The 116,451-nt window shown below is 49.1% G+C and overlaps 1 protein-coding gene across 1 annotated transcript; it reads right to left on the bottom strand.

The window, feature by feature from the left end:
- Nucleotides 1–4,750: 4,750 nt before the first annotated feature.
- SLC37A2 (solute carrier family 37 member 2) lies at nt 4,751–63,756 on the bottom strand (the record flags this gene model as incomplete). The annotated part of the gene is given in 19 exon segments (XM_084611923.1): nt 4,751–5,087; nt 8,020–8,084; nt 9,670–9,767; nt 10,854–10,932; nt 13,296–13,369; nt 14,724–14,772; nt 18,336–18,421; nt 19,126–19,188; nt 19,808–19,898; nt 25,267–25,416; nt 27,392–27,429; nt 30,125–30,291; nt 31,557–31,633; nt 35,719–35,854; nt 37,413–37,491; nt 39,094–39,169; nt 39,829–39,910; nt 63,450–63,718; nt 63,721–63,756. Coding segments are annotated over 19 exon segments (1,731 nt in total). The 3' UTR covers nt 4,751–5,071.
- Between the last annotated feature and the right edge of the window lie 52,695 nt (nt 63,757–116,451).

A 116,451-nucleotide genomic window follows, 5' to 3' on the forward strand; every position in this document is an offset into this window, starting at 1 on the left:
CCCGAGCGGTCCTCCTCAAAGGCTTCCAATTAGCCGGAGAGGAGAAGGTCCTGGGCCTCGTGTCCGTGCATAGAGCCCATTGCACCTAAATTGTAGGAAAGGTTTCGGTACTGGGGTTTCATTTATTGTTTTTCTGAAGGCCAAGGAAGGTTTCGTGGGTCTGAGTTTCAAGCTCCTAGAGCCAGTCACTGAATCACTGTACAGTTAAGTTTGTGTTTCTTCCCCCTCCCTGTTTCCCCAGGTTTCTGTACCTTTACCCACTTACCTTTGTTTGCACCATATTACCTTGTCTTTTCTTCATTTTTATTAGATCACACAGGGAGGGAGGGACACCCTTATTGTAAGCTAAATCCACCGGCGACAGATACAGAAGGGAGTCGAGTCTGTCCTTCTGAGAAAAGGGGCTTTCCTTTTATCTCCCCTCTACCATTCCTAAGTTTTCCTTTCTGAAGCGTTGCCTTATTCCCCTTGAGGTAACAATGTTTACCGCATTGGCACTGCACAAAACACAGTCAGGAATATAGGTCTCCAGGGCCCATAGTACCTAGCAGCCCAGGGTCAGGGTGGGCCAGGAAACCCAGGTTTGAATCCCTGCTCTGCATGATGTGGAGCAGGGACATGAGCTTGGGTCCCCCATATCCCAGGCTGAGTGCCCTGCGGGGGGGAGAGGGGGCTCTTGTTGAAGCGGTTCCACTTTGTATAAATACGCCATGGGCTAGGGAGGGGGAGCGATTGCCTGCTGAGCAGGGCACTCTGCGGGGATATGGGAGACCCAAGGTCCTGCTCCACATCAGGCCGAGTGAGGAGCTGAAAATTCAAAGCCCAGGTGAGCGTCCTGACCGCCAGGCTATGGGCTGAACGGGGGACATGGTCTAGTTTTCTGACCTGACTTAGGCTCCTAACTGAAGGAGCAGTGGGTTCACAGCTGTGAATCCCAGGCAGAGGGAGGTGCCTAACTCCCTTTGAGGTGCCTAAATCACCCCTCACTTTGGCATTTCCTGTTGGCTAGTTTAGGCAGCTCCCCACTCTGCTTTCCCTCAGAAACCAGTCTGGTTTCCAGCAGATTTGAGGGGCTTGACACTGTCCCACTGTGTACAATTCAGTACTGATGTGGCCAGACAGAGAAGGGCGCAGTTGCCCAGTGGTTAGGGCACTTGCCTGGGATGCTGGGAGTCCCTGGTCCAATTGGTATCAATTATAGATCAGTAACCCCCGGGAAGCTCAGCTTGGCCCCTGGCTCTGTGTACGGCTGGCACAGGAAGACGCATGCTGTCCCGGGAGGAAGGGGGGCCAAGGGCAGATTCAGAGACTGTGAGCAGCCCCGAGGGAGCGAGGAGAGCCCCGATTTCGAGCGATGGCCCCTGGAGCTCTGGGGAAGGACGGCAGCGTGCCTGGATGGCCACCAGCTGCCTGCTCAGAGGAGGGGCCATGTCTGGGGGTGGTGGGGAGTAGAGTCACATGACTGACCAGTCAGAGCCCCGGAAGAAGACCTAGGGTGACCAGCAGGATGTGGGAGCGCTGGGAGAGGGGAGAAGCCATTTTGGAGGAGCTGGAGCCAGCTACTGAAGGGGCAGGACTGGTATGGGGGAGCTGGTGAGCCCCAGGCCTGCATGCAGGGTTCCCCTGACAACTGGCCTCCAGATGCCTGGCAGCAACATCCCTCAGCTTGGTGCTTTCACTCCTCAGGAGAGCGCTCAGCACACAGAGTTTTGTGAGAAAATTCTCTCCCCAGCCGGGCGGCGTGAGCCTTTCAGCTCCTAGACAGACCAGGCCCCACGTGGCCAGTGCTGCTCTGGTGCTCACTCAGGGCTGCCCGCCTGCTGGGAGCGTGGCTGAGCGCTGGGGCAGGAGATCAGGAGTTGTGTTTTTAGCAGAGTTATTATAATCTGCACCTGAGCCCTGCACCCCTTTGTGGAGCGGGGAGATCCTGGCACCAAAAGTAGCCTGACTCCTGCAGGAAGAGGACGCCTGCCAGCAGCGATCGTCAGCCCCTGAGCAGTGCTGAGGAGTCCAGGTCGATCTCTGAACGTGAGGATCATTTGCAGAGTTGAGAGACCCCACCCCAGAATATTCTGTAGCCCAGTGGTTGGAGCACTTCTGCAATATGGGAGACCTGCGTTCCAGTCCCTGATCTCTATCAGGTAGAGCAGGGATTTGGGTCTCCCACAGTCCAGATGAGTGCCCTGACCATAGGGTTAGTGGGTATAATTGCACAGACGGACACAGAGCCCCAGGTTCTGTGTAGGTCAGAAGTGCTGACGACGCTTCACAGATTGGACCCTACAGCTGGGATAGGCAGGGGAACGCCTATTCTGAGAATCCCACCAGGGCTTAGGCCTGAACTAGGAACTAAGTAGCTCAGTGGCATCAAAATTTGAGCAGTTTTGTGCATGCTCCCCCAGCAGAAACATAAGTGCCTCCAGGGGCTGGCAGCAGCTGAGCAGAGGTTAGGTTGGTGCCAGGGTTCCCCGCTGCCTCATTAAGCAGCAAAGTCCCTTTGCAGATCTAACCCTGACACAGGGGGAGGCGACTGCCAGATAATAAAGTTCCATCTTTTCCCAGTATGCTCAGCTAGGTCTTCTGCTGAAGGCAGTTCCATGTTTGCACTGTGATTTATGTTCAGTTCCCTTTTGCTATACTAAGTGTGTGTCTACATTGCAAAGAAAACCCCCCGGACAGAGTCCCAGAGCCTGGGTCAATTGACTTGGGTCCACGAAGCTCGGACTGTGGGGCTAAAACAGCAGTGTAGGTGGTACCAGCTCAGTTGGAGCCTGAGCTACAAAGATCCTCTTCCCTGGCCAGGTTTCGGCGCCAGAGCGGGAACGGCTGCACTCTTATTTTTAACCCTACAAACCCAGGGCCTGAGACTCTATGCTGCGGATTGTTCTTTACAGTGTAGATGTACCTAACAGGAGCCTCTCTTGCTTTCCCAGCACAGCAGTAGAGACGTATCTGCTTATAAGCGGATGGCCTTTTGAGAGACAAATTCTCCTGGAGCAGCACTGAGGACTTTTGGAGAGGACTGCATCCCTTTTCTTTACACCAATGGTCCCTAATGCGGTGCCCACGGGTGCCAGGGCGCCTGCTGGGACGTTTATGTGCGCCTGCTGTCAGGGCTAGCGCCAAGGAACGAAGAGGAGAGGAGCGCATCCGCCGGAGAACCTGCCGCCAAAATGCCACCGATGAGTGCGGCCACCGGAGAACTGTCGCCACCGAAATGCAGCCGCTTTGCTCTTATAAAACTACTAGGGTGAGGCAGGGGGAAGAATCAGAACCAATAAGCAGCTTGTCCTGCTCTGCCTTACTCATTAAGAACGAATGTTACGCCCAGCTGGTTAGACTAAGACATTGGCAGCAACGATCTGTCTCTTCGGAGCGAGTGATGCACCCAGCACTACTGGAGATGATGGAGATGGGTGGATTGATAAATAGACGATTTGATAGGCCTATTATTGGTCATGAAGGCAATTTACCAGTTTTTCATTCTTTTTTGGAAGGCTGAGAATTAGATGGGTGTTAAATTGTTAAGATACAGAAGCCCTGTACTTAGCTGGCACAGACTGGCATTTTGGATTTAAATGGGGCTCTTCCTTCCCCCACCACCATTCTCCTCTTCCCATTGCATCTCTCTTTCTAGCACAATGATCTCTAGGCATGGGCGTGGTTTGGGGGGACATGGGAGTATTGCACCCAAACTGCAAGCCCCGGGCAGGTGCGGAATTTACTCCCCATGCACAGCCCTGTTGGCCTGGGTAGAATTGATCCCCCAATCTACACCTATGCTCCTAAAGACACTTTAAGAAAGAGGAGGAATACATTAGTCAGCTGCTTCTGGACATACAGAGGCTGTAGGAGAGATTAACTTTTCCCCCTCCCCCTCACAGTACAGCTCACAGGGATGTTTGGCACTTGAATAGAGCAGTGATAAGCGTGGTGTAAGAACCCAGACAGAGTGTCCTTACAAAAATTGTCGAAGTTACTCTTAAAACAACTGTCAGGGGCCTGCAGTTGCAGATTAAGACATTTCAAATGATAGGAATATAGTTCACTTTGCACAGAGGCTGGGTGAATTTATAATCTCACACAAAGATTCTGAACTACAAACCATCATACAGTGTTTTAAAATTATAAACCGGTACCATTATGAAAGATGCTGCTTCCTTCCAGTGTAAAGAGTGGTTCTGGAAACAGCAAAGCACATAATAAACCTTAGTTTGTGTTTATCAGCAAATCTAGAAATGGGATTCCTGGACTAAACTAACGAGTCTTTTTTTCCCAGGCCAAATGGCAGTGTTCTACTGTCGAGCACAACTTTGTATTATGGAGAGCCAAGAGCATTGAGACAACCCTTTGTCTTGTTCCCCAAAATAAAATTCTTGCTTGCAATACCTATTTGATAGCTAATCACTATCCATTTATTAGTACCTACTGTTTTAAACTCCAGAATGAGAGAGAATCCAGCCACAGGAACTGGCAAGTTTTCGGCTCAGTTGTTGAGCAGGTTAATCAATGTTACAAACAAATGACGATAGAGGCATCTGAAAAGCCAGAAGTGGGGTTCAAACCTGAGGACTGTCAATCATTTGAGAATCACCTGGTGCCGAGATGGAACTGCTGATCTCGACGAGGCAAGGGCCAGAAGCTCTAGCACATCGCACAGAAGGATGCCAGTCTCTGCAGCTCCTTGAGCCCATCGACCTTGGGAACATTTCCCTCCACTCCCAGAACAAAGAGAAGCTCCACTACAACACAGGTTTAGCATCCTTTTAATAATAAAAGAAATAATGGAAGAGGAGCAGGGGCAGCGGGTAAGAGACAGAGGCCCCAGTTATGCCTCACAAAACAGTCCTGGCCCAGAATACACCATCTTCTCCACACCTTCGCCCTGGTTAAAGCTGCTGCCAATGATTAGAGTCCGTGGTGGTTGGGTTTTAGAGAACTACTCATCTCACCAGTTCATTTTGCCTCCATAAAATTCCTCCCACTTTAAACGGAGAGCATTAAAAGGTGGGTTCTGCCAGCAAAGCCCATCACTGCTGCACTCCGCTGTCTCTGGTCACAGGGAGTCAGGTCAAAATTCTTTAAATCTGTGAGAACAAGAACCATGATTAGAGCACAGCCCATGGAGTGTGATCAGGCAGGCGCCTGCCAAGGAAGAGTTTATTTTCATGAGTTTAATTACATTCAATAAGCTTCCGAAGCCCTTTTAAGCCTTAATAGCCACCGCTTCCCAGGTGCTCAGATACAGTCAGGGACAGATGGAACTTTGCTCTGATGGAGATTGTTCAATAACTGCAGCGGTGCCAGAATCCAAAGCCAAGTCACTAGTACCTACATCCTGCCCCTTTGCATGGCCCTCACCCAGCTCACCTCACCTGCTGAGTTTTAGAGCCACGGAGTCCTTATGTGAGGGAAAGAGCCAAAGGAGAAACAGGAGCAAGCAGGGAGAGAAGGCAGCAGAGATATCACCACCATTTTGGTTCCTGCTAACACAAGAGCCTAGTGGGTGGCCCGGAGAGCAGACAACAGCTCACAGCTGTTAATTTGATTTCAGTGGGGAACTAAATGGTGAGAGTCTGAGAAACAACCCAAGAGGGACACGCAAGGACCACCCAGGGGCTGGGATGGCTGCAGCACCTTCCAGACGCTGGGGGTCCCCAACGTAAGGAGACACCAGCACTGCAGTGACTATGCAGACAGTGAGGCAGTCCCCAGTGACCACTTGGGCCTCAGCTTTAGACATTAGAACCCCTTACTCTGAGAGGGAATTTGGGGACAGAACTGACTGTTGGGAAATGCCCAACTTCCTAGCCCAGCCACCAAAAGCTGGCAGATGGGATGTTACTGTCAGGTCAGATCCACAGGAGAAGAGGCTGGCTTTTGTTGGTCCCATTCTTAGGCACCTGCCCCCCAATTCATTGCACAGGGAAACTAGCACCTAACTCAGGCTTTGTGGATCCTGTTTTTATTCCAGGGATTTCTAGATGCCTAAAAGTTAGGTGTTGCAATGCCCACGTCCCTGTGGGGATCTGGCCTTCATCTTAGCTGAATGTCGCAGCTCTTGCACTGCAGCATTCCCTTCTCTTTTTGCTTCTGCACAGCTATCACTGAGGATGGGCCAGAATCACACTGCAGAGACTCAAACCCACAGCCTTCTGGCCCAGTTCTCCCAGCTGTGCCAGGCTCACAAGCCCTGAAGAAAGGGAACCTTGTCTCATGAAATGCAATAAGAGGCACCCTGGCTACAGCCCTACTTTTCCAGGCTGCTACTGAGGTGACTGAGGTGAAGAAGGCAGAACCAGCCAGATATAAATTGAGGTCCAGCTGTCATTAGCTGGCTGAGCCCACCATATTCTCTTCCCAAGGGATGAGACTGGAGCCTCAGACACCAAAGGGCTCTAAACAGAGACTGAAGCATCACCCTGACTGACCAACATAAAGGAAGCAGGTTTGCCACCCTTTGGTGGGCCCAGCAAGTGAAGAGTGGCACATTCCCAAAGCCAGAGCTGCTCACAGCACATTCTCCCTGGGGCCCATTTCTGCCGGCAGATGGGCACACGTCACTCCAAAGGGAGCTTGTGCAGGTTGGAGAAGCTAGAACTCGGCCCTTTGTGACAAGGTAGCCGAAACATGAAAGCAGGAGTCTTGTTACTCTGCACCAGGGCTGAGGAGGAGACATGGGCCAGACTTACTGTAACACAGGAGCCCAGAACATGACTACCAAAAAAGCTGTTTACCTGTAAACGAAATCAAGATGTAGCGTACCAGGCTCCTGAGAGCATGGCGGGAACACACCTTATCCCATATGGCAAAGCACAGCCCTACACCATCATGAGCTGCCCTGGGACTGTCAGTTAAAGAGCAAAGATGGCCTCTGAGAAATGTAGTCTACAATCTTGTCAATTTGTTTTGACTCCAGGACAGGAGTATTTTTATGACAATACTGATTCAGACACATGATTATTACCTTCATTTTACACAGGCTTGGAAATTACTTTGATTGGTACGTCATTACATTTATATTTTTATCATCAGACTCACTGGCAAGGTTACAGGAGCAGTGGGGCTATGTACTTTGCCACTAATAGTTTGTTAGTTTAATAAACTAGCTGGTGGTCAGACAAGATGATCTGATGGTCCTTTCTGGCCTTATACTCTATGACTAAAAATTTGGTGTCCAGACCAGTGTGTCTGGACATTTCAAGCAGTATTCTGATCAGTTAGCCCCACTACTCTGCAATATGACCCAGAGCACAGCGTGTTTTGCTGTCACAGTCAGGCACTGGGGATGGACACTATTGGTGGACATATTGGATCCTTTCTTTGGAAGCTGCTCCCTCACAAGACTGATGTAGGACTACTGTGCCCTGGGTCTCTGCTCTTCTTCAGTTTGCCACAGAACAGACACCTTCATGTTTACCCCACAAATGCCAAGAAAGAAAAATCAGCATAAATCGCAGGTGGAATTAGCTGCGGCAGCAAAATACCAGAGATACTCACAATACAAACTATTTCCCATCCAACACTACTGCGTTTGTTAGTGCCACAGACGAGCTAAGAAGACACACAAGGACAACTCATTTAGAACACATCAATAGGGTGCTGCCAGGCTGGAGGCAGAACTCTTGGGTCATGAGAACAGTCATAACTCTCCCTGGGTACTTCTGTGGCCCAGGTTCTAGATGTCCCTTTGGAGAGGATAGGGGGTGGGGAGGCATTCATTGTGCAGGGGGTTCCATCAAAGACAAAAAACATTTACAGCAGCATTTAGGGTGCTTCCCATTCTAAATGCAGGGAATGCAGCAGTAGAGGTAAATTACTCAAGTACGGTATGTTTCCCTTTTCAATAGCACCTACTTTATATCTCATACTCCTATGTGCACTCAGCATATACCATACCTGCATATTTTGCCAGGCCAGGACACACCGCTGGAAGTGGGGGCTTCTCCGCCAGTGCTACAGGAGATCTGAGAACAGTCATAGAAATACACGAAAACTTGGGATTTTAGAAGCACATACCCTCTTTTTCTTGTGTAGCAGCCACACCATCCTTTAATCTCTTTATACACCACCCGGGAAAGGAACTGGAAGGGAAAAGACACTCAAGATGAATATCTGACTTACGATTCTAGCCTCTGGGAAAGTATTGAAGATACAGTCCCCCCACCCGCCCCATCCCCGGAGTGAATGAGAAGTAGGCAAACAAAACTGGATGAATGACTGAGTTTGAATTTAGTTTGTCAGGCCATGTATTGTCTATAAATGTGAATAAATAATTCACCACAGTTTCAGGGAATAATTCTTTGTTTGTAGATTGAGAGCATTTTCATTACGAGTATTCAAGAGTCAAAATTCGGATGGGACGAAGGAGTCACAGGGCCTATATCTATCCCATGATTGGATGAGCATATTCCTAACATCAGGTTTCTAATGACAACACTTGGTTAAATACAGGCTTTACTTTCTGCAACTGCTCTGAAACATTCACATAATTTGCCATCTCCATGACTATTCCTGCAAAGTCTTGTTTTCTAACGTGTTCCTGCAAAGCAAAACATGCACAAAGGCAATCAAAAATCCGACAAAACAGGAGTGGAAAAGCTCCTGATGTAGATCAGGATGTCCATGGAAAGGTGCAGGATTCAAGTCTCAGTGAGCACAGTTACCTCTTTATGGAAGTGGAAAGCCAAAAAAAAGGCAGGAGCAGTGATGTTGTTGGGGCTGTGGAGGAGGAATACTGCAAGAGCACAGATTCCAACCAAGATTGGGACCCCATGGTGGTGCTAGGTGCTGTACACAGGTCAGTGATAGAGCCAGGAATAGAACCCAGGTATCCCCACTTCCAGTCTAGTGCCTTGACCGCTGATCACCTGGCCCCTTTCAGCGACCACTGGCCAGTTAACAGCAGCACTGATCGTCAGAGAAAAAGGGGGAGAAAAGAGTGCAGATTTTCTTTCGATGCCCCAGTGCAGTGCAAAGGAATTAGGAAGAGTGAAGCGGTTCAGAGCCGAGGCTGTGTTACAAATCTAGGAACCACTTCACGATGGCTAAGAGAACCTGCTGTGCATAAAAGCAGCCCTGTAGATGGAAGAGGCTGCTCATCATGTCTGGCTTTATACAGAGCCCACCACTTTCACCATGCATGCTTTTGTCTTTTATCTTGAAAGCTCCCAGAGCATGTTCTAAGCGATGGAAATGCTCCCTGCACTGAAATGGAGCCACCTTGATAGTGGCACCAGTTGCTGTTTGACATGTGCCCAGCAGCACTATACAAGAGTTAGGGCAGGAAATGAAGACGCCTGTATCCAGCTGACACTCCAGGAGTAACTCTGGGAGACAAATGCAATTAACCCCACTGGCATTTGGTCACAACACCGGAGTTCCTCCCTCTATGCTTGAGAAGCATGCTTTGGGTGCTGTCTGTCAGACACGATGTTAACCCCTCAGGATGCTGGGACACAAATTCATTGCTGCCTCGGAGAGAAGAGCACCAAATACTCAGGCACCTGTATTATGTGCTACAGCTCCTGGCCTTTACTTAGAGGCCACCCATCCAAATGCTGGCCATGCCAGACACTTAGCTTGTGAAATCAGACAACCCCTGGCCCAGCTGCACACCAGTCCCCTAATCTGCATCAAGAAGCCACAGCAGGCTCAAGAGAAACCCACCAGGCAAGCCAAGATATCCGCTGTTATTAACATGTAGAAGACATTGTTCCAGCCAGAGGGAGAGATCAGCCCTGCCAGCAGGGGGCCCAGAGCAGCACCTGCAAAGGACAAACAACGCACATCACTAGCAGCCAGGAACCATCCTGGGCAGCCAGCCTTTGGGCACTGGCGTATGCAGGGCAGAAAACCCATACCCAGCCCCCACATCAGTTCTGACAGACGTGCTGGAGTGAGTGCTTGAAGGCTGCATGCTCACAGCTGCATGTGCCAAGAGATGCAGGCTCCAGCTCCTCTGCCTGCTCTCCCAGTCATCTCCTCCCCCTGCCAGTTTCTCGCCTTGCTCCCACTTCCACCTTGGCAGCCGCTGCTATTAGCTATGCCCCCTTGTGTTCTCCCACCGCCCCTGCTATCATGCACTGGCCAGACTTGCCGGATGCTGCAGCTGGGCCTGCAGATCCAGCTCCCACTTCTCAAGGGCCAGAAGAGAGCGGAAGAACTTGCTCCAGGTCTCCCCTCTGAGCAGTTTCCACATGGCCAGCAGTAGCCTCACAGCCCTGCTAAGGAAGCGAGTGTCTGGACGCCCCTGGCTCCAACGACAGGCAGAGCTGGAGTAGCCGGCAGTAACTTTCCTCTAGTGCCAGCCTGGGTGTGCCTCACTGCCTAGCTCAGTTCCACAGCAGGGTTATTTGTTGGGCACTGGGGACCATTTAAGCACCGGGGCCCTCTGTGTAATGCAGTTTGATTCTTCTTGGCAGTATGAAAAGCTCCTTGCAGCACCAGCACCATTAGCTCCCACCCCCCCCCCCGGGGGGGGGCAGGGAGAGGGCTGCGGGAACACAACAGGTCCCCTGAGTCTTATCCCCTCCCTTCCCGTCTCTCTGCCTGCCCGAGAATGGGTGGCTGAAGCTTACAGGACCCAATCACCATCCCTGCATAGGGAAGTAAAGAGTCTCTCTCCCTTTCCCTTCTCTGAAAGAAAGTGAGCTGGGCTGGCCCCAGACCACTCCCAGCTCACCGGCAGCCTGCGTTCCCTTTGGGCAAAGGGTGCTCATGCCTGGGGGCAAGAGGAACATTGACCCTACTGGGGGCCAGGAGAGCTGGGGGTTGAATTAGGTTCTTCAGCTATTGTATGGAGTTCTTGGAATAGTTTGCCCCCTTTGGTTAGTACAGCCAACCCTACTCACCTATAGATCCAGTCCCATCAATTATGGCTGTGACAGTGGACAGGGCTTTTGCATTTCCTTTGAGACACTCGTGAGTTCCCTGTGCGGGAGGTGAAGTTAAAAAAAAAAATCAAAATACTAGAGTGAAAATGAGGGGTACAATTTGTGATCCATTAGTGCATCCTGAACCCTGACTCATTCTGGTTACTGGGGTTAGTCCAGCACCTGTCTCCAGCTTCCAGCGAGGAATGCTGGTATCAAAATGCCAGGGAGGTTTCTTCTGTGAAGGCAGATTTAGGAAGACACACTCTAGAGAGACAGTTCCTTGAAGAGGGGAAACCTGAAGGTATTCTTCTTGAAGGCCTGGAGAAGGAGATTCTTCATCTCTGGGAACTCGCTCCCCTTCTATGTACCAGGAAGGGGCAGCATTCCAATAGCCTGATTATCTGCACATTTTATGTTGCCTCCTGCAGCCATGTTCCAAAGGCAGACGAGCAGCACTAGAGCTCACAATGGCTGAAGTACTTTGCTCTGCCTGAAGGAGAAGCTGCTTTGGCTTCTCTGGAGTCCTGGCTTGTGCTGGTTGGAGCCGAGGGATTTTTGAAGACTGAAGTTTGGTTTGGGGGAGAATGATTTTTTTGCTGGCCTCTTTGCAGATTTACTGCATCTTGCTGCCTGAAACAGGGGCCAGACCTGGGTCAGGTTTCTGCTGTTACTTATCAGCGTTTCAGCTACATTTGTACTGAATCTTTGGAGGAGAAGGGGTGGGGGTGGCACCTCTGTAGCTTGCCTGAGTTGATAGTAAGATTGATGAATGGATAATAGGATCATTACTGAGGACTTCCATTGCTATAGTGCCCAGTGACCCCAGTCATGTGCAAGGTTCCATTGTGCTAGGCACTGCACAAATATAAACCAGACCCTTCCTACGAGAGCTAAAAATCCAGTGATTTTAATCCCATCTGATTTTATTAACTCCGCAGTTGTAAAGTTTTTAAGGCTAGGGATTTCAAAGAGGTTTCAGAGCCAGGTGCCCAAATACCACTGAAATTCAACAGGAGTTAGATTTTAAGTCCCTTCTTTTCTTTCCCCACACAGCCAAAATCCTAACTTTAAGCCAGTTATGAAAGCAGGTAGAAATATCTTCAATTTGAACAAGCTGAAAGTGTCATCTTTAAAAAAAAAACAAAACCCAAAGTTACTTCCCTATGAATTAAGGATGGAATTTTCAAAAGCTTATTGTGTTGGCTCAGCTCTGCTCCCACTGAAGTACAGGGAAGTTAGCTTGATGCAAGCCCAACTGCAGGCTGTAAAATCACCTTAAGTATAGTGGTGCTACTTCCCCACTATAATAGAGTCTCAATGGGAAGCTCCTAAGGAGAATGTTATTTAGAGGAGAAAGCGAGCAGCATGTAGACAGCTTCCCCTGTCCATCAGAAGGCCTTCCAGTTTGTTACTGAGGAACTTTTGGGCAGTTGCTGGCAGCGGGGCCATGGCAAGGAATGGGACTCTGTGCTGTCAGAGCATAGAGCTTGTTTACCAGCTAGCCTCACATTTGGTCTGAAGAGTCTCAGTCCAAGCATGTCCCAGAGCTGGGAATAAGATGTTCTAGTCCTAAAAGCAGCAGCAACAGAAAATATCCTTGCATAACTGAGGAACACTTGGACTGGACTAAATCTTTTGAAACAGATAACAACGAACACGTTATACTTGAAAGGCTGCTCTGGAGAATTTATCTCAGGGATGCTTACAGCCAGCCAGCAGATTGCATAAAACCACAAATCCTTCTGAACTGCCTCCGAGATGTCTGAGCACTCTGTACCACATCACTTAAATCCCTCCAAGTTTCTAATGCAGCGTCCCAGCCCTTGTCCCCCTGCCACCAGGAGGGCTCAGCCCAGGTGGCAGCTTTACACTCGATGAGAAGACCTTCTTGCACTTGTGCTGTGTGCGATCCTAGCCCGGGAGGGTGGGGGGGGAGAGGAGGGATTTGCACTAAGGAGAGGCCCAAGATGCAGGTATTTGCACATGATACACCAGTAATAACCCTCTACGGAGAGGAGACAGAACAGCCTTTGTATGGAGGGCGGTGCACAAAAAGCTGCAGTTGGAATGGAAGGCCTCAAACTTTGACCTAGCCAAAAAATAAGAAAAAAGGCTCAAGTGAGACGAGAGGGGCCAGGTCTACACTAGGAAATTAGGTCGGCATAACTACGTCACACAGGGGTGTGAGAAATCCACACCTCTGTGCAATGCAGGTAAACCACCTAATCCCTGGTGTAAACAGCACTATGCTGACAGGAGGGCTTCTCCCGCTGACAAAGCTACCTCCTGTCAGGGGGGTGAAGTACGCACACTGACGGGAGGGCTTCTCCCATCAGCATAAGTAGTGTCTTCACTGAAGTGCTGCAGTGTTTTAAGTATAGACCTGCCCTAAGAAAAAACAAACAGTAGAATTCTTACCAAGTCAGCTGAAACCGCTGTCGTAATGAGAGCATAAGGCCCATTCACCAGGGCACCACATATAATAAGCATAGCTGCAAAGAGAAAGAGTATCAATTCTACAGCACAGCTGCCCCTGCTGAATGCCAAGAGCCTATGGCGATTCAGTCAAAGATTTGTGTATTTGCTACACTGCTGTACTGGCAGGATCTCCTGGGTGCTTCTAATTTCTGTGAGCTCATAGTTCTGCCGTTGAGTTCATAGCGGGACAACAAGGTCACCCTGGGAGCAAGTGAATTGGAAGCAAGAGCCATTTGGAGTTACAGGCAGCCCAGGAAGGCCCTGTTAGGTTGAGTGTCCCCTCTCCATCTCCAACATACTATTCTGGAGGCCATTGCAGGACTGGTTCTGCATTACACATTTACTCTTCCCTTTCAGAATGTCACATCTTCCCGCCTCTGCTCCCCAAGTGCCTGGCTCAAGAACCATCCTCCTGCAGGCAGGAACAAACTCTTACAACACGACTTCAGTGATACCGTGACCTCCATTTCAGTCACTTGGCTGATAACTAATTGGAGCCTGAGTCCTGGGGAGAGGGCAAGGAGATGAAATAAGACTAGTTGCGGGTCCATTGCATCTCCACTCCCCCGGCTACTCGAAGGCCTAGAACGTGACTACAGTGGTGACAAAAGAATAAGCCAAGGCTTGGGGAAGGCTGAGTGCAGATGGGAAGGGAACATTCTGGGCTGTGACAGCATCACTTTATTCTGTACCTGTCAGCCATAGTTAGGTGCTTTGACAAGTGTGACAGTGAGTGAGGCCTGGATCAGAGGAAGATTTGCTGGGGACCTTGATGCAAACAGGTTCTGAAGACAGAAATGGGGTGTTGGCAGGGGGTGAAGAGGGGAGATTTACAAAATAACAGCAATAGCAACCGTGTGGTACCAGTGACTAGTTGTGATTTTAAAGCCAGAAGGGGGCCCAGTCATCACTGAGTCCAATTTCCTACAGGCCACTGAATTTCACCCAGCAATTCCCGCATTGAGCCCAATAACTGTTGGGGCCATGATGTGATTTAGAAGAAGATGTCCAGGTGATGGAAATTCCACCACATCCCTAGATAAATTCTTCCAATGGTCAACCAATCTCCCTGTTAAAAAAGCCATCTTATTCCAGTTTGAACTTTGCCAACTTAATTGGCTGGAAGATACTTCTGCCTTTGGCTGCTAGATTAAAGAGCCGTCTAGCATCAGACAACTTCTCCCAGTGTACATAACTACAGTCCAGGGTCTACCAGTTAAGATTTCCCTAGGGCAGATCATTCTGGAGGAGATGGGAGGAGTCTAGATGGTTTATTTGCCTCCAGAGAGGCAGAGATGGCTCATCTAGAAACTCAAACTTGTGAACAAACTCACTGGTTTGTTCACAAGAGTCTGAAGTTCTACTTACCTATTGAACTGGCTATTCCATTCTGGCCAACGTGATTGTACAGGAATAACTGGAAGCAAAGAGGAGATATTGATTATGCCAGCAGGTTAGAATTACCAAACCCCTTACTTAATTTCTGCTCTCCCTCCATAGACCCCAGCTGGGTGGAGGGCCTAGCTGCAGCCATGACAAGTGGACACAAGTATCAGGGTTATTTCCATGGAAACCCTCCATGGACAATCCTGGACACAGAACAGCGATTTGTCTCAAGTTCCCCCCGACCCCATTCCAGAAGGAACTCGCCTTCCTCTCGAGATCAAGCAGAGCATCTCTGGGTCCCAGACGAGTTGCAAGGGCTTGCTCACTGCAACTGCCTGGATTCTTCTCCCATCCCCTTTCCCAGCTAAGAGCATTTATCTTATCATAGAATATCAGGGTTGGAAGGGACCTCAGGAGGTCATCTAGTCCAACCCCCTTCTCAAAGCAGGACCAATCCCCAATTTTTTTTTTGCCTCAGATGCCTAAATGGCCCCCCTCAAGGATTGAACTCACAACCATGGGTTTAGCAGGCCAATGCTCAAACCACTGAGCAATCCCTCCCCCGCATATGTGCAAGACCCCGAGTCCACATTTGGATCCTTTCAGACAAAGGAGGGACCCAATACTGTCTAGCTTGGGGGCCTATCAGGCGCTAAATCCATTCTCCAAGGGACCGAGTACGTACTTGCAGCTCCCGCTGAAGCCAGCTGTTGGGGTGCTCATTCCCTTTAAATTTCAGCCCACATACTTAGCTGCCTAAATAAACATCGAGGTCCTTAATTTAGACCTAGTTTGTGGCTGGGGGATTTGGGGGGCAGTACATGCACATGTGCATGGCTCCCTCTGAGCGCAAAAGGAAATGCTCAAAGAATTTGGCCTCTACTCAAGAAGGCTCTTGGGAAAACCTAACCTGCACTCCAACAGCTAAGTTCTCATGCTTTCCATGCTAAACTCCTGGAACCAGATGTGTCAGGGTGGACGACATAGCAGTATTGATTCTGTACCTGTCTCTCACCCCTTCTCCCAGACAAGAGTAAAACAGAGAGGGTGAGGAGAGCCAATTAGACACACCCAGATATGGGCAGGAGGGGGGGGTCATTCAAGGATCAGAAGGAACTGTTAGTTCCAAGACAGCACTAGATTGATTAACAGCCATTATCCTGAATGGAGATCTCTTTAGGAGTTGTAGAGTTGAGTGTAGGAAAAGAGGCCCACTGTGGCATGTTAAGGAGAGTGTTACTTCCATCCTGCTTGCTGAGGGAAGGGCGTCGTTGCCACATGGCAGGAGAGCAGGAGCCAGTGTCAATCCTGCCAGTGCACATCCCACCCAATCACATCTGAAGCCAAGGGTTATGGGAAGCGTTCTAGAGACACCTGCTGGTCACTCAGCAATGTGTTTTTAAGAGGAAGTTAAGTTTTACTTCTTGGTTAGAAAATTTTTAGTCTTTCCAGAAAGTGTGAATTGAGTAAGTCAGCCAGAGCAGATGTTGGCAGGTATTTATGGGAGGGCAGGACTGAAGGGGAATAAAAGAGCCAGAATCTCTCATTTGGCCTTCAGTTCTGTGGTTCGACTGCCAGATAAAATACCAGCAGCTGGTAACTGGGCAGCCAGCCAAACATAGCTGTCTTTGGGATTCGGTTTCATTTGGTGGGCGACGTGAATCCAGAGTCTGGAAGAAGGTGAAATCCAGCAATACAAAATAACTTGTTTCCGTGGTGCTGTCACTGCTCTACCACAGCATCAGGACCAGGACCTCAGAGCCAGCATTCTGACCTCCTAGACAGGGTCTCACCGCCGCAGCTTTGCACTAATGATAGACTGCAGCACCAGAGGCATTTGGGCTGGGAACAGAATGGCAACTAAGAGTCAGAGTGCGTTCACATTGCAACTTGGTCCAATTAGTTGCTTTTAGGGGTGAACGGTGAAGTCAAACTGAAGTGGAGTTCAGCACAGATGTGGGGGGTATCCTACCCACAGGGGGAAAAGCCACAAACATTTTAACTTTAACTCCTCCTTTACTCCAGAACCCACAGGACACTTCTGGGCTGGCAGAAGGAGTCCCACTGTTAGAGCCCTGCGCAGATAACAAATTAGCATCTGCATCCGATCCTCAAACAGCCCACGGGTATCTGCAGCACTCTGTCCACTGTGATGGGTGGGTTGGGTTGCTTTCAGCAACTATCAACATTGGCTGCTTTGATCTGGTGACCCAGAGGCACCATAACCTGCCACCAGCCCAGACAATACCAGCCAAAAGGCCCATCTTTCCATCACTGTGCAGCAGGTTCGGACAGTCCTGGACGCCTGGATGAGCGGCCAGAGTTTAAGAACAGCCTCCCGGATGCTACTGGGTGCTGTGCAAAGTAGACAGGAGGGCTCCCCATAATTTTCCCTGCCTGAGCCACCATGCATTCAAGCAGAGGAAGAGCTCCAGCAGGGAGCAGTCAGATGCCAGCCTCCTGCCAAATTTGCATAGCAGCAGGACTGCTATCTGCACCTCACTGATTCACAGCTGCACCAAGAGCTCCCCTGTGCTGCAGAGAACTCCAGTGCCTTAGAACAAAAGGGATGGCTATTCATTTTCCCTCCCACCCTCCATTCCTCTTGGAGACACCAAGATCCTGAAGGCTGCCTTTCTACTCCAGCTAACAGATGACAGAACAAGGAGCAATGGTCTCAAGTTGCAGTGGGGGAGGTTTAGGTTGGATATTAGGAAAAACTTTTTCACTAGGAGGGTGGTGAAACACTGGAATGGGTTACTTAGGGAGGTGGTGGAATCTCCTTCCTTAGATATTTTTAAGGTCAGGCTTGACAAAGCCCTGGCTGGGATGATTTAGTTGGGGATTGGTCCTGCTTTGAGCAGGGGGTTGGACTAGATGACCTCCTGAGGTCCCTTCCAACCCTGATATTCTATGATTCTATGATAAAGGGAGTAGACGGGTCCCTATTCAGTGATTGATTCAGCCTCACTAGGAATGACGCTTGGGAGTTTTGAACATTAATAGTGGAGTATAGCTTTTCTGTTTCAGACCCACATCGACCAGGCAGAGGAGCAGCAGTGCTGAGAGAACTGCTCTACGGCTCCTGTCTCTTACGGGAGGACATTACAAGAGCTAGCACAGGGCAGAACCAGGAAGCTAGTCAGCCTCTAGGGTGCAGACCAAGCACACTTGGTATCAGGCTGAGGAGTAGAAGTTTAGGAAGAAGCAGCTGGATAGTGCAGTAGACTCCCAAGGGAGGTGGAGGTGGCACCCTCACTGCAGAGGTTCAGGAAGGGGCAGTGAGCAGAGCGCAGGGGGTGGAGGAAAGCCTCTCACATGGCCTCCTGTGCCCCGCTGTGGAGGATGCTGGAAGAGCTAGGAAGAGCTCCAGAGTGAATATCCTCATCCAGGAACAAGAGCTAGACATGCAAGTTGTGACTCATGCTGATCCCACCCTAGGTTCCAGACCCCTGCACAAGATTCCATCTGGCCACTCATCGCAGGAAAGTGCATATGACTCGAAGGGGCTTACTTGGGAGGAGCAGAGGGAAGAGGCTCGTGTCAAGCCCTCGTGACCGAGGACTAGTGAGCATTTTCCATCACAATACGCACCATGGGAGCAGCCACTATCAGCATCACACAGCATGTGGTGGCCCTGCCGCCAGTGTAGTCCGATATGAGACCAGCCAGAATGCCTCCTGCACGAGAAAGTCACATACTTTGTATTCTGTCAGAGCAGGGGTTTGTCCCACTGCTGCCTTTCCACACGATTTCAGGAAGGTGCTCGGCGCCTTGCAGACAGATGTTACTGTCTGGTGACCGGTTAGCCCTCAGGCAGAGGAGAGAATTCCAGGCAACTCACACTCTGAGCTGGAAAACAGACGTATGCAGCAAGGGCCCAGATTCTAAACAGCTGTCACTACAAGCCAATCAGTGAGCAGAATAATAAAAATATGTGATAATAATTGGTACTTCTATTAGCACTCGCCTTCCATGGCTCTTAACAAGCTTTACAAACAGGAGTCAATCCTTACAGCCCCCATGCCCCGGTGAGAAGGGCAAGTGTTACTCCCATTTTTCAGATAAAGCCCAGGCAGAGAACAGGGCCAACTTGCGACACTCATGGTCAGAGGCACTGAGCACCCACGACTCCAGCTAGCAATGGGAGTGGTGGATGCTGAACACCTCTAGGAGTCATGCCTCATCTCAAGGTAGGCACCCAAATCAGGAGACACATTTGACAGTTTAGGTGCAACTGAGTTGGCGAAGGTTCCCCCCAGGAACCCTGGTCAGAGCCAGGGATACAACTCCTCTGTGTCCCAGGCCTGTGCTTTAGCCACAAGTCATCATCCCTCCCTGTCCACAATGGCAACACAGCAAGCAACAGTGAAGAATGCCAGACCTAGGATGCCACCAACATCAAAGAGCGTGGACAGGTCCCCAGCCTCCTTAGCGCCGAAGTGAGCTGCAATGAAATGAGATGCATCAACAGAGACGTTCACTTGTCAGAAGTTCAGAGCAAGCCTGAGCTCTGGCTGTGTGGTTATTCTCCTGGCATCAGGAGCCAGAGCTCGTGGGGGCTGAGACACAGACATCCACTGATGCTGGGTATGGATCTCTTGGGAGCCAGAACAAGCTCTTGTGGATGCCCAAGAAGACGCCTTGTTCACTAGGAGCCCACTGTAAGGCACTTGCACCCTAGACTGCAGGCACAGGACGCACTGTCACTTGCTTAATTTGGAGCAACATTTGCATCGAAACCCCATGGACCTGCCCAGCACCACGATGGGCATCACTGAGAACAGCTGGCCACAAGAGCTGAGCTGCCATTGTGGTGCACATCCATGTCCGTCAGCTGAGGTCCCCACACACTCCTGAACCACAGCCAGGTTTTCCCAGGAGACTGAAGACTTACTAGGAAGCAGAGAACACTTTCTTTCACTAGAACACTAAGAGCAAATGAGCAAGATTCCTCTGCGGGAAGCCTGTGCACTCCTGCCTGGAGTCTGGAGAATGAGAACCCTCCATCCAGAGCACACACGGTGAAGTAGTTAAATGGATATTAGTAGCTTCCTGTGACTCACCAACATTCACAATGTAGAGAGGCAGCCAATAGAGGAAAGTGTAACTGACCAGCTTTGCAAACAGCAGGCATAAGGAGAACTCCACCACACCCTGGGGAGGAGATAGAGGGGAGAAAGGTCAGTGTCATAAAACCCCAAGACACAGAGGGGACCTCCATCCTCCCCCTTCCATCCTCTTCTTTCCTTCCGTTTGCTTTCATCCCAATCCCATACGTTGGGTGCATCAGCGGTGCTAATGATCACCTTGGTCAATCAAACAGCTTCATCACACTATTTGCAGAGTTCCAGGTGTTCGGGAAGCATACGGCAGATAGGGAAAGAAGAACACTGCAGACATGGAGGGAATGTTATCCGAAGCACAACCAGACAAGGAGTTACACGGTCTCAGGGAAATGGCTCACCATTTGGATTTCTCTGACACACAAGGCACACCCACTGCACACTAATCACATTTCTAAAGCTCACATCTTAAAATAAACACCAGGAAGAGCAGCTGAGCATTGTCCTTCTGAATTTTCGATACGTAGGACTCACACCTCATTTTTATTCATAGACTGGAGGAGGAAAACAAGCTTTCCTGCTTTTTCAACTCCCAAATTGGTTTCTCAGTTTTGGAGGAGAAAGTCATGGAACTGAACTTGTTGAATAAACTGAAGTGAAGGAAGTAAAGTATTCTCTCTGCATGTGAAGAAGAGGCTACTGCCGTCAAAAGCTGGTTTAGTACTTCAACAAACTCTGCTTCTAGGTGCTTCGCCAGTGACTTCCCCCAGCTCAGTGCTTTGACTTCCTTTCAAAGTTCAGCAATGAACATGGCCTGCTTGAATTTTATTTAAATGGAAATTTTAACAGATTGTACAATTTTTAGGCCCTAGTATAGGCTCTCAATTTCAAAATTTTATTTTCAATGGGTTTATTTTTAAAAATATAAATGTACTGAATTTAAATACTTTTCTTTTTTAAAGCACAATAGTTGATTTTGTATCTCTGCTGCTGTGTCTAGGGTTGCCAACCCTCCAGTCTCCAGGGATCAGAGATCAATCATTAATTAAAGATTATGTCATGTGATGAAACCTCCAGGAATATATCCAACTAAAGCTGGCAACCCTAGTGGTGTCTCCATGCCTTCCTTCCCACTCTGTACAATGGGGACAGTGGCACTACCCTGCCTCATGGGGGCTGAGGGGGTACAAGGAGATTGTGAGGTGCTCAGTTACTGCAGTAACAGAGGCCATATGGAACACAGAGGGGTGGGGGAAGGCACCAAGGCCCCTCTGGGCAGTTGGGGGGCACACAAGGCAGCTGGGAAAACCCTGGTTTGAGGGGATGGGAGAGAGTGGTGCACACCCTTGGGGCTAGCCCCTCCTATTGGGGCCCTGGACAGTCAGGGCTGCTCTTAAGGACCAGAGACTCAGACCCATTGTGCAGAGGGTGCTGCACATCCGGTTCTGTAATCTGGTCAGTCACTGGGTCCCCAAGGTTAACTCCTCCCCCTCTAGGAGGCAGGGGCTCCCGTCTTGTCACACAGAGTCTGACAGGCCAGTGTTTTGCCTGTGTCTGTTCTTGTCATTAGCTGAAAGACAAAGCTAGTCCTTGCCTTTTGCTAGTAAGCATCCCTTCAATCCTTTCAGATGATGTCATGGTATCCTTTCGTACGGAGGATACTCTTCCAGGGGAAGGGACCCGGATTACTTGGAAGAGCCAGGTAATAGTACTGGGGGATTTCATCATTAGAAATATTGATAGCTGGGTTTGTGATGAACAGAACAGGGCAATTTTATCTAGTGATCCACCCCTGTCATTCAGTCCCAGCTTTTAGCAGTCAGAGATTTAGGATATCCACAGCATGGTTAATCACAGAATCATGGAATATAAGGGTTGGAAGACACCCCCTGGACTAGGGAGTTTGGTCCATTGATGGCCACTGATGGACCTGTCCTCCATGAAAAAGGAGGACCATTCAATGCATCACATGAAGGCAGACAACTAAATACGGACACATTTTATAAGTGCTTATATACAAATGCTAGAAGTCTAAATAATAAGATGGGTGAACTTGAGTGCCTGGTATTAAATGAGGATATTGATATAATAGGTATGATGATAGTCAATGGAACGCAGTAATACCATGGTACAAAATATACAGGAATGGCAGAGTAAGTCTTGCTGGTGGGGAAGTGGCACTATACATGAAAAAAAGCACCGAGTCAAATATAGTAAAAACATTAAATGAATCAAACTATACCACAGAATCTTGAATAATAAGAGTATAGCAGAAGGAATACACTATTAACCACCACCTAACCAAGATAGTGACACTTACTGTGAAATGCTCTGGGAGATTAAAGAGGCTACAAAAATAGAAAACTCAGTAATAATGGGGGATTTCAACTATCCTTATATCGACTGGGTACATGTTACTTCAGGATGAGATGCAGATAAAATTTCTAGAGACCTTACATGACTGCTTCTTGGAGCAGCTAATCCTGGAACCCACAAGGGGAGGGCAATTCTTGATTTAGTCCTAAATGAAGTGCAGGATGGTTCAAGATGGGAATATAGCTGAACCACTCAGTAACAGCAACCATAATGTAATTCAAGTTAACATCCGGGGGGACGGGGGGGAGAAATACCAAATAAACCCACTTATTGAAGCACTTAGCTTCATAAAGGGGAACTACAAAAAAATGAGGAAGCTAGTTAAACAGAAATTAAAAGGAAAAGTGACAAAGGAGAAAAATCTGCAAGCTGCATGGAAACTTTTAAAATCACCATAATAGAGGCACAAATTAAATGCATACCCCAAATTAAAAAAAAGGAAAAAGAGGTGGTTGGAGGCAAAAAGACACCCTTTAAAAATTGGAGGTCAAATCCTACTCAGGAAAATAGAAAGGAGCATAAACTCAGGCCTGGTCTACACTACAGAGTTCTATGTGAGGCAGCTTACATGGATTTAATTCCAAAAGCATCTTCACTCAAATGTAGCTCCCACCAATGTAACTTGCCCACTACACCGATTTAATAACTCCACCTTGGTGAGAGGCATAGTGCTGAGGTCAACGTAGTTAGGTTGACGCAGTGCCAACATAGACACTATGTTGTTTACATTGACTGGTGAGGCCTTTCAGAAACTATCCCACAACGTCCCACACTAACAGTTAAATCGGTGCAGGCACTCCTGGCGAGAGTGCATACCGCCAAGCAATTTAGTCACTTGGGTGGCTGTACAATTATGTACCTTAGGTTGACTAAATTTTGCTGTGTAGACTTGCCAGCAAGGCAAGTCAAGTATAAACGTATAAGTAGGAGGGTCACAAAATAATCTGAACAACAACAACTAGCAAAAGACACAAAAACTACCAAACACAAAAATAAATAAATAAATACAATAAAATAAAACAAAAACAAAAAACAACAACAACAACATTAGAAGCAGGAAGCCTGCCAAACAATCAGTGGACGATCGAGGTGCTAAAGGCCTTAATACAGGATGTCTGTTGCGGAGAAGCTAAATTAATTTTTTGCATTGGTCTTCACCGCAGATAATGAGGGAGATTCCCAGACCTGAGCCATTCCTTTAAGGTGACAAATCTGAGGAGCTGTCTCTGACTGAAGGGTCAGGGGAGGTGGTTTTGGAACAAATTGATAAATTAAACAGTAATAAGTCACCAGGACCAGATGGGATTCACCCTAGAGTTCTAGAGGAACTCAAATGTGAAACTGCAGAACTACTAACTGTGATATGTAACCCATCACTTAAATCAGCCTCTGTACCAGATAACTAGAGGATAGCTAATGTGACATCAATATTTTAAAAAGGCTCCAGAGGCGATCCTGGCAATTACAAGCCAGTAAGCCTAACTTCAGAACCAGGCAAATTGATTTAAACTACACTAAAGAACAGAATTATCAGACACACAGAGGAACACAGTTTGTTGGGAAAGAGTCAACACAGCTTTTGTAAAGGGAATTCATGCCTCACCAATCTATTAGAATTCGTTGAGGGGGGTCAAACACACACATGGACAAGAGTGATCCAGTGGATATAGTGTACTTGGACTTTCAGAAAGTCTTCGACAAGGTCCCTCTCCAAAGGCTCATTAGCAAAGTAAACGGTCATGGAATAAAAAGGAAAGTCCCTGTCATGGATCAGAAACTGTTAGAAAGACAGGAAAGAACGGGTAGGAATAAACGGTTAGTTTTCACAATGGAGAGAGGCAATAGCAGGCCCCCATAAGGATCTGTACTGGGACCAGTGCTGTTCAAGATATTCATAAATGATCTGGGAAAAGGGGTAAAGAGCGAGGTGGCAAAATTTGCAGATGATACAAAATTACTCAAGATAGTTAAGCCCAAAGCAGATTGGGAAGATCTACAAAGGGATCTCACAAAACTGGGTGACTAGGCAAGAAAATGGCAGATGAAATTCTGTGTCGATAAATGCAGAGTAAAACACAATGGAAAACATAATCCCAACTATCCATACAAAATGATGGGGTCTAAATTAGCTGTTACCATTCAAGAAAGAGATCGTGGAGTCGTGGATAGTTCTCTGAAAACATCTGCTCAATGTGCAGCAGCAGTCAAAAAAGCTCATGTTAGGAACCATTAGGACAGGGATAGATAATAAAACAGAAAATATCATAATGCCACTATATAAATCTACAGCATACCCATACCTTGAATATTGTGTGCAGTTCTGGTCACTCCATCTCAAAAATAATATATTAGAATTGGAAAAGGTACAGAGAGCAGGGCAACAAAAATGACTGGAGCTTCCATATGGAGAGAGATTAATAAGACTGGGACTGTTCAGCTTGGAAAAGAGACGACTAAGGGGGATAGGTAAGAGGCCTATAAAATCTTGACAGGTGCGGAGAAGCTGAATAGGCCTATAAAATCTTGACAGGTGCGGAGAAGCTGAATAGGGAAGTGTTATTTACCCCTTCACATAAACACAAGAACCAGGGGTCACCCAATGAAATGAATAGGCAACAAGTTTAAAACAAACAAAAGGAAATACTTCTTCACACAACGCACAGCCACCCTATGGAACACGTTGCCAGGGGACACTGTGAAGGCCAAAACTATAATGGGGTTCAAACAAGAAGTAGGTAGGTTCATAGAGGACAGGTCCATCAATGGCTATTAACCATGCTCTCTGTGTCCTAAACCTCAGACTGCTAAAAGCTGGGACTGAATGACCTGGCATGGATCACTAGATAAAATTGCCCTGTTCTGTTCATTCCTGCTGACACTTGCCACTGTGGGAAGTCAGGGTACTGGGTTAGATGGATCTTGGTCTGACCTAATAGGGCCATTCTCATGTTCAGCTACAGGTCAGCTTGGACTTCACCTCAGCCTGTGCTGGCGTATAGTAAGTGGCATCCCAAATCCCACAGGACATTAGCCCCCTGTTCAGAATACTCTGGACCCACAAGCAGCCTGGTTCTTCTACTCACAGGTATCCTGAGGGCTCCTAAGAAGCTGATGGCTTCTGGCTGCTCAGCTTGTTCTCTGGGACACACTGAAGAATCGATAGTATTCTCTCGGATACAGCTCCCATCATCCGTGGAGAGCGTCGCTTCAGGGTCTCTCTCCTCCGATTCCATCTGAAACCAGATTAGCCCAGCAGTTTACACTCAGGCATAGCTGGAGCAGAGTGTGCCCATACCCTGGCCTGGCACACCTGTCAAGCCCAGCCCACCCTTTGGTTGCAGGTACAGCTTATTCTCAGACCCGTCAGTATAACGGGATGAAGTATTGCACAGTCACACAGCTGCGAAACAAGCCTGCTGTTTCAGGGCCAGGCATTATAGGCCCACGTGTAGGGCTCTCACTCCTGGGGTCAAAAATCTCAGCTCTCGTTTAAAAAGAAACGAAAACACAAACGCACAACAAAAACTGCTTCTAGCCCTTATGGCTGCAAACACTCAGGTCACGTTTCCAAGGTGAACCAAGGCAGTCACACATGCCTGCGTTTGCAGACAGCCTGAAACAATAGCTGACAAATGAGCTATGCCATTCATTTCAATGGATTTGTTAACAGTGAAAGCCACAGCTGGGCTGGGGGGAGGGGCCCTGCCATCACCACCAGAACAGGGGCCCTCACTGCTGCCACCCCATCATCAGTTCTCATGGGGTGATGTCAGCAGAGCCCATCCCCCAAAGTTCTCTGCTCAGGGGAGTGGAGGCAGAGTCCTCACTGCTCGGGCAGCCCCAGGTTCCCAGAAGACAGAGCAGTGATTTTCAGTTTTCCCAGAAAGGAGGGTGACTCCAACCAACTCACATGGGCAGCCCCTGCCAACACTGCTCCAATCAGGGTGAGGTCCCAATGCCAGGCTGAGGCTGTGCCAAGGACTCCAAGCTGCCTTCACCTGGCTCTGGGTTTGAGAGACTGACAGGACTAGGGGCTTGTCTACATGGGATGTTATACCAATATAGTTCTGCTGGTAAATTCTAGTGCCATAGTGGAATAAGAATGTCCACACAGGAAGTTATACTGAATACAGCAGTGTCATTATACCAGTACATTTCTCTGGGTAGACCAGCCGTAATAGAGCAGGAGTGTGGCAGGCCATGGCTGAAGCATGTACCAAGGTGCACTGGAGTCCATCACTGGAAATGTGGGGGTATTCAGCTCAGGAATGAGCTTGCACATTGACAGTTACACCTGCCTGTGGCCGGTGCTGCTAATCCCACTGCCCGAGAACTGGACACACATCAGGCTCTGTCCGAGTTTCAAGAGGAAAACTTGCGAATAATATAAACTCTCCCTCCCTCCCCCCACCCCAGCTTTTCTGTTTGTTCTGGGGGGTGGAGGGAGGAGGAAGAGATAAGGGGGAAAACTGAAAGGTTCAGTTTCTATCAAGGCTGCATGAGGCTGGGGGGGGAGGGAGAAGGTGGGTTTAAAAAGCTTTCCCTGAAGTTTAATTTTAGAAAAAACTTCATTAAGAAACAAGAAAAAAAAAAAAAGTCAAGCAGCTGTCAGCAGCCCTTCTTAGGTTCTGCCGAAGAGCTGCCTGGTCAGTCCACTCACGCACATCAGCTTGGCACCCTCGCTAACTGATGTGTCTCTAGCCCTGAAAAGTGCTCTGAGCGAGGAAGGCCGCACGGCTAATGAAAGCAGGAAAGCTCAGAGCACCACCTGTGCCATGGGATCAATGTGCCTCCGTCAAGGCAGCTGAACAGGGGACATGCCAAGAACATTACAGTACCTCTCCACACAGGGTTCCTGGGGAAATATGTTGTTACACAGGTTATTTATAGATTCCAGCCAGTGAACTACACAACAGCACATGAGCCAGAGCTCAACAGCCAAAGCATCAGGAGCACCCTCACTGAGAGATCCTGCATCTCTGGTTAACTTGTGCCATTCCCATGGCTATGGCTGCACATCGGAGCTTTTGCTGTACTACAGCAGAGTGAATTGCTGCAATCTCCCTTGCTAGCCCCACACCAGGGAAATGGGAAGCTGGGGTTTGGAACCGTGTTCCCTGGAAATGGTACTGCCCTTGCTGAGAGGGGAAGAGGAAATCCTGCCTAGCCCCGGATTGCTCAGAGAGCTTGGAAAGGAAGTTAACTTACATGGTGTAGAGGTGGGTTGCAGTCAACGTCTTCAGGATCTGAAAGAGAGAGAGATTCCATGTGACTGCCACACACAACAACCCCCTTGCATCCTCCCGTTACCTCAGCACATGCATAACAGCCAGTGTGGGAAGCTAATCCAGCAGTCTCTAGTCTGTAGCATGTGTGCAGCCCGCCCCACGGGACAAGAGCTTTCCTGTGCACTAACTCAGGAGCCCTACAACTAGGAAAAGGAGAGTGCAAACCCTTGCGCAGTGTGCCCCAGCATTTCATGCTACAAGACCTGAAGAATAAGAGGCCCCAGTTACAGCAATCTGAAAAGCAGGTCCAAGATTTAGCAGTGATGGCAAAACTGAGGCTTGGCAGCAGCTCGCAGTAAAGGTGACTTTAGAGACCAGTGACTATATTTGCTGAAGTGAAGTGAACTGGAAGACCCCAAGTGTTCCCAAAGGGCTCATTTCCCCTCTATTTTCCAGCTGCAGAGATGAGTGGGAGAGGGCCTTGGCTTTTATGGGGAACATGCCTGGCAGGCAGCAGATCTACATACCTCTAGGAGAGCTCTGAGACCAGAGCACTAAATTCACTCCCTTTCTAGTGCTGGCGGTAAAAGCTTAGCGGACGCATTTCAGCTCAACCATGCAGAGCAATAGAGAGGCCAAGATAGGGAAGCAGTTGTATCATCACTTGCCACTAGATGGCAATAGCCATTTTCTGTTTCCATACAAAGTGCTCTGAGTCTGAAGTTAAAGGTGCTCTGTGAGCTGTCTGAGCCCCGTGGGGCAAGAGACACAAAGGGTCAGATTGACAAAGGTAACTAGGCACCTAAAGATGCAGAGAGGTACCTAATAACATAAGAACGGCCAGACTGCGTCAGACCAATGGTCCATCTAGCCCAGTATCCTGTCTTCCAACAGTGGCCAATGCCAGGCGCTTCAGAGGGACTGAACAGAACAGGGCAATTTATTGAGTGACCCATCCCGTCGTACAGTCCCAGCTTCTGGCAGTCACAGGCTAGGGACACCCTGAGCATGTGGTTGCCTCCCTGCCCATCCTCCATGAACTTAGTTAATTCTTCTTTGAACCCAGTGATACTTTTGGCCCTCACAACATCCCCTGACAAGGAGTTCAACAGGTGCCTAATGGGGGAGTCAGGTGCCTAACTTGGACTCTTTTGTACATCCCACTAGGCACCTCTTTGCATCTTTAGGTGCCTCAATCCCTTGGTAAGTCAGGGTCTGGCCCAACGTTCCCTTCAGCTTTGGGGTCCCCACACATCACATCACAGCAGCGCATGGCGTGAGGATTCTCATGGAATCTGACTAGGAGGCTTTTCCCTTAGGTGACCCCATGTTCCCCAAAGAGCTTTGAAAGCTGTCCCCACTGTAAGGTACCATGCCTCCAGCAGAGATCTTTGTGGCTGCAAGGGGGTGTATGAGCTCCCAGGAACTCTCCCCACTGCTGTCCCTGCTTCACTTCTCTGGATGTCAAGATGCTCCTTTGCACTCCTTCCACTGTAAGAGTTCAACCCTACAGCAGACAGCTTCCTGGCTTCACATGGCTGCAGAAGCCCCACACAGCAGCAGTGAAATACTAAGGTTGGAAGTGGGCCCCTGCTTTGTGCGGCTTTCCCTATGGCTAGCTCCCATGCTGCCGATTTACTGCTCTGCGTGCCAGTCAGAAAGACGTTCAGCACCTCACCAGCGTGTGCCACCACGGAGAGAGGCTGCCAGGGCTTGAGGGATAAGAGATTTTTCAGTCACTGCCCTCGGGCATGGCTCCTCTAGGACCTCATGTTCCCTGGAGAGCCAAACTCCTTTCCAAGGTTTTCATTCTTGTTATTGGTCTATCATTTTCTAGTGTTTCCCCAGAGAGCCTCCACATGGCCATGCAGCACTGTACTACAGAGGACAGTCCCACAGGGACTCCCAAAGGGAGATAAGCCTTTCAAGCTCTAAAGTCAAGACACAACACTGAGTCCATGAGAACTGCTCTGACACCACATACTGGTTCCACACAGGCCACTGTACAGCCATCAGATAAGGACTTTGGAACCCGGGTCTTTAGCTCAGTAACAGGTGTTGGCTCTTTCCGTAGATAACCTGTGCCCAGGTTATCCTCGCTCAGAATTCATCAGCTTAACGAGATATTGTAGAATAATCAGTTTTTGGTCCGTCAAGACTCTGCTCTTCACAGTTAGAGCTCTGCCAGCTAGCTCTGATTGACACCGATCTCACAAACACCGACGAGACTAGCATCATTCGTAAAACCCAGTTCCTGGGGAGAGTACTCCGACAGCCTGAATCCACAGCCCATGGATATTCTCCAGCACCAACTGGTTCCATCTGCCATTTCCACCAATGCTCCTGCCAGGGAACTGGTTTGCTGGAGGGTTCTCAGACACCAGCACAAAGGGGATGGCACCCTGCCAGAGGTCAAGCCAATACTGAAGGGAGGTTTCAGGGTCATTCACCAGCTATCCCAGTGTCCTAGAGCTGAAAGGCTTCAGATGCCAGCCCTAAATATTGAATACAGCCAGTTCTCTCCTCGTCACTACGGAGGGCTGGCATGGTGTCAGCAAAGCTGCACCAGGTACTGTCCTCCCTGAAGAGGCTACTGGGAAGCTAACCTCTCTGCCACGAGCTGTATCCACCTTTCCCTCCCCCATGCCAGCAGAATGCCGCAGCATGTCTGCAGGAGGTTATGACGAAGCATCTAGGCCCAGCTCACACTCACATTCAACAAGGAACAAGAAGCAGATGATTCCCATGACTGCAATGATGATCCCAGGCACGATGAAAGACAGGCCCCAGGCTGACGAAACCCACACTCCAGCGATCAGGGACCCCAGGATGTTCCCTACAGAGGTATGGGAATTCCAGATGCCCATGATCAGACCTCTCCTGATGAAGGACAAGAGGGAAACCATTAGTACAGCATTTCTGCAGTGCTTGCCAGTTATGACCATTTATTGGGATAGACTCTAGTGGATATGAGACTCTTCCCTGCAAGCCTTCCATGTCCCGCCATTTCTTCCACGCCCAGGCCCTATACCCCAGCAGCTAAGAAAGGGGTTCTCAGCTCAGCTGATGGGGACAAATGTGTGAGCAGGAACCAGGGCACACTCTCTCCTGTTCCAATCAGCCATGCCAATTGGGGGGAGGGGGGAAGCAGAGGGGATTTGGCCAGTGGGTGTGAACATGGCAGGGTCCAGTAAGAAGTACCCTGCACCAAAGACTGGGCCAACCTAACCCAAGAGGGGACCTGAGAAAGCTGGTGCTGTATATCCTCCTCTCTAGGAGGAAGGGCCCACAAATTTGGGAACTGAGCCTTGCTCACGTTTTTCCAAGGTAAGGGCATGCATTAGTGATGTGATTGTGTGCAGCCCCCACTATTGCTTGAAACGGACGATAATGGGCCAGTAGTTCGTAACCAGGAATTTCACTCTGGGTAGCACCGTTCCTATATACCGCGAGGGCCCAAACACATCAGAGCTTAGCAACAGAGATACAGTTAACAAAGTAGCAATCAAGGAAAAGCCAAAACTAGGGGGCATGAGCAAGCCAGAAGAGACAGTCACAGCTAAGGTCTTTCAGCTGTAAAATCAGAGAGAGGCAAAGATCCACGAAGGCAGCTACAGGTGGCAGTATCAGCAAATGAGAAGCATGAACAATGGTGTGACTGTGAAGCAACATAAAAGAGGCCGACGAGCAGATGAGAGCTGGGCTGCTTTGAGTCCATGGAGTTTTAAAAACAAGGAGGGATACCTCAGAACTGGCTCCCACGCAAATGATAAAGTGTTTAAGGATAGGCTCCTGCTCTGTATGCACAGAAGGGGATGACATGCAATGTGCACAGAGCTTACTTTGGCAAATGGCTCAGGGTAGCTGCCTCTTTAATGGTGCTACAATCCTCGCTGGGAAGCCTCAGCATTTTAGGGTCTCCCCTGCCACGCAAAAAAGCTGTATTGTAGGACCTGGTGTGAGTTTCAGGCCAGGCCTTGACAGTGCCACCACGACCAATGTTAGTCCAGAGGTTTCTGTGCCGGGTGTTGTTTCCTGCCACTGCCAGGGTATGAATCAGGCACTTCCTCAGGGGATGGGATTAAGCAACAAACACTTGAGAGAAGCCACAACAAAAAGCCTGAGAGATTAAGAAACAGACTCACTTCCCCTTTCCGAACCAGTTCCCAACGCACGTCACCACGGATGGCCAACCAGTCGTCTGCACCAAACCGTTGCAGATCTAGTGGGGAGACAGCAGGTGTGTCAAGAAGCCATGCAACAGAGTCACAATGTCAGACTGTGCTATCTCCTACCCCCGCCCCTGGAAAGTTTCGTCCTCCACTAGGACAGAGGTGTTCTCATTAGCCCATCACACATATCCACCACCCGAATCAGTGCCTTACACCCTGACCATGCTCAGGCCATTCACTCCAGCCAGCCTCCCCACCCCAAAGGAGAAGCTCTGTCTGAGGCATCTCAAGACATCCCTACCTGACCATTTCTTCTGGATTTCAGGGTTGCCACTGGTTACCGAGGTAAATGCAGAGCTAACTCAGTACAGGAGCATGGTGGCAAACTGAGCAGTTTGAAATCATACCTCAGTACCAGGCAATTCTGGCGAAATATAGGAAAGAAAGAAATCCCTCTCCCTGCAAGGGGGAAAGGAAGTCATTCTAGAGCCAGAGGTGAGACTCATCAGTGCAGATGCTGTCTAGTAGACAGTCTACCATCCAAAGCAGTGCCTACATCCTATGGGGTTACTGGTGCCATACTGCCCAAGTAACTTGCGCCTCCTGGGGAAAGGCAGTGCATTTTCCATGGCCCACTAGTCCATTTTCTCCAAAACCCTGGCTGCTCAGGGAGTCAAGTATGCAGTCGTTCTGAAGGGCTGGTGCCCAAGTTAAAAGCATGCCAGTCCCACCCTCTCCATGCAGTCGTAGGGAAGGCCAATGAGTAGTGCAGGTACACTTTCACCCCAATCAGTAAAGGGAACTATGCAGGGCAGGTTTCAGAAGCGCTACAAGGACATTCATGGAGCTACCATAGGAAGTAGGCCTCCATCTGGATGGAGCTGCAGGCATTCACTGCAGAGGGACACAGCATCCACTAGCTCTCGTGGTCTCCACAGACCTCTGCTCGTAGTGGAAGAGGCCGTTTCCTTCACTAAAGGGAAACACTGCCGTGCTCTTTGGAAAACACCAGTCCCTGATGCCAAATCGGACAGGCCAAAACCAGACGCCTAAAGTTCAGTCCCAAGTACGTATTTTTGACTCCTAAACAAAATGGCTGATTTTCAAACATGCTGAGCACCCAACAGCCCCCTAGTAATTCGGCACTTCTGACGAGTCAGGACATTTATTCCAGAACCTAAATACAGACTGGGCAGATTAACTTTAGGTTCCTGCTTTTGAAAATTGTGCCTTAATCCTCAGAACCCCTCACCCCATGCAGTTGGCTGGAGGTGTGCAGAAGCAGGGAGCTTGTCACTTGCCCAAGGTCATGCAGTGAGTCAATGAGAGAGCTGGGATTAGAACTCTTAATCCCTGGCTCCATACTCAGCCCAATATCGCCTCCCTTGTGCCCAGGGCTGACTGCTCCAGTATGTCTGGGATGCTGAAAGCACCCACCCTTTTCAGTGAGTAGCTGGTATGTTTTCCCTGCTGGGCCATTTTATATGCATCAGGAACGTAAGCTACTGATGTACCCCACCTGGAGGCTGGGAATCCTTGCAGTGCCAAGCAATGCTTTCCTCGGGGGTTCAGTGATATTTCTGTCTGAATGTCATTCCAGGAGCTGAACTTTCAAATTATTTTGCCTTATTTCAATACCACAGCGTTTTCCGACTGCCCCCACCACCTAGGGAATGAGGAGAGCCTTGGATCTAAGGCACGAGATTACTGAGCAGATTCTCAGTCTGCCACTAGCTCGCTGTGTAACCTTGGACAAGTCACTTCTCTCCGTGACTTCGTTTTCCATTTGTAAACTGGGATTAATAAACCTGACCCACTTCACAGGGAGGCTGGGAGGCTAAACTTGTTAAAGTGTAGACGGTTCATCAAGTCATGCTCAGCATCCCAGTCACTCCTGTAAATAAAGCCAGAACCACCCTGAGACATGAAAATAGGTGTATGAAAGCGCTGGGAGTAGGAGGTGGGCGGGGGGGGAGGAGAAGTATCTCTGCACTTAGAAGGAGGCCTGTGTTTGAAGCACAAGATCCCAACTCATGAGACAGCCTAAAACATCCACTTAGGAAGCACTGGCATGTCAAAACACAAAATGTGAGCAGTACACAAACAAGGCCTTTAACCAAGGCAGCTGCCCTCTGGATGCCAAAGCTGCAATTAAGGTGTGCGCTGCTGGTTGGGAATTCATCCTTTAATAGGTAGTAATAGCCAGGGCCCCACCCAGGGCCCCACCAATAGCCAGCTCATTGTGAAATGCTTCCCTGGCATTGCTTGGGAGAACAGAAACTCTGCTAGTAGCAGCAGCTTTGCTGAAATCTGAGCAGCTTCACCGCAGCCCTGGAAGTCAAGGTTTCTCCATTGTGAGGAATGGTGCCTCCGTCTGCAGCTGGGATATATTTGGGAGTCAAGTTTTGCTGCACCCCACATCAAAGTGGCAGGTCTGACGGCATATTTCTTATCAGAGAAACTGGAGCAGGGAACTGGAACAGGAACCTGCAATTACACGTTCAGGAAACACGGCTGTTGCCAGTAGGTTACATTTCATCAGCACGGGTGCCAGTTGCCTCTGGTACAGGCTGTCTGGTGAAGCAGAGATTTGCAGTGCTGCATCTGGGACATCAGTGTTCAGAAATATCCATATTTCCTGCTACTTGCTCTCCACTGGCAATGGACAGAGCCAGTGGATCAGGGACATTTCCCTACTCTCCTGTAATGTGGCACATCTAGGGAACCTTTACAGGTTGTTTTCTGTTAATAGGGCCCCTCCGTTTCCTGTTCCTACCTGAGGGGCACAGAGAGGTCTGGGGTGTGCACCAGCTGAACCCCAGATGAAGTGCCTGAGATAGCAACATTCCTCTGAATGGAGTTATTTAGCTTTTGGTTTCTTCCAGTGGTTCACAGCAAGAGGGTTTGAGGAGGGAATCTCAAGAACAGGAACAACTGTTTTTTCTCCAGGACCTATCAGCTTGCAGAGAATATCTGTGCAGCCTACTCTGGATGAAATCAGAGTGGAGGAGATGAACGTCTCTCCAATCCTGAAGGAGAAGCAGCCTTGGCACTGCTCTGTAGCCTGGGTCTCCCTCGAGGAACACAGTCTGCCAGTTCTAGTCACTTGCTAGTTTTTCCATACTGGTCCTTCAGCTCCAGCCTGGCTGTTGTAAGTTTGGGAGCATTTCAAGCCTCCCATTTCTTAAAATGTCCTAGGAAGTGCCCTGTTCTTGCTAGCACTTTGGAACAACCACATTAGAGAGAGCTCCTGGAGAATCCACTGCAGACTTCACACTGACTCAGGACACCATGGAAAGTTTCTGCATGCTTAGGCAGATGCCTGGCTATGCCAAGTGTATCTGCTACCTTGCTTGTTCTTTCATACTGGGGTGGTGCGGGGGACGGGGACAGTACAGGTTTGTGGTTTTGCTTTGCATTCCTGGCTCTCTGGGCTGGTCAGAGGAACTGAACCCCAAGCTGGTTTAAGAGCAGGTTAGACAAACACCTGTCAGGAATGGTCTAGATCATATTTAGTCCTGCCATGAGAGCAGGAGACTGGACTAGATGACCTCAAGGTTCCTACCAGTTCTATGGTTCTATGATCACATCAAAGGCTGCAGAAGTAAGTACTGAAAAGAAACCATCAGGCAGGACAAAGAGAAACTCCTGAAGTTACTGAGAAACTCACACTCAAAGGATGCTGAGGATTCCCCTCGGGAAACTCAGCCTTTTGTAATGATCACACATTAGGCTGCTCCCATTAAACCAGGACATTTAATTACAGCTTTGCCAATGCACAGATTTAAGGCCATTATGATAAACTATTCTGCCCTCTTACACAATGCAGGCCAGAGCTTCCCTCCAGTAATTCCTGCACTGAGCCCCGTCACTTGTGGCTGAGTTAGCGCATCGCTTTTAGCGGGAAGTCTGATATGGTTTAAAGATTCCAAGTGGCTGAGAAGCAGCACGTACCTGCAGAGAGGAGTTCCAAAGAAACTCTTGGCTTGCTGATTGCCTCTTCAGAGGTACTGAATTCCCTGCTCTGCACAAGGGATTTCCAGAGAGTGAAAATCCAGCCAATAGATGGCACCCAATGTTGTGGTCAGCGAAGCATTTCAGAACAGACGGTAGATGAAGGCCAGGGACTCCTTACCTGGATGATGACGTAGTACCAGAGAACATGGATTTTCCAGAAGTAGGCCAAGCCGAACAAGGAAGTGAACACTCCACTCAGCACCATCCCTCCCGACAGGTAATAGCGCAGTGGAAGGCGCTCACCAAAGATGCCGCTGCACAGAGGAGGAGAAGGAGGGGAAAGAGCATTAACAGCCACCCACATACATTCTGCCAGCTCAGCAATACTTTATACAAGGGCTGGTGCCTTACCTCTGGGAACCAGGGGCTGGGACATGCTTATGGAAGGCTACAGCCTTCCCAGCTCTGTGAAATGCGAGGCCCATCTCTGCATGCAGCAGGGCTGAAGGGGATGTCTGAACTCCAGGGACACAGAGCTACTTTCCTCCCAAGCAGGAACAAAACTCAGAACCAAACCAAAAATGCCATCCTGATCCTCTCACCCGTGAGCAGAATGAGCCTTAGATGGGGCCTTCTATCTCCTCACCATGGCACCTTCCTAATATTCTGCTCTTTGAGTCCCCCTCCCCTCTCAATGGCTCTGGTTGTCTCGGTGTGGATTGCTGAAGTCATATCTCACAGGCATTGGGCCATGTTACCATTTATGTGCCATCTTGGCTGAGGCCAGCTGCCATAAGTCACCAACCCAATGCAGCGTCCCCAGGACAGACCTAGTACATGGTCTCCTCCCAGCTGCACCCAAACCGGAGACCACCCCGCCATCCCACTCAGGTCAGATCAACACAGAAACCAACCTGACCTCTCAAACAGGCTGGACACATTTCAGATAGAAACCCCTGCAACTGCCGTCACAAACAGCAAACTGATAAGAAACCTGCTAAAGTGCCCACAGCCTGTAGCACCCGTGATGGATGCTTTACCAAGCTGGAGCGTAAGTCATTTCTTAACCCCACAGGGTTATTTTCCGGGGCAGGGGAAGGTAAACGCCACTCAAAATCATCATCATAACCCAACAGCAAGCTCCAATGGAGGGGAGAGTCTGCATTCTAGGAACAGAACAAAGTGGCTGGAATTCCAAGCTAGGGCCACACCCATTCCACACCTACACCCATTCCAAGCAATAACCAGAGCCTAAGGGAAAGGGAGATGTCTATATAGACCAGTCAGCTGGGGAGCTTGGAATCACTGGACTGAAGCAGGCAAGGGAAATCAATTTAGTCTCAGTGCTGGGAGGCCAGTTCAAAGTTCGTCTTCCCTTCCTCTTGCTTGACATGAGACATGACCGAAGAGCACTGATGCTGCAGCTTTCTGACAGGGTCTAGCTCCCCAAGGGATGTTCCATTTCTTAACGGCCAGTCATTGGCATCATACAGCACCATTCACCCAGCACATCCCAGAACGGCTTACAACAGCCTCATGCACCACTGACATGCAGCCACTTCTGGGGTGCAAGGTAGCAGCCTTTGGCTATGCTACATGTCCTGTGCTTTTGAGGCTCCCAGGGGAATGTAGGGAGCCAGCATCAGAATGTCTGGCCCAGCTTTCGTCCACAACACCACAGTCATTGAGCCAGGCAAAAATACCACCCCGATGCAAGAGCCAGTACACCCGTTGGCAGCTATACAGTCGGAAAGCTCTCATGGGGCATGTGGAATGGAGGTGACCCCAACAGGAAGCAATGAGGCATCTGGGGGAGGATCTGAGATGTAACCGTCTCCTCCCCACATGCTGGTGGTGCTCAGAAGTCCATACCTGATAAACATTCCAATGGCATAGGCAACCAAGAAGGCATTGTCCAGGGCACCAAAGAGCTCTTTGTAGTTAGCCTGATCTAGAAAACAGGTGACAATGCAGGCAGAAGCCAGCGTGTTAAAGAGCAACAGGCTGGAATAGCAGGACTCCCAACTGCAGTCTCTGCCCACTCTCCCCACCCCAGCACTGCGGGGATGCTTCAAGACCTGGAAGGTGGGCTTGCTGCTAGCTATATTTTCTGGGTTTAAGCCTATATTTTAGAGAAGCCCTGCATCTCATTCACATCCACAGGGGATCCTGCTCTCTCCCACTCCCACCCCAATGCAGGTTCCTGCTTTGTGCTCCCAGAGACCCTCAGAGCTGAATTGCTGAGTGCCTCACTCACTGCTTCAGGGATCAGATTTTTAAGAGTGGAGCGGAACCTTGTGTATTTAAACATTAACTCACTGCTCTTCACCCCACCCCCCCAAAAACGAAGTATTATTATCCCCATCTACCAAAGGGGGCTGAAGGTACAAAGAGGGGATGGGACAATGCAGCGGAGCTGGGATTCAAAGTCGGGACTTTGCCTCCTGAGTTCATTCCTCCAGGCCAGTGATTCTCAACCAGTGCGACATGAAAGGAATGAGACATTGACTATGTTCTTACAATCTAAAGCACAGAGGCTCTCACTCCCACACATCCTGACCCTTCACGGGGAAGTGTTCTCTGTCAACCTCGCAGCATGCACCGACCACTCCATCCCGTTGGCTTGGTGCTGTACACATGGCGATGCTTTTTACTCTCTTTTACAGTAAATGTAAGAGAGTTTCAAAAACATTACTTTGAGCAAGGGGCACCTGCCTGAAAAGATCGAGGAACCCCACTGCTTTCAGAAATGACACCTTCTCTGAATGCCAGGACACCCCACTATGAGACCAGCTCTGGTGGCTTCTGTTACATGCCTGTTTTCCACTAGGCATCTGCCCTTTGTACCTGGGACATGAGGCAAAAAGCACACTGGGCACTGCTCAGCTGGTTAATGGCCTCCAATTGGCTCCGATTAGCAACTGCCAAACCCAGGTACTCTGGGAACCGACCCTCAGCTAACGCGCTAATGAGACTCATAAGTGCGCTGTGTAAACACATTAAGGCTCCTGAGTAAGGTCATTAACCATGTTACAAGTCTATTTGCCAGAGCACTGCCAATTCTTAATATTGATCGGACTTCCTGGGGTCACAGTGTGGGGCAGAGGCACGCAGGCTCAGTCATGGCTTGCTCTTGGAGAAGGGGCTGGGGCCCCAACAGGCAATGCAGAGGCACTGGAAATTGCTGGCCCCAAGGTCTACCCAAGCAGCACTCCTACAAAGCCAGGGTTGCAACAGCAGCATGGGGAGTGTGGCAGAGGGACATGGATGGGCTAGGGGGAGATAATGAGGGGTCCCAGCCAGGCAGTCTGAGCAGTCACTGTAAGTTCTGCCCAGCCATTAGAGCCTCCCACCCAAACACCTTCCTGGAAACCTTGGGCCAAGTGACCTGTGGCTAGCTCTGGATGCTGAGCTCAGAGGTGAAGCTCTCCTGGCTGCCCCGTGGCATGCGAGGGAAGGGAGCTGCGCACTCCTGAGCTCTTTGCATCTCGGAGCGCAGCCATCCAGAGGAGCTGGGCAGGAGGCACACAGCACTCAGTCAGGAAGCTCTTACCAAAGGGAGCCCAGTCACACCACACGGTGCTATTGGTGTCATTGCGGAGAGAAGAGCAGTTGCTGTGCAGCTCACTCTGTGTACCGAACAAGGAAAGAAAATGCTGAAGAGCGCAGGTCTCCTTCAAAAGGCATCATCTTCAGGCAAGAACAAGAGGCAGCTCCTGCTTCTCGTTTCCCTCCTGCACACACTCACCCCACAGCCTGTCCCCAACCCAGCACCTCCCAGACCCCCGGCCCATGTGCTCTCTGCTTCTCCATGCCCTCGGGCTACCCCGCCCCCACCAGCTAGTGCCTTTTAAGCACCCTTGGTGCCTAGGATGTCTTGACTGAAGTCTCCCTGATGCTGCTTGGCCACGTTTCAGGCACCAGGAATAGTATTTAACACCTCTGCGTGAAGGTTCGAACCTTCATGACACAGATCCTCCTCAAGGGAAAAGCCTTGCCAGGGTGACTGAGGAGCTGAAAAGCCGCCCAAAGAGAAAGTCTGGAGAACTCTTCTCCCTGACCCTTGCCCAAACATCTCTTAGTAAAGTGCACTAGGAAGAGACACTAGTGCGCCGGGACCATTGGCAGGATGCATGTACTGGCAGGGGAAGGCTCTGCAAAACCATCAGATTCGTGCATTAACAGAGGGTTGGGGAGCTGGCCAGAATAGGACTAATTACAGAAGCAGAAATCTCATCTCATGAGCACTGGGCCACTCTACGAGTTACACTCCAGGTACAGCACTTACCTTCACAATGCTAATGGGTTTGCGAGAGAGATGGAAACTGGTATAGAACAGGAACGTCAGCACAAGCGTTAGCCCCCGATACCTAAGAGAGAGACAAGGCATTTAAAGGAAGAGGAAATGCCCTCTTTGGCTCCTGGGACCCTGCTGCAGGAGTCACATCATTAGCACTAGGGTCAGGGATAGCAGTCATAGCCTGCGCTAGTCACTGCTCTGCCATGGAAGAGCTGGGGACAAGCCTGACCCCTTTCTCCACCACCAAGGAGCAAGGAGACTCTATGGACACCTGGGCAGGATCCCATCCACAACCCTGACCCACAAGCTGCAAGGTGAAAGAACTCCACATCCCATATGTAGAGGTCCAGGGGAGTGTGGCCTGAACAGGGACTGGCTCCACCTTAAGTGGGTGTGAAACTAGCTTCCACCCCATTGCCAGAAACCCTCAGCTGACTGGTGCACCACTTCTTTCATCACACCCCTGGGGCTGCAGAGGCAGGATACTGGTGGGATTGCATCACATAAGTTACACAGGTGAAAGAGACAAAGATGGGCTTCTAGTTGATCCACCCACCTATGATGCTAGGTGGAGCGAGTTAGTTCCAGCAATCTCTATATTTAAATTCCCTAAACGGTCCCATTCTAAGGTATTTTTCTGACTCTGTTTGCGACGTTCTCACACCTGTTTGCAGAAAGCCTTTGATATTTAGCAATGGAAATTCCTTCCATGACACAAATGCCTTTTTCTTTCTTCCTTAAATTTCAGTTCAGCATTTCCTGAGTTATAAATCATTCAGTCTCCATTCCCCTTCCCGCAGTCCTCAGGGAAGTGTTGGCAGCCTTCCTAGATAACGGATGACAACACCCAACTCACAATGCCACGGTGACAGCAGACATTGTGCTGAGAGGGCCTGGAGCTGCAAGAGCAGCTGTAAAATTAACAGTTGGTGATGTGGGGGTGGGGAACATGCATGTGGAGGGCAGGGAAAAGAGAGCAGAGCTGCCTAGATTCAGCATATGGTCCCAGTGACCCATTTCTCCCTCCCTTGGGGACACCACATATAGCCGGTGCTCCCCCAACTTACAGGGGTGGGGAGAGAGGAGTACCCCATCCTCCTACACCACCCCAGAGCCAGCAGTCCACACCTCCGAGACAAAACAGCCTTCTCCTGCTGCCAGCTAATATAGCTAGTCCAGTAATTCAGGTGATAGAAGTCTGGACTGCAGAAGGCCCAAGGTTCAAAGCCCACTCATGAGGCATCAAGAGAGACTGTTCTAGTTGTATCTATATAAATTTGCTTTTATTTTTTTCCTCTCCAACTTTAAAACAAAAAAACAAAAAACCACACATGCACACACAAAGTTACATAAAAAAGTGCATTTAAAGAACTTTTAGGTTACAGAGTAAAGCACTTCAAAAATTAGGAAATGCAAGATTTACTGTTGCCCAAGCAACCTTAGTTTCGCACCCTTGTGCATATCCACTATGCTACAGTCTTCAGTTCCATGATTACATGCTATTTTTTCTTCCACGGGATCCTGCCTTTTTGAGTGAGGATGGATGCACAAGAGAATGAAATTAAGGTTATGTGGACAACTGTAAATCAGGTGTTTCCTAACTTTTGAGTGCTCGATGTAGTAACCTAAATAGCTTTGAACAGGTTTTGTTTGTTTGTCTTTGGTTTTTGCCTCTAAATAAATATCTATGTTTCAGTAGCACCCAAAGGCCATCAGGATCGGGGCCCCGTTGTGCTGGGTGCTGTCCAAATACAGACAGACAATCTCTGCCCTGAAGGCTCACAACATAAAGGCACAGCAAGAGAAGAGGACGGGAGGGGGCAGAATTGAGGATGTGAGCAAGCAAAAGAACCTGGTGAACAAGGCATCTGGTCAGACGGGTAGTATTTCAGGGAAGGAAGGGAGTGCAGAAAGACAGGGGAGAGGAGTAGTCGCAGCTTGTCACCTGCCTAGCTTTGATCACCATCAGGGCAAGGGTGAGTCTGGAGCAACCTGAGAAGGTTGTGATAAAGGCTGCTTGGATTTTATCTGGGAGACTCCCCCCACCCTTCCAACCACACAGGACAATGGGAAACAGCCCAGAGGTGGGTAAGAGAGAAGCTGACTGGTGGGCAATGAAGCCTGGGAACACTGGCAGAAGGAAGGTAGGGATCCTTGACGTTATAAGTTACAAGGGTGGGGTCAAGCGATGGGGCCTTAAGAAAGGTGAAGGCAAGAAGCTTGTACGGGGAAATGGGCGGCAGCAGAGGGGGCTGACAGGGTCCAAGCAACAAGCCAAGGTGGTGATTTCAGCACCAACAGTGCGTACAGACCTGAGGGGAGCAGGAGTGCAGCAGCCACCGTGGGACACGCTGAGGCCTCGACAGGCATCTGGCTATGTGGGCAGAGAGGAAAGGCTGGATTTCAGAGATGTCGTATAAAGAAGTGGCAAGACTCAGAAGCAGTTTGAAAGTGCAGGTCTAGAGAGAAGGACTCATCACAGCTGACACCCAGCTTACTGGCCTGCACCGCTGGGAGGACAGTAGTTTGCCCACAGTGCTGAGAAAGGAGCAAGAGGAGATGGAGCCTCAAGGTGATGACTGAGCACCCAAAGAGGCATCAGGAAGGCCAGCTGAGGCTTGGCCTACGTACTCAGTAGAACAACGTCATTCTACTGACCTAGCCCCGGTGCAGACAGCTCTGTATCGACAGGAGAGCTTCTTGGGGAGCTGCTGACAGGAGAAGCTCTTCCATTAGCGTAGGTCAGGGGTGGGCAAACTACAGCCCGCGGGCCTGATCCGCCCATCCGGGCTTTGGATCCGGCCCGTGGGATTGCCCCCCTTGGTGCCGCAGCCCCACGCCGCTCTCAGAAGCGGCTGGCACCATGTCCCTGGGGCCCCTCTAGGCACCGCCCCCTGAAGCTCCCATTGGCCGGGAACAGGGAACCGTGGCCAATGGGAGCTTCGGGGCGGTCCCTGGAGGCACGGCAAGGGCAGCACGCGGAGCCCTGTGCCCCCCCCTTCCCCAGGGGCCACGCAGGGACGTGGTGAGGGCCCCTTCCCGGAGTGGCGTGGGGCCAGGGCAGGCAGGCAGGGAGCCTGCCCTGGCCCCGGTGCGTGCCGCTGCCACCCCAGAGCCGCTTTAGGTAAGCTGCGCCGGGCCAGAGCCTGCACCCGGAACCCCCAACTCCCTGCCCTAAGCCCCCTGCCTGCACCTCATACCCCAACTCCCTGCCCTGAGCCCCCTGCCTGCACCCCAACCCCCATGCACCCCAACCCCCTGCCCTGAGCCCCCTGCCGCACTCCCCCTGCACCCCACCCCCCTACCCTGAGCTCCCTCCTGCAGTCTGCACACCTCCTGCGCCCCTGCCCTGAGCCCCCTCCTGCACTCTGCACCCCAGCCCCCTTCCCTAAGCCCCCTCATATACCCTGCACCCCTCCTCTGCCCCAATCCCTTGCCCTGAGCCCGTTCCTGCACACCACACCCCCTCCCACACCTTGCACGCCTTCCTGCACCTCAACCCCTTGCCCTGGTCCTGCATACAATTTCCCCACCCAGATGTGGCCCTTGGCCCAAAAAGTTTGCCCAGCCCTGGTATAGGTAGTGTTTTCACTAAGTGCTACAGCGCTACAAGTGTGAACAAGCTGTGAGATACTGGACTGGATGGAGGGAGAGAGCTCAGCAGCAGAGAGGCAGATTTGAGAATCAACACAAAACACTAACATGAGGAGGTCAGTTAAAAACAGAAATTAAAAAGGTACAGCGCCAAAAGTGAAATTCCTGCAAGCTGCATGGAAACTTTTGAAAGACACCATAATAGAGGCTCAACCTAAATGTATACCCCCAAATTAAAAAACATAGTAAGAGAACCAAAAAAGTGCCACCATGGCTAAACAGTGAAGTTTAAAAAAAAAAAAAAAAACCACCATAAAAACCAGCCGCACACATGAGAGGCAAAAAGGCATCCTTTAAAAAGTGGAAGTTAAATCCTAGTGAGGAAAATAGAAAGGAGCATAAACTCTGATCAACAAAGTGTAAAAATATAATTAGGAAGGCCAAAAAAGAATTTGAAGAACAGCTTGCCAAAGACTCAAAAAGTAACAGCAAACAAAATTAAGTACATCAGAAGCAGGAAGCCTGCTAACAACCAGTGGAGCCACTGGACGATCAAAATCCTAAAAGAGCACTCAAGGACGATAAGCCCATTTTGGAGAAACCAAATGAATTAATTGCATCTGTCTTCACGGCTGAGGATGTGAGGGTCTGGCTTTGATCAGAGTACCCAAGCATCTCCCAATACTCACCAGATAAGAAACAGAGAGTCTCCTTAACACAGGGAATCTGGGGAGCCAATGGAATGGAATCAGACTGTCTGTACTAAAGGAACTTTGGCACCTCAAGCCTGAGCTTTGCCCTGACCTCCAGGCATGTTTTCCCAGGTGTGGATGCAGTTCATAGAAAGGCCTAATGTAAAATGGCATCCTCTATCCTCAGATATCTGCTCCGTGTGTGCATCAGAATCAAATCTGATTTGAGTGACAAAATAAAAGTATTTACTGCTTTTTACTTCCTATTGCTCCACAGAGCCAACAGAGCAATTGGGGGAGGGAGGGGGGGAATCTATTCCTTCTTGTGCATCAACACAATTTTTTGTGGAGTTCCAGCATCACACCTACACACGCTCCAGAAGGTTGCCCAGGAGTCTCTGAGTGCAGAACTCAGCCTATGGAACTTTTACTGCAGCTAACGCACAAAGCAATCAGTACCCACTTTGACTCCCGGATGCCAGGTGGAATTTGCAGGGCTGGCAGTTAGAAGAGCCTGCTCTGAATCTGTAGATTGAATGCATTTAGCACAGAGCCTGAGGGAAAAAGATGGGACCACCGGATGACACGCTTACTAAACACACGGTGTGACACAGGTGGAATACTCGTTCCACCAGGGCAAGTTAAAGGGCAGGGGGACATGCTACAGAAGCACCCACTCCCTACGTATACAGAAAGAGACCCAAGCACTTGGGAAGAGGGCATCTTTTGATACAGTCTCCCACAGTATTCTTGCCAGAAAATTAAAGTATGGATTGGATGAATGGACTATAAGGTGGATAGAAAGCTGGCTAGATTGTCGGGCTCAATGGGTAGTGATCAACAGCTCGATGTCTAGTTGGCAGCTGGAATCAAGCGGAGTGCCCCAGGGGTCGGTCCTTGTGCTGGTTTTGTTCAACATCTTTATTAATGATCTGGATGTTGGGATTAATTGCACCCTCAGCAAGTTCGCAGATGACACTAAACTGGAGGGAGAGGTAGTCACGCTGGAGGGTAGGGATAGGATACAGAGGGACCCAGACAACTTAGAGGATTGGGCCAAAAGAAATCTGATTAGGTTCAACAAGGACACTTAGGATGGAAGAATCCCATACACCGCTACAGGCTGGAGACCGACTGGCTAAGCAGCAATTCTACAGAAAAGGACCTCGGGATTACAGTGGATGAGAAGCTGGATATGAGTCAGTAGTGTGCCCTTCTTGCCATGAAGGCCAATGGCATATTGAGCTGTATTAGTTGGAGCACTGCCAGCAGATTGAGGGAAGTGATTATTCCCCTCTATTTGGCACTGGTGAGGAGTATTTGCATCCAGTTTTGGTCCCCCCACTACAGAAGTGATGTGGACAAATTGGAGAGAGTCCAGTGGAAGTCAACAAAAATGATTAGGGGGCTGGGGCACATGACTTACGAGGCGAGGCTGAGATAACTGGGGTTATTTGTCTGCAGAAGAGAAGAGTGAGGGGGTGGGATTTGATAGCAGCTTTCAACTACCTGAAGGGGGGGGTTCTGAAGAAGATGGATCTAGACTGTTCTCAGTGGTGGCAGATGACAGAACAAGGAGTAATGGTCTCAAGCTGCAGTGGGGGAGGTTTAGGTTGGATGTTAGGAAAAACTTTTCACCAGGAGGGTGGTGAAACACTGGAATGGGTTACCTCAGGAGGTGGTGGAATCTCCACCATTAGAGGTTTTTAAGGCCTGGCTTGACAAAGCCCTGGCTGGGATGATTTAGTTGGTGTTGGGCCTGCTTTGCGCAGAGGCAACCTTCCTGAGGAGTCGATGACCTCCTGAGGTCTCTTCCAACCCTAATATTCTATGCTTCTATGATCTAAATGCCATCTCTTGCCCTGGTTGGGTAGAGATTGTTTGCAGTGGTGTTGTAGCCATATCGGTCCCAGGATATTAAAGAGACAAGGTGTGTGAGGGCAATATCTTTTACTGGACCAACTTCTGTTGGCGAGAGAGACCAGTTTTTGAGCTTAGACAGAACTCTTCTTCGGGTCTAGGGTAGAGACTAGAACACCAGAGGGAACTCGGGCTGGATTTATCCCACATAACGACAGACCAACTGGTGCCATTTAGCGCCAACACGATCATGTTCAGAGGCTGATGCCTTAGTGCGACATTATGTTTAGAACATGTCACACTAAAGGGACCTCCTGGGCCACCAGGTCCAGTCCCTGTTATGGCAGGCAAACCTGACATGTAATCTTGTTCATAAACTGATCAAGCTCCATCTTAAAATCAGTCGGGTTTCTTGCCCCCACTGTTCCTAGTGGGAGGCTGTTCCAGACCTGCACTCCTCCAGTACTGACTAGAAACCTGCTTCTCATTTCCAGCTTCAATTTATTCCCATTTCTTCTTGTACCACATTGTCCTTCAGTTTCAATAGCTCTTCTTCCTCCTTAGAGCAGCCCCTGATGTATTTATCAAGCCCCTTCTCAGCCTGTGGTTTGCTAGATTAAACAAACCAAGCTCTTTCAGTCTCCTTTTGCAAGATAGGACACTCATGGGAATGGTGAGCCTAGCAGCCCTTCTCTGCACCTGGCCCAGTCTGGAAATTAAACAGTCAAAGTTCTAGTTCAGCAGCTGAAACTCTGGTTCCTCCAGCAACCGTTTATCAGGTGATTTAGAAACTCAAGAGTTAGAGATGAAGACCTGCTGGATCATCCAGTCCCTCTCCCAGCGCAGAAATATCCCCTATGGCATGTGTATGCGCACTGTCCTCAGTCTAGTTTTACTAGACGTTCACCACTTCCTTGGGGAAACTATTCTACAGCACAATACATCTGGCAGTCAGGGAGATTTTCCGGATACTTGGACCCACACTACAGGACTCCACCCAGGGTCAGAATGCAGGGAAGTGGACAAGTTCTACTCAATTGCCATTCATAACCCAGAGTAGGCATGGATTTCTTTCTAAAAATCATCAACCATTACATAGTCAAAAGCTGACTTTCAAACCCATCTTTATGCTTCAGAGTGTACGATGAAGAGGCAGTTCACCTATTAGATTCCTGCTCATTCATGAGATTCTAGCAACCAAAAAAAGCAACCAAGTTTGTCCAGAAAGATTTGTACTTTCCAAATTCCCATGCCCATCGCTCATGGCTCCATTAGCCTCTTTAAGAAAAAAAAAATGCACTACTGGGGACAGGAGTTAGGGGATACAGGACATTAAATGATCCTGGCAGCTCTTTCTTTTCTGGAAAGGCAGTACGGAGTTTGCTGAGCTCTACACTTCTAATACCTCCCTAGTTTTCCATGTGATTTTTTTTACAAACTATAATTATCACTGATTCATGAGTTCATTAGTTAGTTCCCTTGCACACTAAGACTCATACAATTCAGGTCACCTGATGACCTGTATGGACTCTATGACCAAGCTTAAGAGCAGACGTTTAGGAAACAAGTCATTTTGGCAGGATCTTCCTTCTTTACCACAAGATTATTTATATATCCAAAAGATCTCAACAATAAAGACAAGGAAAAAGTTCAGACGGTCATTTTGAAGTCATGAGTGTCACCCCCCACCCCCTTCTCAGGTGTTAGATAGGCCAATGTTCACCCCTCACTGAGCCACTGCACTTCTGGCAACAGTCACTTGCCTTAACTGTTTTCCCCACAAGCCTTAATGTCCACACATGTTTCACTACAGAAGCGTACATGGAAAGCCATAGATCTGTCTGCTGTATAATTAATTTTGCTGGGTGTAAACTAATTAAGGTGGTGGGATATAATTGGTTAGCTAATCCATGTTAGGATTGGTTAGTTAAATTTTAGAAGAATGATTGGTTAAGGTATAGCTAAGAATATTACTATATAAATTAGGGGCAAACAGGAAGTAAGTTGGGATTCGAAAATAAGGAAAAAAGGAACTTGTATTTAAGCTTGCTGGAAGTTCACCCCAATAAACATCGAATTGTTTGCACCTTCGGACTTCGGGTATTGTTGCTCTCTGTTCATGCGAGAAGGACCAGGGAAGTGAGTGGGTGAAGGAATAAGCCCCCCAACATCTTGGTGCCGTGACTCGGATAAGTTAAGATAAGATAAGATAGATAAGTTGCAGTTTAATAGGAGCCAATGTACAAGGAGGAGCAGCTCTCAGCATAGGGCCATACTCAGTAAGAGAAAATGCTGCAAGCAGGGGGGCCAATCAAGTGCCTTCTACCCCTATTTATGTGGGATTGGACGGAACAGAGCACCTCACAGCACGGGACGCACGTTTGTTTAAAATTCAAGAGAACAGAGCAGTTCCTGGTCATTCCATTACTCTGGACTGATCATTGCAGGGCAGTCACAGAAATCAGAGACTGAAAAGCACAATTAGTTCAACCTGTCCATCCCCCACATGTGCAGAATCGCTCCCTGCTGTATCTACCGCATTCTGACAACATATTACACTGTACATTAGAAGAAGCTTTCAGTGAATGGCCACAACACTGATCAACAGGAAAAATTCCTCCTGTGTTCTTAGCTTTTAGTGGTTCCAATAAATCCCTACATAAAGCAGCTCAAGACTTCTGTGGGGAGGGCCTAACAGCTAAGGCATCTTTCTAGACGATGTTCCAAATTAGATAGAGGGCTCTTTAGTCTAGCAGAGAATGGTACAACAGAATCCAGGGGCTGGAAGTGGAAGCTGGGCAAATGCAGGCTATAGGAATATGGAGCAATTGGTAAATTTTGTATTTATTTTTAAACAGTGAGAGTGACTAACGGCTGGAACAACCTACCCAGGGCTGTGGTGGATTCTCTACCACTAGCAGTTTAAAAAAAAAAAACCTTTTAGAAAAAAATTCCAACTTGATGTGCTTTGTTCAGCCACAGCGATTGGACTCCTAACAGGAACTAATTCAGGGAAATTCTGTGGCCTGTGTTATGAAGGTCAGACTAGATGCTCAACATTGATCACTTCTGGCCTTGAAAAAAAAAAATCAGTTTAGAAATTTAGGGAACTACTCAAAGATATGTGTAAAGGCAGCAGAAATCTGCAAGAGAATCCTCAGCTTTGACGGTGGTTCATGTGTCAGCTGTTTATCTGGAGCAGATGCCATTGAAATTAGCATATTTCCATTTCAATATTTCCCTCAGACAAAGCACAGAATGACTAAGTATGTTTCCAGTGTCACATGGGAGAAGCAGTGGAATTACTGCCTCCTTGTGACCAAGTTCCACTCAAGCCCTGCTGTGTGCACTGTATGCAGAGAAACAGGCAGGACAGGGAAGGAAAGAGTCAGAGAATATTTCCTTCTCCCAGGACCAAGCACTTAAGCGTGATGCAGGAAGGATGATCAAGAATCAGCACTCTAGTCCACCCAATTCTGCACACAGAAAAAGGGAATTTCCCTAACCTGAACAAAAAAATGGAAGTGGGGGGGGGAGGAGGGGAGGGAGGTCTAGATCAATGACATAAGTTGTCGATGTAGCTTCATCCCAGAAATAATGGCATGGAGAATACCTCGTCTGCAGAATCGCCTAATTCCATTTTCTGCTTTTCCACTTCACTAGACAAGGTCTCATTCAATTACACATTTCGTCTCTGCTCTGAGATGAGCATGAGTCCTTCCCATCCACCCACTCAAGCTTGAGAAGAGCTATATCTTTGTTCAAAAGAATTCTTTGGTTTGGCTACTTTGGACCATTCAAATGCTGGCCACTGTGCCGTCTACTTCAGGCCTGGAGAGTCAACAGTTCAGACTGAGATATCTGATTACTGGTGATCAGTACTGACCAGAGCTTTCACATTAACTACAGGAAGGAGAAGCCACCATTAGTGCATTAAACAATCTGAAGACTGAAAAACACGCAACGAATTGGCCAGCTTTACACATTCCTGACGGGCATAAGAGCCTGTCATCACTTCCCTTGTTAACTTCCAAATAAAAGTCTACATTCACACATTGAAACGAGAGTGTTTCTAGCATCCAAAGACATTTTCAGGTATGCTTTGTGCCTATAAAATCATTAAAAGTGACGCAAGACATTCAAAAAGTGAAAAAATAAATCAAAGATCCAACAAAATGAGCAAAACCCACCGCACTGGCATTATCTCCCCTAGGAAAAGTCTGTTTTTTCACAACCCTGAATGCATTGGAGAGTGCAAAAGATCAGACATGCGAGGAGACAAGCGGGTCTCAGGCTGCCTTGGGGTGATGCTGGTGTAAGATCCTTACTAAATGGTGTCTTGGCCCACCTGGTAGTCTGGTAAGGGTAACTGTCCCCATTAAAAAAAAAAATGAACATTTGCCAACAATTCTCTGTATATTTCCGCTGGTACCCCACTTATGCAGAGTCTGAGTATCTCAGATACTGCTCTGTGGTGCACGCAGGTCAGTAATGATGACTCAATTTTCAGAGGTACTGAGCACTGGCAGCTCCCATTGACTTTGGTGGGATTTGTGGGTGCCTAGCATAGATGAAGAGAAGGCCTTTGTGTGAGGGTGAGGGAGGTGGGGAGACATAGGAAACTAAGGCCCTGCTCTAGCCACTCACAGACATGACTTCAGTTTTAAACAGCTGAGGATTCTTGCCCTAGCTCCCCACATCCTCTTAGGATCTGATTCAGCATTTATGTCCCACAACGCTTCCACTGGAACAGCTGCCCTGCATAGAATGGCTAGAGACAAAACTGGGTTGAAGACGATTGTGTTGGGGGGAGAAGGGAGAGAAGATGCTGGGTCCGACGGGCTCCTCAAAGGTCAGTGTCTTAGGCAGGGATTATCTATTCCCTCATTAGCAGGGAGATATCAGTGAAAATAGTCACACCGACTTCAGCCAGGGGGGAGCGTCAGCCCCAACACAGTAGGAGCCTGTTCAGCAATTTACCAGTCCCAGGTACTTTTATCCCAAACGGAGGGCAGCACCACAGGTGTGCAGAGAGAGGGGGAAATGGACACATCCAGGGACATCATCTTCTCTTCAAGACACAAGCTGACAGTGGTTTAGTCTGCAGCTCCCTTCGGTCCCAAAGTGTCAAGATGACGAGATGTGTAAACCCATCGAGCAGATTTCACAAGGCACACTAAGTAGGTCAACTCAGTGGGCTATTAGTAATGGATAAGGGACTCCCTAGACAGGTGAGTTCTGAACAAACAGCATCACATCCTCATACCTTTCAGGGGCCGTGCTGGGCCAGAGTGTCGCAAGGATCTTGTGCTCTGTATTGAACAGGAAATTTCATCTCAAGGGGACCTTTTTAGGCAGCATGAGACAGTTAAAAGCCATGTCCTCCTCTCATTTCTGTTTGAGAAGAGCCAGGGAGAGGAAAGGGAGCAAGAAGTCAGGAATAAGTGTTAGAGCTGCCAAAGCAGTGCCACATAGCAGCCAGGCACCAGACCGCTTCTTAGCGCTGATCAGACACTGAGGAGGATCAGTGTTGCAGTACACAGAATTGACGAGTCTATATGAAGGATTAAGCACATTCAGGGGACTGTGTAAGATCCGCTACAGATGTGACACTAGTGACCAGTACAGGAGTGCCTCAGAGCTCAGCTTAGCCAGGGAACTACTGTATGCCATTGTAGCTTTTGGTTTCCTTCCCCCAGAGAATTAATCTTCTGAGCAGCTTCTGTTCTTGCCTCAAACTGGTTTCACTTCTGCTTAAGAGAGAACTGACTTAGACATAAAACACAGTTCAAGAAAATCCTGCAAAGAGAAAGCAAAGACCCTTTGGGGGAGGGGCCGAGGAGAAGGCAAGGCAGCTTCTGATGGAGGATGCACAGCGCCCTTTCCTGGAACTTGCTGCCCCTGCTCAATCTAGAATTCAGCTATTTTAGAGGAAAGAGTGAACAGTAGAGAGGGCTGAAGAGTTCTGAGAGGAAACTGCAGTCCCATGATGTGGTGAGCAACAGGAGTTAGGATCTCTCAATACAAGAGAGACCAAGGCAGACTCAGGCAAAGCATATGCAAGTCCTGTATTTGCTGGGAAAAGAGGGAACTGGAACCAAGAGGCTTTGGGACTAACACCAACCCCCCATTTCTTTGTCTGGATGAGAAGCCAGATCCTCAAGTTAAGGAGATGCCGGAGCTCTATAAAGCCTGTGCGCAAACACCAGGCTGGGAGCTCTGTCTGTAACAAATTAGTATGTGCCACACAAAGAAACCCTACTCCCACACCACACTGCATCCAAGTCATCGGGAGTCGAGTGCGGATTGCCACAAAGACTTCCAGTGGCAGGGAGGCATCAGAAGAAGCCACATTGAGGTTTGGGTAGGAGCTGATCCAAAGCCCAATAGAAAGCTTTGCACTTATTTCATTTGGCTTTGGATCAGACCTCCACAGCAGTGAGCCCAACCAACTTTATCAGTCATTACAAGTGCATCGTAAGCATGCAGTGCAGACTTCACACAGGAAAGCTAGACAACTGCACATCTCCAGAGTTGGAAATCCCTAATTTCTTTCCTCACCACAGAAACCAGATGACATAATACAGCTTTGAAAAACTTTATTATGCAAAAGAAAAATACTGCTTTCCTTTTTTCAGTAGTTTACATTTAACACAGTGCTGTACTGGATTTGTTTCTTTGTTTGGGGGGGGGAGGGGGGAAGAGAGAGAGGTTGTTTCCACTGCCTGATTGTGTACTTCCGGTTCCAAATGAGGTGTGTGGTTGACTGGTCAGTTTGTAACTCTGGTGTCATAACTCTGAGGTTCTACTGTAGAACCCTCAACATTAAATCGTGCAGTTGGAGGAGCGAGACTCAAAAGACAAGTATTAGCAGTCTAAGGTTCCCCGTGCATAGAGGCTTTGCAATGTGTTCCTCTCTTACATATCTCCTAATGCTAACAAGTGCAACTCAGATGCAGAAGCCCTAAGCATGGCTAAACTGCTATTTTAGCAGGCCAGCCTACACACTTCCACCAGTTTTAACTAGATCAAAAAAGTAGCACCTCACGAGTTTGGTATTTTGTTTGAAGACATCTCTGGGATCTTTTCGAATCTCACTGAGTTTCTGGCCTCAGTGATAGCCTATGGCAATGGAGTTCCACTGTTTAGCTGTGCACTGTGTGAAAGCATATTTCCTTTTATCAATTTTGAATTTGCTACCTTTTAATTTCATTGAATGTCTCCTTGTTCTTGTGTTACAAGACAGGGTGAACAAAAACTCCCAGTCTACCTTCTCTAGGTCATTGTTACCTTTTAGAAAGGAGACAAGAGGGGACATGATTAAAGTCAATAAAATAAGCAATCAGTCATTTCTATCTCTCTTCATATAAGAGTTTTTCCAGGCCCTTGATCATTTTCATTGCCTTCTCTAAACCCCCTCTTATTCTGCAATATCCATTTTCAGATGAAGTGAACAGTACTGCACTCAATACCCAGATGGTGCTGCACCACCGATTTATATACGGTCATTGCAATAGTTTTGCTATTATTCTCCAGCCTATTTCCTATGCATCCTAACATCTTGTTTGCTTTATTGACTGCAGCGTCTCACTGAGCAGAAGTCTCCGTTCAGCTGTCCTAAATGACACCCACATCCTTTTTCTGAGTTGATACAGTGACATAAAATAAGGTGTACAAATAGTTTATTGTTTTCCTTCCGATATGCGTTACTTTGCCTTTATCCAGGGAATGGACATCATGGCTAGTTAGGTTCCCCTATATTCCCCTACAGTTGCTTCCTCATCGCCCCCCCCCCCATTTCCAGAACATTCATTCTTACACGTGCGTGCACACACACCCCATTCAAAGGGCATTAAGGTTACTAAATCAAGCACTCAAAAGTTAGGAAATGCCAGAATTAAGGTTCCTGATGCAATCTTAATTTAGTCCCCCTGTATGTCTGCATTATGGGACAGCCTTAATTACAATTAATTGGTTCCAACTATTTCTCTCCACCAGAACTCAGAGAATGGTGATAGGTAACTGCTCCTCCTCCCTAAAGGTGGGATTCCACAAGGATCCCTACTATCCCACTCTCCTTCAATAGCTACAGGAGAGCACGGAGAGCCGCCATGGGCTCAGCTGCCCCAGGATGCCATTGACACTCTACTACCTACCTCGACGGACGGAATCACCACCACTCCTCAAGTGTCAGAATTCCAACAGGAAATGAGCTCCCCTATGAAGAGCAGCTGGCCCATGTTGAACCTAGACACGTCTGAATCAATGGTGACAAGAAAGAGGAAACACTTTGAAGAGCTAGCCAAAATGTTGTTGCTACCTTCTATAGAAAGCGCACAGCTCCGATTTGTCAGCGTGGTGGGAAGTCTTGGGGTCCTGTTTGACTCCTCACTAATGTCAGGTGACCAGGTAGCATCAGTTTCCAAAAGTGTCTTGTGAACAGAGTTCCATGCATTTGTGACCTCCAAGCAAAGTTACTTTAATTCCAAGTGCCTTTCCAGGGGCAACTGGGACTAACTGAACAAAGATACTGGGAGTGGGGGGAGACTGAGACTCAGATGGGGATCCCAGAGGGAGAGAGTAGGGCTGGCCAAAGACACTGGGACTTGGATGAGAAGCCTGAGGAGTGGGACAGGATAGGCAAGGAGAATGGAACTGGGGTATGAAGCAAATGGTGGGGAAGAGACAGGACTGGGGTAAGGACAAGTTGGAGTGGATAGGGCCGAAGAGTCTATGACCACAAAGCACACTCCCCCTCCAGAGCCAGGAATGAAATCCAAGATTCCTGAGTCACCACTCCTCTGCAGACAGCAAATATCTGTGAAATCCTGTGTGTCCTGTGAAAAGTGTGTGTCTCATTCTCCTTGAATGTTAATCGACATAGATGATTTACTATTGCCTTCAATTACTCCACTAACTTAAGGGGCATTGGTCTCTTTGATGGAGCTAAAGGTTCCAACCCTGCTGACCCGAGTCAGGAATGGCAGCCACTTTAAAATTCATAGTTTTAGAATTTAAGGACAGACGGGACCATTGGATCATCTAGGCTGTCCTATATTTCACAGGCCATTAATTTCCACCTAGATACCCCTATGTTAAGCCCAGAGACTTTAGCCTTCTGAGGACTGAAACGTTTTAGTTTAAACCATGTGCCACAGGGACAGAACAGAGAAATCAAGGCAGGTAATGTAATGCCAGAGACCCCCGCAGTAAAAGGAATTGATTAGGTGAGAGATGGCCAAATGCTCCCTGCAGGCAAACCACCTCCCATGTTGTAGAGAGGAAAGCGAAAAATCTTCAAGTCTCTGCCGAACAAAGAACATGCTGCACAGGAAACTGCTGTGGCGGCAGGGAAACCTCCTGGTGGCCACATTTGAGAAACGGTGCTCTAGACTCACAAAGCTGTGGAGTGTCCACCACAAACACTCAGAATCATTTAAGGCCAGATTTAAGCACTGTTTCTCTGAGTAGTTTTTTTTCATACCTCTAGCATTCCCGAAGGGCACATCTACACTGCAGCTGGGAGGGTGCTTCCCAGCCTGGGCAGACCGATGCACTAAACTCCTTTAAGCAAGGAGACAAGCCCCTAATCGTGGGCTCCAGTGACACAATGGGTTAGCGCACAGTACTTATGGGGGGAGGGACAGCTCAGTGGTCTGAGCATTGGCCTGCTAAACCCAGGGTTGTGAGTTCAATCCTTGAGGGGGCCATTTAGGGATCTGGGGCAAAAATTGGGGATTGGTGCTGTTTGAGCAGGGGGTGGGACTAGATGACCTCCTGAGGTCCCTTCCAACCCTGAGATTCTGTGATTCTAACTCTGCTCAAGCCAGCATGCTAAAAATAGAAATGTGGCTGTGGTGACTCAAGCTAGCCACCCAAGTGCAATTGCACCTGACCCCTGGGTACGTGTGTGGGCATCCAGCACACACAGCTGAAGGGAAAAAAGCCAGTCAATCAGCAGTACAAAAGCAGCTGGTCAATCAGAGTGGAACAAAAATTTAAGTGGGGTAGCAATACGGTTCCCCTTGGAAGCTGGCGCCCAGAGCAACTGTCCTGCTCGCCTGCCCCTAGAACCAGCCCTGCAGGTAGGTTCACTTTTTCCTCTGGACAGATGATTTTCATTCCCCTCCCTTTAACCTTCAGACCCCTTTCTAAATACATACCCCCACCTTTCTAGACTCAGTGTTCCTCGACGCTAGCCCCACCCCCACGCTTTCATTTGCCCCTTAATGCTGATGCAAGAGAAGGAGGGCACCAGCTTTCTCCTGTGAGCTGCCTCCTGGCTGGCGCACTCTGCAACAGGACAAAACACACACACTGCAGCTACCCACCACATGCCATCACCAGCGGGCTGCACAAGGGACACAGCAACAGCGGGAGAGGCTAAGAAAAATGCCAGTATAGAAGAGGCCTCTAGAACCAGAGAAACGGAGTCACCTGGCAGCTGTCCAGCAGCTGAACCCGCCCTCGCTCTCGTGTTTCGAGGCATGGGGGTAGGAGAGGCTGGCAGGCTGCACCAAGCACGGTGACTCCCCAGCCAAGCAATGGAACACAGGGCTGGCAATAGTATCACAGTAGGGGAAGGGTCACTCCTGATCACTCCTGAGGGTCCAAGGTAAGCTATTAACACCTCCACCACCGTTTGCTCATGTAAATACATAACCCTTGTAAACTGGCATCATTTGGACAAATAATTGCAATATCATAAGTGTCTGTCATTGGGATCCATCCAGCTAGGCTTCCCCTTCTGGGTTACTTCCCACACCCATTGCCCCTTTGAGGGAACGTTACCCAGGAAGCACCAGAGATGCATTCAGAGGAGCCAATATTTTTCCCTTCATTTCAGTCTGGTTCACCTGCCCCACACACTAATCTGTGGTGCAGAAATGTCAAATCTGCAGCCAGGTGAAGAACGAGCTCTGACTCCCGATGTACAAAAGCCAGGTTCACTAAATGAGGGACGTGTTTTGAGCTTCCTCTGCCTTTTTTTCCCCCCCGGTACAGGCTGAACTATATGGCACATATCACACTCGATCGAGCTGCAGTGCTGCCCATTTCCAAGAGTTTACTATGCTTAATGCATAAAATCAGTTGGACACTAGATTGAAACCCAGTACAAAAGCCCAACACATGTGAGGAGAGTCACATACTGTAAGGCCAGAAGGGACCACTGTGATCATCCAGTGTGAGCTGTTTAACACAGGCCACAGAACTTCCCCACAATAATTCCTTTTGAATTAGGACAGATCTTAAAAACGCATCCAGGCTTGATTTATAAATTGCCAGTGTCCACCACAACTCTTAGTAACCACTGGAACAACTTAATTACCCTCAACATTAAAAATCTGCACCTTATTTCCAGTCTACATTTGTCTAGCTTCAACTTCCAGCCACTAAATCACATTAGACCTTTCTCTGGTAGACTGAGGAGCCCATTATCAAAAATATATATTCCCTATATCCATACTTACAGACTGTGATCAAGTCACCCATTAACCTTCTCTTTGTTAGACTGAAGAAGCTCCCTCTATTTAGGTTATCACAATAAGGCAGGTTTTCTAATCCTTTAATCATTCTAATGGCTCTTCTCTGAACCCTCTCCATTTATCAACAACCTTCTTGAACTATTGACACTGGATCTGGACATAGTGTTCAAGTATAGTCACACCAGCGTCAAATTGAGAGGAGTGTCCTTTCTTCCTACATCTCTGCAGTTTAAAGGCCAACAGGGATATTTTAGAAAGCCATAGAAAAGCAAGAATTAAGGTGCCCAAAAGCTTGTTGCTACTCTCCATCATTCAGACTGCATTATGGTTAGTTAGTTCTTGAAGGCCCACTCAAACAGAGTGTTTGAGTGACTGTTGTGGATGATACTCCTTGGCAACAGGTTTGAGTGAGTTAGCAACATTTATGCTGCTTTGCTATGAAAGCCTGTGGCACACACATGTCCCATAGTCAGATGGCCTTACTAGCAATCAGAGCGTAACCAAGGTCAATTACATCCATTAGATGTATTTATTTCTATGGTGCTTATCCCCGTAGTGTTGGAGCTCCTCATATTTATTAATGTGACAATAATGCAGCCTTCCAGACTGCCAGTGTGCCTTGGCCCTGAGCAGGGGAGGGAGGGGAAAACAAAAACAAACAAAAGAAACCCACCTCTGTAGCTGAGAGGAAAGTGCTGTCTCCATGGCCCAGTCACTCACTAGCAGCAATGGGCCCAGTAGAGCTGAATGAATAATCAATACTCTGATTTGGTTGCCAAAAATCAAAAACCAAAACCAAACATTTTGAAATGGAATATTGAAACAATTTGTTTCAAAAATGTCAAAATAAAGCATTTTCCCTCAAAACTCTTAGTTGAATTCAACCCAAATTCACAAATAGTTGTGTTGCCCTGAAAAAGTGCATTTTTTACTATTTGCCAAAAGATTTCGCCCGGGGACAACTGATAGTATTCAGTATTGGGTCCCAGTCCAACAGGAGCTGAACCAAGACAACCCACTTGTTATGCACAGGCAGCCAGCCAGCCAGCCACGACAGACCACACGTTTGGTATGGTGATGCCAGCATGAAAGGCTCCATAGCTTTCTACCTACTTACACACTGAACCATTAACACACCATGTAATTACGTACCGTACGTATGTATGTGACAGATTCTAACCACTCGAATGCATACTTACCTCTGTCCTTGCTTTCTAAGCCCTGGTCTACACTGGGGGGCTACACAGCCAATAGCATAGCTGCAGTCGGCGGATCTTAGGTCGACTTACCCGGCCGTGAGGACGGCGGCGAGTCGACGGCTGCAGCTCCCCCGTCGACTCCGCTTCTGCCTCTCACAAGCTGGAGTTCCGGAGTCAACGGGGAGCGTGTTTGGGGATCAATTTATTGCGTCTAGACAAAACGCGGTGAATTGATCCCCGATAGATCAATCACTACCTGCCGATCCAGCGAGTAGTGAAGACCTGCCCTTAGGGACATTACAGTACATTACCATACACCAGATTTCATGACCATCCAGATACCATGGTGATGGGCACAATGAGATGATCTACTGTTTCTTTAAAATTGCATCAAGAAGTCAGGCTAGGTCAAGTGAGATGAGTGAGGGGTAGCTGGTAAGAGTCTCAGTAGAAGCTTTAAACTAAAGCAGAGCAAGACAAAAGTTGCTTTGGGAATAATGCTTCTCTTTATTGCAAAAGGGCTCCTTGCTCAGTGCTAGAAGAAAGCAATACTTTCCACGATTCTTCAGCGATCTTGTGTCTATCATGTGACAATGCCAGATTCCATGCCAATGAGGCACAAGCCACTATGCTCCCAGAAGTGATGACTCAGTATTTATACTAATAGCCGTAATGGGAACTGAAAGGTTCCAAGCCCTCGTTATGTAGAAAAAGTCACGCAGACGCTAGGACAGTCAGGTTTGTAAACAGGGTGTAAGGGAATTATCTACACTCAACCGAATGGGAACTGCACCACCACTCCGTGTGCTGCTTTGAGAGTTCATCAAAAATTACAAGGCTTCCACGGCCCGCCCCCATCTACATTTCCAAAAAGAGAGACAATATCAAAAATGGAATGTAAAAAGAGAAGACAGAAGCCCTGTGAACATTCTATTTGTGGGGACCAAGTCTCTCTCTGGAAGATCTTTGCCTATCTGGCTCAAGAGGAGTTTTCCCCCTCCCAGCCCTGCCCAATTAGAAAGGGAAATGAAAGCTGCAGACATCCATTTCTATCTCTGTAGCCCCACTAATCTTCTCATTTTCAGAGCAGGGCAGACTGAAGCCCCCTACAGAGCCTGAAGCTTAGGCCAACAAAGCCCTGAGAATTCTTCAGAGATTGGAATGCAACTCAGCAGACTAACAAGGCACCCCCTGACATATGGGCTCCATCTTCCCATACAACACAGCACAGCAATGCCCAGGGGAAGAACCTTTCTTGTAGCCAAAGACGAGAGGCCTGGGCAGGGGAGAACTAGCTATAAGAGGAGAACGGCTACAGATGAGTTGTATTTTCCTTTCAGTGTCCTGAAAAAGCCAGATAAGCTTCACTCTCACGGTTTAGTTGATATAGGAGATAAAGTGAACCTGCCTTTTACCTGTAATCTTGGCACTTTACCAGGGGGGCATCAAGTGACAGGCTTTTACAAAGCACTCTCATGAACTGCAGCGATACAATATAGCATTATAGGAAATATCGTACTACGACCATGGATACTAATGTCACTTAAAAGCCAAAGGTATGGAGTAAATGAAATACGTTTGAAGTAGAACAGGATATCTGCCGCAAACCACCCCAACAGAAGTCCCCAAAGTTTACTCTTTTATCTGAACAGAGTAACAACTGGAAGACAGGTACATTAATGTGGACAGCAAGCAGTGCAAATTATTGTATGCAAATAGACATACGGTCCAGCGAAAGCAAATCAGAGAAAACGGAGGCTGACAGTCTCTAAGATCAGCTCTGTCACTCATGTGACATTGTCAAGTCCCTTGCTAGTTGTGCCTCAGTTTCCCCATTTTTAAAATGAGCCTATTAATACTCTTTCTGCTGCAAGATTTATTAATTAGGCAATAAACTGTGGTCCTTGGATTAAATAGGAAGCATGAAATATTAAGAGCCCATGCATAACATACTACACCCTGTTCTTTGCTTCTGCTGATATATAAACCTCTGAAGTTGAACAAAGCAAACATTTTATGAGAAGTGTTATTTCACATTTAGTTTCACTGGATTTGCAGATTTTAAAGAGCCACAAAAATAATCTTAAAAACATTTGTTTCATTGCTGGCCACCAGCATTATGTTGGGGTTTCCATAGCCACACAGGGACTATCTACACAGTGACACTCAGTGCAAGTCTACACTTAAAATGCTGCAGCTGCACCACTGTAGCCTTTTAATGAAGATGGTCTACGCCGACAGGAGAGAGCTCTCCCACTGGCATAGTTAATCCACCTCCCTGAGAGGCAGTAGCTATGTCCATGGGATTTTTCACACCCCCAAGTGACATGGTTCTACCGATATAGGTCTGTAGTGTAGAGCCAACCTCAGAAAAATTAATCCAAATTAATTAAACCTGTGATCATGTAGAATCATAGAATATCAGGGTTGGAAGGGACTTCAGGTCATCTAGTCCAACCCCCTGCTCAAAAGCAGGACCAATCCCCAATTAAATCATCCCAGCCAGGGCTTTGTCAAGCCTGACCTTAAAAACCACTAAGGAAGGAGATTCCACCACCTCCCTAGGTAACGCATTCCAGTGTTTCACCACCCTCCTAGTGAAAAAGTTTTTCCTAATATCCAACCTAAACCTCCCCCACTGCAACTTGAGACCATTACTCCTCATTCTGTCATCTGGTTCCACTGAGAACAGTCTAGATCAGGGGTGGGCAAACTACAGCCCGTGGGACTGTCCTGCCCAGCCCCTGAGCTCCCAACTGGGGAGGCTAGTCCCCAGCCCCTCCCCCACTGCCCCCCCTTCCCCGCAGCCACACCACCGCACGGGCAACACGGCTTGCGCCCACCCACCTCCCAGGCTTTCAAATAAGTCCTGTCCTGCCACTCTGAGCGGCCTGGTAAGGGTAAGGCCATACCGTTTCGCAACCGCGATGTGGCCCTCGGGCCAAAAAGTTTGCCCACCCCTCGTCTAGATCCATCCTCTTTGGAACCCCCTTTCAGGTAGTTGAAAGCAGCTATCAAATCCCCCCTCATTCTTCTCTTCTGCAGACTAAATAATCCCATTCCCTCAGCCTCTCCTCATAAGTCATGTGCCCCAGCCCCCTGATCATTTTTGTTGCCCTCCGCTGGACGCTTTCCAATTTTTCCACATCCTTCTTGTTGTGTGGAGCCAAAATCTGGATACAGTACTCCAGATGAGGCCTCACCAATGCCATCAATCAATTCTGAAATGAGTGTCCTAAGGAGTTTAATGCAGTTTAACTAATCCACTTCAAATGCACAGTTTTAGGATATGTCTACACTTAAAACGCTACAGTGGCACAGCTGCACTTCTGTAGCACTTCAGTATAGACACCACCTGCGCCCCACAGGAGAGCTTCTCCCATCAGCGTAGGTAATTCACCTTCACGAGAGGTGACAGCTGATGGACAAATTCTTCCATTGAGCATAGCTACGTCTCTGAGGGGTGTGCATTTTTCACACCCCTGAGCGACAGACCTGGGTTAACCTTTTTAGTGGCCTATGTTAATTTGGATGAACTCTCCTGAGTGTAGACATACCCTAAATACCCCTGCTTCTGCCCCAAAACCCACGCAATGTTGGTCCACAAAGATACACCAGCAAGTTGCCCAGCAACTTGCCGCGGGAATTGGCGTAGACTTGGGGCAATCCATTGCTCACCATGAAATATAACAGGTGCCAACCAAGTAGGAGGAGAAAGTCCACAAATGATAAAATATACCACCCAGGGCACTTTCTGATCTGGATGATCTCCTTGTTTCAGTGACAAAGCGTCAGATGCCAGAGGGCTTGTGCATGGGGCAGGACCTGGAGTTTGTGACAGACACAATAAACTCAAGAGCCGGGAGCGCTCCTCCATCCGCACGTCTGCCAGCAAAAAAATCAACCCTGAGCAGCAGCTCAGCTCTGCGCCCCCAGCTCTTCCATGCTACCCCGCGCCCACTCCAGCCCTGGGCTCCCCCTCCTGCTCTCCCGTGCCACCCCGCGCCCACTCCAGCCCTGGGCTCCCCCTCCTGCTCTCCCGTGCCACCCCGCGCCCACTCCAGCCCTGGGCTCCCCCTCCTGCTCTCCCGTGCCACCCCGCGCCCACTCCAGCCCTGGGCTCCCCCTCCTGCTCTCCCGTGCCACCCCGCGCCCACTCCAGCCCTGGGCTCCCCCTCCTGCTCTCCCGTGCCACCCCGCGCCCACTCCAGCCCTGGGCTCCCCCTCCTGCTCTCCCGTGCCACCCCGCGCCCACTCCAGCCCTGGGCTCCCCCTCCTGCTCTCCCGTGCCACCCCGCGCCCACTCCAGCCCTGGGCTCCCCCTCCTGCTCTCCCGTGCCACCCCGCGCCCACTCCAGCCCTGGGCTCCCCCTCCTGCTCTCCCGTGCCACCCCGCGCCCACTCCAGCCCTGGGCTCCCCCTCCTGCTCTCCCGTGCCACCCCGCGCCCACTCCAGCCCTGGGCTCCCCCTCCTGCTCTCCCGTGCCACCCCGCGCCCACTCCAGCCCTGGGCTCCCCCTCCTGCTCTCCCGTGCCACCCCGCGCCCACTCCAGCCCTGGGCTCCCCCTAGAACTGCCATGTCCTCTCCCTGGCGCCCCGCTAGTCCAGCCCAGTCTTTCTGGAGCAGACAGTGCCACGGTTTGTGGGCAGATGAACCGGCTACGAGGCTCGGCGGAAGGACCAGCCCCGCTCGCCCGCCGGAGTCCCCACGGGCGGTGCCCCGGCCCGGCCGGGCATCGCAGCGCCGCTGGTGCCCTGCAGCCGGCCCGGCTCTTACCAGCTGTCCCGGGGCAGAGCCCGGATGACGCGAATCCCGGGAGCCAGCGAGGATCTCATGGTGCCGGGCGCGGGGAGCGGCGAGCTCGGCTGCAGGCCCGCAGGGCGCTGCCATTTAAATGCCCCGCTGGAGGCCGGACGCCGGGCACATGCTGCTGGGTCAGCCCCGTTCCCCGCCCCGCCGGTCACATGCTGCGGCCGCGGCGGGGCCCGGTTCGGGTCCCCGCCTCCTGCGTCCCGGCTCCGCTCCAGGGCCCGCCCGGCGCTGTGTGCTGGGGCTGCGGCTCGGCGCTCCTCCCTGCCCGCATCCCTGCGCCTCCCCGTGCGCCCCCTCCCCGCCCGCATCCGCCGTGCGCCCTCCCCGCGCCTCCCCCTGCGCCTCCCCTCCTCCCATCCGCCGTGCGCCCCTCCCCGCGCCCCCTCCCGTGCGCCCCTCCCCTCCCGCCTCTGCCCCCCTCCCTGCGCCCCCTCCCCGCCCGCATCCGCCGTGCGACCTCCCCGCGCCTCCCCTCCCGCCTCAGCCCCCCTCCTCCCATCCGCCGTGCGCCCCTCCCTGCGCCCCCTCCCCGTGCGCCCTCCCCGCCCGCATCCGCCGTGCGCCCTCCCCGCGCCCCCTCCCCGTGCGCCCTCCCCGCCCGCATCCGCCGTGCGCCCTCCCCGCGCCTCCCCCTGCGCCTCCCATCCGCCGTGCGCCCTCCCCGCGCCTCCCCTCCCGCCTCAGCCCCCCTCCTCCCATCCGCCGTGCGCCCCTCCCTGCGCCCCCTCCCCGTGCGCCCCTCCCCTCCCGCCTCTGCCCCCTCCCTGCGCCCCCTCCCCGCCCGCATCCGCCGTGCGCCCTCCCCGCGCCTCCCCCTGCGCCTCCCCTCCCGCCTCCCATCCGCCGTGCGCCCTCCCCGCGCCTCCCCCTGCGCCTCCCCTCCTCCCATCCGCCGTGCGCCCCTCCCTGCGCCCCCTCCCCGTGCGCCCCTCCCTTCCCGCCTCTGCCCCCTCCCTGCGCCCCCTCCCCGCCCGCATCCGCCGTGCGCCCTCCCCGCGCCTCCCCCTGCGCCTCCCCTCCCGCCTCCCATCCGCCGTGCGCCCTCCCCGCGCCTCCCCCTGCGCCTCCCCTCCTCCCATCCGCCGTGCGCCCCTCCCTGCGCCCCCTCCCCGTGCGCCCCTCCCCTCCCGCCTCTGCCCCCTCCCTGCGCCCCCTCCCCGCCCGCATCCGCCGTGCGCCCTCCCCGCGCCTCCCCCTGCGCCTCCCCTCCCGCCTCAGCCCCCCTCCTCCCATCCGCCGTGCGCCCCTCCCTGTGCACCCCTGGCCCTCCCTGCGCCCCCTCCCCGTGCGCCCCTCCCCTCCCGCCTCTGACCCCCTCCCTGCGCCCCCTCCCCGCCCACATCCGCCGTGCGCCCTCCCCGCACCTCCCCGTGCGCCCCCTCCCCGCCCGCATCCGCCGTGCGCCCTCCCTGCGCCCCCTGTGCCTCCCCTCCCGCCTCAGCCCCCCTCCTCCCATCTGCCGTGCGCCCCTCCCTGTGCACCCCTGCGCCCTCCCTGTGCCTGCCATGCGCCCCTCCCCTCCCGCCTCTGCCCCCTCCCCGTGCGCCCCCTGCGCCCTCCCTGCTCTTCCCACCTCTGCCCCCTCCCCATGCACCTCCTCCCACCCACCGTGCGCCCCTCCCCTCCCAATCTGCCCCCTCCCCGTGCGCCCCCTCCTCCCACTCCTGTGCGCCCCCCCACCTGCCTCTGCCCCCTCCCCACCCGCATCCGCCGTGCACCCCCTGCACCCTCCCTGCTCCTCCCATCTAAATTGGTTAGTCTCTAAGGTGCCACAAGTACTCCTTTTCTTTTTGCGGATACAGACTAACACGGCTGCTACTCTGAAACAGGCCATGGCTTATGTACTCAAAAACCCAGAATGCTGCATACTGTTCTTGTTGCAAACTCTTCCAGTCTAATGTTCCAGCCACATTGGGTTCTACAGGAACAGAGGACTGGAAAAAACTGGCTAGAAATCTGGCATGCCATGAGAAGGCAGCAAATCACCAGAGAGCATTCCATAGGTGGAAAGAGCTTGAGATGAGAGTAAGGTTAAAGGCCACCATAGATAACTAGCATCAAGAGAAGATTGCATCAGAGTCTCTTTACTGGCAAAATGTTCTGAAAAGGCTCTTTGCCATTGTGAGAAAGCTTGCTACCCAAATCCTAGCCCTGCGTGGCACTTCAGATCAGCTGTATGTGCCAAACAGTGGAAACTTCCTTAAGATTGTGGAGCTGATGGCTGAGTTTGATGCTGTTCTCCAGGAGCATCTAAGAAGAGTCACCACCCAAGAAATGTACACACACCACTACCTTGGAAAAACAATTCAAAATGAGATCATACAGTCACTGGCAACAAAAGTCAAACAGAAGATTGGGGCAGATCTGAAGTCAGCAAGAGATTCCTCTGTTATTCTGGACTGCACACCTGACATCAGCCATATGGAACAAATGACTTTAATGGAGCGTTTTGTAACAACACCAGAACCTAGTGACAATGTCCCTGCAATGGTGACTGTCAGAGCATTTTCTAGGATTTATTGACATTGATGATACTACAGGAGCTGGTATGACAAACGTGCTTCTTAAAAAGCTGGAAGAGACGGGAATTGCGATAGCTGAATGAGAGGTCAGGGCTACGGTAATGGTGCCAACATGAGAGGACAGAACAGAGCAGTGCAGACACGGATCCAAGAGTTAAACCCTCGAGCTTTTTTTGTCCCATGCAGTTCTCACTCATTGACCTTGGTGGTCAGTGATGCAGCATCAGCTTCCAGTGAGGCTGCTGAATTTTTTAACGTATTTCAAAGCATCTCTGTATTTTTCTCTGCATCAACTCATCGATGGCAAATTTTGAAGCAACATCTGGGAAGATCCTCTCTGACACTGAAACCACTGAGTGCCACACGATGGGAAAGTCGAGTGGAGGTGATAAAGCCTATCAAACACCAAATTGGGAAGATAGATGATGCCATAGTTGCCATTATAGAGGATAATGCTGTGACAGGAACTGTTCATGGGAGAACAGTGGCAAAGGGAAATGGAATCACCAGAAACATACATAACGTCAAATTTCTGTGTGGCTTAGTGTTGTGGCATGACATAGTGTTTGAAATAAATGTTGTAAGCAAGAGACTCCAAGATGTTGACCTTGATATATCTGGAGCAATGGAACAATTGGACAAAGCAAAGTCATACCTACAGTCTTACCGGTCAGATGAGGGATTTCAAAACATTCTGAAGAGTGCAAGAAGTTGGCAGAGGAACTTCACACTGAAGGTATTTTCCCACCCACTCAAGAATGCAAGAGTCACCGAAGAAGAAGACATTTTGATTATGAGGCACGGGATAATCCTACAATCTAATCTAATTGCCTTCTGTGATGAGATAACTTGCTCTGTGGATGAAGGGAAAGCAGTGGACATGTTGTTCCTTGACTTTAACAAAGCTTTTGACACGGTCTCCCACAGTATTCTTGCCAGCAAGTTAAAGAAGTATGGGCTGGATGAATGGACTATAAGGTGGATAGAAAGCTGGCTAGATTGTCAGGCTCAACGGGTAGTGATCAATGGCTCCATGTCTAGTTGGCAGCTGATATCAAGTGGAGTGCCCCAAGGGTCGGTCCTGGGGCCGGTTTTGTTCAATATCTTCATAAATGATCTGGAGGATGGTGTGGATTGCACCCTCAGCAAGTTTGCAGATGATACTAAACTGGGAGGAGAGGTAAATACGCTGGAGGGTAGGGATAGGATACAGAGGGACCTAGACAAATTGGAGGATTGGGCCAAAAGAAATCTGATGAGGTTCAACAAGGACAAGAGCAGAGTCCTGCGCTTAGGACGGAAGAATCCAATGCACCGCTAAAGACTAGGGACCGAATGGCTCGGCAGCAGTTCTGCAGAAAAGGACCTAGGGGTTACAGTGGACGAGAAGCTGGATATGAGTCAACAGTGTGCCCTTGTTGCCAAGAAGGCCAATGGCATTTTGGGATGTATAAGAAGGGGCATTGCCAGCAGATCGAGGGACGTGATCGTTCCCCTCTGTTCGACACTGGTGAGACCTTATCTGGAGTACTGTGTCCAGTTTTGGGCCCCACACTACAAGAACGATGTGGAAAAATTGGAAAGAGTCCAGCGGAGGGCAACAAAAATGATTAGGGGACTGGAACACATGACTTATGAGGAGAGGCTGAGGGAACTGCGGATGTTTAGTCTGCGGAAGAGAAGAATGAGGGGGGATTTGATAGCTGCTTTCAACTACCTGAAAGGGGGTTCCAAAGAGGATGGCTCTAGACTGTTCTCAGTGGTAGCAGATGACAGAACAAGGAGTAATGGTCTCAAGTTGCAGTGGGGGAGATTTAGGTTGGATATTAGGAAAGACTTTTTCACTAGGAGGGTGGTGAAACACTGGCATGCATTACCTAGGGAGGTGGTGGAATCTCCTTCCTTAGAAGTTTTTAAGGTCAGGCTTGACAAAGCCCTGGCTGGGATGATTTAATTGGGGATTGGTCCTGCTTTGAGCAGGGGGTTGGACTAGATGACCTCCTGAGGTCCCTTCCAACCCTGATATTCTATGATTCATAAGAGACCCCAAACAACAATTCAAAGTTGAATTCTTTAACCAGGTGCTAGATTGTGCAATACAGTCAGTTGAAGAATGTTTCCTGCAGCTCAAGGAACACAGCAGTACATTTGGGATGTTGTCCGATATTCCAAAACTCCTCACTATACCTGAAGAAGACCGACACCAGCAATGCAGGGCACTGGAGACAGTGTTGACACATGATGACATGCGCGATATTGATGCGAGTGATTTAGGTGAAGAACCGAGAGCCCTTTCAAGATACATTTCAGCAGGATCAATTCCAAGGGCTGTTCTGGAATATATGTGCACAAATAAGATGACTACTCTCTTTCCAAATGCTTTTGTTGCTCTGCGCATACTTCTAACTCTTCCTGTAACAGTTGCCAGTGGAGAACGCAGCTTCTCCAAGCTGAAGTTAATAAGAACACTTCTACGCTCCACAGTGACACAGGAGAGGCTGGTCGGCCTTGCAACCATCTCAACAGAGCAGGAGCTGGCCCAGACTGTGGACCTTCAGCAGGAAACAGTTCAAATCTTTGCAACCAAGAAGTCAGGGAAAGCACCACTTTGATTATTCACACAGATACAAATGCCAGTGTTTACTCTGCAGACAAGGAAAGTTACATTTGCTGTTCAGGCGTTTGAAAGTTAAGTGTTACTTAACATTTTTGAACAAGGCATTTTAAATTGTTAGTTCTTCTTTATTGGGGTAGGTGGCAGAGCAGTACCATGAGAGGACTAGAACAGGAAGCAGGCAGAATTGAGACCTTTCAAAGTTTTGGGCCAAGCGAGAGGGCATGGGGGCATCATTTGAGCTCCCCGCCTCAGGTACCATTATGTTGTGGGCCGGCCCTGCAACCCTGCCTGTATCTCCAAGCACATACAGCCCCACACCCTATTCCTTTCCATAGACCTCCTGCCCCAGCTCCACCCCTTCCCTCCTCACACATCCTTCTGCTTCTTTCATTACACACACACACACTCTCCATATACCCACATCTCAGCCTCCCAAACACTTCTCAGCCCCCATATACAGCTACCTTCCCCATATGCCAGACCCCACGGCTCTGGCTTGTAGTCTGCCAGGCACTAAAGCAGGATTAAGTGTCAGAGGGTGGAGGAAGCTCCTAGTGGCTGCTGTTTTCCCCAACGTAGTCACTGCCCCATCAGTAGCAAAGCGATTTCCCTGTAGCACCAATACCTAAAACAGGTGGCAATGTAGAGCCTGGTTCTGAAGTCACATCAGTTTTACTGCAACATAATATCTCCCACTTTTACAGCAGTCAAAAGCAGAAGTAGGCCCAATGAGGGGACGCTGTAGAAAACCAATGTTTGTACTTGTAGTTATATTAGGAATGTGCATTTAATTAGAGGTAGAATTTCTGCTTTCCTTGCAACCGGAGTGTAGGGGTTAACTCTTGCACTATTTCATGTTAACTCCTAGAGTCAAAGGGTATGTGATAATCTCAGCCTCCATTTAGAAGAGAGGAATGGTCTAGCCTTTATAGCGGGGAAAAAAGCTTAAAACCCCACGATCGTTAAAAGTCTGAAAAGTCAGCAGGCAAATTAAAAGAGCTCAAATCTGGGTTTTGTTTTGATCTCATGATTTTGAATTAAAATCTTCTCTGATTTTTGGATGTTTGGGCTTGTCAAGACTGGGTCACTCTGCCGTAGATGGCAGAGCAGATGCTGTGGGGCCATGCAGATCTGGAGCTGCAGAACCTTGAGCTAATTAACGCAATTAGCTGCTTCCAACTGATTGCTTCTTTCTTATATTCTTGGCAATCACTCACCCTGCTTAGTGTGGGATGAGAAAGAGTCAATGCTGCTAGCACTAACCAGCTGAGCATTGCATTATTGTTTTAGGCAAGTATATAGACACCTACACAGGGAGAAGATTCCTGCTAATTAAGGACTCTTTAATTTACCAGGCAGAGTATGGTGCAACAGCTAGAAGCCATTCGAACTACAAAGAAGGCACACATTTTTAACAATGAGGGTAATTAACTTTTGGAACAACAGACCTAGGGATGTAGTGGATTCTCCATCACTTGAGGTCTTTAAATCAAGATTGGCTGAAGCTGTAAGAGATCTGCTGTAGCTCTACCAGGAGTTATGGGTTTGATGGGTTTCACACTTAAACCTGTCCTTTAAATCAGCGTCTGTACCCGATGACTGGAAGACAGCGAATGTAACGCCAATATTTAAGAAGGGCTCTAAAGGTGATCCTGGCACTTACAGATCGGTAAGTCTAACGTCAGTACTGGGCAAAGTAGTTGAAACAATTGTAAAGAATAAAATTGTCAGACACATAAATTGAACATAAATTGTTGCGTAAAAGTCAACATGGTTTCTGTAAAGGGAGATCATGTCTTACTAATCTATTAGAGTTCTTTGAAGGGGTCAACAAACATGTGAGCAAGGGGGATCCAGTGGACATAGTGTACTTAGATTTTCAGAAAGCCTTTGACAAGGTCCCTCACCAAAGGCTCTTATATAAATTAAGTTGTCATGGGATAAGAGGGAAGATCCTATCATGGATTGAGAACTGGTTAAAAGACAGGGAACACAGGGTAGGAATAAATGGTAACTTTTCAGAATGGAGAGGGGTAACTAGTGGTTTCCCCAAGGGTCAGTCCTAGGACCAATCCTATTCAACTTATTCATAAATGATCTGGAGAAAGGGGTAAACAGTGAGGTGGCAAAGTTTGCAGATGATACTAAACTGCTCAAGATAGTTATGACCAAAGCAGGCTGTGAAGAACTTCAAAAAGATCTCACAAAACTAAGTGATTGGGCAACAAAATGGCAAATGAAATTTAATGTGGATAATTGTACAGTAATGCACATTGGAAAAAATAACCCCAACTGTACATACAATATGATGGGGGCTAATTTAGCTACAATTAATCAGGAGAAAGATCTTGGAGTCATCGTGGATAGTTCTCTGAAGATATCCACGCAGTGTGCAGTGGAGGTCAAAAAAGCAAACGGGATGTTAGGAATCATTAAAAAGGGGATAGAGAATAAGACGGAGAATATCTTATTGCCCTCATATAAATCCATGGTACGCCCACATCTTGAATATTGCGTACAGATGTGGTCCCCTCATCTCAGAAAAGATACATTGGCATTAGAAAAAGTTCAAAAAAGGGCAACTAAAATGATTAGGGGATTGGAACGGGTCCCATACGAGGAGAGACTAAAGGGGCTAGGATTTTCAGCTTGGAAAAGAGGAGACTTAAGGAGGGATGTGATAGAGGTCTGTAAACTCATGAGTGGTGTGGAGAAAGTGAATAAGGAAAAGTTATTTACTTGTTCCCATAATATAATAACTAGGGGCCACCCAATGAAATTAATGGGCAGCAGGTCTAAAACAAGTAAAAGGAAGTTCTCCTTCATGCAGCGCGCTGACATTTCCATGACATGCCTCCAACGAAGTGGGTATTCACCCACGAAAGCTTATGCTCCAATACGTCTGTTAGTCTATAAGGTGCCACGGGACTCGTTGCCACTTTAATAGATCCCGACTAACACGGCGACCCCTCTGATCCCACAGTCATACGGAAACATTTTCATTTCTAACACAAGGAACTCCAAAGATACTTATACTTAATGCAATCAAATTTGTCCACCATATTTTCATATCTGTCACAGTCACAATGGTCCCTTCTGGCCTTAAAATCTATGACTCTATGAAAGAAGGGATTGATTCTGCAGGATTGGTGACAGCCCCACCTCCCTTCCACAGCGTGCTCCTCTGAGCTCAGCAAGCAAGCTACGCCAAGGGACAGCTTCACATTTAAACTACTGGGCAACACAGAAAGGTTTCCTGCACTGGGGGTGTCACAGATCCACAAGTCTGATGCTCTTGTACAGCTCTGGAACAGTTCCTGGGAGAATCCCTTCAGTCTGCCAGCCCCCTTAGGGTCACACTCTGTCACTAGGGTAAGTCACTTGGCTTTACTGCCTCCTTAGACGGAAACCCAGAGCCTTCAGCACCCCTGCTTTACGTTGTGAGCTACCTGCAATGAGTCCACCTGAGTTGGACACCTGAGGGAGACTTGCACACCCAAAGGGAGCAATGCGCCCCAACTTCCTTAACCTGGAGTAGCTTGCAGCCAGTGGTGTAAAAGCAGGAGGGTTTATTAGCTGTCTGGAACACAGTATAGAAAGTCATTAGTTAACATAGAGAACAGCTAGTTACACCATAGTCCATCGGGTCAGTCCCAGAGCCTTCTGATTCCTCTTTAGTCACAGTCCAGGCACTTCTCCTGCCTCCAGCAGCCCACACTCAATAACCCCACTTGGTCCCTCCTCAGTCCTTTGTCCTTGTTCCCAGGCAAACATAGTCACTGGCCTCCTCACACCCGACTGGCTTCCTAAGGAGGTTGAGCCATCCATGGTCATTAGTTGCTAGGTGCCAAATGTCCAGGCAATTGGAGTGGCCGTTGTCTTCTCAGACTCTCCATGGGCCCGGGGCCCCAGGCAGCCAGGTGTCAGTCACACCCAGATATCTGGGTCTCTGCAAAGAGTAAGGGCTAGTCTACACTGGCAGCGCTTTAACGTGGCTTGTGTAGTCATGGCAGAGCGCTGGGAGAGCTAAAAAAACCACCTCCACAAGAGGCATAGCCACCAGCCTAGTGCACTGTTTACACTGGCCCTTTACAGCGCTGAAACTTGCTGCGCTCAGGGGGGTGTTTTTTCACACCCCTGAGTGAGAAAGTTGCAGTGCTGTAAATTGCCAGTGTAGACAAGCCCCAAGAAACTTTCCCCACCATCTAGTTAACCATACAGCACATAGGGGAAACTGAGGCACACACAATATACATACAAAATATTATGAAAAATTTCCACGCCACCATAGGGGGCCTCCAGGTTTGCAGCTGTGGTTTTTTTAATACATAATCTTGATAAAACTCCCATGCCAATAGAGACCTGCCTGGCGAGGATTTTTCGACAACAGTCTCTGGACTATGGGTGGTGAGGAGACCCCGGGTAAGCAGAGCTAGTTATTTAAAATCTGCTGCTATTTTATATTTGTTTCAGTTACTTTGGTTTATGGGGTTATTCTGTTAATGGGACATGAAACTTGTGTCATTCCCTGATCTCTGTGCTCAGGTGAGGAAAGCTCTCAAGTCCCTGCTCTTTCTGGCCCCCCAGTGTCACACTCTGTTATGAGTGATGGCTCTCAGGTTTGGCTGTTTGTGAATTTATTGCCTAAAATCCCATAAGCATTTTAAAATAAAAGCCCTGTTTTCTGATAGTACAAAGAGCTAGGGTCACGTGAAGCAGCTACAGACGGCAGTGTCCGAGACTCAGCTATCAGCAGCATGCAGTTCTGCCTCTTGGACATCGTGCATAGCTCCCAAAGATAATAGTGCGGCTATAAATTCCAGAGCCAGAATGTTTCCTCTTTATAGCTTGCTTCATGTGCCCAGCTACTTAAATTATGGATCAGTGTTTCTGTGCAGATCACCAGGGACTTTCTCCTGTAGTTTCCAAACACATTTTAACACTGGCAGCCAACAGTTGATGCAAGTTATGCAGTGTCTATTCAGACACTGTGTTGCCCAAACTACATCGACCTAAGCCTTGTGCCTCTTGCCGAGGTGGATTTATTAGGTCAGTGGAGCGGGTGAGTTACAGCAGCGGGAGGAACACTGTAATTTGCATGCTTACATAGTTAAGTCCACATAAGCTGCCTTACATCGACCTAACTCTGTAGTGTAGATCTGACCTGAGAACTCTGTTCCCCAGGGCACATGGCTATGGGCACAGCCCAGTTATTTGGCCTGCATGTGATTTTTGAGACTTTTGCCATCACAGATTATTGAAAGTTAGTGCAGAGGTGTAACAATTCATGGCATGTGACTCTATGCCTTTGTGCAATGCTGGCCCAAAGGAGTCTAGCCAGGCTGAGTTGGGTGGGACAGTAACTAGTGTGTTCTAGCAGCTGGTTTGCTCTTTCTGGTTATTCCCTCATGGACACCATGTGTTAAAAGTTTTGGAGGAAAGAGGGAAATGAACACGACATCGCCCGCTGTCACACAGATCTGGTCAGGCTCCCCCTGCTGGCAGCCTGCAGACTGCAATGAGGGATCAAGTCAGAGATTCCCCCATGGACTCTAAGCTTCCCTGGCTCTGAGCAGGCTGCAGCACTGGTTCCTTCCCCATTTCCTGGGCATTGACTCTTAGTCTGTTACCGCTTGATGGAACTGGAGCCCTGCAGACCTCCAAGACCATTGCTGACCCCTGAGATACCCCCATATCTTAAACGCACCTTTCCCATAGTCCAGGGGTGGCCAACCTGAGCCGGAGAAGGAGCCAGAATTTACCAATGTACATTGCCAAAGAGCCACAGTAACATGTCAGCAGCCCCGCATCAGCTCCCCCACCCCCCCGCTCCCAGTGCCTCCTGCCACCGGCAGCCCTGCCGATCAGCACCTCCCCCTCCCTCCCCGCACCTCCCGATCAGCTGTTTTGTGGCGTGCAGGAGGCTCTGGGAGGCGGGGGAGGAGCGAGGGCACGGCAGGCTCAGGGGAGGGGGCGGGAAGGGGTGGAGTGGGGGCAGGGCCTGTGGCAGAGCCAGGAGTTGAGCAGTGAGCACCCCGTGGCACACTGGAAAGTTGGCGCCTGTAACTCCAGCCCCGGAGTCGGTGCCTAGACAAGGAGCCGCATATTAACTTCTGAAGAGCCGCACGTGGCTCCGGAGCCCCAGGTTGGCCACCCCGGCCTCGTCCGGCCAAAGGGGTGAGCCTGCTGGGTTACTGCCTCAAGGGGCCACGTGGCAGGTGTAGCGTATAACACAGACACTTTGCACAGGGTCTGACACGTTGTTGCTCTTTGCTTCATCACACAAGAACTACCCAGCAGGTACAGACCCTACAGAAAACAACAAACAGCTTGTGCCCAGTGCTCCTCACTTTAGCTCACCGTTCCTTAGGAGTCCTTCCTTGGGAACCATCTGTGTTCAAGGAAGCAGGGTTCCCCCACCTCATCCGGATCCTGCATCAGCTTCCCACATCTTAAGCTGGCCCATGATTAGCCAAAGAGATCAGTTCCTGTCCTCTTATAACCTTCCATTCCCTCTGTCCGCTGGCCTTCTGATCAGTCCCAACAGCGACCTCATTGCAAGGTGATCTCTCCCCTGACAAACTCATTCTCCTGTTTGGAGGCCAGTCTTTTGTCTAGAGAAATTCCACTTCAGTGGTCGAGCACTTAAGTCAATGACCCTCTTTTGTTAGCTCTTTGCCACCCGCCTTTAGCATTCCAAACCGGCAGAGAGGCAGAAGCACACAGAGAAGACAACTAGCCTTCACATGCAAATGGAGTTTGCAGCTTGGCGCAGATACACACATAGAGTTTGTAATCTCACGCATTGTACAGACAGACTCCCAACTCATCACACCCTCTTACCTGATTCCCTTGTGCTGCTTCTTGCACCTAACAACCCATCTAGCTGGATATTTATACAGTGCCCAGCGCTATTATGTCCAACTACCTCCATGACACCAGACCTACTTTTCACAGTTGGTTGTGTCCGTTTTTGGGTGTCCAACTCCAGACAATTTAAAATGCTGAGCATTCACCCTCTGGCAAACGCAGGGAGTGCAGCTGGGTGGACATTTCCCAGTGGAACAGGTTTTCATTGGGAAATGGTGATTCACCAGTGTGTTTGTTGATTTACTTGGTCCTGCTCTGAGCAGGCGGTGGGACTAGGTGACCTCCTGAGGTCCCTTCCAACCCTGAGAGTCTATGATTTTGGCAAAACTTCCTGTGCAAACCTGTGTGGTTTCTTGCCAACTTACCCTCCTGCCCACCTGCCTGGCTCTTCTGCAGCCTGCTTGGTGGGCTGCTAGAGAACTGGGGTTCCCAGCTCCCAGACTCCCTTGTAGCTTGCCAGGTAAGCTGCCGCAGAGCTGGGGCTCCCTGGGTTCCCAGGCTCCCTGACAGCAAGCTGGGCAGGCACTTGTGGTGCCGGTACTCCCCTGCACCTGGGTCCTTGGCATCCAGCTGGGAATGTTTTCTACTGTGAGACCATTTCATTGTTTTGGGAACAAAACATTGCCGCAGTTCATTTGTGCAAAAATCTTTGAGGTTTAGTCTTTTTGTTCCAATTCAGGACACATTTGTTTTCCAAAACCTCAACAGTTTTAGCAGAAGTGAAACTCAATTTCTCAAACAGCTTTATTGGGTGGAAGGGAAAAGAGGGGCTTGACAAAGATGACCCAGTACGGAGGGGCCGAGTTACCCAGAGCTCTGAAGGTGAGAACAAAAAGAACTTAAATATGAAATTATGTCAGATGGGAAGCCAATGAGGGATTCAAAAAGATGAGTTATCTGATCAAATCTTCTGGCAAGGTTAGCAGCCGCATTTGGTATGGACTGAAAGGGAGCAACGTCTATGCTGCTTGGAGGCCAGAGAGTCAAAAATAACCCTAAGATTGTGGCCCAGAGGGATGGGAACTGGGGGGAGAGGGGGCTGTAGAAGGAAGGAAAAGGAGAAGGTTCAGGAGGAAAGAAAAAGTTTGGTTTTAGCCATTGTCTGTGTAAGGTGGTGCCAAGGCCTGCAAGAGGAGATGTCAGAGAGGTAAAGTGAGATGTGAGATTGGATGGAAAGAGAAATTTGTGAGTCATCAGCACAGAGGTGAGAGCTGGAGCCCCATGAGCCGATGAGGTCACCCAGAGATAGGGAATGTGGTAGGAAGAGCAAAGGGCCAAGATCACATCCACGGGGAGCCTCACAGAATGGGGAGGGGGTAGGGCCCCTGAAAGAGACAAATAAATAAACCAGTCACAACAATGTCCTTGTTTTCACACGGCCAATACAACGCTGGAGCCTCTGCGCGACTTCCGACTCTCGTCGAGGTGGGTTTTTTGCAACGCTGCAACTACGGAGTTTCTGCCCACAAGTGGCTTGGCAGTGTGTACCCCTTGGGAGTTACATCACAGAGAGCTGCTTTACTGCGCAGAAACTTGCCCGAGTAGACAAGGCCTTAGATAAACAGACACCGTTACCTCCGTATTTGAAGCATTCCTTTTACATCCCTGTACTTTAGGGCAGTGGTTCTCAAAGCCGGTCCGCCGCTTGTTCAAGGAAAGCTCCTGGCGGGCTGGGCCAGTTTGTTTACCCTCCGCGTCCGCAGGTTCGGCCGATCGCGGCTCCCAGTGACCGTGGTTTGCCGCTCCAGGCCAATGGGGGCTGTGGGAAGCGGCGTGGGCCAAGGGATGTACTGGCCGCTGCTTCCCACAGCCCCCACTGGCCTGGAGTAGCGAACCGCGGGCAGTGGAAGCCGCGATCGGCCGAACCTGTGGACGCGGCAGGTAAACAAACCAGCCCAGGCTGTCAGAGCCTGTCCCTGACCAAGTGGCAGACTGGCTTTAAGAACCACTGCTTTAGGGGAAACTGCAGACAGTGAAGGAATGTTAGTTATCTTGGGCCAGCTGCGAGTAGTTAAGGGTGTCTGCTGGAAAGAATTATTTTCTTTTCCCTAAGGGTTGTATTTTGTGTTTGCAATTTGAGTTTATTGAGTAAAGGGTTTTATTTAGAGTCGGAATTAAGGTGCTGCTATGAGGAAACATGCATTTCTTTGTACTGGATAATACGTCCAATTCCTTTCCTCCTTTCCTTTCCTATAGCTTATGTGGGGAGGGGTGGCAGTGGAATGAGGTAATCCTCCACAGAGCAGGCTGTGGGCTGGATCCCTAGCTGCATAGATCCTGGGATGTCTGCAGGAGGCCAGAGCCAGGGGCTCCAGGCTGTTCCACATCCTTGTCTAGGCTAGGGTTGAAAGATGTCTTGCTAGCAGGCACGAACTAACACACTACAAGTGTAGAGTAAAGAAGGCAGACTGGTCAAGTTAAAGAATAGGCTCTGTCCAGCTGAAGCACAAATGTTTGAGGTCTTCTACATTCTACACCCTCAGTGGGAATAAGGTTTGCCCTCCGTCCACACGAGGACTTCCTCGCCCCAGCTGAGACAGGGTAGCTGTTATCTCTGACAGCTGTCAAATGCAAGAGCTTCCTTACCCAACAAACCTCCTTCATGCACCAGCTGACTCCTCCCACCCCACATTGCCCCTCTTAAAATGCTGCCCCTTCCAGCTACACAGTCCCAAGCTGGTGACCTATCTGTGGGTTGCTGGTGGGAACTGCACTTTCTGCCCCTCCCATTGCCTATAAAGCCCCTGCTCCCCTGCCTATCTGTGGCTTGCCAGCTGGCCTGCCTGGCCCTGGCCTGACAAACCCCCTTGGTGGGTCAGTGTGGGGGCATCAGTAGCCTCTGGGACCTGTGCCTTCAGCAGCCTGTCATCTGCTGGGGCAGAGGATTTAACTTTATTGTCTTAATGTCTGAGGCTCAGGATAGAGGTGCTTAATAATGGAGGGTGTAGAGAAGAGTATATCTCTTGGTGAGACCATCTGGTGGGTGCTATGCAGGGGGTGAGACTAGATGGTCACACTGGTCCCTTCTGGCCTTGGAATCTGTGACTATGATGTAAAGGGGGTTCTTGTTTACCTTTTCCATAACCCAGCAGCAAAGGTCTGTGCAATGGCAGTGGAAGGCAGCATATTTACAACTGATTAAAGGAAATACTTTTCTCTTTCACACTATGCACCATTAACCAGGGGAATCCTTGCTCCAAGATGCAGTTGAGGATGAAAGCTTAGCAGGATTCAGGAAATAATTGAACTTTTAGATGACCGATGGGAACATCAACAGTCAAAAGGACAGAATGTCTGAACACTGCAGTGAATACGCCAATCACTGACTGCTTGTGGGTAAGGAAGAAACATCCCAGGTAGGCATGTTATTGCGTAATTGTCCATTATGAAGGTTTTACACCTACCTCTGAAGCATCTGGTACTGGCATCTGTAGGCCAGGACATGGAACCTATGACCTGATCAGGTCTGGCAAATCTTATATTCATAAAGCTCCCATGTAAACGCCCCCCCCTCCCCCCGCAAAAAGAACAAAACAAAACACAAGTACAATAGAACATGTTGGGAGTGAGTGTCAGGGACTGTACGCGCACACCCTGGTGTGCTAAAGCACTCCCCTGACTCATGCCTCAGCACATTCAAGTGTGTGTGACAATCACAGACACTCTCATCTGTTGTTGCTGACAGACAAGAAGAACATTCAGATAAGTAAAACCTGTCAGGCTCAAAACAGCAGGGGAGATCTCTAACCTGCTACTCTTTGAAAACAATAATTCAGGAGTAGTCGAATGTGACCTCGTCCATAACTTACTTGGGTTTCCAAAAAGCTTTTGATAAGGGTTGTCATAAAAGCTTATTAAGGAATCTAACTAACCCGCAGGACAAGGGGCAAAGTCTTGTTATGGAGTAAGCACTGGTTAGGCAATAAGGAAGCTCTGCCTGTCCTAGAAAGGATAGAGGTTAATAGGAGTCGGGTCTGAGGGGTATGTACTGGAACAAGTGTGACTCATACACTTAATGGCTTGAAGAGGAAATTTCCTTGAGTTGGTGACATTCATTTCAGTGATTTGCTGCCATTATTTTAACCAAAGGTTTCCTTTGGCCTCTGCTAAACCCAGCTCTGTGTGTGCTTACGAGAGCCTAGTCAGTTATCTACCCATTTTAAAAAAACATTTTCAAAGCTAATGAGGGAGGAAATACCCTTTGGCAAATAAACCTGGATTAAATGCAATTTCTGGAAATGCTCTTGCAACATTTTCAGAATGTGTTGGTGCTTGAGAAGTTTAAGATCCTGGGAAAAGTCGTTTCTGGCAGGGATGAAGAAGGATCAAATGGAGAAGGTTGGGAGATCACCCCAACTCTCCCTGCCATTGGTGGCAGAATTCCAACAAGCACATCACCAAGGTACTTGGCTGAGTGGTTTGCAGAGGGACTGTCGCTGCAGCTACTGGCTTCCTGATGTTAGATTTCCGGAACCACAGAAGACTTTAAGTACCTCCAGCTGGATTTTCCTGAACAGGGAGACTGGGCAGTGTGATGAGGGACGACATTTCATTGTCATCACCCTAAGGCCAAAACCAAACTCATCTATGTTGATTGGCTCTCAGCTTGCAGGGTGCCTTGAGAGGGACACTGGGCCCCCCATGGGAATGTCGTGATGCTGTGCAGACTGGAATGCTTCCAGGTGGTGTTTTGAAAAAACCTACCCCCAGTGAGCCTTGTGAGTTAAAAATTCCTAGTTTATTAAACATACAGAGCCCCTGGGCCCTCTCTCCTTCATCTATCCCCCCTGAAAAGCCAATATAAATCCACTCCAGATAACTTAGCAGCTTGTGTGAGGACAGACTAAAGAGCTTGGGTTTGGGGTTTGCACCTGAGTCTTGGAGTTACTTTCCTTTTTCCACCCACTCAGACTGACTCCTTCTGTCTGGGTTGGGTTTTACAGCCCTTGAGCACATCAGCTGTATCTCTGAGCCACTGCTTTTGATGCAAAAGTTTTTCTCTGTCCCATCCTATAAGTAGGCCAACTCCCAGGGGTGGCTCCAGCTGTGGAAGGAGGCAGATTCAGAGGCCACTGTCTACACTGTAATGTAAGGGTTAGTGGGACTCAAGTCAGCCGATCCGTGTTAGAGAACCATGGGCTTGAGCAGCTACACTGATTCTTAACCCTGTTCAGACTTTTCTGAGCCGGGGCTCTGGCTTCCACACTGGAACACACAGACACGAGTCAACAATATCTGAGTCCCTAGCACCCTCCTGAAATGTGGCCACTCCAGCCCTTTGACCCTGGTGCACTGTGGGGAAACTTGGCTGTCCGCCCTGCACATTGCAGGAAGTTTGAACAGCCCGCCAACGCAGCCTGCCGAGGGGTCATTTTGGTCTGTGTGCTCCCAGCTCCCAGAGCCAGCAACAGGGCGGAGGAGACGTCTTTTGTAGAACTTCTCTTGCTTGCGCTTTCACTCCTGCGTCAGGAATTGGGCAGAGCGTCCGTGAGATGCCGGTGGACATTTCAGCAGCATTCTGACCCACCAGACGTACTTGTGAGACTTCATGCGGGAGCGGAGGAGGAGGAGGCGGAGGAGGAAGAGTACCTGGGCATGGCAGACTGACACTGGAAGATGCACAGTACCATCGGCATGGCCACTGATGCCCCCTACGTAGACTGGCACTTCTGGCACTGGGCCACAAGCACAGACTGGTGGGATCACGTTGTCATGCAGCCCTGGAATGGGCAGCAGGGGGTCCAGAACTTTCGCATGAAGAAAGCTACGTTCCTGGAGCTTCGTGAGCAGCTTGTCCCAACCCTCCAGTGTAAAGAGACACATAGGAGGCCACCCTTGCTGGGCCAGAAGTGGGTTGCGATGACCATCTGGTAGCTGGCTACCCCAGACTGCTACAGGTCTGTTGCCAGCCAGTTTGGTGTTGGAAAGTCGAGTGCGGGTAGAGTGGTGGCAGAGGTCTCGGAGGCAGTCAGTCGTGTGGGTTACCCCAAGCTATTCCAGAGGCAATTGCTGGCTTTGAGAGAATGGGGTTTCCTAACTCTGCCGGCGCCATTGATGGGACTCATGTTCTCATAGTTCGCCCTCCCCAAGAAGCACGTGAGTATATAAACCACAAAGGGTAGTACAAGTCCTCATGGACCACAAAGGGTGATTTAATGGGGGCTGCACAGGGAAAGTTCATGATGCCAGGGTTTTCTGCTGATCAGCAGTCTACATTCATGGCCCAGCTGGGACACTATTCCCACCACATGGCAGTGTCATAAACGGAGTTACTGTCCCCACCGGCATTCTGGGGGACCCTGTGTACCCCCTTTTTGCCTTGACTTATCAAACTGTACCCTGATGTCAGCGGCCTGGCAGAAGACGGTTTAACTACACTCTCAGCAGGTGCAGAGTGGTTGCTGAATGTGCTTTTGGCAGATTGAAATCCCACGGGAGGTGTCTACAGACCCCTTTGGATGCCAGTGTCCTCAACGCTGTCCGCATCACTGTGGCTTGCTGTGCTCTTCACAATCTGTGTGAAGCCAGAGCTGAGCCTTTTCCTCCTGAATGGACCTGTGACAGCGAGAGGCCGCTGGATTGGTGCCTCAGCCAGAAAGTGCACCCGCCCCAGCTGGAGATGGATGCCCCCAGGCACAGGAGTCAGGGGTAGAATCCTAGAAGATCAGGGTTGGAAGGGACCTCAGGAGGTCATCTAGTCCCACCCCCTGCTCAAAACAGGACCAATCCCCAGATCCCTAAATAGCCCCCTCAAGGATTGAACTCACAACCCTGGGTTTAGCAGGTCAAAGCTCAAACCACTGAGGTATCCCTCCCTGCTTTGTGCTTCCATGTTATGGACTTGCCTGGTCCAATGGAAGAGGGGGAATAGCACCTCTATGAATGTGCTTGTGGGGAGAAAAGGGTTAATTAATTGTGGAGGGTCCCAACCTTCTTGGGTGTTAGGGGGCTTGATTGCCATGCAATGTACTTATGAATGACATGATGAGTAATGATTTGGGTAGAGGAGGGCAGTCAATGAATCACAGCATAGGATCTTGTAAGGAAGTTATTGAAGTGTGAATTGCTGTATCTAACTGTGTAGAGCAGAAGTGTTTGCTTAGTTATGTATAATTGCTCCTGATCATATATTTAGTTTTATTGTCGCAAATCATGATTATATGATAGGATGCAGTAATAGCAATAAAAATCCTTGATGTTATAATATGTTTTATTTGTAAACATATCATAAACCGGTAGATCTTCAACCATTGCCAGGCAGGTCAGCAAATCAAAACAACACCCACCACCAAGTAACAGAACATTTCCAAACCAAACAAAATTAAAGTGCAGAACACAGTGCAGGCACGATTCAACTCCCCTCCCCTCCCGCGCATGTCTCCTGGCCCCGCATTCTTCTTTCCCTTCTTTCCCCATTTTCTACACACTTGGTGCCAGGGGAGGGGGATGGATGTATCCACAGGAGAGGGCTTCAGAAGGAAGGCTGCACAGGTCTTAGGTGCCTTGCCCAGCCACTCATGGGGCCTGATCGCATGGGCCACCCAGACATGGAGTTGTCCGAGCTACTTCTGGACAGAGGGTACGTTGCAGAGGGATCAGACCATGGTGTGGGAAGGGCAGCAGGAGTGGTGCTCTTCCAGCCATGATGGAGATGAATTGCTCAAACAGGTCTCTTTGTTGTGCTCTGTTGTCCTTCCTTAGCCACCATTCCCATTCCAGGAACTGCATAGCTGCCTGCTCCCATACTGAAACACCTGCCTTCCAGCTGTGCGGTGAGCCTCAGCTTTCCACCTGCCTCTCAGCATGCCACTTCTCCAGTCTTAAGTCTCTCTGCTCCTGGTCCTGGACCTGCTTGTTGGCCCTTTCAAGAACTTTGATCGTAACTTCATCACGGATATGCTTCCTCTTGGAACTGTTCATGAAAGTACGTTGAGCCTGGAGTCAAGTTGTGGACATACAGCAGCTACTAGAGGTCAAGGGGCCTGAAACTGAACAAGCCACAGAGGGTTATTGTCTCAAAGAGCTCAGTGAAGGAGCACAGAATTAATTATTGTGGAATTTCAAGGACATAAAATGTTACATTTCAAAACTGAACCCCAGTAGACTGTGAAAGGGATGCTCCAGTCCACAGAATGGCCCTGGACACAACCTGGTTAATTGCACTTATAGAGGTGCAGAGACAATGGTTACATGCTCTTTCTGTTTGATAAATTTTGCATAATTAGTTGAAGTGGGGGTGGCCTTGCAACAAAAGGCTTCTTCTAGCATTTCATCCTTTCATGTTTTGGACGCCATAATGGTTCTTATGGTGCCCTAGTGGCTGAGGGAGATGTTATTCCAAGTTCCTGGTGGGAAACCTACAGTGTGTGCAGCCAAAGTATTCGGATGTAGAGAGACTGACCAGCATGTTAATTAGTGGAATGGGCTGGTCAGCTGCCAAGCTGGCCCTGGGAAATACACCCTTCCCTGCAATGTGACTGCCTAGCTGGAGTTCCTGCTTCAGGAGAAGCACCCATCTATCAGCGTCTGGGATTTGGTCAGAATCCATGAGGAAATTAATAGGATGCTGTGTTAGCTTCCACAGGGCTTAGCCTGTTATGGCTGCATGCAAACGCGCAGAACTCCACAGCCTTCCTGCTCCCCACCCTTGGCACATTTCTGGACAAAAACGGACACCCCGGTCGTACTTGGGAGACATGATTTTGTCCCCTATGGACTGCTTGGACTACTTCCAACTGAAATGGACTAGATTTGGAAAGACAACACATTTCCCCAAACACACACAGAGACTACACTGGTTCCTGGCAGCTCCGCAGATCCGCTGAGTGACTACAGAGCAGCAAAGGTAAAGCCGCTATTACTTTGAGGAAAAAGGAATGACCCAAAGTCCCTGCCCAGTGAAAATGCTCTTCAGAGATGTTCTTTACTCTTTGCATTTCCCAGCTGCCATTTTGAAAGCCATGTGAAGGGAAGCGGGTTGAGGGGTGACAAGGTGCTGGGATAAAATCTGCCATCGGTGGGTACATGCTGGTAGCTGCAGATTCTCATTACTGTTGCTTTGCTGTAGTAATTAACTTTTAAATGGCACCAGAAACTTACCAGGTTCAGGGGAAGATTGTGTCTCCTCTGGGTTTTCTGCAGGCTCAGCGGTGGGCTGTTACTTCGGGGGGCAGGGGCATCAAACAGCTCCTCCAAGTATGGACCCAGAATTTGTTGCTGATCCTGTTTCACAGTCTGCTGTGGGACCAATTTCAGCAACAGAGTGACTTGATGGTCACTTGATGGTTTCCATCAGTCACCATCCCGGTTGACCAGATTGTCATGTACCACCATAGGTTCTGTGATGGGTGCGGTGCTCAGCATCCAGTAAAACACCTTGTCAAACAGGAATTAGGTTGGCGAGTTGCCCAGGTGAAGTGCTGGTACCTGGTCTTCCAGTATTCACTCTTGAGCCTCTTCATCTGCTCCCTGCACAGGCCATCAGTCTGGAAAATTTGCAAAGTTTTTTCACTATCTGCGTGGTCATTCCTGGTACTTTTGCTAAAGTCCACAGTTTTGCTGACTTCTCACCAGAGATTCACCAAAATCTGGCCATGTTCCCATGACCATGAGGTAGCGCCCTTTGCAAAAGGCTTCTTCTGGTCAGTCTCCATTGCACACATGAAAGGCTCTTCTCCAATGGGGAATTTGCAGCTCAGTGGTCAGAAGATGATGGAAAGGTGAATGCCGACTCACTGAGCTGCTGCTGTACATCAAGGGGGCTGGCTTCCATTTTCACCTGACTCCATTGGAGATTCTTGGGACCAAGAGGACAAAGGAAGTTGGCCCTTGGGAATGTGGATACTTTTGGTGGACTTCCAGGACATGAGTCAAGTGAGGCTGCGTTGACACTGCAAAGCAATAAGGCTCAAACTCTGGGTCCCAGCATGACTTGGGCTTGGACTCTGCAGCCCAGGAGGGTCCTGGAACCCTCGGACCAAGCCCTGGATTAGTGTGATTTGAGTGTAGATGGAAAGGGGGAATTTATAGAAGTCGATTTTTTAGAAATCGATTTTATACAGTCGATTGTGTGTGTCCCCACTTAAGACCATTAAGTCGGTGGAGTGCGTCCACAGTACTGAGGCTAGTGTTGACTTCTGGAGCGTTGCACTGTGGGTAGCTATCCCACAGTTCCCGCAGTCTCCGCCACCCATTGGAATTCTGGGTTGAGATCCCAATGCCTGATGGGGCAAAAATATTGTCGCGGGTGGTTCTGGGTACATGTCATCAGCCCCCCCCTTCCGTGAAAGCAACAGCTGACAATTGTTTCGCACCTTTTTTCCTGGGTTACCCATGCAGATGCCATACCACTGCTAGCATGGAGCCCGCTCAGATCACCGCGGCAGTTATGAGCATTGTAAACACCACATGTGTTATCCAGCAGTATACGCAGAACCAGAACCTGCAAAAGCAGGCGAGGAGGTGACGGCAGCGTGGTGACGAGAGTGATGAGGACATGGACACAGACTTCTCTCAAAGTACAGGCCCCAGCAATTTGGACATCTAGGTGGTAATGGGGCAGGTTCATGCCGTGGAATGCTGATTCTGGGCCCGGGAAACAAGCACAGACTGGTAGGACCCCATAGTGTTGCAGGTCTGGGACGATTCCCAGTGGCTGCGAAACTTTCGCATGCGTAAGGGCACTTTCATGGAATTTTGTGACTTGCTTTCCCCTGCCCTGAAGCTCAAGAATACCATGATGAGAGCAGCCCTCACAGTTGAGAAGTGAGTGGCAATAGCCCTGTGGAAGCTTGCAACGCCAGACAGCTACCGGTCAGCCAGGAATCAATTTGGAGTGGGCAAATCTACTGTGGGGGTTGCTGTGATCCAAGTAGCCCACGCAATCAGTTTCATGACTGGCCCGGCTACGGTGTGACAGTTCTGTTTGTTTCTCCTTGATGAAAACCCACTCCCTTGGTTCACACTACTTCCCTGTAAGCTAACCGCCCTCCACACCCCCCTGCGATCACCGCTTGCAGAGGCAATAAAGTCATCGTTGTTTCAAGTTCATGCATTCTTTATAAATTCATCACACAAATAGGGGGATAACTGCCAAGGTAGCCCGGGATGGGGGAGGGGGAGGAGGGAAGCAGCGGGTGGCATGGGGGAGGAGGGAAGGACAAGGCCACACAGCACTTTAAAACTTATTGAATGCTGGCTTTCTGTTGCTTGGGCAGTCCTCTGGGGTGGAGTGGCTGGGTGCCCGGAGGCCCCCCCACCGCGTTCTTGGGCATCTGAGTGTGGAGGCTATGGAACTTGGGGAGGAGGGCGGTTGGTTACACAGGGGCTGCAGCGGCGGGCTGTGCTCCTGCCTTTCCTGCAGCTCCACCATACGCCGGAGCATGTCAGTTTGATCATCCAGCAGCCTCAGCATTGCCTCCTGCCTTCTGTCAGGCAGCTGTCACCACCTATCCCCTTCAACCCGCCACCTGTCCTTGCGTTCACATTGTGCTTTCCTGGGCTCTGCCATTGTCTGCCTCCACACATTCTGCTGGGCCCTTTCAGTGCGGGAGGACTGCATGAGCTCAGAGAACGTTTCATCGCGAGTGTTTTTCTCGCCTTCTAATCTTCTCCAGCCTCTGGGACGGAGATGATAGCGTGAGCGTTGAAACATTTGCAGCTGCAGGAGGGAAAAAAAGTAGTTAAAGAGACACATTTTAGAGAACAATGCGTAGACTCTTTCACAGTGAACCTTGCTATTAACATTACATAGCACGTGTGCTTTCAGTACAAGGTCGCATGTTGCTTCTTATATTGAGGGCCTGCCGGTTTGGTGTGAGAGATCACACACGCAGGGCCGGGCAACAGACTTCGGCTTGCAGGCAGCCATGGTAAGCCACAGTCTTCTGGCTTCTTTAACCTTCATAACATGTGGGAATGGTTTCAAACAGCAGCGCCCTCCTTTCCCATACCAAGCAGCCATTGGGTCAGCCATTTAAGATGGGTTGGCCATTTAAAAGGAGGGGCTGCGGTTTTCGAGTTAACGTGCAGCACAAACCCAACTAAACCCTCCCCACAGACCCAGTTCTCTGGGATGATGGCTTCACCCCTCCCCACAGCACGTGGATAACAGCGGGGAAGATTTCTGTTCAGCCACAGGCACACAGCCCAGCAGGAACAGCCACCTCTGAATGTCCCCTTAATAAAATTACCCTATTTCAACCAGGTGACCATGAAGAGTGACCATCCAGGAGAGCTTTATGGAAATGTCCCTGAAGGATTTCCGCTCCATCCCCAGACACGTTAACAGACTTTTCCAGTATCTGTACTGGCCGCAAATGCGTCCCAATCTTCAGGGCAAAATCCATCATTAAACACACTTGCTAATAAACCATGTATTATATCTACAAAGGTACACTCACCAGAGGTCCCTTCTCTGCCTGGCAGGTCCGGGAGCCTGCCTTGGGTGGGTTCGGAGGGTATTGGCTCCAGGTCCAGGGTGAGAAACAGTTCCTGGCTCTCAGGGAAAACGGTTTCTCCACTTGCTTGCTGTGCACTATCTTCAACCTCCTCCTCCTCAATATCATCTTCCTCGTCCCCAAAATGGCACTGCTGCAGGTCCCTGTTATAGCCTCTGTCCTTCATGCCCTTGGAGATTTTTTCAAATGTTTTGGCATTTTGTCTTTTCGAACGGAGTTCTGATAGCACAGATTCATCTCCCCATACAGCAATCAGATCCCGTACCTCCCGTTCGGTCCATGCTGGAGCTCTTTTGTGATTCTGGGACTCCATCATGGTCACCTCTGCTGATGAGATCTGCACTCACCTGCAGCTTGCCATGCTGGCCAAACAGGAAATGAGATTCAAAAGTTTGCAGGCCTTTTCCTGTCTACCTGGCCAGTGCATCTGAGTTGAGAGCACTGTCCAGAGCTGTCACAATGGAGCACTCTGGGATAGCTCCCGGAGGCCAATACCGTCGAATTGCAACCACACTACCCCAAATTAGACCCAGCAAGGTCAATTTCAGCGCTAATCCCCTCGTCGGGGGAGGAGTACAGAAATCGATTTTAAGAGCCCTTTAAGTCGAAAAAAATGGCTTCATCATGCGGATGGGTGCAGGTTTAAATTGATCTAATGCTGCTAAATTCGATCTAAACTCGTAGGGTAGACCAGGGCTGAGTCAGAGCCTGGGCTTACATTGCAGTGTAGACATACGCTGAAAACTCCTGTCCTCAAACCACAGATAACCCCCATTCTTGCCATAGCATCTGAAAGGCAGTGTCCTATCACTCCATCTTAGTAGAATGAGAGCTGCACTGACAATGGAGAAGCGAGTGATGATCACACTCCAGAAGCTTGCAATGCTGTATTGCTACTGGTCAGTGGGGAATCATTTCGGAGTTGGAAAATCCACAGTGGAGGCTGTTGCCATGCAAAGGTGCAGGGCCATTCATCATCTCCTGATTTGTGGATGAATTTTCATCAGTGGGGTTCCTGAATTTTGATGAGATGATAGACAGCATGGACATCTCTATTTTGGCACCTATCCACCTTATAACAGAGTACATCAACAGAAAGGTTTACTTTTCTATGCTTATGCAAGCCTTGGTGGATCACCGGGGACACTTCACTGACATCAGTGTGGGCTGGTCAGAGAAGAAGCATGACATCTGCATCTTTAAGAAAACACCACTGTTCAGAAAGCTGCAAGCAGAGACATTTTTTTCCAACTGGCAGATTATCATTGGCAGCATTGAAATGCCCACAGTGATTGTGGGGGACCCAGCCTAACTCTTGCTCCCCTGGCTCATGAACCTGTCTGCCAGCCACCTTGACAGCACCAAGGAATGATGCAACTACCAGCTCAGCAAGTGCAGAATTACAGTTGAATGAGGTTTGAGTAGATTGAAGGGACGCTGGTGGTGTTTACTCACCAGATTGGATCTCAGTAAGAAAAATATCCCAACGGTTATACTGCATGTTGTGTTCTGCATAATATCTGTGAAGCAAATGGAGAAAAGGTACTGCCAGGGTGCAGGGGAGCAGCTGTCTGCTGAGTTTGAACAACCAGACACAAGGGTCATTACATGAGCTCAACATGGAGCTAGCTATGAGGTTGAGGTAGGCTTTGAAAGAGCACTTTAATGGTTAGCCACGTTAATGTGCTGTGCTGGACTGTGCTCTGGCCTTGAAGGTTTTGGGGTTGTTAGGAAATATGTAGTGCTTGATGTACATTTATAACAATTAGACTGTGTGTTTTACTGAAGCTATGAATTATAGATTCATAGATTCTAAGACCAGGGACCATTGTGATCATCTAGTCTGACCTCCTGTAAAACACATGCCAGAGACCTTCTCCGCAATAATGCCTAGAGCAGCTCTTTCAGAAACAATTCCAATCTTCATTTAAACATTGGCAGTAATGAAGAATCCACCACGACCTTTGGTAAGTTGTTCCAATTACACCTGATTTCCAGCCTGAATGTGTCTAGCTTCAACTTCCAGCCACTGGATCATATTCTACCTTTCTCTGCTAGACTGAAGAGCCCATTGTTAAAAATCTGTACCCCATGTAGGTACTTACAGACTGTGACGAAATCACCCCTTAACCTTCTCTTTGTTAAGGTGAATAGATTGAGCGCCTTGAGTCTGTTTCTACAAGGCAGGTTTCCTAACTGTTTAATCACTCTTGTGACACTTTTCTGAAACCTGCCCTGCAATGAGTCAGTCCTGCAAACCCTGCACCTTCCCTTGCAGAGGTCATAGGCATTGCCCCGCCCCCCCCCCACCATATAACCCAGGTCATCTGGCCAATTTACATTTAGATGGGTTTACCATTAGTCTTATGTTTCTGAGGGTCTGTAAGACTACTGTGAAATGTGTGAAGTAGTCTCCCCAAGCCTTGCAGTACGCAAAGATATCGTCAATATATGCCACTGCTTATCAATTGTGTGGTTTTAATACCTTGTTCAGCAACCTCTGGAAAGTGGCTGCTGCTCTGAATAGGCCAAAGTGCATCGCTTGAAATTTGCAGGAAGTCTGAAGGGTGTATGGAAGGCGAGATTTGCAAATGATGCCACAGTTAGGGGAATCTGCCAACATTCTTTAGTCAAATCAAGGGTAGTGATCACTGGTTCGCAACCTCTTTACCATTGTGGCCGCATAGGCAGCTCTCTCTGTGTTATGTGGGCCACACTTACACAAAATATATATAATACCTGTATGGCCCTGAGGATGTCTCATGCTGATTGAGTCTCAAGCAGCCCCTGGGCTGCAAACCACTGGTAGTGATGTACTCAATGACCCCTAGTCTCTGCAACAGTTTGTCTACCCACAGCATTAGGTACGCCTCCAGCTTGGTCTCTAATAGGTAGGGACTGGCTAAAGCCCAGAAGCCGGAAGTTCAAATGTCCATTCAAAATCTGTAAGCAGTAACTGTCGTAACTCTGCATGACTAGTTATCCCTCGAAACGGCGGATCCCTTCTTGGTGTTTAGGCCTTGCTCTGGCTCTTGGCACAGGATGATGGACACCCAGAGTCAGCAAAAGCTTTACTGTTTCACTTCCTTATCTCTGCCCTGCTGCATAGGGTTCCTGACAGCCCAACCATTGCGTGCATTATCAAGTTTCCCGTCTCTATACATTTCCTCTCTCATTACTGACTTCTCTTGGGGGTAGCTGTTTGTCACAGGCCTGTCATGTTCATAGCCCGGGCCCAAACAGTGTACATTGCTCTACTTTACACCGGGCTCAACGGGTAGTGATCAATTGCTCCATGTCTAGTTGGAAGCCAGTGTCAAGTGGAGTGCCCCAGGGGTCGGTCCTGGGGCCGGTTTTGTTCAATATCTTCATAAATGATATGAAGGATAGTGTAGATTGCACTCTCAGCAAATTTGCAGATGATACTAAACTGGGAGGAGTGGTGGATACGCTGGAGGGGAGGGATAGGATACAGAAGGACCTAGACAAATTGGAGGATTGGGCCAAAAAAATCTGATGAGGTTCAATAAGGATAAGTGCAGGGTCCTGCACTTAGGACGGAAGAATCCAATGCACCGCTACAGACTAGGGGCCGAATGGCTAGGCAGTAGTTCTGCGGAAAAGGACCTAGGGGTGACAGTGGATGAGAAGCTGGATATGAGTCAGCAGTGTGCCCTTGTTGCCAAGAAGGCCAATGGCATTTTGGGATGTATAAGTAGGGGCATAGCGAGCAGATCGAGGGACGTGATCGTTCCCCTCTATTCGACATTGGTGAGGCCTCATCTGGAGTACTGTGTCCAGTTTTGGGCCCCACACTACAAGAAGAATGTGGATAAATTGGAGAGAGTCCAGCGAAGGGCAACAAAAATGATTAGGGGTCTAGAACACATGACTTATGAGGAGAGGCTGAGGGAGCTGGGATTGTTTAGTCTGCAGAAAGAGAAGAATGAGGGGGGATTTGATAGCTGCTTTCAACTACCTGAGAGGTGGTTCCAGAGAGGATGGCTCTAGACTATTCTCAGTGGTAGAAGAAGACAGGACAAGGAGTAATGGTCTCAAGTTGCAGTGGGGGAGGTTTAGGGTGGATATTAGGAAAACCTTTTTCACTAGGAGGGTGGTGAAACACTGGAATGCGTTACCTAGGGAGGTGGTAGAATCTCCTTCCTTAGAGGTTTTTAAGGTCAGGCTTGACAAAGCCCTGGCTGGGATGATTTAACTGGGAATTGGTCCTGCTTCGAGCAGGGGGTTGGACTAGATGACCTTCTGGGGTCCCTTCCAACCCTGATATTCTATGATTCTATGATTCATGCTTGCCTTGCTCATCCAATTTACCTGTCATAACTACTGAGTTGCTAGCAACCTGGCGCTGAGCCCGCCCTCTTTGTAGCAATACTGTCAGTCCGTCCCTTCCCCTCGCATTGTGACTTTCAGAAATAAATACATTTTATATGGATCTAGGCTATTGACCCAGTGTTTACTGCTGGCTCGGGGCAAAGCTGTGACATATTCCATTTACCGAGGGCCAGCTTCACAAAGTGCAGGTGCCTAATAGCCTCTTCCGCTGCCTAAGTGCAACGTATTGGCACCACGGACATTCTCCGCACCAGCGCGCAGCTGCTGCTTCCCTCGTGGGCACCAAAGTGCTCCCCTTTCCCCCACGTTCAAAGTCTCCTGTGTCCTGATGACACCCCAGGACTAACCAACAGGTTGGAGCCCTAGCACAAACCATGGCCCTGTGGGAGTCGCAAACAAGGTGTTCCCCTGCCTAGTTCACCAGCGGGGCCCCATCCCAGAGGCATGCTGAGAGCATGGGCACGGGGTCAGGCCTGGCAGAAAAGGCAGCCGTGTGTGTTTGTCCCCAGATTCCCCAACAGACCAGTGGGTGGAGCTCTTACTGGGGATGTGGGAGGCCCAGGTTTGGATCCCCCTCTGCCTGGTTTGGACAGCAGCCTGTATCCAGGTGAGGGCCTGTATCTCAAGCTCTCCTCCTGGAACTGTTCCCTTTGTATCGCTACATCAAGAATTATTGGAGCAGGGACTGAACCTGCCTTTGCCACATCCCAGGAGTACCCTGACCACCAGACTGTCTCAGTCTCTTGCACACTCTGGCCCCATTAATAGGGAGATTTAGAGACACGCCCTGGCACGCCTCCCCCCCCCCCCCAAACCGTATTCTCAATAGCTGGGTGGGTGGGGTGCTCACCTGGGAGCTCCAAAATAGGGAGAGCAGGGACTAGAGTCTGGCTCTTCCCTACCCAGGTGAGTGCCCTGACAACTGAGCTACTGGCTGTGATGGGCTGGCTCTCTCTCTCCGTTATTTGTGAGATAAGGCTGATCTGGCTTAGGTGCCTGGCTCCTGGAGAGGGATCATGGCTGAGAATCCTGAGAGGAGGAAATGCCCCAAGGCTCAGGTCCATGGGAGTTAGGCACCTAACTACCTTTGAGGATCTGGCCCTAAGCCCTGTCCCTTTCCTCTGCATTTCATGCCGGACTAGATCAGGCAGCTCCTCGCTCACATTGCTGGCCCCTGAGGATCCCTTTCTTAGGTGCCTAACTCTCCCCATATGGTGTGCAGGGTGCCTGGGTACCTCCCCTGGGCTGAGGGTCCCATGAGGCAGCAGGTGCCTAGGAGTTCCGCATGGCAACACTTCTGTCAAGGCTTTGTTGGCATTTATGGAAATTCTTTGCTGCTTTGTATCTCACGCTGTTGAGAATCTTTATTTGCTTCTGATAAGCCCCAATAAAGTTTATTACTCTGCTGTTGATGCCTTTGATTGGAGTACAAGTTCTGACCTCTGCAAAAGGCTCTTGGCCACAATGGCATTTGTGTTGCCGCGAAGCAGCTAAAGCATCTCCGCGGTGGATATCATCTGTGAGTTTGTGTGTGTGTGTGATTGTCGGGGGAAGCATAATGGCATAGAGGCCTTCCCCTCAATGTCCCTTGCCACACTGTATAACTATGTGATTCCTTGTCCCTGTGGTGTTGAGAACAGGTGAGCATCAGGGTGACCCCAGATTCCTTAAGCTTTGGCACAGCCTGGATTGCATCTTAACGGGGAGAGAGTTGTGGACCTAACCCGCAACACCCCCTCGACGTGCCCTGCAGTGCCATGTGCCCACCTCCCCTCCCACTCCCCCTGGCGCCCTTCCCAAAATAGGAAACAGCAGTGGCTGATGGAACAGAACTACAGGCGGGAAGTGTTTCTGTTTTCACTGTCTTGGTCCAGGAGTGTTTCTTCCTATTTGAAAAATTGTTGGGGTTAGAGCGTCAGTGGAGGCCTGGTCACCTGCCTGCTCTTCATTTCACTTCCTGCTCCTCCGGCACTGTGTGTCTCCTCTCCCATGCCCAGGCATGGGCTGTTCAGCTGCCTGTTCCTCTTCTGCCCGCTTCCCTTATATGTCTAGCTCCATGGCCCCACTCACTATTGGGTCTGACTGCCTTTCTCTCCTGCATGTGCCCCTCCAACGCTTGGGTCTCTCTTCTCCTCTCCTCTGCTTTCTTCTCCCCTGGCTACTCTGCGTAGGCAGCTGGCCCTTTCCCACAGAGAGGAGCTTGGAGGATCTAGCATAGTGGTTCTCAACCTGTTTACCACTGTGGGCTAAATCCAATACCACCTGTATGGCCCTGAGGATGTCACATAGCCCGCAGCTCTCTGCTGATTGGGCTGCAGGTTGAGAACCACTGGGGTTCTGCCGGGTCCCAGGGGACTTCCTAGCACAGGACAACGCTTCCAATCATGCAGCCACCCAGGGCAGCCCAGCAACAAGGAAAAGCTAAGAACCATCCAGCCCTAGCCAGCGTACATTAGTGCATGCTCCAGTCACTCCAGTAACAGGGAGGAAGGAAAGCATGGGAACCAGCAGAAGCAGACTAAGGTTTCCTGGGGCCCTGAGCCCCATCCCTTCTGCCTGTGGCCCCGCCCCATGTTCCACCTGTGGCCCTGCCCCATTCCGCCCATTCCACCCCTTTCTGCCCCTTCCCCATGACCCCTTCCTGTTCCACCCAGGATCCTCCCTGCCCCATTCCACCAGCCCCATAACCCATTTGCTCTTTCTGACCCCGTCACTGAGGCCCCAAGAGTGGAGACTGCTGTCCCTGCACCATGGCCACAGGGCCACAGCAGGGAGTGAAAGCTCCATCAGTCCCAGGGCCGCAGGGCGGGTCTGGGTGCTGGGACTTCCACCCCCATGCCCCATGCTACTGTGTGGAACCAGGGTCGGGGCATGGGGGCTTCCTCTGCCTCACCAGCACTTCTGCCGAACAGGGTCGGGGCACTTGGGGCTTCCTCTGCCAAGGTCTGAGGCTACTGGTGGGGGCGGGAGGCTTCTCCCGTCGCACAGCTTCTGCCAGGAATGGGGTCGAAGGCTGCTGGGGAAGCTTCCCCCGTCCAAGCTTCTGCTGGGGATGGGGTCGGGGGGGGTCCGCAGCAGGGGTTTCCTCCATCCCATGGGTAATCCGCCACTGGGAACCAGCTACACTGCTTTGTGCTGGTTGGTGCCTGCCTCCCATTGGGGGACTCTCCAGAGATGACTGTAGATGTTTTATGCTCCTGAGTGGCACCAAAGGAGAAGAACAGGACAGAGAATCTGCCCCAAATGATTGATTATAAGACTTTTTATAGGGGTGGTGGGCAGTCACTCTTCACTGCCCTGTAATGACTTCTGTGGAGAGAAAGGCCTGGACTGCCCACAGATTTCCTGAATTGGAATCCCCATGCCACCAAAAGTTGCTTAGGGCACAAACAAGGCATGGCCGTCCCTGAAGGGAATGGCTCCCTGGCTGTGTTTCTCGAACTTCACATTTTCTGCAAGGATCAGTTGCTGAAAACCAGCACCCTGGAGACCAGTGAGCTGCTTTTTGTCTGGGCACTGCCTCTCCGGCTTGGGTGGCCCTACCGGGAACTACAGCTCCCGCCAGCCTCAGATCTCTGGGGCCTTGGAACAAGCCTTCCCACCAGGAGCAAATCCCCAGGGAGGGACATGGATTTTGTACCAGTATAACCACGTTGGATAAGGGTTTGATTTTCTACCCATGTAGGTACACCAGTACAGCCCTTGGTGTGGAGGGTGTTATACTGGCATGATGGGGCTTGCTTGCCTCGCACTGGTACTACAAGGGTTAATACCATCCTTTGGGCTCAGGAGGCCATGCCCCTTCAGTCCTGCTGGGCATGCTCTGGCTGGACACCAGGTATAAAAGGGAGCAGCCCGGCTCATTCAGTGCTGACTGCTGAAGAGGGAAGATGCATGCTGCAAGCTCCAGTCTAGGAATTACTGAGGCTCCAGGTGGCGGGGGCAGAGATGTCGAGACCCAGGTGAACGCCCAAGCTCCTGCAGACTCCCAAGGAGTGATGCTGCTCCTGAGAGCTGCATGGGCTGAGGAGCCCAGAGACCCTGGAGATGCCAGGACCACTACACCAGAGACAGGGTAGGAAGTAGCTTAGGGTATGTCTACACTACGAAATTAGGTCGAATTTATAGAAGTCGGTTTTTTTGAAATCGGTTTTATATATTCGAGTGTGTGTGTCCCCACAGAAAATGCTCTAAGTGCATTAAGTGCATTAACTCGGCGGAGCGCTTCCACAGTACCGAGGCAAGCGTCGACTTCCGGAGCGTTGCACTGTGGGTAGCTATCCCACAGTTCCCGCAGTCTCCGCTGCCCCTTGGAATTCTGGGTTGAGATCCCAATGCCTGATGGGGCTAAAACATTGTCGCGGGTGGTTCTGGGTACATATCGTCAGGCCCCCGTTCCCACCCTCCCTCCCCCCGTGAAAGCAAGGGCAGACAATCATTTCGCGCCTTTTTTCCTGAGTTACCTGTGCAGACGCCATACCACGGCAAGCATGGAGCCCGCTCAGGTAACCGTCACCCTATGTCTCCTGGATGCTGGCAGACGCGGTACGGCATTGCTACACAGTAGCAGCAACCCCTTGCCTTGTGGCAGCAGACGGTACAGTACGACTGGTAGCCGTCATCGTCATGTCTGAGGTGCTCCTGGTCGCCTCTGTGAGGTCGATCAGGAGCGCCTGGGCAGACATGGGCGCAGGGACTAAATTTGGAGTGACTTGAGCAGGTCATTCTCTTTAGTCCTGCAGTCAGTCCTATTGAACCATCTTATGGTGAGCAGGCAGGCGATACGGACTGCTAGCAGTCGTACTGTACCATCTTCTGCCGAGCAGCCATGAGATGTGGATGGCATGCAGTCCTTCTGCACCGTCTGCTGCCAGCCAAAGATGTAAAAGATAGATGGAGTGGATCAAAACAAGAAATAGACCAGATTTGCTTCCCCCCCTCCCCTGTCTAGGGGACTCATTCTTCTAGATCACACTGCAGTCACTTACAGAGAAGGTGCAGCGAGGTAAATCTAGCCATGTATCAATCAGAGGCCAGGCTAACCTCCTTGTTCCAATAACAACGATAACTTAGGTGCACCATTTCTTATTGGAACCCTCCGTGAAGTCCTGCCTGAAATACTCCTTGATGTAAAGCCACCCCCTTTGTTGATTTTAGCTCCCTGAAGCCAACCCTGTAAGCGCCCCTCCCAGCGTCAGAGCAATGGCAAACAATCGGGCATCTGAGAGTGCTGTCCAGAGCACTCACAATGGAGCACTCTGATGGGGCTAAAACATTGTCGCGGGTGGTTCTGGGTACGTGTCGTCAGGCCCCCGTTCCCTCCCTCCCTCCATGAAAGCAAGGGCAGACAATCGTTTCGCGCCTTTTTTCATGAGTTACCTGTGCAGACACCATACCACGGCAAGCATGGAGCCAGCTCAGGTAACCGTCACCCTATGTCTCCTGGGTGCTGGCAGACGCGGTACGGCTTTGCTGCACAGTAGCAGCAACCCATTGCCTTCTGGCAGCAGACGGTGCAATATGACTGGTAGTCGTCCTCGTCGTGTCCGAGGTGCTCCTGGCCACGTCGGCTGGGAGCGCCTGGGCAGACATGGGCGCAGGGACTAAATTTGGAGTGACTTGACCAGGTCATTCTCTTTAGTCCTGCAGTCCTATTGAACCGTCTTATGGTGAGCGGGCAGGCGATACGGACTGCTAGCAGTCGTACTGTACCATCTTCTGCCAGGCAGGCAAGAGATGAGGATTGCTAGCAGTCGTACTGTACCATCTTCTGCCAAGCAGCCATGAGATGTGGATGGCATGCAGTCCTTCTGCACCGTCTGCTGCCAGCCAAAGATGTAAAGGATAGATGGAGTGGGTCAGAACAAGAAATAGACCAGATTTGTTTTGTACTCATTTTCCTCCTCCCCTGTCTAGATCACACTGCAGTCACTCACAGAGAAGGCGCAGCGAGGTAAATCTAGCCATGTATCAATCAGAGGCCAGGCTAACCTCCTTGTTCCAATAACAACGATAACTTTGGTGCACCATTTCTTATTGGAACCCTCCGTGCAGTCCTGCCTGAAATACTCCTTGATGTACAGGCACGCCCTTTGTTGATTTTAGCTCCCTGAAGCCAACCCTGTAAGCCGTGTCGTCAGTCGCCCCTCCCTCCGTCAGAGCAACGGCAGACAATCGTTCCGCGCCTTTTTTCTGTGCGGACGCCATACCAAGGCAAGCATGGAGGCCGCTGAGCTCATTTTGGCAATTAGGAGCACATCAACCACCACACGCATTATCCAGCAGTATATGCAGCACCAGAACATGGCAACGCGATACCGGGCGAGGAGGTGACATCAGCGCGGTCCCGTGAGTGATCAGGACATGGACACAGATTTCTCTGAAAGCATGGGCCCTGACAATGCATGCATCATGGTGCTAATGGGGCAGGTTCATGCTGTGGAACGCCGATTCTGGGCTCGGGAAACAAGCACAGACTGGTGGGACCGCATAGTGTTGCAGGTCTGGGACGATTCTCAGTGGCTGCGAAACTTTCGCATGCGTAAGGGCACTTTCATGGAACTTTGTGACTTGCTTTCCCCTGCCCTGAAGCGCATGAATACCAGGATGAGAGCAGCCCTCACAGTTGAGAAGCGAGTGGCGATAGCCCTGTGGAAGCTTGCAACGCCAGACAGCTACCGGTCAGTTGGGAATCAATTTGGAGTGGGCAAATCTACTGTGGGGGCTGCTGTGATGCAAGTAGCTCACGCAATCAAAGATCTGCTGATATCAAGGGTAGTGACCCTGGGAAATGTACAGGTCATAGTGGATGGCTTTGCTGCAATGGGATTCCCTAACTGTGGTGGGGCTATAGACAGAACCCATATCCCTATCTTGGCACCAGAGCACCAAGCCGGCGAGTACATAAACCGCAAGGGGTACTTTTCGATAGTGCTGCAAGCTCTGGTGGATCACAAGGGACGTTTCACCAACATCAACGTGGGATGGCCGGGAAAGGTACATGACGCTTGCATCTTCAGGAACTCTGGTCTGTTTCAAAAGCTGCAGGAAGGGACCTTATTCCCAGACCAGAAAATAACTGTTGGGGATGTTGAAATGCCTATATGTATCCTTGGGGACCCAGCCTACCCCTTAATGCCATGGCTCATGAAGCCGTACACAGGCAGCCTGGACAGTAGTCAGGAGCTGTTCAACTACAGGCTGAGCAAGTGCAGAATGGTGGTAGAATGTGCATTTGGACGTTTAAAGGCGCGCTGGCGCAGTTTACTGACTCGCTTAGACCTCAGCGAAACCAATATTCCCACTGTTATTACTGCTTGCTGTGTGCTCCACAATATCTGTGAGAGTAAGGGGGGAGACGTTTATGGCGGGGTGGGAGGCTGAGGCAAATCGCCTAGCTGCTGGTTACGCGCAGCCAGACACCAGGGCGGTTAGAAGAGCACAGGAGGGCGCGGTACGCATCAGAGAAGCTTTGAAAACCAGTTTCATGACTGGCCAGGCTACGCTGTGAAAGTTCTGTTTGTTTCTCCTTGATGAAACCCCCCGCCCCTTGGTTCACTCTACTTCCCTGTAAGCTAACCACCCTCCCCTCCTCCCTTTAATCACCGCTTGCAGAGGCAATAAAGTCATTGCTGCTTCACAGTCATGCATTCGTTATTCATTCATCACACAAATAGGGAGATGACTACCAAGGTATCCCAGGAGGGGTGGTGGAGGAGGGAAGGAAAATGCCACACAGCACTTTAAGCACAGCACTTTAAAAGTTTACAACTTTAAAATTTATTGAATGACAGACTTCTTTTTTTTGGGCAATCCTCTGTGGTGGAGTGGCTGGTTGGCCGGAGGCCCCCCCACCGCGTTCTTGGGCATCTGGGTGTGGAGGCTATGGAACTTGGGGAGGAGGGCGGTTGGTTACAGAGGGGCAGCAGTGGCAGTCTGTGCTCCAGCTGCCTTTGCTGCAGCTCAACCATACACTGGAGCATTCTGGTTTGGTCCTGCAGCAGCCTCAGCATTGAATCCTGCCTCCTCTAATCACGCTGCCGCCACATTTGAGCTTCAGCCCTGTCTTCAGCCCGCCACTTACTCTCTTCAGCCCTCCACCTCTCCTCCCGGTCATTTTGTGCTTTCCTGCACTCTGACATTATTTGCCTCCACGCATTCGTCTGTGCTCTGTCAGTGTGGGAGGACAGCATGAGCTCGGAGAACATTTCATCGCGAGTGCGTTTTTTTTTCTTTCTAAGCTTCACTAGCCTCTGGGAAGGAGAAGATCCTGTGATCATTGAAACACATGCAGCTGGTGGAGAAAAAAAAAGGGACAGCGGTATTTAAAAAGACACATTTTATAAAACAGTCGCTACACTCTTTCAGGGTAAACCTTGCTGTTAACATTACATACATAGCACATGTGCTTTCGTTACAAGGTCGCATTTTGCCTCCTCCCACCGCGTGACTACCCCCTCAACCTTCCCCCCTCCCTGTGGCTAACAGCGGCGAACATTTCTGTTCAGCCACAGGCAAACAGCACAGCAGGAACGGGCACCTCTGAGTGTCCCTGAAGAAAAGCACTCTATTTCAACCAGGTGACCATGAATTATATCTCACTCTCCTGAGGATAACACAGAGAGATAAAGAACGGATTTTGGTTGAATGCCAGCAAACATACACTGCAATGCTTTGTTCTACAGTGATTCCCGAGTACATGTTACTGGCCTGGAGTGGTAAAGTGTCCTACCATGAAGGACGAAATAAGGCTGCCCTCCCCAGAAACCTTTTGCAAAGGCTTTAGGACTACATCTAGGAGAACCGCAAATGCCAGGGCAAAGTAATCCTTTCACATGCTTGCTTTTAAACCATGTATAGCATTTTAAAAGGTACACTCACCAGAGGTCCCTTCTCCGCCTGCTGGGTCCAGGAGGCAGCCTTGGGTGGGTTCGGGGGGTACTGGCTCCAGGTCTAGGGTGAGAAACAGTTCCTGGCTGTCGGGAAAACCGGTTTCTCCGCTTGCTTGCTGTGAGCTATCTACAACCTCCTCCTCCTCATCATCTTCTTCGTCCCCAAAACCTGCTTCCGTATTGCCTCCATCTCCATTGAAGGAGTCAAACAACACGGCTGGGGTAGTGGTGGCTGAACCCCCTAAAATGGCATGCAGCTCATCATAGAAGCGGCATGTTTGGGGCTCTGACCCAGAGCGGCTGTTCGCCTCTCTGGTTTTCTGGTAGGCTTGCCTCCGCTCCTTCAGTTTCACGCGGCACTGCTTCGGGTCCCTGTTATGGCCTCTGTCCTTCATGCCCTGGGAGATTTTCACAAAGGTTTTGGCATTTCGAAAACTGGAACGGAGTTCTGATAGCACGGATTCCTCTCCCCAAACAGCGATCAGATGCCGTACCTCCCGTTCGGTCCATGCTGGAGCTCTTTTGCGATTCTGGGACTCCATCATGGTCACCTGTGCTGATGAGCTCTGCATGGTCACCTGCAGCTTGCCACGCTGGCCAAACAGGAAATGAGATTCAAAAGTTTGCGGTTCTTTTCCTGTCTACCTGGCCAGTGCATCTGAGTTGAGAGTGCTGTCCAGAGCGGTCAGAATGGAGCACTCTGGGATAGCTCCCGGAGGCCAATACCATCGAATTGTGTCCACAGTACCCCAAATTCGAGCCGGGAACGTCGATTTAAGCGCTAATCCACTTGTCAGGGGTGGAGTAAGGAAATCGATTTTAAGAGCCCTTTAAGTCGAAATAAAGGGCTTCACTGTGTGGACGGGTGCAGGTTTAAATCGATTTAACGTTGCTAAATTCGACCTAAAGTCCTAGTGTAGACCAGGGCTTAGGGGGACTAGTCATTGTGCCGGGTGATGTCAGTGTGTTTCAGATGGATCCCCCGCTGACCCAATGGTGAGCACGCTTCCCACTGCTAGGGCCCTGAGCTAGGACCCAGTGGAGCAGGGGGGTCTGGGTCCCCCCTACCCTGGCTGCCACCCACCTGACCAGCCACTAGGCCACACAGCCCTGCTGAAGAGGGCAGCCCTACTGACGCTGGCCATTAAGCCACACTGCCCTGAGGGAGAGGGCAGCTATACTGACTCTGGCCATTGGGCCAAGCAGGCCTGAGGGGGAGGGCAGCCGTATTGACACTTGCCCCTAGGCCATGCTATCCTGAGACAAAGGGTGATCACACAGACTCAGCTGCAGGGAAATAACCCTAACCCTGCCCCAAAAGGGGATAGAGCACACTTGCCCTGTGACAACTACTGGTATAGCTTCTCCCCATAAATTGGACAGTGAGAGTAAACCACACTGGGACAAGCACCTTTCTCTTGGTCCCACCACTTGTTATGCCCTTCCGGCTTGACTGTGAACCACCGATGATAACTCTGAGAACTGTTTTCCAACCAGTTATGCACCCACCTGATAGTAGCTCCATCTAGGTTGTATTTCCCCAGTTTGTTTATGAGACCGTCATGAGACAGTAACAAAAGCCTCACTAAAGTCAAGATTTACCGTATCTGCTGTTTCCCCTCTATCCACTAGGCTTGTTACCCTATCAAATAAAACTCTTAGCTTGATTTGACATGATTTTTTCTTGAGAAAAATCCATGTTGACTGTTACATATCACCTTATTATCTGCTAGGTGTTTGCAAATTGATTGCTTGATTATTTGCTCTGTTATCTTTCTGTACACGGAATGGTCTGTAATTCCCCAGATTGTCCTTGGTGCCTTTTTTATGGATGGGCACTATATTTTCCCGCTTCCAGTCCTCTGGAATCTCTCCTGTCTTCCATGACTTTTTGAAGATAATCGCTAATGGCTCAGATATCTCCTCAGTCAGCTCCTTGAGTATTCTCGGATGTATTTCATCAGGCCCTGGTGACTTGAAGACCCCTAACTGGCAAACTGGAACCAACCTAGCATCATGGGGAGTAACATAATTGCAAATTGTTTTCAAACTGTAGCATTGGTACCCTGTCGCTGTCCAGCAAGAGCCGGAGGAGATGGAGCTTGGGGCTTCTGCACTATGCTGAGGTGCTAATGTTTGCCAAGCCTCACAAACTTCTGGTGAACTATAAAACAGGAGAAAACAAAGAGGCAGATTAAGGGCAGGAAGATTGGGCTACAAAAATGCTATTGAAATATGCCAACACCTTCTATTCCAAAATCAATATTTTGTTACAGTGGGTGTGTATACAACCAGCTGGCCCTTTAAATGCTCTGAATTGAGGAGACTCGCCAAACCCACGTCGTCTGTTGTTGTGGAAATGGCAGAAGTGCTAAATGACTTTTTTGTTTTAGCTTCCACAAAAAGTTTAGGAGCGATCACATGTCCCATAATGAACACCAGTGAAATTGAGGTAGGATTCAGGCTAAAATATGGCAAGAACAAGTGAATAATTTAGACAAGCGTTTGTTGTGCAGGAGGTCAGACTAGACAATCATAATGGTCCCTTCTGACCTTAAAGTTTATGAGTCTAAATGCCATAAATTATATCTTGATATATTTTGGGGTGCGCCACTGAATTACATCAGTAGTGTGACTTTTTAACTTGTCTAATTTAAGTTTGAAGTTCCTGATCATTCTTATCTGGGTTACTGTTGCAGACAAGCCAAAGTTCACTTTGCTTCTCTTTCACAAAATTTAAATCAAGAAAAATACAATACGTTCGATGTAGCTCTGAAATTTTCCAAAAAGTGCCCTTAAATGGAAGGATGTTCTTGCTTCACAAAACAGAGCTGCTTTCTGTCAGATGAGATATTGGTGAGCTCCAGCCAAACATCTGGTCCCGCACTGAGCTTCAGCCTTAAGAACATAAGAATGGCCATACTGGGTCAGACCAAATGTCCACGTAGCCTAGTATCCTGTCTTCCGACAGTGGCTAATGCCAGGTGCCCCAGAGGGAATGAACAGAACAGATAATCATCAAGTGATCCACCCCCTGTCACCCATTCCCAGCTTCTGGCAAACACAGCCTAGGGACACCATCCCTGCACATCCTGGCTAATAGTGCTGTTGTAGTCTTGGCCTTCACAACATCCTCTGGCAAAGTGCCACAGGTTGACTGTGCGTTGTGTAAAGAAATACTTCCTTTTGTTTGGTTTAAATCTGCTGCCTCTTAATTTCATTTGTTGACCCCCTAGTTCTTGTGTTATGAGAAGGAGTAAATAACACTTCCTTATTTACTTTCTCCACACCAGTCATGACTTTATAGACCTTGATCATATACTCCCTTAGTCGTCTCTTTTCCAAGTTGAAAAGTCCCAGTCTTATTAATCTCCCCTCATACGGAAGCCGTTCCATATTCCTAATAATTTTTGTTGCCCTTTTCTGTATTTTTTCCAATTCCAATATATATTTTTTGAGATGGGGCGACCACATCTGCACGCAGTATTCAAGATGTGGGTGTAACATGGATTTATAGAGAGGCAATATGATATTTTCTGTCTTATTATCGATCCCTTTCCTAATGAGTCCCAACATTCTGTTCGCTTTTTTTGACTGTCGCTGCACATTGAGTGGCTGTTTTCATAGAACTATCCACAATGACTCCAAGATCTCTTTCTTGAGTGGTAACAGTTAATTTAGACCCCATCATTTTATATGTATAGTTGGGATTATGTTTTCCAATGTGCATTTATCTTTGCATTACTTTGCATTTATCAACATTGAATTTCATCTGCCATTTTGTTGCCCAGTCACCCAGTTTTGAGAGATCCTTTTGTCGCTCTTCGCAGTCTGCCTGGGACTTAACTATCTTGAGTAGTTTTATATCCTCTGCAAATTTTGCCACCGCACTGTTTACCCCTTTTTCCAGATCATTTATAAATATATTGAATAGGACTAGGACCAGTACAGACCCCTGGGGAACAACATTATTTACATCTCTCCATTCTGAAAACTGACCATTTATTCCTACCCTTTGGTTCCTATCTTTTAACCAGTTCCCAATCCATGAAAGGACCTCCCCTCTTATCCCATGACAGCTTACTTTGCTTAAGAGCCTTTGGTGAGGCATCTTGTCAAAGGCTTTCTGAAAATCTAAGTACACTACGTCCACTGGATCCCCCTTGTCCACATGCTTGTTGACCCCCTCAAAGAATTCTAGTAGATTGGTGAGGCATGATTTCCCTTTACAAAAACCATGTTGACTCTTCCCCAACAAGTTACATTAATCTATCTGTCTGAAGATTTTGTTCTTTATTATAGTTTCAACCAGTTTGCCCGGTAATGAAGTCGGGCTTACAGGCCTGTAATTGCTGGGATCACCTCTGGAGCCCTTTTTAAAAATTGGCATCACATTAGCTATCCTCCAATCATTTGGTACAGAAGCTGATTTAAATGATAGGTTACATACTACAGTTAGTAGTTCTGTAATTTCATGTTTGAGTTCCTTCAGAACTCTTGGATGAATACCATCTGGTTCTGGTGACTTATTACTGTTTAGTTTATCAATTTGTTCCCAAACCTCTTCTAATGACACCTCAATCTGGGACAGTTCCTCAGATTTATCACCTAAAAAGAATGGCTCAGGTTTGGGAATCTCCCTCACATCCTCTGCCGTGAAGACCGCTGCAAAGAATTCATTTAGTTTCTCCGCGGTGACCTTATCGTCCTTGAGTGCTCTTTTAGCATCATGACCTTCTCATAAACAAACTAGGGAAATACAACCTAGATGGAGCTACTAGAAGGTAGGTGCATAACTGGTTGGAAAATCATTCCCAGAGAGTAGTTAGCAGTTACATGGTTCGCAGTCATGCTGGAAGGGTCCCGCTGGGATCGGTTCTGGGGCCGGTTCTGTTCAATATCTTCATCAATGATTTAGATAATGGCATAGACAGTATACTTATAAAGTTTGTGGACAATACCAAGCTCGGAGGGGTTGAGAGTGCTTTGGAAGATAGGATTTGAATTTTAATCCTGATCTCCATATTGGAAGAGAAGATTGAAGGTCTGGAGCAACAGATAATGACCCTGCGTTGCATACGAGAAACGGAGGATTTTCTGGACAAAAGTCAGGATAGGCTTCTACGGGCACAAAGCTCTAAAGATTTAGAGCAGGTTGCACAGCGGAGCCAAGAGGCCAGTGAAGAAGCTTGGCAACATGTGACCTCCAGAAGAAGAAGGGGGAATGTCCGGGTTCCAGCAACGCGGACACAGGTAACTAACCACTTTCATGTTCTCTCCACAGGTACCGTTGCAGAGAGTGGACCAGATGGTATGTCTGGGGGGGAGAAAGCAGAAGGAGACTCCGCTGGTTGGAAGGCATGAGATGCACTGTCCTAAGATGGGGGATTCCACGACCACCACTCCCAAGAGAAGGAGGCGGGTGGTGGTGGTCGGGGACTCTCTACTCTGAGGGACTGAGTCATCTATCTGCCGCCCTGACCGGGAAAACCGAGAAGTCTGCTGCTTGCCGGGGGCTAAGATTCGCGATGTGATGGAGAGACTGCCGAGACTCATCAAGCCCTCGGATCGCTACCCCTTCCTGCTTCTCCACGTGGGCACCAATGATATTGCCAAGAATGACCTTGAGCGGATCACTGCGGACTACGTGACTCTGGGAAGAAGGATAAAGGAGTTTGAGGCGCAAGTGGTGTTCTCGTCCATCCTCCCCCTGGAAGGAAAAGGCCTGGTTAGGGACCGTTGAATCGTGGAAGTCAACGAATGGCTACGCAGGTGGTGTCGGAGAGAAGGCTTTGGATTCTTTGACCATGGGATGGTGTTCCATGAAGGAGGAGTGCTGGGCAGAGACGAGCTCCACCTTACGAAGAGAGGGAAGAGCATCTTTGTGAGCAGGCTGGCTAACCTAGTGAGGAGGGCTTTAAACTAGGTTCTCCGGGGGAAGGAGACCAAAGCCCTGAGGTAAGTGGGAAAGCAGGATACCGGGAGGAAGCACAGGCAGGAATGTCTGTGAGGGGAGGGCTCCTGCTACATACTGAGAATGAGGGGCGATCAGCAGGTTATCTCAAGTGCTTATATATGAATGCACAAAGCCTTGGAAACAAGCAGGGAGAACTGGAGGTCCTGGTGATGTCAAGGAATTATGACGTGATTGGAATAACAGAGACTTGGTGGGATAACTCACATGACTGGAGTACTGTCATGGATGGTTATAAACTGTTCCGGAAGGACAGGCAGGGCAGAAAAGGTGGGGGAGTAGCACTGTATGTAAAGGAGCAGTATGACTGCTCAGAGCTCCGGTACGAAACTGCAGAAAAACCTGAGTGTCTCTGGATTAAGTTTAGAAGTGTGAGCAACAAGAGTGATGTAGTGGTGGGAGTCTGCTATAGACCACCAGACCAGGGGGATGAGGTGGATGAGGCTTTCTTCCGGCAGCTCGCGGAAGCTACTAGATCGCACACCCTGGTTCTCATGGGTGACTTTAATTTTCCTGATATCTGCTGGGAGAGCAATACAGCAGTGCATAGACAATCCAGGAAGTTTTTGGAAAGCGTAGGGGAGAATTATCTGGTGCAAGTGCTAGAGGAGCCATCTGGGGGGGAGCTTTTCTTGACCTGCTGCTCACAAACCGGGAAGAATTAGTAGGGGAAGCAAAAGTGGATGGGAACCTGGGAGGCAGTGACCATGAGTTGGTTGAGTTCAGGATCCTGACACAGGGAAGAAAGGTAAGCAGCAGGATATGGACCCTGGACTTCAGGAAAGCAGACTTCGACTCCCTCAGGGAACGGATGGGTAGGATCCCCTGGGGGGCTAACATGAAGGGGAAAGGAGTCCAGGAGAGCTGGCTGTATTTCAAGGAATTCCTGTTGAGGTTACAGGGACAAACCATCCCGATGTGTCGAAAGAATAGTAAATATGGCAGGCGACCAGCTTGGCTTAACGGTGAAATCCTAGCGGATCTTAAACATAAAAAAGAAGCTTACAAGAAGTGGAAGGTTGGACATATGACCAGGGAAAAGTATAAAAATATTGCTAGGGCATGTAGGAATGAAATCAGGAGGGCCAAATCGCACCTGGAGCTGCAGCTAGCCAGAGATGTTAAGAGTAACAAGAAGGGTTTCTTCAGGTATGTTGGCAACAAGAAGAAAGCCAAGGAAAGTGTGGGCCCCTTAATGAATGAGGGAGGCAACCTAGTGACAGAGGATGTGGAAAAAGCTAATGTACTCAATGCTTTTTTTTGCCTCTGTCTTCACTAACAAGGTCAACTCCCAGACTGCTGTGCTGGGCATCACAACATGGGGAATAGATGGCCAGCCCTCTGTGGAGAAAGAGGTGGTTAGGGACTATTTAGAAAAGCTGGACGTGCACAAGTCCATGGGGCCGGACGAGTTGCATCTGAGAGTGCTAAAGGAACTGGCGGCTGTGATTGCAGAGCCATTGGCCATTATCTTTGAAAACTCGTGGCGAACGGGGGAAGTCCCGGATGACTGGAAAAAAGTTAATGTAGTGCCCATCTTTAAAAAAGGGAAGAAGGAGGATGCTGGGAACTACAGGCCAGTCAGCCTCACTTCAGTCCCCAGAAAAATCATGGAGCAGGTCCTCAAAGAATCAATCCTGAAGCACTTGCATGAGAGGAAAGTGATCAGGAACAGTCAGCATGGATTCACCAAGGGAAGGTCATGCCTGACTAATCTAATCGCCTTCTATGATGAGATTACTGGTTCTGTGGATGAAGGGAAAGCAGTGGATGTATTGTTTCTTGACTTTAGCAAAGCTTTTGACACGGTCTCCCACAGTATTCTTGTCAGCAAGTTAAAGAAGTATGGGCTGGATGAATGCACTATAAGGTGGGTAGAAAGTTGGCTAGATTGTCGGGCTCAACGGGTAGTGATCAATGGCTCCATGTCTAGTTGGCAGCCGGTGTCAAGTGGAGTGCCCCAGTGGTCGGTCCTGGGGCCGGTTTTGTTCAATATCTTCATAAATGATCTGGAGGATGGTGTGGATTGCACTCTCAGCAAATTTGCAGATGATACTAAACTGGGAGGAGTGGTAGATACGCTGGAGGGCAGGGATAGGATACAGAGGGACCTAGACAAATTGGAGGATTGGGCCAAAAGAAATCTGATGAGTTTCAATAAGGATAAGTGCAGAGTCCTGCACGTAGGACAGAAGAACCCAATGCACAGCTACAGACTAGGGACCGAATGGCCAGGCAGCAGTTCTGCAGAAAAGGACCTAGGGGGGACAGTGGACGAGAAGCTGGATATGAGTCAGCAGTGTGCCCTTGTTGCCAAGAAGGCCAATGGCATTTTGGGATGTATAAGTAGGGGCATAGCGAGCAGATCAAGGGATGTGATTGTCCCCCTCTATTCGACATTGGTGAGGCCTCATCTGGAGTACTGTGTCCAGTTTTGGGCCCCACACTACAAGAAGGATGTGGATAAATTGGAAAGAGTCCAGCGAAGGGCAACAAAAATGATTAGGGGTCTGGAACACATGAGTTATGAGGAGAGGCTGAGGGAACTGGGATTGTTTAGTCTGCAGAAGAGAAGAATGAGGGGGGATTTGATAGCTGCTTTCAACTACCTGAGAGGTGGTTCCAGAGAGGATGGTTCTAGACTATTCTCAGTGGTAGAAGAGGACAGGACAAGGAGTAATGGTCTCAAGTTGCAGTGGGGGAGGTTTAGGTTGGATATTAGGAAAACCTTTTTCACTAGGAGGGTGGTGAAACACTGGAATGCGTTGCCTAGGGAGGTGGTGGAATCTCCTTCCTTAGAAGTTTTTAAGGTCAGGGTTGACAAAGCCCTGGCTGGGATGATTTAATTGGGGCTTGGTCCTGCTTTTGAGCAGGGGGTTGGACTAGATGACCTCCTGAGGTCCCTTCCAACCCTGATATTCTATGATTCTAAATGTCTGAAGTAAATAGGAAATCCATGAAATTCAATAAGGACAAATGCAAAGTACTTCACTTAAGAAGGAACAATCAGTTGCATACATACAAAATGGGAAATTACTGCCTAGGAAGGAGTACTGCAGAAAGGAATCTGGGGGTCATAGTGGATCACAAACTGAATAATGAGTCAACAATGTAAAGCTGTTGCAAAAAAAGCAAACATCATTCTGGGATGTATTAGCATGAGTATTGTAAGCAAGACATGAGAAGTACTTCTTCCGCTCTACTCCGCGCTGATTAGGCCTCAACTGGAGTATTGTGTCCAGTTCTGGGCGCCACATTTCAGGAAGGATGTGGACAAATTGGAGAAAGTTCAGAGAAGAGCAACAAAAATGATTAAAGGTCTAGAAAACATGACCTATGAGGGAAGATTGGAGAAGAGAAGACTGAGAGAGGACATGATAACCGTTTTCAAGTACATAAAAGGTTGTTACAAGGAGGAGGGAGAAAAATTGTTCTTCTTAACCTCGGAGGATAGAAGAACCAGCAATGGGCTTAAATTGCAGCAAGGGCGGTTTAGCTGGGACATTAGGAAAAACTTCCTGTCAGGGTGGTTAAGCACTGGAATAAATTGCCTAGGGAGGTGGTGGAATCTCCATCATTGGGGATTTTTAAGAGGAGGTTGGACAAACACCTGTCAGAGATGGTCTAGATAATACTTAGTCCTGGTCTTGAGTGCAGGGAACTGGAATAGATGACCTCTCGATGTCCCTTCCAGTTCTATGTTTCTATGACCTTGCTCAGTGCAGCCCCCAGAGTTCAGAAGTTCATCTGCAGAGTTTACCTCCCAGCCTGGGTGGAAGTGGAGGGAGGTAAGGGGAGCATCTTACACACTCCGCTGCTCGGGTCGACACCTGAGTGCCACGCCTCTCCATGGGGTTCTGCTGCAGTCTTCACCGCCAGCTGTGCCTCTCTGCCAACTGCCCTGCTATCCCCTCTGCTCCACTCCACCAGCTGCCCTGCCATCCTGCTAGCCCCCCCACCCTACTTAACCCAGCTCTTTAGTGACTTCAGCTCTCAGTGAGCTTAGCTGGTAGTAGGGGAGCCCCAGTGCTGGTGCACCACTAGCCAAAACTAGGTCTAATGCTTAGACCTAGGTATAAGTGATTTCAGCTCTGCAGCATGTCACAAGACTCCTAATGGAATCAAAATTAGCTCTGTTATTACTCAGTGGAGAGAGGAGGGGGTCAAAGGAGTGTTTAGTACCCTCAGAAGGGGGCCCACACCACCAGATACACATATCTATCCCCAGCCTCTCTCAATTCACTGGGTTTTGGAACCCATGTCCCTTGCTTAGCAAGTGCTGCTTAGTTGAGGGAGAGTCCCTCCATCATAAAATGCCAAGTACAGTTCTACTGTCCTTGATTCACATAACCAGGATAACAACCTTTTATTACTCCTGCCCCAATAACAAAAAGAGACTGGGGATCCCACAGCAGCCAAAGTGACCATTTGGGCAGGCAGTCCATCATGTTAGGCAGGGTAGGGGTGCCCATGCAAACAAGATCAGCCCCTTAAGTCCTTTTCCACAGCTCACCACCAGATGTCACGGTAGAGATCATTCTGACTCTGCTTACACTAGTGTCACTGTGACCTACAAACCCTCTTCTGGAATTAGGTGCCTAATCCAGGTCAACCCTTTCTTGCCCAAAGGAAAAAAAATCATCCAAGCATGATTTTGTAGGGAGTAGCCCTGCCACCTTATATTCACTAGCCCAATGGTGTGGGTGCTCAGCTAGGATGTGGAAAACCCAAGTTCAAATCTCTGCTCTGCCTAATTTGCAGCAGACACTCAAATCCCTGTCTCTCACTCTACAGGTGCATGTCTGGACTAGGGGACACTTGGGAGCGGGGCTCTCTTCTATTGAAGGGGTTCTGGTCTGTATAAATAAATAGCCAGTGGAATAACTAATTTGGATGTCCCAGAAAAGCGCCCTAGCCCCTGGGCTATGGAGTTATTTGGTCTCTTGCCCAATGAAATTTAGGTGCCACGGGGACTTTAGCAGCAGAAATGTAGGCACCTAAATAATTTAGGCACTTACAGGATTAGCTGAGATCAGGTTCTGAAAATCTAAATCTTGGATTTAGGCAACAAAATTCCTTTGTGGAGCTTCCCCTCCATGATTCCAAACCAAATGAGCTCAGTTTACAAGTATAAAGATGCTTCTTTTTCTTTCACTAGCAGCTTTGTGCAATCTGAGTCAAGCTGGGCTCTTTCCTCTCTGTGTCATGTATGTGTAACGAAGGTTCCTCAGGTCAAATCAGGCCCTTGAGGACATTTATGCAACCCATCACTGTCAGCAGGGCTAGCACCGCTGTGAATTGAACTTTTTTAGGGAACCAGAGTGGGGTTCTGGGACTGATTTTTTTTCCAATATTTTCCAATGTGCATTACTTTGCATTTATCAACACTGAATATCATCTGCGATTTCGTTGCCTAGTCACCCAGTTTTGTGAGATCCTTTTGTAGCTCTTCACCAGTCTGCTTTGGACTTAAATAATTTTGTATCATCTGCAAATTGTGCCACCCCACCCTTTACCCCATTTCTAGATCATTTATGAATGTGTTGAAGAGCACAGGTCCTAGAACAGATCCTGGGGGACACTGCTGTTTACCCTTCGCCATTGTGAAAAGTGACCATTTATTCCTACCATTTGTTTCTGGTCTTGTAACTCAGTTATAGATCTATGAAAGGACGCTCCCCTTTATCCCATGACAGCTTGCTTTGCTTATGAGTCTTTGGTCTTGTCAAAAGGCTTTCTGAAAGTCCAAATACCCTATATCCCCTGGATCACTCTTGTCCACAAGTTTGTTGACCCCACCAAAGAATTCTAATTGATTAGTGAAGCAGGATCTTCCTTTATAAAAGCCATGTTGACTTTTCCCCAACAAATCAAATTCAGCTAGTGTCTGATAATTCTATTCTTTCCTATAGTTTCAAGCAATTTGCCTGGTATTGAAGTTAGGCTTCCTGGCCTGTAATTGCCAGGATTGCATCTGGAGCCTGTTTTAAAAATTGGTGTCATATTAATAATCTGGCAGAGAGGCTGATTTAAGCGATAGGTAACATAGCAGTTAGTAGTTCTGCAATTTCATATCTGAGTTCCTTCAGAACTCTTGGGTGAATACCAGCTGGTCCTGGTGATTTATTACTGTGTAAGTTATCAATTTGTTCTAAGTTCTCCTCTATTGAGGCCTCAGTCTGAGAGACCGTTCCTCAGATTTGTCACTTAAAAGAGTGGCTTATATCCTTATATAGGAATCTCCTTCACATCCTCTGTGGTGAAGACAAATGCAAAATATTCAAGCAACTTCTCTGCAATGGCCTTGTTTTCCTTGAGTGCTTCTTTAGCACCTCAGTCATTCAGTGGTGCTACTGATCTGAAGCAGGAAGACTGCCCAACAACGTACTTACATTTTTTGCTGTTAGTTTTTGAGTATTTGGCTAGTTGCTCTTCAAAATTCTTTTTTGGGCTGCCTAATTGTACTTTTACACTTGACTAGAAAGGAGCATAAGCTCTGGCAATTTTCCTCACTAGGATTTGACTTCCAATTTTAAAGGATGCCTTTTTTTTTGCTCTAATCACTTACTATTTTTTTTATTTGGGGTATACATTTAATTTGAGCCTCTTATGGTATTTTTAAAAAGTTTCCATGAAGCTTGCAGCCATTTCACTTTTGTGACTGTACCTATTAATTTCTGTTTAACTAACTTCAGAAAGGGGGAACTACAGAAAAAAAGAGGAAGCTGAAGGCTTCTTTGGGATTTTCCTCCCCACAAGGATGTTAAATTGCATTATGTTATAGTCACTATTACGGAGTGCTCAGCAATATATTCACCTGTTGGACCAGATCCTGTGCTCCACGTAGGACTAAATCAAGAATTGCCTCTTCCCTTGTGGGTTCCAGGCCTAGCTGCTCCAAGAAGCAGATGGTGATGTCTATAAACTTTGTCTCTGCATCCTGTCCTTAGATGACATATACCCAGTCAATATGGGGATATTTGAAATCCCCCATTATTACTGAGTTTTCCATTTTTGTAGCCTCTCTGATATCCCAGAGCATTTCTCAATCACTATCACCATCCTGGTCAGTTGGTTGGTAGTATACTCTTACTGCTGTACTCTTATTATTCAAGGATGGAATTTCTATCCAGACATTCTATGGTAGTTTGATTCATTGAAGGTTTTTACTAATATCTGACTCTATGCTCTCTTTCACATATAGCGCCCCCCCGCTACCTCCCAGCACAACTTACTCTGTCATTCCTATATATTTTGTACCTTAGTATTACCATGTCCCATTGATTATATCCCTCCACCAAGTTTCTGTGATGCCTATTATATCAATAACCTCATTTAATTCCAGGCACTCTAGTTCACCCATCTTACTATTTAGACTTCTGGCATTTGTATACAAGCACAGCTAAAATGTGTCAAATTTTATAAATCTGTTATATGATGCAAATGAATTGGACTCTTTTGTTGGACTGTTTCTCTCCAGTTCCCACCTGTACTTTTTCAATTTCTGCCGAGGGAGGTTGCAGAATCCCCATCACTGGAGATTTTTAAGAGCAGGTTAGACAAACACCTGTCAGGGATGGTCTAGATCAGTGTTTCCCAAACTTACAACAGTTGTGTACCCCTTTTGAGACATTTGTCTTACCAGCATACCCCTTCTCTGGTGAAGATAATTTGGGGGGCGGGGGTAGCCACATTTTTATAACACTCCTAATTAGTTTAATTCTGGATTAAATGTTTATTAGAAATAAATACAAAATTACACACAGTTGAAACAAAAATTTTAATAGAAATATGTTATATAGAAATAGTACTAGAAATAATTAAAATAGAAGCAAACAAACAGCATATATTAGTGAATTTGTATCATTCTGAAATTAAAATACGCTGGTTTGGTTAGGTTAGAGAAGAAAGCGCTAGTTTTAATACTTACTATTTCGGTATTGAAATCAGTACGAGGGATGGAACTGCTTGTGACCAGACACTATCGCGGGGATATCTGGCTCAATGTTTGTGATCTTAAGATGAAGATGGGGCTCCACATCAATAAGACTATTTCGTTTTTTTGTTTTGATGCCAACCAGTGCAGAGAATCCGATCTCGCATAAATATGAGATGGGAAAAGGTAGAAGATATTTGACAGCTTTGTCTGATAGAGCTGGATATTCAGAGCTAACCCCCAACCAAAATGACGTCAGTGTATTTTGCTCAAATTTTGTTTTCAGGAAGCTATCTGAAGCCAGCTCCAAGAGCTGTTGTTCTTCTGAAGCAGAGAGGTTATTTAGCAATGCTTGAACACCGATGATAAAAGGGTTCCTTATCCATTCAAAGGTGCCGTCTGGTTCAGGGAAATAATTATGAAGATCTTTCTGCAAGCTTTCCAAATGCTGCTTCATGGTTTGCAACACATCACTATCAAGTTCGTTAGTCGAGTTTATTACTAAGTCATGAAGAGATGGAAAGGAATCCAGTTCACGATGACTAAGACGTTTATGCCACAGCTTCAATTTTGCGACCATGGCGCTCACTTTGTCTTGAACATGGAATATGGATATGAGTTTCCCTTGCAAGGATAGATTGAGGTTGTTTAAATGAGCAAAGATATTCTGCAATATATGCTAGTTTGCATAGCCATTTCCAGTCCTATATACGGTCTCGCAGGTTAAAGGTTTCATCTAAAAAAAACTTGCAGTTCTTCTTGCAGCTCCAAACAGGCGATTCAGAACTTTTCCCACACAAAAGCCAATGCACTTCAGTATGAAATAGGAGGTGTGTGTAATCACTGCCCATCTCATCACAAAGCTGAGAAAACAGCCAGGCGTTCAGAGGGCAGCCTTTCACAAAATTGATTATTTTCACAGCTTCATCCAGTACTTGCTTTAGATCTGCCTGCATGTTCTGGGTTGCAAGTGCTTCCCTGTGAATGCAACAATGAGTCGATTTTGCTTCTGGTGCAACAGCTTGAATATGTGCAACAACTCCTTTCTTTGAGCCAACCATGGCTCTGGCACCATCCATGCTTATTCCAACACAACGACTCCAATCCAAGTAATTGTTTTTGATAAAGTCATCACTAGCTTTAAAAATAGCTTCTCCAGTTGTATGTGTTGGCATAGGTTGGCAGAACAAAACATCATCGTGGACTTCATTATTCAGCTCGTATCTGAAACCACAAAAGATTAGCTAAATTCACAATATCAGTGGATTCATCCGCTTGCAGTGCATAGTCGCGACTCTTTTGTACTCTTGACAATAATTACTGCTTTACGTTTTCGGCCATATCT

The sequence above is a fragment of the Lepidochelys olivacea genome (assembly GCF_965140295.1).
Source record: "Lepidochelys olivacea isolate rLepOli2 genome assembly, chromosome: 22".
NCBI classification, from domain to species: Eukaryota; Metazoa; Chordata; order Testudines; family Cheloniidae; genus Lepidochelys; species Lepidochelys olivacea.